The 144,179-nt window shown below is 41.2% G+C and overlaps 7 protein-coding genes across 7 annotated transcripts; 6 read left to right on the plus strand and 1 right to left on the minus strand.

Moving 5' to 3' along the window:
* Positions 1-29,658: 29,658 nt before the first annotated feature.
* On the plus strand, positions 29,659-32,359 carry nmur1a (neuromedin U receptor 1a). The gene is made up of 2 exons (XM_056260547.1): positions 29,659-30,559; positions 31,889-32,359. The coding sequence occupies exons 1-2, from the start codon at positions 29,662-29,664 to the stop codon at positions 32,278-32,280; spliced, it is 1,290 nt and encodes a 429-aa protein (XP_056116522.1). The 5' UTR covers positions 29,659-29,661; the 3' UTR covers positions 32,281-32,359.
* Positions 32,360-52,578: 20,219 nt separating this feature from the next.
* On the minus strand, positions 52,579-56,649 carry dynlt2b (dynein light chain Tctex-type 2B). The gene is made up of 5 exons (XM_056260554.1): positions 56,477-56,649; positions 56,163-56,296; positions 53,470-53,539; positions 52,954-53,017; positions 52,579-52,874 (listed from the first exon to the last, which is right to left on the minus strand). The coding sequence occupies exons 1-5, from the start codon at positions 56,620-56,622 to the stop codon at positions 52,827-52,829; spliced, it is 462 nt and encodes a 153-aa protein (XP_056116529.1). The 5' UTR covers positions 56,623-56,649; the 3' UTR covers positions 52,579-52,826.
* Positions 56,650-57,690: 1,041 nt separating this feature from the next.
* Positions 57,691-63,037, plus strand: LOC130093252 (uncharacterized). Its single transcript, XM_056260550.1, has 5 exons — positions 57,691-57,769; positions 59,875-60,195; positions 60,373-60,540; positions 61,834-61,877; positions 61,992-63,037. Exons 1-5 carry the CDS (start codon positions 57,706-57,708, stop codon positions 62,208-62,210), a joined length of 816 nt encoding a protein of 271 aa, XP_056116525.1. The 5' UTR covers positions 57,691-57,705; the 3' UTR covers positions 62,211-63,037.
* Positions 63,038-73,072: 10,035 nt separating this feature from the next.
* On the plus strand, positions 73,073-75,766 carry LOC130093301 (receptor-transporting protein 2-like). Its single transcript, XM_056260553.1, has 2 exons — positions 73,073-73,279; positions 75,291-75,766. Exons 1-2 carry the CDS (start codon positions 73,134-73,136, stop codon positions 75,631-75,633), a joined length of 489 nt encoding a protein of 162 aa, XP_056116528.1. The 5' UTR covers positions 73,073-73,133; the 3' UTR covers positions 75,634-75,766.
* Positions 75,767-78,940: 3,174 nt separating this feature from the next.
* Positions 78,941-89,945, plus strand: LOC130094500 (5-hydroxytryptamine receptor 3C-like). Its single transcript, XM_056260824.1, has 5 exons — positions 78,941-79,018; positions 81,807-81,979; positions 84,681-84,725; positions 89,399-89,505; positions 89,762-89,945. The coding sequence occupies exons 1-5, from the start codon at positions 79,012-79,014 to the stop codon at positions 89,943-89,945; spliced, it is 516 nt and encodes a 171-aa protein (XP_056116799.1). The 5' UTR covers positions 78,941-79,011.
* Positions 89,946-90,556: 611 nt separating this feature from the next.
* LOC130093284 (5-hydroxytryptamine receptor 3A) lies at positions 90,557-103,883 on the plus strand. The gene is made up of 3 exons (XM_056260552.1): positions 90,557-90,854; positions 91,117-91,308; positions 102,952-103,883. The coding sequence occupies exons 1-3, from the start codon at positions 90,770-90,772 to the stop codon at positions 103,248-103,250; spliced, it is 576 nt and encodes a 191-aa protein (XP_056116527.1). The 5' UTR covers positions 90,557-90,769; the 3' UTR covers positions 103,251-103,883.
* An 18,438-nt stretch (positions 103,884-122,321) lies between these two features.
* Positions 122,322-127,465, plus strand: LOC130094509 (5-hydroxytryptamine receptor 3E-like). Its single transcript, XM_056260835.1, has 8 exons — positions 122,322-122,488; positions 122,909-122,953; positions 123,049-123,155; positions 123,408-123,577; positions 123,668-123,834; positions 123,953-124,163; positions 124,958-125,149; positions 127,030-127,465. Exons 1-8 carry the CDS (start codon positions 122,324-122,326, stop codon positions 127,326-127,328), a joined length of 1,356 nt encoding a protein of 451 aa, XP_056116810.1. The 5' UTR covers positions 122,322-122,323; the 3' UTR covers positions 127,329-127,465.
* The last annotated feature ends 16,714 nt before the right edge of the window (positions 127,466-144,179 follow it).

The following is a 144,179-nucleotide window of genomic DNA, read 5'->3' on the forward strand; positions in this document are numbered from 1 at the left end:
AAGCGGGTTCGCTCAGCCTTGCGCATATCAACCAGGTAAAGCCAGAGAAGTCTGACCACGCATGTGGACATCACCTGACCCAGGGAGCGTCCGGTCACCTTCGTCGTTCGTAGAGCAAGGTCGGTGGCGGCAGACAGCTCTTGAATGAGCCCTGAATCAGCCCTACCCTCGTGCATGTCATTGAGCACCCTGAAGGATGGCAATAACATACAGTGAGGCGGAAGCCTGCCCCGCAGCTCTATAGGTCTTTGCCACCGGAGTAGACAAAAAACCTACAGGCATTGGAGGGGTGCTTAGGGTCGCCACGCCAGGTGGAGGCGCTGTGGGGACACAGATGTGTTGCCACAGAACTCTCCACGGGGGGAACCCCAGTGTACCCTTCGCGCAACCTCTGCGAGGGCAGAGAAGGTGGAAGAGGCCGCTGAGCAGTCGCGAAAAGTCCAAGGAGACTCCCACAAACTCATGACCTCTTCATACACGTCAGGATATCAGCATAGTTTTCACTGTATAAGTTAAATATATTTGATTAAGTTATTCAAATTCTGTACCATTTTTGCTGTAGTATCAAAATTGTAATTGAGAAGTGTTATATTTTACTGGTATCTAAACACTTAAACCACTGACCCAACCAGTCCAGTAGAAAAAAAATCCTTAGCACTGAGCCCTGCTGAAGCAGCTCTTAAAGGGATAGTTCGGCCAAAAATGATATTTAACACATGCATTACTCACCCTCAAGCCGTTCGAGATGCATATGTCAATCTTGTTTCAGACGAACACATTTTCAGTTATTTTAGAAAATGTCTTAGACCCTTCAGTGGATATAATGTGAAGCAATGGGGTCCACCTCCTTCAAGTCCCAAAATGTGCATACATCCTTCACAAAAGTAATCCATCCGGCTCCAGGGGGATAAACGAAGGCCTTCTGAGGGTAATCCGTGCGGTTTTGTCGTAAAAATATACATATTTAAAACTTTATAAACGAAAATATCTGACTTCCGGCAACGATCGACGCGCGTTCACGGGTGAACTGAGTGTAGTTTTGTTTTGCTCTGCACTCTGGCTGCGCAGGCGCATTCGTTCTACGTCACGCCGGTTCCTACGCTACGTCATACCTCGTACGCCGACTTCCATCACCCGTGAACGCGCGTCGATCGTTGCCGGAAGTCAGATATTTTCATTTATAAAGTTTTAAATATGTATATTTTTACGACAAAACCGCACGGATTACCCTCAGAAGGCCTTCGTTTATCCCCCTGGAGCCGGATGGATTACTTCTGTGAAGGATGTATGCACATTTTGGGACTTGAAGGAGGTGGACCCCATTGCTTCACATTATATCCACTGAAGGGTCTAAGACATTTTCTAAAATAACTGAAAATGTGTTCGTCTGAAACAAGATTGACATATGCATCTCGAACGGCTTGAGGGTGAGTAATGCATGTGTTAAATATCATTTTTGGCCGAACTATCCCTTTAATATGTGCTGTGCAATTATATGAAAGATAAAATATGATGCAGCAATATAATATATTCAATGGATTGCACTGTTGTTTAACAAAATACCGATTGTTCAGTTGACGAAACGTCTTTCTGGAAAAAAATCTTCAGTAGACAAAAACTACACAAAACAGTTTTGAATGTTGTGAGTTGTGAAAATGATGTGATCTAAGGACTTTTATACAGTGCTTGCCATTGAAAAGACTGTAAGGCTATGTTCACACTACAAGCCTTAGTGTTCAATTCAGATTAATTGCTCAGATCTGATTTACTTTTTTTTCTTTGGCTGTTCAGTGTTCACATTATTTTTTTAAATGTGGCCAGTATCAGATTCAAGTGTGAACTCCTCACGGTCCCAAATTGACTCGCATGCGCAAAAAAAAATAATAAGAAGAAGGCACGCAGCATGCTGTCATATAGGAAGTAGCCTAAACACTGAGGTTACTGAAGTAAGCATTTACCCGTTCATTTGTAAGCTGATGCGACTTGTTGGTTTGATTGCTTCTAGTGTTCTCCTCATTTGTAAGTTGCTTTGGATAAAAGCATCTGCTAAATTATTAAACTTAGTGTAAATGTGTATTGTGGTTGTCCATATGCAAGGTCTAGATGTCCAGGCACTGCTTGTACAACACAGCTAGAGGACCAACCACTGTGTCTCTGCACTTGCTGTCCTGTTTAACCTTCCCTCGACATCATCCTGATGGACTTTGACAAGCCTATCTGAGGAATGTCACTGCAAATCCCAAAGTGTTTGTCTTCATTCCACCTGTAGTCTCAGTAGTACACCCATTTATGTAAGTGATGTATGGTAAGAACTGGCTAATTTCGCCTGTTTTTATATGGCTTTAGGCAGTGTTCACGGACGCACAGATTTCTTTACTGTGAAGACTACTGTCAGAAGTGGGAATTTTCACATTATTTTTTTTTCATCACAAATCTATAATTATATTATCTATTAAATATGTTTTTTACAAACAGCAAGTACAGTAAAAAACAAAACAAACTGTAGATGGTCCTTTCAAATCAGGACTCTTTTTGTCTAAGTGGCCCTGTGGCCCTCCAGGAACTGAGTTTTGCACCCCTGACTAATGCCTGGTACACGATTTTGGGCGGTCCCAGGCGAAAGATGTCCAATCGTGGCGATTTTTGTGGTCACTGATCCTAAACGGTGGTCCTACGTCGTACAGTGAGAGAGGCTCAAATACCCCCGTTGTCACGGTCTTGCGACCAAAGGTAGCCTGCGATCATTTTCTGACAGTCTCTGAGATTTAGCATGATCATCTCACAGTGTGTTTGCTGCTACGACCTACGTCTACTAGTTAATAAAAATGCAACATGAAATGGCGTATTGATCAACACGACATGGCGCTAAAACTTAAAACTTTTTTGGGGAAAAAAATTGCCATGCCAAGTTGGCCATGACCGCGTCCATATTCTCCTCTTTCGCTTCCTCCGCTTTTTTCAGTGCACATTTAAAACCACAATTGCCAAAGTGTGATTCATCTTGCTCTATCTGTTCACCACTAGTGCATGCTGATGACGTTTTGTTTTTCTATACTAACTTGCGTCGTAGCCTCTGATTCAGCAGGTGTCATCATCATACAGTCTACATACATGTCGTACCCAAGTTTATTATATCCACGTCGTACAGTGTGATTTGTAATGATCTTAGGATTGCTGAAATCACACAGTCTGTAGCAGGCATTATCAATTATCTTTAAATGGGAACTGGTATTGTGACATTTACTTCAGCCTGTTTCATATGCATGCAAATACACCTTCATCCTCAAAAGTATCGAACTGCATCAACATCAACCAAAGGACAAACGTGTTGTCACATCATTTCCACATAGGCTTCTTTAAATTAAAATGTATAAAAAACAAGCTGCTACATTATTAACTCTTTTACCGCCAGCATTTCTTTGATCAGAGTCTCTGATCATGCGTATCATATCAAATGAAAGAACAAAGCCTCTGCTTAAAAAAAAGAAAAAGAAAAACTTTTATTCTTCATATATTCTTTTTTATCAACACTTGATTGTGGATAAGTTTAAATAAAAAATAGGATTTTGAACAAAAAGCTGAGAAAATCGTTTTTTTTTTTTCAGACTACAAAATGTATAAGCAATGCTTTTATTACTTGTTTCTGCTTCTTTTATTTCTTTTTTCTTTTTTGCCTGTTTTGATCCAGCGATTCTGGACTCTCTCAGAAGTTGGTATAGCGTCCCCTACCATATAACAGTAAAAACATGTAAAGATGGAAAATTCTGTCAATGGTAGGGAAAAGAGTTCAAAGAAATGCAAGTATTTTATTTCCATTACTTCCTGCAAAGCAATTACCAGCACTTTTTTTGCAATTCTTATTTTGTCTATATTGCTCTAGTTTTTTGGCTTATTCTGAGTCTGAAAATATCTTATTTTGAGGCTCAATCCGACCGAATCATTGAATCAGTGCGTTGTTGTTCCTGTCCCAAATGGAACCGTAAACCCTTGTGGTCTTCCTCCGATTCCACACTTTCATGACGCAATGCCGCTTTCACTTTTGGTAATAAGTCTGTTGCGGAGCACTCTTCATGACAAATGGGACACCCAATGGTCTTGTGGACATAACGGACAGGTGCACATGAAGTGTGGCATTGGGGACAGGGCCGTTCAAATTCACAAATGACTCATTCAAAGTGAATTGTGAACCGGTTCAACCAGTTCACTGAAAAGAATCGTCTCAAAAGGATGTTTTGTTCACGAATCGGACATTGCTATTGTGTCTCCTCTGTGTACATCTTCATGAAATTTAGTGTAGTAAAAAGTCAGATATTATGGATTGGAATATAGTGAAGTAGAAGTTTCCAAAGTGATACAAATCCATAACTCACCCATAAACTGTCCAACCAACAATCAGTTCAGAGTGCTAAAATGTGAATAGCAAAGATAGATAACCTACAAATAGTATTTATATCCTAATTTTAGTAATTTAACATTGAGTACAAATTCTAAGCCGCTGTCATTAAGATATCACAATATGTCCCAAACGTCTCCTTCAAAACATTCATTTTAGAATTACATTGGATGTACAGTAGTGTAAACTGTTCAAATAAGTCAGTGATGTCAATGTGACAAAAGAACTGTGTAAGGCCCGCCCAATCGGTCCAACGACAGTTTCCGATAAGCTAGTAGATTAATTCCAATTAAACTTTTATCTGACTCCATTTTATCACGACCTTGAATTTAGGTTGGAATGCCAATTGATTATTGGACATTTGTATAATAGTTTAGCTACACAATTGATTATTCTATTTAACTCTTTATTGAAATTACACCCGTTTATCCGGATTCCTATAACACTTCCAGTCTCGCACCGGCCGGGTATACGATCTCACAATCACAAACTCGTCAGTCTTGGTCATAAGACAGAGGCAATTGACCAATGGCTGCGTTTACACTTGGCATAACTTGTGATCACCGTGATCCAATCAAGCAGATCGGATCATAAGCCAATCAGGTCACGGTGCGTTTACACCTGTCCACATCAAGTGGCTTCTGTATCTGGATAACAGATAAAAAAATAAAAAAAAAGGATGGCTCCGGGTGGGTTTTCTTTTAAAAACAGTTTTCAGTCGGTGGACATTTTACAAATCTCGCAAAATTAGGAGGATGAAGAGGCTGAAAGTACTAATAATGTGGATAGATGCCGTAATGGAAACGGTACAGATAAACGAATGGGTCCGAGGACGTTGCCAGCTGTGGTGGGAAAAAGGCGCGTTCTTTACAGAAAATGAATGGTTCTGCATCTTTAGGGTGCGAACTGCGAAGGCAAACATTTCAGTATATTTGCAATGTAGCCTACATGTACTTCGCACTCGACTGTATATCGCAAAACCACACAGCTCTCAGTTCCAGAGAGAGGAGGGGGAATAATGACAGTGGACGAGGTTTGTGTGACGTTCACCTGTGAATGCAGACACAATGGCTGGATTGCGTTTACATTACAGAGATCCGATCACAATGCGTCCTCGACTACCTCCGAACCTGGACACGCTGATCGGATAACATTCACATCAGAAGCGTGTTTACACTTGTCTTTTCAATGTGTTTGTGGACAACATCCGGATACAGGTCGCATGTTAATGCCAAGTGTAAACGCAGCCTATAGTCTAGACGGCCGTACTCCACTTGCTCATTCTAGAATATATTATTTAATCCACTCCCCATAGATCTGAACACACTTAATTAAGGTAATACTATATCTAACCAAAGGTCATATCCATTACCATAGAACCAAGCTGACCATCCATTAGCATAGAACCAAGCTGACCAACTTAACTTACACATACACTTAGTTAGAATAATATTACAATAATCAGAGGTTGAGGCTCATCCTATTTAGATTAGTCTAACAACACTCTGTTGCTCTAAACAAACAAAAAAATGATTATCCTCTACAGTCTAAGTATACATTGATAAATGCCAATGTGTTAGTCTGAGCTCTTAAACATCAGTCTGCGTGCCCCAATGTTCCACCTAAGATGAGTTTTAGTCCATTACTAACCTGAGCATAGAGATTTGTGTTGTTATGGATTTAAAGTAATCCACTAGAGTTCATAATTTCAGAGTAAATCAGAATAAAGTCAAATGTAACAATTTATTATTAGTCAGGTAAATGTATCATTCCATTTACATAACCAATCCAAAGATAATCAATACATAACATTAAATGCTCTGAAGTAAAGAGTAAAAGATGCGTACCTGACCTCAGGAAAAAAAGTATACATAATGCCGAGTTTCTGAGGACATTCAGCATTACGGGCTGATCTGATTACAAATGGCGTTGAGCCTCCTGCAACATCTCTCTAGTCTAAATACTCAGACCAAGACAGAAACCTCTTTCAAATTGTAACATGAGCTAACAATGGGTATTTGCATTACTCAAGTCTCCAGACCTGGGTAGTTTATACCTTACTTGAGGACAGAAGACAATTTGCATGAAAGACCAATTGGCCTCCACAAAAAGCAAAATATATCTAAACTCTTAAATCCTTTAATACCTTTTGGTTTACTTCTTGTTACATGTATGTCCTGTGTTTCCCCCTGTTTAGTATTTTCGGTTCAGTCCAGTGTCCCAGTTTTCCCGCTCCTCGTTCGTGTTCAGTTCATTCACCGGTTTCTAGTTAATTTGCCCCAGCTGTGTCTTGTTCCCATGATCCATTCTCTGTGTATGTAAACCCTGTGTTCTCCCTCACTCCTGGTCGGTTCTCGTTGATGTGTAACGTGTGTTTGTGGTCCCAAAGACTTGTATCTGTTTTTAGTTTGGTTTCCTTAGTAAAGATTATTGAATTTGATCTGCTGACTGCTGCCTCTCCTTCAACCTGCACCACAACCGTAACAGAAGAACCGACCAAAAGACAAGCGTGATGGCTGAAGACAGACTCTTCAACTTGCAGCAGAATGGCCGTTCGTTGGAGAGGTATGTAGAGGAGTTCCTGGAGGTTTCCCATCTAGTGAACTGGGGTGATTCCACTATTAACGGCTGCTTCCGGTTGGGACTGGACGATGATAATTTATTCCATTTCATCTCCGTGGAGAATTGTTATAAATCCGTCCCGGACTTTATTAATTATGTCCTAGAATTACATGGTTCTGATTTCCTCGTTGACTATGCAGAAGATAGTCAAAATCATCGTTCAGTTCCTATCCGGAAGTATGTAGGCGCCCTAGTTCACCTCGATCCGGAACCCTCTGCATACCTCTCCAAGAACTCCGTGTCCCTTACTTCACCCAAGATGGCCGAGTCTTCACTGCTGGTCCCGTCTAGCACAGATCCCGAACCAGAGCTTCCGCCGCTGGTCCCGTCCAGCCCAGCCGACCCTTCATCACTGGTTCCGTCCAGCCCAGCCAAGCCTGCACCACTGGTTCTGTCCAGCCCAGCCAAGCCTTCACCGCTGGTTCCGTCCGGCCCAGCCAAGCCTGCACCACTGGTTCTGTCCAGCCCAGCCAAGCCTGCACCACTGGTTCTGTCCAGCCAAGCCCTCACCGCTGGTTCCGTCCAGCCCAGCCAAGCCTGCACAGCAGCTTCACGTCGCCTGCCCGCCAGCGCCCCACTGCAGCCCTGCCGAGCCTGAGCTTCCCTGCAGCCCTGCCGAGCCTGAGCTTCCCTGCAGCCCTGCCGAGCCTGAGCTTCCCTGCACGCCTGCCAAGCCTGAGCTTCCCTGCACGCCTGCCGAGCCTGAGCTTCCCTGCACGCCTGCCGAGCCTGAGCTTCCCTGCACGCCTGCCGAGCCTGAGCTTCCCTGCACGCCTGCCGAGCCTGAGCTTCCCTGCACGCCTGCCGAGCCTGAGCTTCCCTGCACGCCTGCCGAGCCTGAGCTTCCCTGCACGCCTGCCGAGCCTGAGCTTCCCTGCACGCCTGCCGAGCCAGAGTTTCGCGTCACGCCTGCCGGGCCGGAGCTTCGCGTCACGCCGGCCGAGCCAGAGCCTTCTCCGCTGGTCCCGTCCAGCCCTTCAGAGCCTTCTCCGCTGGTCCCGTCCAGCCCTTCAGAGCCTTCTCCGCTGGTCCCGTCCAGCCCTTCAGAGCCTTCTCCGCTGGTCCCGTCCAGCCCTTCAGAGCCTTCTCCGCTGGTCCCGTCCAGCCCTTCTGAGCCTTCACCGCTGGTTCCATCCAGCATAGCCGGGCCTTCACCGCTAGCCCAGCCAGAGACTTTCCATGTCCCTTCTGCCCACCCAGAGACTGTCCCAGAGCCTGTGATTCCCCCCAAGAAAGTTTTGGGGGGGGGATATAGGCCACCCGAAGGTGCGTCTCCGCCATGGCCGCCCGAAGGTGCGTCTCCGCCATGGCCGCCCGAAGGTGCGTCTCCGCCATGGCCGCCCGTAGGTGCGTCTCCGCCATGGCCGCCCGAAGGTGCGTCTCCGCCAAGGCCGCCCGAAGGTGTGTCTCCGCCATGGCCGCCCGAAGGGGATTCTCCGCCATGGCCGCCCGAAGGGGATTCTCCGCCCTGGCCTCCTGCACGTCCTGCTCCGCCCTGGAGGCTTTCTGCTCCGGGTAGGCCACTCCCTCGTCAGCCTCCAGGGCGCCCACCCCCCCACCCTTATTGATGTTACTCGGCGCGAGGACGCGCCTTGCAGGAGGGGGAGCTAATGTTACATGTATGTCCTGTGTTTCCCCCTGTTTAGTATTTTTGGTTCAGTCCAGTGTCCCAGTTTTCCCGCTCCTCGTTTGTGTTCAGTTCATTCACCTGTTTCTAGTTAATTTGCCCCAGCTGTGTCTTGTTCCCATGATCCATACTCTGTGTATGTAAACCATGTGTTCTCCCTCACTCCTGGTCGGTTCTCGTTGATGTGTAACGTGTGTTTGTGGTCCCAAAGACTTGTATCTGTTTAAGTTTGGTTTCCTTAGTAAAGATTATTGAATTTGATCTGCTGACTGCTGCCTCTCCTTCAACCTGCACCACAACCGTAACACTTCTGTGGGAAAGAAACCTTTGTACCAGTCGCACTGAGACATTTCAAATGAGACCAAACATGTATAGTGTTGTATAGTGTATAGTGTTTGGGTGAATTTCAGGTTATCTCAGCATGTGGATAGAAGAGATGGGGGAAGAGGGGGCGAATGGAAAGAAATGTAAATTAAGACAATACTGAGGGGATTGACTCAGTGTGATTGCGTCTCGAGTGGGGATGGTCATTTTGCAATGGAGAGTTCAAATGTTAATTTCCTGAAATGTCCTTTGTTTTCTTGGGGAATAGTTTCACAGTCCAGATGGCTCGGCATCTTCCAGGTTTTCCAGTTTTACAACTGTTTGTGTTTCATGTGGCAAAAACTAACCCCCAAATAAAAATAACTGGTAACGCTTTAGATTACAGCCCGGAAAGTACTGTGTAATTAAGAGGAATTTACAGAGTAACTTTCCGTAATTATAGTGTACATATAAAGTACTTACATGTAAGTATAAGGGAACAATATGTAAAGTTTGGGGAATAATGGGGTAACAACCAGGAGAATTAAAAAAATATTTATACTGTAAGTATTATAGAACTAAGGGGAACTTATTCTACTATTATGATACAACAATCTTACATTTGGGAGCAATTTAGCAAGAACATACACTGCGTACCTTTTTGTAATAATTGTGTACCAATACATACTGTATAGGCTTTTTTAAATTACAGGGTACATATCTATGCATTTATACCTTTTTTATGATAGGAAAAGTGCAGATGTTTAAGTTTGGGCTAACATGTTTCAAGGCAAGAAAAGCTAAGACAATTGCAATTTTTTTTAAAAACTGGGAAATATATCTTGTTTCATGGGGTTACAGGGTAAGTGGTGCTTGTATAATAAATAAAGGTTTCCGAGTCAGTGATATGAGATTGTGTGTATGCATTTTTATTGTACTTACCCTGTAAGTATACATGGAACAAGAGGGTAACAAGCACCCCTTTAATTTACGGCCCGCAATGTCACACTTACCCTGTAACTACATGGAACAAGAGGGTGACAAGCACCACTACATGAAACAAGAGTATCTTTCCTCAATATTTTAGCAAAAGTTGAAACTGTTTTAGTTTTCAGTGCACTTTTGTTAAAAATATTACTTTATAAATGCATAGATATGTACCCTGTGATTTTTAAAAAGCCTATACAGTATGTACTGGTTTACCATTATTATTTTAAAAAGGTATGCAGCAGAGATGAGGACTCGAGTTTGAGACTCGGACTCGAGTGCGATCTAAGTCGCACACACAGTGACTTCAGACTCGACTTGAGACTCGTCCTCGAAAGACTTCAGACTCGACTCGGACTCGAGCTGCGGGACTCGTGAACAATGTTTATTTTTAGGAAACGTCTGATGAGCTCGCTGTTATCCCCCTCCCTCCGTTACCTATAACCTGCCTACGTAACCACGTACTACGTGGCCTATTGCTGACAGCGCGCACGCGACCACACATGAGAGGATAACAAACAAAAATGTCGACTGCACCGGCCGCTGCTGTGCCATTCATCGTTAGCTTTGGGTTCAAAAACTTCAAACAAGACGCGCTCAAAAGAAGCGCTCAATGCAAAATATGCAGTATCACGATAAAATATTCTGGCTCAACCACATCTAATTTTATCAGGCATCTGAAAACGCACCCTGATAGGTGAGTAAACATGTTTAGCTCAGCATTGACCATCTACCGTTAGCTTGCTTATTGCTTTAGCTACCTAACGTTACGGGAGGTTAACTCCGACTGTCTTCCTTATGAAATATAAATGAGCGTTTGTTTAATTGCCAAACTTGTGGTGGTCGATTAACGTAACATTAATCATTTACGTGCCGCTGGCTGCCCGTTGTCTACAAACAGGTTACAGAATTATTGTTGATCATGTAACGTTACAGTTTCATTTGGAATGTGTTGACTTACAGTAGGTTATAAGCTATGATTAGTTGCATAGGCAGTGCACATTACATGCAAGTGATGGCGGCGGGGAAATCATGAGCCTGAGAGAGATTGCGCACATTTTTTCGCTTGAGTATAGGGGTGTGCCGGTTTCAGATTTGGTGATGACGGTTATGACGTGAGTCAAATGTGACGGGGGGACAACTTATTGAATAAACGAGCAGACACTGATTAGCTTGCTCTACGTTTATTTAAAATGAACACTTATAACCACAAAAGACTTCAGACTTGACTTGGACTCTAGCTCAAAGACTTGAGACTTGACTTGGACTCTAGCTCAGAGACATGAGACCTGACTTGGACTCTAGCTCAGAGACTTGAGACTTGACTTGGACTCTAGCTCAGAGACTTGAGACTTGACTTGGACTCTAGCTCAGAGACTTGAGACTTGACTTGGACTCTAGCTCAGAGACTTGAGACTTGACTTGGACTCTAGCTCAGAGACTTGAGACTTGACTTGGACTCTAGCTCAGAGACTTGAGACTTGACTTGGACTCTAGCTCAGAGACTTGAGACTTGACTTGGACTCTAGCTCAGAGACTTGAGACTTGACTTGGACTCTAGCTCAAAGACTTGAGACTTGACTTGGACTCTAGCTCAGAGACTTGAGACTTGACTTGGACTCTAGCTCAGAGACTTGAGACTTGACTTGGACTCTAGCTCAAAGACTTGAGACTTGACTTGGACTCTAGCTCAGAGACTTGAGACTTGACTTGGACTCTAGCTCAGAGACTTGAGACTTGACTTGGACTCTAGCTCAGAGACTTGAGACTTGACTTGGTGACTTGGACTCTAGCTCAGAGACTTGAGACTTGACTTGGACTCTAGCTCAGAGACTTGAGACTTGACTTGGACTCTAGCTCAGAGACTTGAGACTTGACTTGGACTCTAGCTCAAAGACTTGAGACTTGACTTGGACTCTAGCTCAGAGACTTGAGACTTGACTTGGACTCTAGCTCAGAGACTTGAGACTTGACTTGGACTCTAGCTCAGAGACTTGAGACTTGACTTGGACTCTAGCTCAGAGACTTGAGACTTGACTTGGACTCTAGCTCAGAGACTTGAGACTTGACTTGGACTCTAGCTCAAAGACTTGAGACTTGACTTGGACTCTAGCTCAGAGACTTGAGACTTGACTTGGACTCTAGCTCAGAGACTTGAGACTTGACTTGGACTCTAGCTCAGAGACTTGAGACTTGACTTGGACTCTAGCTCAGAGACTTGAGACTTGACTTGGACTCTAGCTCAGAGACTTGAGACTTGACTTGGACTCTAGCTCAGAGACTTGAGACTTGACTTGGACTCTAGCTCAGAGACTTAAGACTTGACTTGGACTCTAGCTCAGAGACTTGAGACTTGACTTGGACTCTAGCTCAGAGACTTGAGACTTGACTTGGACTCTAGCTCAAAGACTTGAGACTTGACTTGGACTCTAGCTCAGAGACTTGAGACTTGACTTGGACTCTAGCTCAGAGACTTGAGACTTGACTTGGACTCTAGCTCAATTGAGACTTGACTTGGACTCTAGCTCAGAGACTTGAGACTTGACTTGGACTCTAGCTCAGAGACTTGAGACTTGACTTGGACTCTAGCTCAGAGACTTGTGAGCATCTCTGGTATGCAGTGTATGTTCTCGCTAAATTGATCCCAAATGTAAGATTGTTATATCATAATAGTAGAATAAATACCCCTTAGTTCTATAATTCTTACAGTATAAATATTTTTTTAATTCTCCTGGTTGTTACCCCTTTATTCCCCAAACTTTACATATTGTTCCCATATACTTATATTGTAAGTACATTATGGGTACACTATAATCACCGAAGGTTACGCTGTAAAATTGCTTTAATTACGCAGTTTCCGGGCTGTAATCTAAAGTGTTACCAGACAACTTTTATTATTTATATTAAAACTTTACTTTAGCTTTCACTGTAATAATTACTGCAAAGTCATCATATCCTATTATACTTTTGAATTATCGAAGCGAGAACATACATTATTAACGCATTTACGGTCGCTATTAGGTCTGTAAGTCCTGCATCGATTCAGCCTTCCACATATTTTTTTAGCTAATAGAAACAAATGAATTTAAAGCATATAAGCACTGAAACAGCAAGGCAAACTGCACCTTATCTCGGTGTTGTACAGCGCATTTTGTGAATCAGAGGCTGTTCTTTGAAGTCCTTCAAACCTAATGTCCTCCATTAACTCCATTAACTAGCATACGCATCGATTCAGTCTTCCACATATTTTTAAGCTAATAGAAACAAATGAATTTAATGCATATAAGCACTGAAACAGCAAGGCAAACTGCACCTTATCTCAGTGTTGTACAGTACATTTTGTGAATCAGAGGCTGTTCTTTGAAGTCCTTCAAACCTAATGTCCTCCATTACCTAGCGTACACTGAGTTCCGTCTTTCAGTAGAACAGAAAAACACATAGATAAGTAGATTTTTTCCCCCTTATTTTTATGATATTGGTTTGCAGAACTTTCTATTCATATTGAATCAGTATAAGCAGCTTGAGTATCTAAAAATAGAAGCTTAGTTTGCCTGAGGGCTTTAAACATGCTGAAAGTGATGTAAATGTTACAAAGAATTGGTATGTGCACGATGCCCTTTCTTCAAGGAAAAGAATATGCATATTAGATATTTTCATGCTGTATCCACAAAAGCAACCCTCGAGACCTTTAACAAGGAAAAAATAATGCGCAAACAAATGCTATATGCCCACTGGCGACATATTTTTCTGAGGATTTTGCTCACCTAAAAACAGTGTGCTGGTGTCAGAGTTATGTTAGGTTTATCTGTTTACACAACACTGTTTTCAAATAAAAACGGAAAACTTTTTATGCATTTTGGCTGTTCATTTACATGACAACAGCGTTTCATGGGCCTGAAAATGCAAAATACCTAGTTCTAGCATGAAACTCTGGATGGCGCAGGCTGATAGGTCTTTGACTCATTTGGTAGTGATCACATCATTATCTACATGGCACAGCTGATTGGATGGTGATGCAACATTCATTTCAAACAAATACCGGTTTGTTGTAGCCTGGCCAACGTCAGACCCAAGTCTCATTGAGACTTGGGTCTGGGAACCACATGTTCATTTTCTCGTATTTGAGGCGTGGTTTACGAATGCCCAGAGCCATTTATTGGGTGCTAAGAATGTCTATCAAATGCGCCTGTACGTAGCTCATAGCCAATCGTTTCAATTATACCAGATGACGTATGTAGAGCGACAGAAATTAGACGAGGAAGAAGACGATGGGTCCAAGATTTGTGTGTACACGATGGCGTGTATCTAACGGCCATTTCACACCGCATGTGTGAGCGGCGCCGGCGCGTATTTTTTTCGGCGTGCATGTTAATCAATGAGTGCATTCACACTGGGAGCAGGAGCAGCGCGTGAGCGTCGAGCAGGAGTGGCGCGTGAGCAGTGGTGAAGCGTTTCGGCGTCCAATCTGTTTTTGCTGCTCTGCTCACGCTCTATTAAAGTGAAAGCACACTTTTGATGGACAAAAATAAATATGATTTCACACAAAAAGTGCCCAAAATGCACAGAATAAGCATGTCTAGTGAGTTTTAACAAGAACTTGAGTATAGGCAAATAAAAGAAAATCAAGACTCAAAAATATTTATATAGAAGATACCCGGTAAAAACTTGTTTTTAATTATTCAGTTTGGGTGAAAGTTGTGTATTATATTAAAAAAAACTAAAGTAAACTATCCAGAAAATAGTATATATGAACGTTCTTTTAGTTTATGTAACACACAGACAGCTACATAGGCTAGCACAACCCAAATCAAACCCGAGTGTGTGGTTTATTTGTGTGTTTTTTATCCGTGGAGTTGCAGTCTTGTAAACATATCGAAAGTATGACTGAAACTAATAGATTGGAGCCATTTTCTGGGTTGTTTTGTTGTTTAACATTTATATGCGAATGTTGTACACCTCCCCATAACAACTTTCAAGACTATCAATGTTATAAATTACCAACTTCTAAAAACAAATGTATAGTTGTCTTTGTAAAGAATTGCTCGCTTATATGTAGCTTTGGAGCCGCTGCTGTGAAACTGTACAAACGCTTCCAGTGTGAATACTCTCGCACGTCTGTAGTGGCGATGTAGTTACGATACAGTTATCATCTCCATGTAAACTAAAATAATGTGAATTTGTGAAAACGGTGATGTGCATGTGTGTTATGTGTTCAGTCTATAGGCTTGTAGTGTTTCTTTACAAAGTGACATCGCCACCTACTGGCCTGGCATGATAATACAGTGTTTTTAGTCATTTTCACAAATCTGTGTGAACTGGGATTATTTTGACAATGTTATCTGTACAAAGAAAAAACATTTCCGTTTTTTGTTCATCTTTGTTGTGTAAACGTACCCTTAGTTTTTCTTTGATTGATTAAGTTGAACACCTGTTGCTCGTTTCTTTGATTGGTTTGGTTAGGTATATTTTAAGCTTGTTTTCAGCAAGTTTTTGTTCCGTCTTCATCGCGTTATGTTTTTTTTTTTTTAAATGTATGGAGCTTATTCTGAGTATTTTGTTAGTATTGAGTTTGAAAATAAACAAAGACACTTCTGCAATTAGATCCATCATTATTTTCTTCTCCTCGTCAACCAACTGTGACAGTTAAGGCCATTAGAATAACAGGTGAGCTGGTATTTGACAAAGTGCTTTTCAAATTAATTTAAATTTTTAGGTGAAATATTCCTTTTATCCCTCTAACTTAGAGCAGGAGTGTCCAATCCTGTTCCCGGAGTGCCGCTGTCCTGCAGAGTTCAGCTCCAACCTTAATTAAAAACACCTGAACCAGCTAATTAAGGTCTTATTACGCCTACTAGAAGCTTCCAAGCAGGTGTGTGGAGGCAAGTTAGAGCTAAACTCTGCAGGACAGCGGCCCACCAAAAGTGGTTTTGATAACCGCAACAGATGTCTTCATTTTCTTTCCCACTATAATTTTAGAATGTCTCAGAGAATATGGATGGTCATCGTGATTTTGCCAAGTAAGACATGTTCCTGGATCAACTTATTTTGTTGACCCTGGAATAACATTCCTGTCCAAAAATTTTGTCCTAACCACATACCTACTCCTAAACCTAACCCTACCCATAAATTATCTGAAAAATCAGAGGGAAATTATAGGTGAATAACATTGATAGAAGCACCTAACCCTGGTTGTAAGCCTAAACTTGACATAAACTGTAAACGTGTCCCTCGAATCTGGTCAGTTGATTGGAATGCTGTTCCAGGATCAACAAAGATATTTATCCAGGAACATGTTGTACTTGGTGAAATCACGTTCTCCGGTTTTTTCCCTGCTAGAACTACTAGTTCTGTTCTGAAACACTGTGCTAAATAGAAAATAACAGTATGATTACTAATATGTATGCTTCTGGCTCATCTTTTGGTTGCAGTTTAGGTTGATGGATTCATTTTGACATGTTATTTCTTTTCTTTATTCATAATTCATTGGATTGTAAAAATCTCTGTAGGTGTCATGACACGAAAACCGACACAGATTCATTTATGCATTAAGCCAATGCCTATTAATTATGCATTTCCATCTGTTATGACCTAGGTGATTCGTCAGTGAACAATAAAATCGTTACAGTCTTATCATATGGAGGCCAACCTTTTCCAAACATCAGACATAAGAATTGCTGTCTGAGAGACATTTACAGACACCAAGCCCTTTGTATATAAAACATACAACTGTAAATGACTGGGGATAGATTGTTTAAAAGTCCATTATCATTGTGTCGCAAATATTGTGCTTTTTAAAAATGTGTCCAATAATTTGCTTCAGATCTGTTCCTATCAGAAGGGAAAAGCAATGATAAATGCAAATAATAAAAAAAGCAACTGAGCTATTAAATGGACATTTTATTTGTGATTTCTAAGGATAAAATGGTGATTACAGAGATTGATGATTATATACAAAGCCATCATTTTAAAAATGTAATATGTGGAAACAACAAAGGATTAGACTTCTAGTTTCAGGCTTTTGGGCGTTCTGCTCCTTTACAGATCATTTGCTAATGCTAATGATATTTGATAATGAAAATTAAATATCATGCTAAATAAAATGACCTGCATGGGATCAAAATTGTGGATCAGTATGTCCTATGACTAGTAATTAACTAAGTAATTCAAATAAGCTGTATACTTAGTTCACTGCCCATAAATGAACCGTAACCTTAAACAATGCTAAATTTCTACATGCTGTTTGAAGGATTTGCTTTGCAAACATTATACAATCCTTCAAACCATAGGAGCTGTTTACATATTGAATTATGCTAATTAACAGCAAATAGCTTTTCAGAGTATAGCGTGCATAACATTTATGGCTCTCATTAATTCCTTAACCTCCATTAGTATACAACCTTTTGTTGATCAGTGACCTTTTACTTTGCTTCATTATCAGTATCATTGCACAACTTATTGGCCTGTATATTCATGACAGAAAGGAAAGAGAAATTATAGCTTCTTGTTTTTATTTAAAAAAAAAAAACAAGTGCATTCAATTAATAAAGTTGGACACTACAAGGTGTGTGGACAACCTCTTTTAAATAACAAGTTTGTCTTGGCCTCCAGCAGAGATTAAACATAATCGTAGGGCATTCAAACACTTCTAGAGAATTGCAATTTTGGATAGTCACATACTTTTCAGTATATACTCAATTGTTAGTTTGTAGAATCAGTTGTTCCCATCATCAATGCCTCATTAGGGCTATATTGTATAGTCTTATTATTCATTTGTTAACTTTGCTTACCTCTTGCATGTTAGATAGCTAAGCTACAGAACCTAACTTGCATGTTAGCTACAAGTAAGCAAAAACGATGAAAATGTGCCACTAGCTAACAACTTCAATCTCTGATAAAAACATTTAATTAAGATATTATTCCATTTTAGAAAGGGACGTTAACCTATTGAATGTACGAAGATAAATAAAACTAATCATATAATTTGTGTTCCTGTCTTTAGACATGACATGCATATTTATATGAAAATAATGTCAACTGGAAATCCTTAAACATATGGTTTTGTATTTTTAAATATTTGTTCAATTTATATCTATTTATTTATTTTGTCTTATGACAGGACACTTCTCAAGCCTGTAAAAAAGTAGTTCCTGTGATTTGAGTACTTACAGGTAGATCCTTCAGGGTATCTTGGTCATATGAACCAGCCAATGATCCATGTCAAGTATCGGTATTTGCCCCCCTCATCTTCTTAATATACAGTACACAACATCTTGGAAAAGACCCTTCTCTCACATTAACCAAACAATGATGCACCTCAAGGATCGGTATTTGGCCCCCTCATCTTCTTAATATACAGTACACAACATCTTGGAAAAGACCCTTCTCTCACATTAACCAAACAATGATGCACCTCAAGGATCGGTATTTGGCCCCCTCATCTTCTTAATATACAGTACACAACATCTTGGAAAAGACCCTTCTCTCACATTAACCAAACAATGATGCACCTCAAGGATCGGTATTTGGCCCCCTCATCTTCTTAATATACAGTACACAACATCTTGGAAAAGACCCTTCTCTCACATTAACCAAACAATGATGCACCTCAAGGATCGGTATTTGGCCCCCTCATCTTCTTAATGTACACAGCATCTTGGTGAAGACCCTTCTGTCACATGAACTAACCAATTGTGTGCCTCAAGGTTTGATATTTGGTCCCTTTGTCTTCTTCATTTACACATCTCATTCAGGGAAATGGATTTTCATACCACTACCATACTGACAGCTCAAAGTTCTACTTCTTGCTGTCACATTTTAAGCTTTTTTTTTTAACTCCCTGATCTTTTCAGAGAATAAAATATTTATTTGTTTCTGATACATTGCGTTAATGCATGTAATTAGTTACTGCTGCTGCTTATGTACGATGCACCCTTCAAGACAGAATGAATTACAATTAGGGCTGCAGCTATCGATCTTTTTAGTGATCGAGTATTCTACCGACTATTCCACCGATTAATCGAGTAATCGGATAAAAAATTGTCGCAATAAAAATAGATCCAAGTGAGCAACAGCCTTTAAAATGACTTAAAATACAAATATATAATAACAAGCAATAATAATTGGTTCAAAGTAAGTAATCATATGGGTTTTATTGAACAACACTGTTAAAATACACCATGTAAAAGAAATGATATAAACTAATATAAACATAACTTATGTACATTACGTATTATAACAAATGCCTGCAGAGGGTGCCAACGGCCTGGTGATAGTTGTTGTTACACTACGGCATGATCAAATCTTTGTTTAATTTTGCCCAAACAACATTTAATTCAAATGTCCACTTAATATTTAATATTTGGTCACTTCTGTATGATAGAAATGCAAAAGTCGCTGTAATTTCTTGAACAAATTACAGCGAACACATCAACACATCAAAACATGCAAACTCAGTGCGAGGGTTTAAACTTTTATTTTGAAATCCCGATGAACAACAATTTGAATATTTAGAGACATATTTATGTATTCTCCTGAATTGGCGTAGATTTACAAATGAGTTACATTACAAATCTTGTGAAATGGCGCACAGCTGCGTTCCCAGATGAACGTTACAAGCATCCCCAACTCACAGCATGCAGAGCTGCAGTTTAAGAAACCCGAGACGCACACCACGTATATATAAATGATAAGTGCAACTATGAAACACAAACCACTTCCGACTTTTTGCATTCCCTAATGCATGTTATTTAAAACCTAAACAAACAGCACACGCAGAGACTGAGTTTGTGTGGAGCAGCGTTTACTGTGAACGGAGCTGAGGTACTTTTAACATGTAACGTACTTTTAACACAGCTTCTCTGTGGGGAAAAAAACAGGGCATATATTTATTTAACTGAATCGCACTATGCTATATTATGATTTTAAATGGTTTTAAATATATCGCATAGCCTTAGAAAACGGTTTAATAATGCGACTCATGGATTCTAGTCCGAGGATTTCCGGTATTTTGCCGGTTACTTCACTTTTCTTTTTTTTTTTTTTTTTGATTACTTGACTTTAATCGAGGAATCGTGACAGCCCTACACAGCACAAACTCCCGTGTTAAATGAACTCTCCTGGGAGTTTATTTCGCTCCAGACAACAGAGTGTTAAAGTGTTAAAATATGAGTGTTAAATTAACACTCAAGAGTGTTAAAGTTAATGAGCTAATTAAGTGATTCATTGAGTGATGATTGACCATTATGGAAGACACCTGATGTTAACAAGCAGAATCACCAAAGGAGAAAATCTCATGTTTAAGCCACCATTATGGTGATCGGTGTTTGCTTTAGTTGGGCTCTTGACCCTTAAACTATTAACATTCGATTTTGTTTGTTTGAAACTCCTAGGAGAGTTCATTTAACACTGGAGTTGTTGCTGTGTAATTACAATGGTAAAAAATCTTATTAGTGAATACCTTTAGAAATGAAGGTTCAACTAAGATGACAATGAATAAGACAAGTCAGTGGTGGTACAATAAAAAAAAACTACAATTAATTTCTAATTTTAGGAGAGAAAAAAAAATCTAACAAATTATTTTGCTTTCATTTTTTGGTCTTTGAAACACTAACTGAAACCCTGAAAACAGCAGGATGGAGACCGACAGGTGATCATTTCTCCTGGATCTAATCAGTTTTTACATAACCATGTGTTCGCAGCAATATATATGCATGTCTGCATATCTAGCTGTTATATCACCCCAAAAAAATAAATAAAAGTGGTTATTCAATTTAAACCTTTAAAGAATTGCTATATACAGTGAACACTCGGGTCAGTATGAGGCGTTTCCGCTCAGTCTGCTCAGAAAGAACAAAAATTACAGGGATAATAATTAACACGGGTCACAGTCAATTAGACATGCAATTACGGATCTATAGGGAAGCTGCTTTGAATGTTATTCATGCATATGAATATGTCATTCTTCATTGTGTGTGTCATTACACACCCTGCATTTTTCACGTACAGCTCCTAAGTCATTGGTTTCCATAACAACGTGCATATCTGTTTCTAATTATCTAAATACTTGGATGACAAATACTTTTCAACACTTTGGGTTTGATCACACAAGGCTTTGAGCATGAGAAATGACCTCAAAGACCACAACATTATAGGCAACATGATATGAAAGTGGATCTTGGGCTTAAGTTCTTCTGCAGTCACAAAAACTAAATCAATTTCACACTTTTAAGGGTCGATTTGGGTTTTATTCCCAGGGAATGTATGAACTAATAAAAATGTATACTGCTTAAAAGCAATATTAGTGCACCTAAATTTGGTGTTTCCAGCTTACCCGCAATCATATGCAAATGAATGGAATACAATGCAAGTCAATGCATTAAACTTCTGCTCATCTAGGTGGACTTCTCGTGTTTTATTTCTGGATTCTCTAAGAAATATCTATTATTACTATTTATTCCTTCAGCCATCAATCCTTGATGCTTTGTGAAATATTAAATGGTTTCTGGCAGTTCAAATTTTTACACAGTTGTCCTTCACAGCTATTTCAGTTTGATTTTTGAGTTTAAACAAATGTATTTTCTTCTGTCAGAATCTATGAATTGCATGTCTTTGGCACAAGAGGAGGATGGCAGCACTCAACATCCTGTCATTTCAATGGACATGTTTCAGAGACATGGGCGGAGGGCAAGGTCAACTCTGCCTCAAATCTGGTTGAAACCACCAAGGCAAAGCAGTGAACTCTTTTATGAATGTGCAGTGCTGATCATGAAACAACTACAGTTCAGGAGATTCCAATATCCTTTATTTATAGCAAATGCTTGAGTACTCTAAATGATTAACAGAGGCTATTAGGGGCACTTTTAGATTCTCACTCCTTTGCATTATCTCCAAGTGAGAGGGCAGAGAACACTGTAATTGTGTCAGTAAGGGACTGTTCACACAGAACGTTTTTGTATTCCACTGTGCTGCTTTTTTATGTGCTAGACGAGACAGTGTTTGACCGCTGTGCTCGGGTCTCGAATCTTTTGGAGAGTCTCACGTTAAAAACATAAGTAAAAACTATTTCAACATTTAAAAAAAACTACCTACAAATGTCACAAGGCACCTCAGTTTGGACTTAGTTTTCATTTTACGCCATTTCTCCCTGCCTTTTTTTGTTTTCATAGTTACACAGTTCTGGTGCGTGTTAAATCATCATTATTTTCAGTTGTATATAAGTTCTTGTGTCTTCCCCTTGTCTTTGTCAGGTCTCGGCTATGGTATGTTGTGTTGCTTCTCTCTCTTTGGATTTGGATTTACCTGTGGATGTTATTAAACACAGTTTTTAACTTGAACCTTCTTCTTCGTGTGCTTACTACTACACAACCGTGACAGAAGACCCGACCCATAAATGATTAACTCTACAATATCTGTTTAGATATACCTTTCCCCCGTTTTTTTCCCTCACCATGGATTCTCCCTCATTTCAGTTATTGTGCCTTGAGCAGGGAGATTGCTCCCTCGAGATATGGAAGACTTCCTCGACCTCACCCATCAGTCAAACTTCCTGGACAACTGCCTTTGTTTGTTCCTCTTCGTGGGACTCAACATCACGACAAAGGCTCAGTTGTCCGGGAAGGGTCCTTGAGGGAGCTTCATCGACGATGTGGAGTGGGTGCTTGTATCCTGTGGTTCATCGCTGACCAGCTCACGACGACGCCAGCCCCACTCCCAAACCAGTGCCCAGCCAGATACTATCCCACCGTGAGGAGCTGCAGTACAAGCCCACCGCAGACATCGCGTCTGCCTTCACCGCGGTGTGTGAGCCAGTGCCAACGGGAGAGACCGAGCTGCCTCGGCCTCAGAGCGCTCCAGTCCACCTCGACCCATCGCCCTGGCTCCTGCACCTGCGCTCCCTTCCCTCATTTCCAGCAGTGACCATCGGGCATTCATCCTCGCTGGGCCGTCGGCTCCACCTGGGTCGCATCGCACCACCTTCACCAGCGAGTTTCTGTATTTGGTTGTGTTGTGAACTTTTGCAGAGTGTTTCTGTATTTGGTCATGATGTGAGTATTTGGAGCTAGCCTGGCTCCGCCCTCCTATGTACGTCCGCTCAATTTTCATTTTCCTTCAGTACTAGCGCTGGGTTTGCTGTATATTCTTGGGTTTCATCCAGTCCATTTTTTACCGGTCCAATCAGCAAACAGAGGGAGTGGCTGAGAACGATGACGTTGAGGTGCGCTAGTTTGAGTCATCATACGTCACGACCAAACGTTAGCGATTGGTTATGGCAGATCCAGAGTGACTCAAGGCAGATCCAATAGTTTTAGACTTCAACAGAAGACCCGCCTTCAAGAAAGTTAACGCTTGTCAATGGAGAGAGGCTAGACTCTCTGTCCAAATGAAATGTGTACGAGAGTCTGGTAGGACCAGGCTAATTTGGAGCACCCGTGTGTTGGAAAACTGATGAAGATGATTTCTTAAAGGGGTGATATAATGCCCTTTTCACAAGATGTAAAATAAATCTCTGATGTCCCCAGAGTGTGTATGTGAAGCTTTAGCTCAAAATACCGCACAGATATTTTTATATAGCATGTTAAAGTTGTCACTTTTTGAGGGTGAGCAAACACGCACAGTTTTGTGTCTGGCCCTTTAAATGCAAATGAGCTGCTGCTCCCGGCACAGTGGGCGGAGCTTCAACTTCAAGTGTGTGTTAGCAGCTCCGATTACCTCACGCAGACACACGCTAAAATGTCAGAAACTGTTCTGTCTTTTATGTTTAAACCAGAGTCAGACAAAGATGGAGAGACTCAAAAAGAAGTGACAACACGTATTATGCAACAGGACATCTCTGAATGGTTAGTTGATGAATTTATGTTGCTGATGTGGAGTTAACTATCTTCAATTAGCATATTCTGTCAGGATCATCTATAAATCGCTGGTATAGGAACTGTTGTGAGATGCACACAAAGTGACTTTCTATTGCATGTGAAAAGACGGATGCTACAGTTTGAGTTGACTCACAAATGTGCTCGACTACAACAGCTCTTCCTCTTCTCAACATGGACTGCGTGTTCCCGGGGGCGGGGTTTATGTAAAATTTAGGGTTGTGATGTCACTAACCCGGGAGGAAGCTCGTTTATTTCCTACCAGCCATTTGTTGTAGTCCTTAAAAAACGATTTCTTTAAAAGCAAATATCTCCCTTTGCTTTGAACTTTGAGCGTTGTAACTTTGCAGATGTTGTTTATGCTCATACAGCAACAATACACACTAGCTAAAGTTAGAAAAGTGAAATCATAATCAACCACCCCTTTAATTTGCGGGTGTTTTTCTATTTGCACGTGTTTTCTTCAGTTGCAGCGCGTTGAGCTCTCTCGCCCACCGTATGAATCAGATGATTGGAATAATTAGGAAGGATCAAATTTCCACCACATTTGTTTTTTCCACCTCATGAGTTTTCAAAATGCCATTGAAATTGATAATATCACAGACAGACAAGAATGAAGGAGACAATGGCATCAGCTCATTATCTTTTGAGAATCATTATCATCAGGGAAACCAGAGGTATATGCTTCATTGTGAAGAGGGACCTCAATCTAATTAGCTAGCTAAATCCAGTTTAGTTATTAATTAAACAGATCTGCTGATGGCACAATAGCATAAATTAAATTAGATTCTTAGTCCCTCCTGCAAAATCACTATGTTTGAGCATGAATGGATGTATGTGGACAGCATGAAGTGGGCAGACTGAAAGATGAAAAGAGACCAAACAAAATGCCCAATGCTTGTATAGGGTTAAACAAGACTTGTGATGACACACAGAACAGGGGCAGAGAGAGAGAGAGAGAGAGAGAGAGAGAGAGAGAGAGAGAGAGAGAGAGAGAGAGAGAGAGAGAGAGAGAGAGAGAGAGAGAGAGAGAGAGAGAGAGAGAGAGAGAGAGCATAACTGTGTTTCTCTGTATAACCAAGGAAACACTCCCATAATCTTAAAACTAGAATAGCGGTTGACTAGCAGCTATGGGCTTCTGACGAGAACCCTCCGAACCATCAGTTTTAATTCAACCATCAACTGGTGTTTTAACATACTGGATTGCGCATTGCAAAAGGTAAGCTTTTTGTTAATGTTTTTAATTATTCAGAGTTTCTTTTTAAATACTTTTTTATTACTATTGCTTTATATGCATCTTGTCAGATACTGGAGGCACATTGGAATTGACAATTGATTTGAGTGGTTTCCTCTTAATTAAATGTCCTGGGGAATGTGTAAATTAGGTTTTAGACTCAATTAAATCAGTTCTATTTACACAAAGTAAAATAAGAGTTTATTTTATTTATATTGTCTTTTAAAATGTCTGGCACACTTGTTGATGCCTCAATAATTATGCTGAAAAATACAAAGTTTATAGTATTTTTTATTTTATTTTTTTATTCAATGCAAGCATTTGGCTAAGTGCGGTTTTGGTGTTACTAGTTATTGGGATAAACAAACGACAGAACATTAATAAATATTATTTTATTGTATTTACTTGCATATACATCAGCCTGTTGCCAGGATTAAATTTATGATTTTGTGAATCTGCTGTGTAATCCATACATGTCGTACAAAATAATTGTATTGACTGTGCATTTGTGGCGTACTTCAAATTTTATAGTTTTATACGTAGTACACGTATTTTGATGTGTTGACTGAAGCAAATGTTAAGTACTTGATTATAATTTTAACTGTAGTGTGTTGGTTAATGTATATTTTAAGTGTACTTAATCACAACTTTATCATTATAAATGTGTAATTACATGTATATTTAAATACATGAAATTTCATTAAAGTATATATTTTAGTTTACTATAAATGTTTGTCAGTACATTTGGCAGTACACGTTAACCATATTTTAAAGACAATGGAAGTAACTATTAAATTACATCTAAAGATGTGCTTATGTCCTACTTAAGTTGTTCAAAAAAGCACTATTTAGCTCAACTAATTGCATTTAATCTAAGTTTAAAATATAATTAATTTGTGGTTAAGTGTGTGGAAACATTACATCATCAACTTTCTGTGAAATGTTATGCTTTCATCTTTGTATAACCATCACATTGGCTTGAAAAGGAGAACACTATAATCCTGCAAGCTGAAACAAAAGGTGTCTCATTCCTCCAACTCGCCAAAGACCATCCCTGCCTCTTCTACTAATAGCATCTTCTCAACCATCAGGCCAGATCCTGCTGGGGAATCAGCAGTCCTTCTCAAATTTAAACGATTTCCGTGCACCTGCAGCGGTTCGCTCTTTCCCATCCACTTCCACCTATCCATTGGGGGCTTCACTGCCGAATAAATGGTCACATTGGGATATAGCTTCATTTACTTCCTTTTTCCCGTCTTTTTTTTCTCCGCTTGATTTATTTTTGCCCCATTACTTCCAATTCCACTGCTATAAATTTTCAAAACATGGGTTATATATGACTTATCTTTGAAAAATACTAGAAATAGACCTACCATGAGCTTTGACAAACTCTTTTCAGTGTATTACGGATTTGGACGAATCCCGTCAAATTAAAATGTATTGAATTGAAATGCCGCAACATACTAGACCTGTAACTGTCTCGTTCTGTTTTGGTTTAATTTTTATTCTGTTCTTATTCTGTTATTTCTGTTGAGTTGTGTTTGCTAATTAGTTGGTTTTATGATTTGATTATGTGGTAACGCTTTAGATTACAGCCCGGAAAGTAGTGCGTAATTAAAGCAATTTTACAGCGTAACCTTCAGTAATTATTGTGTAGCTATAACGTACTTACATATAAGTATAAGGGAACAATATGTAAAGTTTGGGCAATAAAGGGGTAACAACCAGGAGAATTAAAAAAATATGTATACTGTAAGTATTATAGAACTAAGGGGTTATTATTCTACTATTATGATATAACAATCTTACATTTGGGAGCAATTTAGCAAGAACATACACTGCGTACCATTTTTAAATAATGGTGAACCAATACATGCTGTATAGGCTTTTTAAAAATTACAGGGTACATCTATGCATTTATAAAGTAATATGAAAACAACAAAAGTGCACTGAAAACGAAAAATATTGCAACTTTTACTTTAATATTGTGGAAAGATACTCTTGTTTCATGTAGCTTGTTACCCTCTTGCTCCATGTAGTTACAGGGTAAGTACAATAAAGATGCATACACAATCTTATACCACTGACTCGGAAACCTTTATTTATTATACAAGCACCACTTACCCTGTAACCCCATGAAACAAGATATGTTTCCCAGTATTTAAAAAAATTGCAATAGTCTTAGCTTTTCTTGCCTTGAAACATGTTAGCCCAAACTTAAACATCTGCACTTTTGCTATAAAAAAAAACACAAGTATAAATGCATAGATATGTACCCTGTTATTTAAAAAAAGCCTATACAGTATGTATAATTGGTACACAATTATTACAAAAATGTACGCAGTGTATGTTCTCGCTAAATTGCTCCCAAATGTAAGATTGTTGTGTCATAATAGTAGAATAAGTTCCCCTTAGTTCTATAATACTTACAGTATAAATATTTTTTTAATTCTCCTGGTTGTTACCCCTTTATTCCCCAAACTTTACATATTGTTCCCTTATACTTACATGTAAGTACTTTATAGGTACACTATAATTACGGAAAGTTACTCTGTAAATTCCTCCTAATTACACAGTACTTTCCGGGCTGTAATCTAAAGCGTTACCGATTATGTTTACCTGTTGTTCATTTAGTCTCCTTGTTACCTTTTTGCTAAGGGCAGGTTTACACAACAACGATGTACTAGAAACGGAAAAGTTTTTCATTCGCGTTTTTCGCGTAATGTTGTTAAAACGATCCCTGTTCAGACGGATCCATGAAAACGACAAAACTAAAAGCCAGTAGATGGCGAAGTCACTTTTTAAAGAAACACTACCCGTCTATAGACTGAACACGTAATACACATGCACATGATGCTACCATTTTCACAAATTTGCATTTTTGTAGTTTACACGGAGACCATAATAATGGTATCGTTTTAAAAATGTTGCACTTTGAAACCCGTTTTCAGACCGCCTTTGTCTTGTAAATGAACAGTCAAAACGCATAAAAAATGTTGTCATGTAAACGGCCCCTTAGTTTCCTCCGTTCATTGTTCCATGTCGTTTCAGTTTATATGGTTGTTTTATATTTAATATAAAATATATTTATATAAGATACTCCTAAGTGTTCCTTTGGATTTATTCATTAAAGACTGCAGTGTTTGTTACTGTCACGATTTGGTCTTGTCTCTGTCACGTTTTGGTTTGTGCATGTCATGTTCCATGTCTGTCATGTGATCCTGCCATGTGTCTTGTCATTGGTTAATCGTCTGTTCATTGTTCACAAGTGTCCCTTGTCTTGTCATTAGTCTGTGTATTTAAGCCCTCATGTTTGCCATGTGTCTTTGTCAAGTATTGTTTCCTGTAATCACTATTGAGTAAGTCTCCAGGTTCGGAGGTAGTCGAGGACGCATTGTGATCGGATCTCAGTGTAATGTAAACGTAATCCAGCCATCGTGTCTGCATTCACAGGTGAACGTCATTTAAATCCCCGCCCAGTCTCCCCGCATGACTGTCAGAAAGTAATGGCCAGACGCAGTTTAGACACGAAATTAAACTTACTTGAAAAATAAACGTCAATCTTTAAAACAGTTTATTTATGTGTGTCATTTTTCATTTTAATTGTGCAACATTATCTGAACGAGGCGATCGCCTGTACACTCACAGTCAGCCATGATCTTAATGAAGAGCTGAACGCTGCTATGCCAGAGGAATAATCGGAATCGGAATCTTTTTATGTTTTAAATGTTGAATGTTTTTATTGTTTCAGCATGTTTATCAATCTCCCATTTCTGTCAATATAGTCATTGCACGCAACCTTAACCCCAGATGATGGATGATGTGACTTGTTTAACATGATTAACCCATTTATTTTTGTAAGATCAACTCTGGAAGTATTCCTTCTTTCAAAAAACTATAATTTGATCTAATTAATGGAGATTGCATATGAAAGTAAATTTAGTGAGTGAAAGCAATTGGGATGTTGTTTAATTTGTATAATCTTTATTAATCTGGTGTCGTGCCACAGACCTGATTTAAATATTATGCGGGAAACAGAAATCCGATCGGTTATCCAGATACAGAGGCTGCTTAATGTGAACAAATATAAACGCACCGTGTCCTGATTGGCTAATGATCCGGATCACGGTGATCGCATGTTAATGCCAAGTGTAAACGCAGCCATTGTCCACGGTTTTTGTTTCATGCCACGTCATGCTTTGTTTTATGTTTTGATCTTGTTATGTGTTATTTTGAATAAACTGCACTTGGGTTCTCTCGCTACAACTTGCCTCCAGTGGATCCTTACAGTTAAGACACACTTCGTTACAAGACCGTATTCTATACCATATTCTGTTACATATATCTCCTCTTTTCTTTCCAAATTAATTAATTAATAATATTGACCATTGCCGCATAAAGCTTTCTTCATGTGCTTAGTGTATGAATCAACTTCCCATTATTTATATGAGATTAAAAAAACTTAAGTTTTAATATCAAATCTCCAACAGTCCCATATTATCTTTCCCTGTTTCCTTCTGCCTCGCTCTCAACTGCCTAAAAAACTCTCAATCTGTCCTCAATCCGTCCACTTGCCAAGAAATGTGTTCCTTATCTGATGTGTCCAACCCTTTCATTCACTAGGTTCAGAATGATTGCCCAACCCAACTGTTCTTCGGCGGATTCCTCTGCTTTAAGATGCGCCCAAGATCTGCTGTGCAACACCAGTGTTGTGTCGAACTTCAGTGACGTGGAGATGGAAGAGTATTGCCTCAACCAAGACGAGTATCTGGAGAAATATCTGGGACCTAGACGTTCTCCGGTGTTCCTGCCTGTTTGCATCACCTACCTGCTCATCTTCTTGGTGGGAGCGGTGGGAAACATACTTACGTGCATTGTTATCGCTCGCAACAAGGTCATGAGGACACCCACCAACTTCTACCTGTTCAGTCTGGCGGTGTCGGACTTGCTGGTGCTTCTCCTGGGAATGCCTTTGGAGCTCTATGAAATGTGGAGTAACTATCCGTTCCTTTTGGGCAAGGGTGGCTGCTACTTCAAGACCTTCCTCTTTGAGACTGTGTGCTTCGCCTCCATCCTCAATGTGACGGCGCTGAGCGTGGAGCGCTACATAGCCGTGGTCCATCCGCTCAGGGCTAAATACGTAGTGACGCGCACTCATGCCAAGCGCGTGATCTTGACCGTGTGGAGCGTGTCTGTGTTGTGCGCCATTCCCAACACCAGCCTCCATGGCATCTTTACCCTTCCTCTTCCCAAAGGGAAAGGAGCAGGAGCCATGCTCACATCCGCCACCTGCATGCTGGTCAAGCCACGCTGGATGTACAACCTGATCATCCAAATCACCACTGTGCTGTTTTTCCTCCTGCCCATGTTGACCATCAGTGTGCTGTATTTGCTCATTGGCATGCGGCTGAAGCAAGAGAAGATGCTGCAGGTCCTGGAGGCAAAAGCCAGTCTGGGACAAGACAGCTCCTCTAATGTGCGCAGTCAGCAGCAGAAAAAACGTCGCCAGCAGGTCACTAAAATGCTGTGTGAGTAGGCCAGCCGGCCAATAATTACATTCTTGTGTATGTAGCCATGGCTGTTTTGAATCACATTACAGTACACTTCAAACATATTCTTAACATATGTGATCTGCTCCAGTACTTTGAGTCGTTTTGAAACACATCTTGAGTTTTATGCACTGAATAGACTGCAGTCTCTGCATTCTAATGATATATGATATAGTATGATATAATACCCCCAAATCATTGCTGACATATAACCATTTAAATAGTCAGCCTGGTCTCATTGTTAATACGTAGGTATTAATACATAACATTTAAGGGTACGACATTTACTTTTTTGTACATTTGGGTAGATGCTGAAACGTACAAAATGGACGTTTTGGTGACATTTAAACGTAAACATTATTATTAATATGTTGTATAATTGCCCTTTTACCAATTTATGGATGAATTTTAGATCCCTAAACCCTACCCCAAACCTAAACATAACCATTTTATAGAGAATATAAAAAGGATACATACAACTTAATGGACAGAAATGTGTAGGAAAATGACAATGTTAGTAACGATATAGAATTTAAATTATATTTTGAGAAGCTAATCCCACTCCTACCTCTAAACCTACCCATTTCTGAAAAATATGTAGTTATTAAGAAAAACATAACAGGCAGACAAGTGGAATCACAATTTATTCATTGCAAAAAAATGACAGCATATTAAAGAATGTCAAAACTAAATCTATTGTATGAATTTCATTGAATTTTAATTTTTTTTTTTTTTTTACTTACAATCACATTTCTCCACAAACGGTTCTAACGACTTAAGTGATTTTTTTTTTTAAATGGTTCAAAAAAAAAAAAAAAATCCGAATTCTGATACTTTTATTATTCTGTGGCAGCAACTTCGATCCCATAATACTGGTTGTTAAATTTAAAGGAAAAAATAAAACATAATGTTCAGAACTCCAAACGTCTTGTACAAAATATTAAAATATATTAAATAAATTAAAAGTCTTCCGCAGCCATAAGGTTACATATTTAAGTCACATAGAGCAGGAAAATTTAAAACTACTGGAAATGTGATGCTGGAAATGTAGGCAAGCAGTAGAGTAACATTGCATTTGAGATGTTTGTGTATGCTTCCTTCAAGCACTCTTAGTCACATCTATTTTTGTCTTTTATTAACTTTAAATTGGATGTCATCACTCTTCAAAGTGAGTGACAATTCATAGTTGTTTTCCCCTTATTTATCCATGTAATCAGTAATGCATAAGTTCAAGTCAAAGCATACAGGCTGAAACGCTCAATAATATTTAACTTGTTTATCTGTAACACATGTATTTTTTCTCCTCAGTTGTACTAGTGGTCATGTTTGGCATCTGTTGGGCTCCATTCCACACCGATCGTCTCATGTGGAGTTTCATGGACCAGAAGAACAGTGAACACATGAAGATTTTCCAGGTCTATGAGTATGTCCATGTCATTTCCGGGGTCTTCTTCTATCTGAGCTCAGCCATTAATCCAATTCTCTACAACCTAATGTCCACCCGCTTCAGGGAGATGTTTAAAGAGGTGATGTGCCACCACAAATGGCATCCTGCCCCAAGGAAATACTCTCTGAGCATGACGAGGGTTACTGTGCGCAGCACTGGGAGTGAAGTCCCACCCTGCAATGGCACCATTACTACTGAAGGAGAAGATTATGATATGGATGAATGCCAGGAGAATAAGACCAACTTTTCCTGAGAAACAAACTTCAACTTGTACATTTTGTACTATTGTCAGTGCTTGAAGTTGAAATTAACACTGCAGCTTTACAAAAGTATCAGTAGTCATCCAGTTAAACATAAATTATATGTACAATCACCTAAAGGATTATTAGGAACACCATATCAATACTGTGTTTGACCCCCTTTTGCCTTCAAAACTGCCTTAATTCTACGTGGCATTGATTCAACAAGGTGCTGAAAGCATTCTTTAGAAATGTTGGCCCATATTGATAGGATAGCATCTTGCAGTTGATGGAGATTTGTGGGATGCACATCCAGGGCACGAAGCTCCCGTTCCACCACATCCCAAAGATGCTCTATTGGGTTGAGATCTGGTGACTGTGGGGGCCATTTTAATACAGTGAACTCATTGTCATGTTCAAGAAACCAATTTGAAATGATTCGAGCTTTGTGACATGGTGCATTATCCTGCTGGAAGTAGCCATCAGAGGATGGGTACATGGTGGCCATAAAGGGATGGACATGGTCAGAAACAATGCTCAGGTAGGCCGTGGCATTTAAACGATGCCCAATTGGCACTAAGGGGCCTAAAGTGTGCCAAGAAAACATCCCCCACACCATTACACCACCACCACCAGCCTGCACAGTGGTAACAAGGCATGATGGATCCATGTTCTCATTCTGTTTATGCCAAATTCCTCCTATTTGTAGTGGAGATGAGTGGTACCCGGTGGGGTCTTCTGCTGTTGTAGCCCATCCGCCTCAAGGTTGTGCGTGTTGTGGCTTCACAAATGCTTTGCTGCATACCTCGGTTGTAACGAGTGGTTATTTCAGTCAAAGTTGCTCTTCTATCAGCTTGAATCAGTCGGCCCATTCTCCTCTGACCTCTAGCATCAACAAGGCATTTTCGCCCACAGGACTGCCGCATACTGGATGTTTTTCCCTTTTCACACCATTCTTAGTAAACCCTAGAAATGGTTGTGCGTGAAAATCCCAGTAACTGAGCAGATTGTGAAATACTCAGACCGGCCCGTCTGGCACCAATAACCATGCCACGCTCAAAATAGCTTAAATCACCTTTCTTTCCCATTCTGACATTCAGTTTGGAGTTCAGGAGATTGTCTTGACCAGGACCACACCCCTAAATGCATTGAAGCAACTGCCATGCGATTGGTTGATTAGATAATTGCATTAATGAGAAATTGAACAGGTGTTCCTAATAATCCTTTAGGTGAGTGTAGGTATACAAATGTTAAGGCAACACTGGGCAAAAATACATGGTTTGGTGATTTTCTAACAAAACAAAGAATCTGTGATTCCCTCCCATATATTCACAGCCAGACCGGAACTCTTTTCTTTGCTAGATTACCAGCACATTTTCCATTAAGTACATACCAAATTATGCCGATTGACTTGTTTTTACCCTCTGGAAATTGTCTCTTTATACTGCCGTTCAGGTCTCTTCACTGTCCGCCAATATCTAGCTAACTAAAATTCAACTGTCTCACACGAGTGCATTCCCAAACACCAGAATATTGAGTTTCTTCTGCTTACTCTAAGGTGCAAGTCATTTATGATGTACAAAGAAAGAGCCACAATGGCTTCCCCGATTGGAGCAACTTCCTTTTCTACAGATATTTTGCACCAATATCCCAGGAAGTGACCATTTTATTCTCTTGAATACATGGGATGGAAACCATGTTGCTGGATGGAAACGGCTATACAGTCGCTGTGTTTGTTACATAATGAATAAGTGTTTTTGGTTGAGTGAATGGTTCAATGAATCCCACCTAAATTCTTGCAGTGTTGGGGACAGTTACTTTTAAAAGTAATGCATTACAATGTTGCACGACTCCCTAAAAAAGCAACAAAATGTGTTACTTAGTTACTTTTTATGGCAAGTAATGGGTTATGTTACTTTTGCATTACTTTATCTCACCTGGGCTGGACTTGCTTGTTTGAAATATAATAACAAAAAAAAGTTCTGTGTCTGGCAAACGTAAAAGCCCTTTTCGCACCAAAAGTTAAATGAAACTGTAGTCATGAGTGTGATGCTGGTATTGCGCACAAAAAGTATTCTCGTCGCTTGATAAAATTAAGGTTGAGCCACTTAAGTCACTTGGACTATTTTAACTATGTTTTTACTAACTTTCTGGGCCGGCAGTTTTCAATTACAATAGAAGCATATGGAGGAGTGAGACAGCTCTCAGATTTCATCAAAAATATCTTAATTTGTGTTCCGAAGATGATCAAAAGTGTTACGGGGTTGGAACAACATGAGGGAGAGTCATTACTGACAGAATTTTCATTTTTGGGTGAACTATCCCTTTAAGTATGTTTATCATATTTAACATATTTAGTTATTGGAGGTTTGTTGTGTTTCAGTGTTTTTATTCATTCTGAGGAATACTGAACCTGCGCAAGAGAGATGAGTAAATGCATCCTTACATTGTCTAGAACAACAGTACCCAACTCATTACTTGAGAAAAGTAATCTTATTACATAACTCACGTTACTTGAAATGCATTACCCTCAACACTGGTCAATTGTTTTGTTCCAGTGTTTTGAGCAAATTGGTTGAATGAACGAATAACTCACTCAAAAGACAGTCACTTGCCGCCACCTACTGGTGTACGATGTAACCTGCAGAAACGAACTAACTAGCTGTTGGTGAAATTCAGATATACAACATATCTGACCAAAAATAAAATAAAAGTTAATTGAGCTTGTTGGTAGTGTTAGTGAAAAAGTCTAAAGTGGCGCAATGTTCGTGATTTCGCAGATGAATATTAGGCTAGCTTTTTATATTTTTTGCCTTTATTGTGCGAGCCGCATACATAATTTATTCGGCATGTTTGCTGTGCAGTTGCATGACCTAAAATATGACATTTGACAGATACTGAGAACAATTAACATTCTTTTACATGCTAAAGTAAGAGAAATAAGACAGAAAGTTAATTCATAAGGTAAAGTGCATATACTGCAGCCCTGAAACATAATATATGGAAAATACCAATTCAAACCATAGATCATTTAGTTTGTACTATGTATGCAAATTGTGAAATTCACATTTATACATTTACATTTAATAAATGTATCTACTAAACAAAGAGATTCAACACTATGAACCTTGACGAAATGTAACATTCAGCTTTTGTCATGCACTGTGGAATTAATAATTGAAGCATTTGCCATTGTTTTATCATAATTTGTATTAGTTAAAGCTATTAAAAGTGGCCCTATTTAAATTCTTAAATCACATTCCTGGTCTTATTGTTGATGATTCATCAGTGCACATTATTGTGCACATGAATGTTTATGAGAAAAAAATGTATGATGAAATGTTTTGTATTTTATGTCTAATGTCCAATGTTGTGTGGTATCTCTAACTAAATGAATCGAAAATGAGTTGTATACAGCTAATTTCTTCTTGTGACAAGCTTTGAAAATAAAAAGTATTGGTCTGCAAACCACAGCAGAATGTCTTCATACAGTTTGCTGATCTACAGAAAGACAAACACATCTACAGTATAATTAATTGTTCCAGCTTCCTTCTATAGGAAAATCCTTGGTAAAATCCGGATAAAGGGGAGATGGATAATGGCACAGGGAAAGTAAATGAAGTCTGTGAAGCCAATTACATTAGTCATTTCATCCCGGAGAATTTTATTGAGGAGATGCTAAAAGCCACAAAGCAATAGCCTGTCCTCCCACCTGAATAATAACTGTGCTTTAGAAGGTTTATTCATAATTCAGAGTCTCTTCAATCATAATGAGGCACATGGGGTCTGACCGGTAGTAATATCAAAGCATCTGAGGAAATTTATTATTAAAAGTATATTGTTTCCAATCATAGACGCAGTCGGTGACTCATTATTTATGGGGGCATGATTTATTGTGGGGCAAACAAATCAGTTACTATGATACATACAATACAATATCTCAGCATGTTTTTTTTTAATAAAATAAGCCAAATCTATAGGAAAGGTATTTTTGTTTTCCACACACTAATGAATAGGTAACTATGGAAACGTACTCTGTTACCAACATAACCTCGGTTCCCTGAGAGTAAGGGAGCGAGTATTTCGTAGCAAATACACAGTGGGGAAACTCCCTTTCCTTGAAATATTGAAGCAATAAAAGCGTCAGCTAAATGAATAAATGTAAAATGTAAATGTATATCGCTAATTTCGGCCAAAATGCCAGGTTTAAATCGACTGAAGCGACACATCCTGGCAGATTGCAATATTGCGGCAGACTACGCAATACTCGTTCCCTTACTCTCAGGGAACCAAGGTTATGTTAGTAACCGAGAACAGTCACTTTGTATTGCGTAGCTAATACGCAGTGGGGACGCAATGTAAAACGCCTCACATTAGCAACTGGCTGAATTAACCGGAGCCTAGGGAAAACACCCCGAGGCTCAACAGAACAAGCCATAATCAGTCTCCCAGTATAATGACACTAACCAGACAGAGTCGGGTTCATGAATAAAACTGGGGCTCATAACCGTCCTAGGACTACTTGTGCTTATGGACAGTAACATGCTAGACAGATAAAAAAACAGACATCGTCGGGTTAATATCATACTGAGAGGGCCTGCAGGCAAGGTACCTCTAGATTATAAAATCTGAAAAATGTGGATGGTGAGGACCAACCGGCCACTGCACAAATATCTTGAATTGGTACACCACTGGACCACGCCCACGACGAGGCCATGCGTCTTGTGGAATGGGCTTTAGCGCCTATGGGACAAACCTGGCCCACAGAGGCGTATGCCAGCGAAATGGCGTCCACTATCCATCTGGACAGTCTCTGCTTCGTGACCGGAACCCCCTCGGTGCGGCCACCAAAGCGGACAAAGAGCTGTTCTGACTGCCTAAACGGCGCAGAGCGCTCTAAGCATATTTTTAGAGCCCTAACGGGACACAGCAGATTAGCGCCTCCTAGGGATGTAACGATTCACTCGCAACCGGTTGAAAATCAATAAAAATGTGTGACGATTCAAGTCGGTTGAAATGTTAAACGAATCGCGATACACGTTTTAAACAGCAGGGTGCGTTTACTGTATAGCCTACTGTGAAGTTGTGAACCTCGCTTTACAGACACAATAGCAGCGAGCACACACTGGCGTGAAGCTAGCGAGTGTTTTCACTTCATTCATGGAACTTGATCTTGTGTGAGCCAAGCTCAACTTCCATAGGAATGAACTGAAAACGCTCGGTTTGCTCCGCTCGCGCCGCGCCAGTGTGTGCCATAGACTGGTGTGAGCGCACCGTCAAACAGTAGACATGGCGACGGCAAGCGTAGATGTTGACGTTGACTCATTCAAATCGGAGGTGTGGCGGCATTTTGACTTTCCGTTGACTAATAATAATCACCACTGTGAGAAGCACCAATCACCTCCGTTTTCATGTAAAAGTCATTAATATGACAATTGCGAGAGCCACGGAGATCACAAGGTGCATCAGTTTTTCCGTGACAACCAAGTGTTGTATTTATTTTACTATCTCTTTCTCTAAATGTGTTTTTTTTTTCTTTTACTTGTGTAATGATACAAATTATAACAAAATTAGAATCTTGCCTTTTATTACAATGTAAAACCCCCGTCAATCTGGTACTAATTTTACACAGTCTTTTACATAGTGTGCGAAGGTACCAGTGTCCAGCCACTTGATCAAACAGACAGAAAGACTGAGTTGAAAGAACCTTGAAGGGAATTTTTTTATGTAGTTTTATTATTTGACAAATATATTTAAAATTAAAAAGAAATGTGCAGCATTTTGTCTGAGAAATAATAAAAGGGACACTTTTGTCTTAAATCTCATTTGTTAAAAAAAATCGTGAGAAAATCGTATCGTGAAATAAGTATCGTGAATCGCATCGTGAGATGAGTGAATCGTTACATCCCTAGCGCCTCCATCATTCTCCGAGGGTGGAGGTGCTAACAGAGTAATGACCGGAGCTCTGAACGGGGTTGAGAGCACCTTAGGTACATAACCGTGCCTCGGCTTGAGAATGACTCTGTAGTCATTTATCCCAAATTCCAGGCAGGATGGGCTCACAGAGAGAGAAATCTCCCACTCGCTTGACTGATGCCAAGCCAGCAGCAGAGCAGTCTTCAGTGAAAGGGGTTTGAGGTCGACCGTCTTTCAGGGCCCCATGCTGGTATAGTGGGAGGCCTGGAGGGATTCAACCTCCTTGCTCCTTTGAGAAAACGAACGATAAGGTCGTTTCTCCCAAGCGACTGGCCAGCCACAGGAGCATGGTGTGCTGCCACCACATACACTTTGAGCGTGGATGGGGAGAGACCCGCATCCAAAAGCTCTTGTAAGGGCCTGTTCACATATGGCGTCTTTTGCACGCTCAAGTTCGTTATTTCAAATGTAGGCGTGGAAGCGGTGCGACGCGCTCGTTTTTTTTCCAAGCGCGTCCGCGCCGCATCGAGATAAAAACATCTCAACTTTTCAGAATGCCGCAAGCGCACCGTAGGTCACGTAGCTGATGGTTGCTTAGCAACGACAGACGCCTGTGGAGCACAACCGCCCTTGCGCTTTGGAAAAAGGATAACGCGGCACGCCTAGCGTTTTCTACGCGTTTTTAGGTGCTATATGTGAATGGCGCCTAAGAAAGAGAGCACCACTGACACTTCACATGAGTGGAGCTCAAAGTCTCTGGCTGAGCACCAGCCAGTGAATACTGACCACTTCAAAGCATAGAGGCGTCTAGTAGACAGTGCTCTAGCTTCAGTGATGGATGAGGTCCTCAGATACCCGTTCAGGGGCCATACATGGAGGGCCCATAAGTCGGGACGAGGGTGCCAGATCATCCCATTCGCCTTTGATTTTTAACATTATTCTCTTAACAGACATTTACATCGATAGTCTGGCATTATAATGTATTAGCTTTTGGTGTACTGTGGAGTGGGTAAAACTGTTTTCAATGGCAGGCTAGCAGTTACCGTTGACTCGCGCTAGCCTAGCACCGGCGAACTATGCAACTGGAACGACTGGATGAAATTTTTTGAAAACGGTCTCCACTGATAAATAACACTAAGGCTAACTTGGAAATGAGGCCCGATGTCCAAAATCCTGAACCACCCCTTTAATGGAAGCTTACAATTACATTAGTGGATTGAAAGAGCCAGGCATTAACGGATGACCCCTTGTTGAAACAGGCAAGAAAACTGCCTTCCTTGGCTTCCTGGTGGGAATAAAAAGTTTTAAACAATTATATGACACGTATGTGAGACCACCGACATCGCAGTTACAATATCTGCTGACCTACAAATTTAGCAAGGACCACCTTGATCTTTTTTTGCTACCATTCGCTCAGCTAATGGATGGAACAACAATCCCACAGCGAGGCAGTTCAAGTCAGCATTCAAAAGAATGGTAGTGAGACATGCCATCAAAGCCAGTGGCAACTACTCTCCACTGGACACAGTGGTACTGGAGGCAACACTTTCTGATATGTTGTCATTTTGGCGAAGCGACATGCAACCTGAAGCAGTACCTCCAGAAAAACGCGATTATGCGATCGCTGAATTCAATGCAAAATCAGCCAAAGTCCGCATATTTTTGCGGGGGTCGCATTTTTTCAAATACTCCGCAATTTCGCCGCATAAATTGCTGATTTCCGCGCAAAATATGCGGGGCTTGCATGATTTCATAATCCCCGCATTTTCGTCGCAAAAAAGTCACATATATCTTAGCAGAAAGTTGGAAAATGTTGCGTTTGCTTCACACAAGAGCAGCCACTTCCCCCTGTTGCCATGGGAACGTTATGAAGTGACGTAATTACGTGACGTGAACATCATTGAAAAGCTGTAAAACAGGAGCACACTTTATTTTTAAATATTTCATTTATTCATTTTTACTGAAGCTGTAGCATATTCCTCTAGTAAAGCTACAGAACTGGTTTGACTCAATGTTTTGTAAGTTTAATGTGTTTATTAAGGTCTTGTAACGCGTTGTGTCGGGAAGAAAAATAGGGATAGCTCACAGCTGAAGTTATTGCAGAGGCCAGACAGACTCACGGAGGCGATTGGCATCTCACAACTCGCACTTTATTCCCAAATCGAACTCGTAACTGTCTGTCACACGTTCTACCGTCCACATCGTTACTTAATAAACAAAATAAGATAAAAGTAGCATCAAACAGAAATTACCCGCACACATGGGGTGTTCGAGGCGCATGGCACATACAAATATAATACTGCAGACAGTTGGGAGCGCACAGCTCTTAAAGGGGCCACACCTTATTTCCACTCGTTACAGTCTGAAATAAAACAAGATGAGAAATTAAATATTTCCAGCACTTTCTGTGATGTAGTATGCTTGCTTATCATAGGAAGTAATAAGAAAGGACTCTTTACATTAAGGTAGTAGCCTAGTGAGAACAGGGTGTTGGGGGAATCACTTTTTTTTCTCTTTTTCATCAAACCTCAGTTTTTGCAAGTTCCCGCAATTTTTGCAAGTTCCCGCAATTTCATCGCAAAAAATTGCATAAATATCCTGCATATTCCATCGCATTTTTAAAGAAAACGGGCCGCGTAATCAAGGATTTTTGCCCGCAACAATCACAAAAAAACTCCGCGTTTTTCTGGAAGGACTGCTGAAGCAGAAGAGAACACAGAAACCTACATCACCGCAAGCCTTTCCAGTCTGTCCAGGTTTAAAGAGGCTGTGGTCGGCTGCATAGCTGGCTTCGTAGTCAGAACAACTATGAAGAAGATTCACTGCCCTACCTGTTTATCAGGACTCAGTGTACATAGCTCTTTCCAAGATGAGTTTGGACACACCCTCATCAACATGAAGTCCCGAGCTGGACTTATCAGACCATCAGACAGTGTCCTAAAAATCTGCAAAACAGTTGAGAGGTGTATTCAACAGCACTTACTCACAAGGCACATCTCAGAATTGGACAGCAAACCAAGCTATCCACCAGGCTATCCACACAGGTTTCCACATTTAAAACCAGGCTATCCACACATGTTCTGAAACTCCATGGTTGCTCTGCATTTAAGGAACTTGAGGCACACATGTTCAGCCTAAAACCATACACCAATCATATTTTCTTTCTCATTAAGTACATTGCAGACAGCTACACCAACATCAGGCTCCACTTCCTTGCAAAGGAAACATCTGCTGCATCACACGGCAAACGCCCATGCGCAAAACTCTGGGCAAGCTTGTTCTGCACAAAAATCAATAAAATAAGATTAGAACAGCTTCAATTCCAGCAATCTTGCCGGCATGTATTCACAAAACAATTAAACCTCTAATTTTAAACATTGACCATGTATCTCTCTCTCTCTCATTTTTAAATGTAGTTATATCCATTTAAAAATAACCTATTTATAAAAGGTCAAAAACAAACGAGTATAAGTACATTTCTGTATCAAATGTCACTACTATATAAAGCACTGCAGTTTTACGTCCAGTCTACTGTAATGTAAGGAAAAGTATCTGCATTGCCATACATTGTACCATCCCTTTAACTGACAAAAACTTTTTTTACAAGCAACGTAATTTAGGTATTCTAATGATCACATTTTTTTTTGTACGATATAATAATTCGTTGTTACGATGACTTATTTTTTCCCTCGTTTTAATAAATCTTAACTTATTCCCTCCCTCATTTTGATTTAACGAATTACAAAGTGGCCACAATATAGTAAAACGACGGAACAAATTAGTAAAACGTGCTGAGGTATTATTAATAACAAGAAACAATATTCACCTTAATATTCACCAATTCACAAAAATATAGGACTTTAGCATTCACCATTTAATTAATAGTATCATCATCTTTATGCACCAATTTTTCTTACCTGTTAAGATAGCTCTTCAGTGAAGGCAGGGGCTGCATTCGAAACCGCATACTCAATGAGTAGGTACTTAATTTAACAAGCGATAAAAGAGTAGGTGCTTTATAGCCAAATCTCGTTGTGTATGAATGCGATCCGGACATCATCCGCCATGTTGACGTTATCATGTTTTTTACAGCAAAATCACAACTATACTATACTGTCTAACTCCTTTACACCTTCAACAGTTAAAACATTTACTCTATAGTAGTTTAACACATACGATTTAAACACAAGGAACCGTGTTTCCTCACATTTGAAAACCCCCGCGTCGCTGATCTCCGCGATGTTCGATTATGACGTATGCTCTCCAGTGGCCTCCTGGGATAGAAGAGTATCCATCGGATGAGCACTCGAGAATCTGTGCTGAAGCAGTAAGCCATCCGGGAAGCCTACTCTTTTATGAATACTGACGTTTCGAACGTACTTCTTCTTTCACTTACTGTTTTCTCCTACTATATAGTAAGAAAGTAGGCATATTCGAACGCACTATTAGTATACGTACGTCCAAATCTCGCGAGAATTAGTACGTCACACAGGTAATTCTCGCCTACTCTTTTATGATTCGTACATACTTTTCGCTCGCTTACTCTTTTTCCCCTACTATATAGTAGGGAAGTATGCAGTTTCGAACGCAGCCCGAGTCCCGACTAGTTTCTTCTTCTTCATTCAAAGGGCAAATCACAAAATAAAACACGTCATTACTGCCACCTGCTGTTAGCCTAGAGTCTAGACAGACACTGTCCACTCTCCTCTCTCCAGTGTCAAAGCAATTTTCGATTCACAACAAAGCAGGAAATATTTTCGACTTTAAACAATGGAATATTTTCCATTTAAATGCTTAGGGTGTTTGCGTTGTAAGAATGTACAGGGAGACTTTAGATTTTAAAACGGTGTCTACTGTTATGGATTTTCTTCTCAAACCTAACTATCTTAGATTTGGCTCCCTAAGACCAACTTATACTAGTATAACTTATACGCTAGCACGTCTAAATATAATTGACGTTAGCTACGTTCACACATCAGCGAGTCTCCAGTCGACTACAGCATCCGCTCCCTAACTATACATCAGCGAGTCTCCAGTCGACTACAGCATCCGCTCCCTAACTATACATCAGCGAGTCTCCAGTCGACTACAGCATCCGCTCCCTAACTATACATCAGCGAGTCTCCAGTCGACTACAGCATCCGCTCCCTAACTATACATCAGCGAGTCTCAAGTCGACTACAGCATCCGCTCCCTAACTATACATCAGCGAGTCTCCAGTCGACTACAGCATCCGCTCCCTAACTATACATCAGCGAGTCTCAAGTCGACTACAGCATCCGCTCCCTAACTATACATCAGCGAGTCTCCAGTCGACTACAGCATCCGCTCCCTAACTATACATCAGCGAGTCTCCAGTCGACTACAGCATCCGCTCCCTAACTATACATCAGCGAGTCTCCAGTCGACTACAGCATCCGCTCCCTAACTATACATCAGCGAGTCTCCAGTCGACTACAGCATCCGCTCCCTAACTATACATCAGCGAGTCTCCAGTCGACTACAGCATCCGCTCCCTAACTATACATCAGCGAGTCTCCAGTCGACTACAGCATCCACTCCCTAACTATACATCAGCGAGTCTCCAGTCGACTACAGCATCCGCTCCCTAACTATACATCAGCGAGTCTCCAGTCGACTACAGCATCCGCTCCCTAACTATACATCAGCGAGTCTCCAGTCGACTACAGCATCCACTCCCTAACTATACATCAGCGAGTCTCCAGTCGACTACAGCATCCGCTCCCTAACTATACATCAGCGAGTCTCCAGTCGACTACAGCATCCGCTCCCTAACTATACATCAGCGAGTCTCCAGTCGACTACAGCATCCACTCCCTAACTATACATCAGCGAGTCTCCAGTCGACTACAGCATCCGCTCCCTAACTATACATCAGCGAGTCTCCAGTCGACTACAGCATCCGCTCCCTAACTATACATCAGCGAGTCTCCAGTCGACTACAGCATCCGCTCCCTAACTATACATCAGCGAGTCTCCAGTCGACTACAGCATCCGCTCCCTAACTATACATCAGCGAGTCTCCAGTCGACTACAGCATCCACTCCCTAACTATACATCAGCGAGTCTCCAGTCGACTACAGCATCCGCTCCCTAACTGAGTCTCCAGTCGACTACAGCATCCGCTCCCTAACTATACATCAGCGAGTCTCCAGTCGACTACAGCATCCGTCTAAATTCTACACTCCAGCGAGTCTACAGTCGACTACAGCATCCAGAGCTAATAATTCTAATTTACTTGTTCTCTTGCTGCGCAGCTTAAATGACAGACAGACTTGAGTAATCGGCCGGGAGTCTCGAGCAGTTCTCAGAGAGTCTCAACAGAAAAAAAGAAATACAACAGGCTTTATAGATTAAAGCTTAAAGCAGGATTATTTGAATAATCCAATAAAATTTAGGGAAAACCATCAAATCACTGTCTCCCTCCACATTATCTAATGATTTTCCAGACCAAATTTTAGTAAACGATATTCTCATTAATAATAATACGGTTATGGTAAATATTTTTAATAAGCACTTTATTTCTTCAAGTTCTATTTTTAAAGAAATTCCTGTGAGTGTTATACCAAATCCATCTCTTCTGAGAAAAGACAGTCCGATTTTTTTAATTTTTCTCCAATTTCAAGAAGTGAGGTCTTAAAATGTTTAAAAAATCTAGACATCAAGAAGTCTGCAGGGCCTGATGAAATTGAGCCATATTTTTTTTAATTAGCTGCCGAGATCATTGCTGGCCCATTAGCCTATATTTTTAATTTATCATTAGAACAGAATGTTGTTCCTGATGTTTGGAAATCTGCTTTGGTTGTACCCCTGCTGAAAGGCGGTGATCCAACCATTTTAAATAATTATAGACCGATTTCGAAGCTATCAGCTGTGGCTAAAATTTTAGAATCTATTGTCACCGAACAGCTAAAGGAATTTTTAATTAACAATAGTATTCTATCTAGGTTTCAGTCCGGTTTCAGAAAAAAATCATAGTACAGTAACTGCTACTATGAAAGTCTTAAATGACATTACCTGCGCCCTAGATACTGGAAGATCGTGTGCTGCAATGTTTATTGATTTGACTAAAGCTTTCGATACGGTCAATCATGGTATTCTTTTGTCGCATTTACATTGTATCGGTCTTTCTGAAACCGCATTAGGTTGGATCAGGAACTATTTAAAGAATAGGTGTCAAAGAGTGCAAATTAAGGGGTCTCTCTCTGATAAGCTCACCATTGAATCTGGTGTGCCACAGGGGTCCATTTTGGGTCGACTTCGACTTGGCGCTGTAATATCTTCACTCGTGAAAAGTCCTCTCCCCCCTCTCCCTCTCCCCCCTCTCCCTCTCCGTCAATAGAACCAACGTGACCTGCACGCCTGCAGTAGTAGTAGTTTTTTGTGCAGAGTTGACGAAGTATGAGGGAGAGGGAGAGGACTTTTCACGAGTGAAGATATTACAGCGCCGAGTCGAAGTGCTCCCAATAAGTGCTATTCCGCCATACATTATAGTTATCCATTTTACCCCCTTATAAAAAGCGCCACATTTTATTTAGTGTCACCATACTTGGTCATGTAACTACTCGTGTAACTATATTTAAATAGAGAAAACGTGGATGTGTTTGGTCGCTTCTAACTTCATCTCTGTTTAGCCCATATACAGTGAATGGGTCTAAGCTAACTGCTCTCAAAGTTCTCCGCCCGACAGAGCGATTCAGTGCACGCACTGAGACGAGAGAGGTATGTATCAACTCGTCTTAGATAAGAGAATAGCATAGTTTAATATGAAAAAACGGTGGAGTATCCCTTTAATGAAGACAGAGTTTGGAAAAACTGCTTTTATTTATAGCGCATCAGCTGCTTGAAATGAGATCCAAAGTTCATTGAAACTTGAAGTACTTATTTCAATAAATAAGTTCAAGTTACATTTAAACAAATTATTCAAATCTGTCTGCACTTGCTCTTAACGTTTAATTTTGTTTTACTGTCGTTTTATTGTTGTATATGTGTGCGTTGTGTAATCTGTTTTATGTAGTTATGTATATCGTGTGCTGCTACCTTGGCCAGGGCTCACTTGTAAATGAGATATTTATCTCAATGTGATTATTTCCCTGGTTAAATAAAGGTTAAATAAAATATATATATATATATATATATATATATAGAATAAAGCCAGACACATCAAAATAGAATCCTCATGACTTGATCATCTTTTTGACTAATGTCACACTTTACCAATATGATTGGTTACATTGTTTAAAGCATTGTTTCATGATTAGTAAAAGACAGTTTACTATCTATTTTATTAAAGATTCCACCACACTACTTAAGCAATGTTTTCTCAGTCAATTCATACAATTTCCTATTGATTCAAAGAACGCGTGAGCTCACTAGGGAATATCAATATGGCGGCGTGGTGGCTTCACTGTTTATGACGTCATGAGCTATCCAGTAACTCTATATAGATCAGTGGGCGGGTGCCACCGTAAAACCCTGACCAGCTCAGCGCGGGGGGACCGGTTCAATCGCCCCTTTTTCTAGTAGGTTTTGCACTTCGGTGCGAAGCACGTGAGCCACGCTGCTTCTCACCGAGGTCTTGACGACCTCCTGAAAACTCTGTGCCTTAGTAAACCTCTCGGAGAATCCTTTCACCGACAGGCCAAAGAGACCGCTGCTGGAGATAGGAGATAGTCGAGGAACGCATATTATGTCCCCCTGCTTGATGTCAGTGAGGTTTAACCAGAGGTGGCGCTCGAGCACAACGAGGTTAGCCTGGCCTCTACCGATGGCCTGGACGGTAGCCTTTGTAGCGCGTAACGCTAAATCTGTGGCGCTGCGCTGGTCACGGAATGTCTCAGGGTTCGGGCCAGACTCGTCCATTGACTGGAGAAGTTTTGCCTGATACACTTGTAACACCGCCATGGTGTGCAAAGCCGAAGCAGCCTGACCGGAAGCGGAGAAAGCGCGTCCAGCGAGGGCTGAAGTGTTCCGGCAGGGCTTCGAGGGATGCTCTCGATCTCCAGCCAACAGCAGTGGGTGGACACAGGTGGGCGGCGACTGCTTCCTGGAGCGGCGGCAATTTCTCATAACCTTTCTCCGCTGCGCCGTCGACAGAGGAGAGCGTAGCGGAAGCGCTCGTGCGAGCTGAGTACAGCGCGTGCCATGACTTCGCGAGTTCATTGTGAACTTCCGGGAAGAAGGGCGCTGGTTTGTGGTGGGGGGCCTGCTGGCGCCCTGGCAGAAACCATCCATCCAGCCGACTCCTGGGCGGCTCCGCGGGCGAGGCCCAATCGAGACAGAGGTCTGCAACGGCCGCAGTGAGGATACGCAGCATTTCAGCGTCCGAATTCAGGGTTTATGCAGGACTCATAGAGATGAATTTACTACCTTTTACTACCTTTTTTACTACCTCCACAATATTTTTTACTACCAACACGACATATATTCTATGTAACGTTACAATGTTCTCAATATAATTCATAATCCCACATTTATAATGAACAACGCGTTATGGTTATTGTGTTATTAAAAACTGTGTACGCAGAGGGGCGGGGTGACCAAAGCTCATTATCATTTAAAGGCATGTGATTGTGCACTGAAACGGCGTGCTGAAAACAGAGCTATTTTTGAGCTAGTAAAATGAGTGTTTTCTTAAAATACTAATGAGAATTTTTGATAAAAGTATATTACAAAGTTTTCATTTAGACCCTAAAGATTCATATTAACTTGTACAAAAATGGCATTATATGACCCCTTTAACCCTAGCCCTTGAGTTATCCTAACCATTACGTTAGCCCTTAGCCCTAATAAGGTGAATAATAACCTTGGCACTTAAAAACAAATGACACTTAACAGCCATAAACTTTAATAATAAAGTGTGTCACATCACACACACATACCCACAAACACACACAGACTTAAGCAGTGAAATTACTATCCCAAAACAGCAATTTATTTAATCACATCTCTAAATGTGCTTCAAATATGGCACTGCTTTGGTCCTCCCTCACGCGAACCCGTTAAATATTTTCAATTAGGGATGCACGATACCACTTTTTGCAGAACGAGACGGATACCAATACTTTCATTTTTGGTACTCGCTGATATCGATACCGTAACCGATCCCTGAATTTTCACTGCATTTGTAATTTTTAAATGTATTAGTAGATAAACCAAAAGAATATAAATCATATTAGTTGGCTTAATTTGTTCATCAAATATATATTTCCTTCAGATATTTTCATGCTTAATTAATCCTGCTAAAAAGCATGCTTCTGTTTCTGTCACTGTTCATTCTATTGCTCTATCATATTTTATCTTTCATTTAATACAGGGTATACACAGAAATTCTTAAAATGAATTTAATACCTTTTAATACCTTCACTATATTTTTTAATACCATCACGACTTCAAGATGCAACTGTAGTGGCGTATATACTAGAGACAAGTAAAGTAATGAAATATCTTCGAAAACTTGCATTTCCCCATAATGTCCAGGGTTTTTTCCTTGGTCAAAATTGGTCTTCGGTGGTGGCCGACAGACACTTATCCTTTCTTGCCCTTTTTAAAAAAAAAATTGATAATTGTTTTGGTATAATCGTATCAATATCAAAAAGTAGAATAAAAACGGAGCATTAAAAAGTTTATTTTAAAAGTTTATTGAAGTCTAATTTTCTACCATATACTGTAAAATTTAATAGAATTAGCTGCCAGATACTTTTTTTTTTTTAAATTAAATAACAAAAATTGCTGCTAGATAACAACTTGCTTTGCACTTCTTTTCTGGTTTCACCTCACTCCAGTCTAAACTAATTTTTTTTTTTTTTTGCAATGTTTCTACACATTATAATATAAATAACCTGAAAATACTACGAAGTTTACAACATACATGAATTGTTTGTTCATATTACTTCACAGTGCATTGACTAATGTTAACAAATACAACTTTTGATTTCAATAATGTAGGCTATATGGTGAAATTGACATTAAGAAAGATTAATTAATGATGTAGACGTGCAGTTTATTAATAGTTCATGTTAACTAATGTAGTTAACTAGATTTTAATAAATGGAACCATATTGTGTTACCGATTCAGAAGTCCCGTGAGGACAGATCCGTTGTGTTAAGCTGTTAACCATTCATTAAAGTGACGCGTCATTAGCGGACGTGTACGCATTGTGTGGTTATCCCATCAGTTAGGACATCGCACAAAATTTGTGTCAACAAATAGGTTTTTTTAGGATAGATTTTTCCGTTTATTGAAAGTGTGGTTATGTCAGCTGAATGTGGGGAACGCTTTTCAGAGAAGATAAGGCAATGTTTTTTTATCACAATTCACACACAGCGGGAAATAAATTTCCAATTGCGCCACGTGAAACTTTGGTCTTCCGACCTTTTACCATCGTGTCAATTGATTTTGATTAATATGAGCGAGGGAGAGAGAGCAAGAGTGAATTGAGTGCGCGCGCGCAGCCGGGGCTCTCTCTCTGTTCCTTCTTTCAGTTAACATGCACCCTGTCACAAGCGCAGCAGTCAGTCGTATACATTAGGCTACTCACCGATCAAATATGGCTTTGGCGGCCGACTGATGACTGAAATAGAAGCGAACTCGCGAACAGGTTGGGCAGCAAGCCAGGCCAGCCGGGTACCCAGTTTGTTTCAGCGCGCGCGAACGAACAAACACCACGTCACATGATATCGCACAGGTCCTACTCGCTACATATAAATAAATCCACGCGAATTTTAGAACAAAGTCCTGCACTTAACACAAATTGAAACTCATAGGCCTAGTTGGATGGGGGTTCGAAAATTTACTACTTCGTCAGATGACGTTTACTACTTTTTACTGGCCTTAATTTGGCATAATTTAATTTACTACCTTTTACCACCTTTTACAACCCCGCGGAAACCCTGGAATTAGTCCTGGTCACGTTAGCTGTTGTGCTAGCACAGGACTGTGAGATGGCAGGGTCAACCGAGCCTGACCATTCCTCCTCAGACGCAGCAATGGAGAGGCTATCGTGTTCTTCATCCGATCCGTCGCATGAGGGGAGGGGCGCTGGTCTGCCTCGGCAAACAGGACCGGAGAAGACTGTGAAAGAGAAAGCGAAGCACGCGGGGACGCGGCCGGCGTGGGCTCGCTAAACTCCATGTGTTCGAGCTGCCGTTGGTGGCGAAAAGCTTCGGTGAGGACTCAGAGACGAGAAGTGTCGCTAAAGGTGAGTAAATCTGGTATTTTGGCCGAAATTAGCAATATTTATAGGCTTAGGCCACGCCCATTAGGGTGCTCTGACGTACTCGGCGCCAAGTCAGTTGATTGGGTCGCGCGTTCAGAGGTGCTCGGCCATTGGATGTGCAGTTGCCGCAGCACAGCCAATGAGCGAGCTAGACACTCTGCTGCGTTTCACTGTGCAGCTGGACTGCGTTTTAAATGAAAGCTTCATTAGGCTTGTTTGAGATGCGCCTTGCCTCGCCTGAAATGTAGTCGAGAGTAGGCGGCTGCAGTGAGAGGAGGAGTGAAAAAAGCGCAGGCAAGCCGGACAGATCGCTCTGGATCTGACACCTGTGAGATCAAAGGCGGATATCGCGGGATTCACGGGATTCACACTCGTGCACGGTGTTGCTAATAAACTGGATGTATTTTAAGTTTTGTTGCTTGAATATGAAAATAAATATAATGAACAAGACACTCAAAGTACTTATTTAATTCCATTTTAAATAGGCCTATATGTTTATGAATCATTTTTTTTCTTTACAGATATGTGTTTTTATTTTTAATAAAAAATAAAAAAAATTACATCAAATAGATCGCACTGTCTGAGAGTTTGGGGATATCCACACATAATCTATACACATAAAACATGATATCAGAGTTTTAAAATCAAACATTTTAAAAGAGAACAATACATCACGGTTGTTTAAACCAATGAGCATTAAGCTGTGCCGTCAGCAAGTCGTTTCCCATCATGCTTTTGATCAGCGCAGTCGGTGGAGAGCAACTGCGCGCGACTGCAGAATCCGACACGTGCGCCTTGCGGTCGCGAGACTTTTTTGACTCACGTCAGCATGACATCAGAGCAAGGCGGACCGCACTCGGACACATTTCTAACCGGCATGCATCTCGCGCTGATCACCGGTGATCGGTTCTGCGCAGATTTTGCTCATCTCAAACAAGCCTAATATTTCGAGGAAAAGGAGTTTCCCCACTGCGTAATAGCTACGCAATACAAAGTGACCGTTCTCGAAAGGGAACCAGGATTTGTTGTCAGTCAGTTTCCTCTCTTACCAATTGTATCATACTCAAGTCATGCACTGCATCCGAATATGCCTAATTTTATACTGATTAATAGGCGAAGTATACAGTACACTATACAGTATGTAAGCCGAGAAGTATGTTCTGAATTCACAGTATTCATAATACAGAAGGCTAAAAGTTCCTGGGTGACCTAATACTTCTGCAAGATTCTGAAGTGTGCATCCGATGGACACTTTACAGCAATATACTATGCAACATCATTTTTAAGTCGCGAAGTAAGTTTCAAACCAAATGTAGTGCCTACCCTACAGTATGCAATTGTAGATGCAGTGTGTCTTCAGTCAATTATATGTATATTTGTATACAATAAATAAATAAATAAATGTCATCACATACAATTTCAATATTCGTAACTGATCATTGTCAATAATAACTATGAATTTATTAACTATTAAAAATTTGCCAATATGAAAAAAAGAGTTAAGAATCCTTCAATAAGAAACCATCTTGTCTAAAAAACATCCACTGGCAGGAATGCTGGCCTTTTTTAGTATGTTTCCGATATCTGACCTCTTAAATATATCTGCAATCTGAGTGTCCCCTCTCAGTGTTTGTAGTTTATTTCTCAGATCTGTTTGTATCTGTGTTTATTTTCACACCCGTGGGCTTTCTCTGCTAGTCCATCACTGTCAGTCCAACAATCACACTGACTGATTTTCAACCACACACACAACGGAAAAACAAAAAACCAATGAGCAATAGGCAAGGAAAAGCACACCAGTCTCTCATCACACAATTATATCTCATCAGCATGAGGCTGAAATAAAGAACTGACATCCCAATATTTAGAGAATGCTAAAGGATGCCTCTTTCCAATTTTCCAAATGGGTTGCCTGAAAAACTTACAGTAGCTTTCTTGACACGCATAATCACAAAATAAAACAGTAATCCTAGCAGGGTCAGAGGTCATTTAGGAATCCTTTCCACAAAGCGATCTCTTTTTTTTTATGTAATTCACCATTTCCAGCATTAAACTGGGTCATCTGACTCTTGTGACTTCCATAAACAATCAGTAGGGGGATCCTTTCACATTTAACCAATTTATGTAGTTATTTTTCATTAAGACGGCATTCAGGAATGGAATTATGTGTCTTTAATGCATAAGAAACAGACAGCATTGCATGTCAAAATCGATTGCTGTAATGTTTTCTAAGACAATAATAATATAATATGAATATTAACATTTTCGGCATATCATACAGAGAGGTATTCAGACAAACAAACATGAATGCGATTGATATTAAAAACTGAATGTGATGATTTAAATAAATATCACAAAATAATCCCTCTAGAAAATATTTGGTCCTCAGCACATCTTCCATGTCTTCAGTAATAATACACACCAAATGCAGCGGCCACACAGAACAAGCTGTCCTATTAGAAAAAGAAAGATAAACTAAGAGATTAAAAAAAAATCACATTTCAAAGTCAGTGAAAGTAATTCCTCACTTACGTTCATATATATATCTTGAGCACAGCTGTCAGTGTCTGCATCCCAGAAGCAGCGTGCACCCATCCTATCAAAACATATAGTGAAAAACATTGACCTTATGCTACAAACACTCGAATTAGTAAAAAAAATACTAGAATTCTATATACTATAATAATTATTATTTTTGAATGTGTAACTGACAACACTGCACTTTTTCCGTCGATGGTAATGGATGATCTATAAAGTAGTTTCAGATGCCCTGCGATATTGGTTTCATAACATGAGACCAAAGTGAGTCAGATTATACCTTGCTCGATGTGGGTGTCCTAGAAAGATCAGTGCACTCAGTAGAAACCTCATCTAAGTGGCAAACACCCCAAAGGTCACAGCTAAACATCTGAGGACATGTCTTGCACGTGATAATGTCTGTGGTTGTGGGTCTATGCCATAAGAAGAACGCAGAGCGAGTGCTCGGGTTTGCTAAAGACCATCCTGTTTTCACAATTCATTCATTTTCCTAGGAAGTATTACACTTACTTGACTCCCTCTCCACGCTGCTCTCCAACAACCACCTGCACAATGAGCTTGTATCTGTCAAAGCCCACATCTGAAAAGAGCACAAATATCATCACTCTATGCTTATAATATACTCAAAGTATCAAACTAATTCAACCAAAAACATACTTTAGCGAAATTTTAAAAAATTAGAAACAATATTTCCTCGTTCAATGTATTTAAATGTAATAGGCGTTGTAAATTGACTGATGGAATCCTATGGCAGTGGATATTTAGTTACTAAATGCACAAACTGTATGAACCTTTGAATGATTTATAATAGTCCTTTACGACTGTTGCTTGTCAGACTGTGCGATCATGATCCCGCTGTAAGCCACGTCACACTGTAGGATCTCAGTTTTTTCAATAATGTCAGACTACGACAGTCAAGATGCGTTAAAAATGGACGCACGGACGAAAACTCAATCCGTGACACTTTCAGTAAATGTGAGGATTGCAAATGTGGCTAGCAAAGAAAAACAATCTCTAATGTTAATATTGATCATGACTTTTCTTGAAAATAAAAATGCACAAAAAAAAAAGAAAACGTGTGTAGATGTCACACTAATTGCATCATCAGGTTCTGCGCTTCTATTGGTTTCTGATTTGATGGTTGTCGAAGGAGAAGCAACACTGCATGACTGTACCTCAAATCTTCTGAAACTGCCAGAATTTCATCAGAGGTCAAATCTGAAGGCAATGGCCATTAATCGGCTGTCGGCGAACATGTCAAACTAGCAATCAGACTACAGATTCTAGACCATAGGATCAGAGGAACCTTTTAGGCTAAAATCGTACAGTGTGAACCCGGCTTTAATCAGAGTAGACGCCATATTTCATTTTTCACAAATGAAAACAAGGCTATTTTTCAGGATAGAAGCACTGTTCGTACGCTGTAATGTTTTTAATGTTGCTGTCAACTGTGCAAACTCGGTAACGCTTTAGATTACAGCCCGGAAAGTACTGTGTAATTAAGAGGAATTTACAGTGTAACTTTCTGTAATTATAGTGTACCTATAAAGTACTTACATGTAAGTATAAGGGAACAATATGTAAAGTTTGGGGAATAAAGGGGTAACAACCAGGAGAATTAAAAAAATATTTATACTGTAAGTATTATAGAACTAAGGGGAACTTATTCTACTATTATGACACAACAATCTTACATTTGGGAGCAATTTAGCGAGAACATACACTGCGTACATTTTTGTAATAATTGTGTACCAATACATACTGTATAGGCTTTTTAAAAATGACAGGGTACATATCTATGCATTTATAATAAAAAAAAACATTTTATTTTTATTTATTTTTTTGACAGCAAAAGTGCAGATGTTTAAGTTTGGGCTAACATGTTTCAAGGCAAGAAAAGCTATGACTACTACAATTTTTTTTTAAATATACTGGGAAATATATCTGGTTTCATGTGGTTACAGGGTAAGTGGTGCTTGTATAATAAATAAAGGTTTCCGAGTCAGTGATATAAGATTGTGTGTATGCATTTTTATTTTACTTACCCTGTAACTACATGGAACATGAAACAAGAGTATCTTTCCCCAATATTTAAGCAAAAGTTGCAATAGTTTTCATTTTCTGTGCAGTTTTGTTAAAAAGATTACTTAAAAAATGCATATGTACCCTGTAATTTTTAAAAAGCCTATACAGTATGCATTGGTTCACCATTATTTCAAAAAGGTACGCAGAGTTCTCACTAAATTGCTACCAAATGTAAGATTGTTATATCTTAATAGTAGAATAATAACCCCTTAGTTCTATAATACTTACAGTATAAATATTTTTTTAATTCTCCTGGTTGTTACCCCTTTATTCCCCAAACTTTACATATTGTTCCCTTATACTTATATTATAAGTACGTTATAGGTACACTTTAATTACCGAAGGTTACGCTGTAAAATTGCTTTAATTACACAGTACTTTCCGGGCTGTAATCTAAAGCGTTACCGCAAACTCAATATTGGCATAGTTTGTTTTGTTTTTACAAAAAAAAAAAAAAAAATCCTGGTGCCAATTAAAACTCTGGAAAACAGGTATTGTGAAAATTGAAATAGTACAATAAATCTTTTAAACAAAACCTAGCTAACAGGGAACAGTCTCAAGAAGTGTGGCTAACATTTTGGCAAAGTTCTCTCAAAGTTATGAACAAACATTATTCCATTAACGTCAGTAGAATGTTTGTTCAGAGCGATCTGGTATTTAATAATGTTCACAAAACTTTAGCACAGAAACGTTAAGGTTGAACGTTTTTTTTTTTTTTTTTTTTAATGTTGCTATTTGTTTCAGAATGATCAGAGAACATTCAAAAGTAACGTTCCCAAAATGTTTGAAAAATGATAAAAAAAATATTTTATTTAATTTTTGGTGACGTTTTGAACGTTCAGTATGCAGAAATCTAACTTAATTGCAACGTTAGCGAAACGTTCATAGAATATATATTTTTGTTAACTGGGAACTGGGTATTGATTCATTTAATTCGTGAAAAAGATATGACGTCAACACGTTTTTAAACACAATAAACGCCTTTTTATAAAAAACGATTTCGTACCTGAGTAAAGTACATTTTCGCCCTAAATATTCCTCAATCACTGCAATGAAGTAAAGTTAATCTAGTATGTATCCCTGGCAGCAAGAACCCGACTAGTATCGGCGCTTCTTACCTTTCAGCTTGTTTTTAATAGAGTCTGCTAAAGATCTGGATAATGTGGGAACCTCGTCTGGATTATACTGCACTCCATACAGCTGTTCCCTGAGGATTTCTCTGATGCACTCCTTTGCCACCCCTGCCTTGAACCTACGACAGGAAAAACGAACGAAATAAGGTATTTGGATCAAGTTTAGCAAGTTAATACTCCATAAATGCGTTTTAGAGCTGTGCGTGTCCTGTTATAATTCATGTTAAGCTTAGCTAGATGCCATTTTAACCGGCTACGTTTAGTTTTAAGCGTTGAAAAGGAACAGCAGTTCATCTTACTTGTCTTTATAATTCGGTCTAATGAGATACGTGTTGGCTCCGGCATCCATGAGTGAAAAACCTCGAGCTACACCGTGTACGTTTGGTGTGCAACCGTACTTTCGCTTTACTGCTTTACCGTCGTTGTCATAACAACTCGGTTTCATCCGGGGAACGGTCTAACGTCATGACGTCACGAACATGAACGGGCGCGTTCGGTCTAAACCTAAACCATACGTCATGGCTGGAAACGTGCTCGGCGTGTTCGACAGAGGCATACATTCGCGTTGTCTTAAGTACGATTTCTGGAAAAACAAAACTAAATTCATTCATATTGAGTGTGGAAGACACAATAGCCTACATTAGTTAAACTCAATAAAAAACATACATTAGCTCTTAGGAAGGGTCAGATTTTTGGATGCCATGGACCATCAAATAATGTGAGGGACCCTCATCCTGAAATTTAAAAGGCTGCTATATGTTTTAATGTATAAACACATTACTGTGAAAAATACTGTGAAATATATTAAAAATATGTATAAAATAATATTTGGAAAATAATATTCAGTTTGTATTATGGTATTTTTATTTTAATCAAATGTATATTTCTTTAGCACGTGTTGTAGGCTATTACTTATTTATTTAAAACAAATTGTCGCTGTCGAGCGGAAACCTTGCTTCTCCAAAAATGCAACTTTTTAGAAAATTTACATAAAAACCCCAGTATTTTTTTTTAATAACTAAACTGTGCCGTCAAAGTTTTCCACCAACTTTAGGTTTGGGTTGTTTCAGGAAGTTTATGCATGAATACACTAGATATAGACACACACACACACACACACACACTTCCTCTGTGGGATAGTGAAACTCAAGGTGGTCTCTCGGTGGTCTTGTGGTGACATTGTGTGAGCAATGAGATGAAATGATTTGACAAAACTGTAGGACCCAAAATCACATCACAAATAGGTAACAGACCACATTTAAAAATCCTCTGCTTATTGGTACAATAACAATTTCTTTAGATTGGTTTAATTGCCTCATGCTATTGGTTTATAGAGAACTGAAAGTGAACAAAAGGCAGAGGGAAAAAAAAGCCTGAATGCGATGACAGTTCCTGTCTGTACCTCCCACTGAAACACGGAGGTTTTCTTATAAACAGAGTGTTAGTGCTAGCATATATCAGCAGAAACGGGAAGGCGTTTGCATCTCCGGTGGCTGCCTGTGTTCACTTGCTCTCTTCCATCTGCAGCATGAAGTGTGACCTCAAGAAGAAACTCTTACTTTTAGCATTCACGTTGTACTTGAGTCTTAACGGTGAGTAAAAGAGGTCACGATCATTTTTTGGGGGGGTTTGTTTTTCCTGTCTGTTGAGTTTCGCTGATTTGTACGGCATTTTCACTTCAGCTTTGCAAACGTGTTTCTTAGGCCTACATTAAGGCACTATATAAAACCAATGAAATTTGAACATTTTTGTACACTCAAGTTGGTGAAACACTGTAAATCTATTCATTTAATTGCATAAATATCATATATATATATATACAGTGATATACAGTACAAGCGTGCTTGTGCATGTTTTCTTTAAAATAAATGCCACTTGATTTGATATTTCACATTATACATCCGTTTAAGTGTTCAAATAATGTACTTTTTTGTCCACTGTAATTACACATAAATATGTTTTTATTGAAAGGTTTTGTAGTATTGTACAAAAAAAGAGAGAGAGAGACAACTGAAGTACCGAAAAATTTCCTTTGACTCATGGAAAATGTGAGAAACCAAACCAGAGATCTTCAAAACAACCTTTTGAAGAGCTTCAGACCTTTATCGTACCGTCATGTTGATAATGAGATAACTCTGCTTTATTTAACATGAAAAGAAACATCATGACACAGACTGTTTTTACTATGATGTAGGGGTAAAGGTATCATTTGACAACATTAAGTAGGCATTACATGAACTAACAATATGTTTTACAGCCTTTATTAACCTTTGCAAATGCAAATCTTCCCATTCATGTTAGTTCACAGCGTATTAACTAATGTTAACAGATAACTTTTGATCTTAAAAAATGTATTAGGAAATGTTGAGATCAACTTAGATTAATGAATGCTGTTGAAGTAGAGATGCTTGATTATGGCAAAAATCATAATCACGATTGTTTTGGTCAATATTGAAAAGGCGATTATTTTCACACGATTATTGGTGCACGATATGAGAAAAAACGTCTTATTTCACTATATGAGAATTTTTTAGTTATAAGTGAAATTTCAGTTAATGGTACTTCACTTAAAAAACGATTACAGGCTAACTGAGTGTAAAAGGTCGTCAAAACCGAAGACAGGTCAACAGTCAGCAATACAATAAGAACAAAGAAACTAATTACAAACAAAACAGCAAATACATAATACATTAATTTTTGTTCAGGAAGATGTACCAACAGTGGCATTCAGATAAGTAAATATCCTACAACAAAAATGTAATAAATCAAATGTAAAATAGCACTGCATTTGCTTACTGTGTAGTTAAATATTGATTAGGCCTTATTAAAGCTACTTAATTTATTTAGTCAAGATTAGTGAATGATTTTCCTTTGTCTTTTGTTGTGTGATTATCAGCAGGTTTATTAGGATGCTGTCACTTTAAGACCGAATGCACAAATGCGATATACTGTTACACTTAAGACACAACCGACTGTGTTTACGAGAACACTTGCCAAAACGGCACTTTGACTTTTTGTGTGTAGGCTATTTGACCGCTTAGGCGTGTATCCGAAGGCCACGTATACTTTGCATATAAGCGTTCGGCTCTCGTCTCGGTGCGCACACAGAATGAACAGTGTCTCTTTTGTGGCTTAATGTGCTTTTAATAACACGGTTTAATATCAGCAACAGTAGACTGCATTTTACAACACTCACTTATTTGGCTGATTTGGATGTTTCTGCGCTTCTTTTCATTTGGATGTAAAAGTCCAGGATTTTAGGGAGGAACGAAAGAGCACCCCGACAGCATCATAGTGTCGGCCCAGATTGAACTCATGTGTACCAGATGTGGGCCGGATCTGAGCCGACACTGTGTTGCTTTCTGGGCCGCTGTAAAGGAAAGGAATGTGCGCCGCGGAATACAAATAATTGTTTTACCTTGATTTTTTTCATAATCGTTGGAAGCCATAAAAAATTTGTAATGAAAAATCGATTACGAATAATTGCACAGCCCTATGTTGAAGTATTTGTCATTGTCAGATCATGATAACTAATGTAGTTAACTAATGAATGAAACCTTATTGTAAAGTTGTAAAAAATGTACATTTTGGCTCCAAAAAAAAAAGATTTATTGGTGATTGGGGTAAATCGTCCCAATGAGACCCTTCCATTAAGCAGTTAAACCTTTTAAAGTGACAGTGTGCTTTTTTATTTCAGTGGAATCAGCGCATAAAGTCAATGGGACATCGGAAGCAAACATCACGGTTGAATTCACTTTTCAAGATTCTGTTGTCAACAGTTTTCTCAATCTGTACAAAAATGAGAACAAGAAAGGAAGTTGTAGACAAACGTCCTCTTTTTGCTCAGAAAGATTTGTACTCAGTGATGTGGAAAACAGTACTGTCACACTACACATCACAAATCTCTCACTGGAAGATGAAGGACTGTATCATCTTGTGGTACTTGCTGATGGTCAAAACCCTCTTATAGAGAGCAACAAAATCTATATTGCAGTCAAATTATGGAATAAAACAACAGGTGGGTTTCCTCTTAAAACCTCAATTTTGTATTGTTTTTGTTCAGTGGAAAACTATAACTATAAAATATATATAACATTATGTGCTGTTGCCATTGGGTCTGCATTTTTAGATAATTGTAATGAAAGTTTTTATTAATAATAATTAGCCGTTTATAAAGAGGTGCTTTTTCTTTCAGAAAATGTACTCACACCTCCGCATGAAGGCGTAGTGACGAATCCTCCTAAACAGGAGACATCGGAACAAAAATCATTCATAATTTTCTTCTCTGCATCACTCTTAGTATTTATATGTATCTTTGTGGGCATATTGTGCTGGTTTTACAGGACCAATCCAAGAAAACCAGGTAATGTATGCTAGTATTATTATTTGATACAAATAGATTTATTTTATTATTCTATAAAACGGCTGCTTTAAGAGTTGGATGGGGTGATTTTAACAATTAAATGTTTGTAAGATTTCAAAGTTGGAACATCAGGCAATTAATGTTTTAATTGTGCCATCTAATGCTAAATTCATAACTTCTGGTGTGCATTTTAAAAGATTGGGGTCTGTTTTAGAAAGAAACTAATTCTTTTATTCCACATGGACACATTAAATTGATCAAAAGCGACAGTAAAGTTTTAATATTACACAAGATTTCTATTTCAAATAAATGCTGTTCTTTTGAACTTTCTATTTATCAAAGAATCCAGAAAACATAATCAGAAATGTTTCTTAAGCATCAAATCATCATATTAGCATGATTTCTGAAGGATCATGTGACACTGAAGACTGGAGCAATGATACTGAAAATTCAGCTTTGATCACAGGAATAAAATACATTTTACAATATATTAACATAGAAAACAGTTATTTTAAATTAAAATAATTATTTCACAATATTGCTATTTTCTTACTGTATTTTTACTGTTTTTGATCAAAAAAATACAGCCTTGGTGAAACTTATTTCTAAAACATTTTATAAAATCTTATCAGACTTTTGAATGGTATGTTGGGACATAATTAGCAATTGCGCTAATAAAAGCATTGATGATAACAGGGTTGAGGTTTTACAGATCGATATTTACAAGTCTTGTGCTCAAGGTCGTTAAATTAAATGATTGAATTGTTTTAAATGTTTTATTTGCTTTCAAAACCACAGTAACAGGGTTGACATTTTACAATCATCCATTACTGCCAAATATACAGTAACTTATCCAGAAAGAGTTCACCTCTGTTTTTATTTATTTATGGAATAGTTCATTACTTTAAGAGGGAAAATAAATATAGTAACAGATCAATTTAACACAACTTGGGGACACAGCTTCAAGTATTTTAAAACATTTTGAAAAAAATATTAAATTAAAATAAGTCAATTTGCAGATTTACTATATTAGCGAGAGATTTATAACACTGGGCCGGGGAAATGCTTAAACACCCTCATCCATAAAAGTCATTCAGCTTTTTTATGTTTAGGAAATGGTCTGTCTGTATTGACATTTGCTAAAGTTCACATCAGCTATTAATTACATAATTTTATTTAAGTGGCCATTTTGTAGCCCATTATAAGATCATGCAGTTAGATAGTTTGCTTGTGGAAATCTTATTAGCATATCAGTGCTAACTGTATGCTAATTGTAAATGCACGGCTTCTCAGACGCAGAAAACCCAGCAGTTCAGAACAACAGAACAACACAACAGGTATGATCATGACCTCTTTATCTCTCTAAGCTACTCAATAACATTTGGACACTAATTCCATTTCAGCTCTGTTTTCGTCACTTTTTGTGTTTAATGGCTTGGGCTTGTTTGCAGGGGCAGTGTGGGAGATCCGGTGCTGTGGTCGTCAGCTGTGTGGAGTATGGAGAGTTAGACTTTCAAAATAGACCTGAAAGAGATGACAGAGTAAAACCTGCCGAGGCGACATCAAAGGCCCAGGACGGAGTGGAATATGCTGCCATCATTTTCCCTCAGCAAAAACAGACACCGAGTGGGCGAATGAGAAATAAACAGCAAGTACCTGCCATTAAGTGATAGAGTAAAATCATAATCATATCACGCATTGTCCACTAAAGTTAAGTCTATTTTAACATTTGCTCATGTAAACCTAATATATACTATTTGGGAGAAAATCATGAACAGTTGAGGACTGTTATGATTTTTGATAATAATTATGATCACAAACTGCCACATCCTCTCATGTTAACTAGTTCAAACTGTTACTGTAAATGTGCCACAGAGTTTAACACTGAGTCATAGTGAGGTGCTAACCACAGAAGCCCCCATGAAGAAACCTGAGGTACTTGAATATTGTTGTTTAGTATAATGCTACACGGGCTCTGGAAAACGTGCCTGTGGTGACATTTCTGCAAAATGATATTACGCAGCTTCTTGCACGCTTCGTCACACTTTCAAGGTGAAATGTCTATTTAGTGGCACTGAAACCGTTCAGTTTTATCTGAAACAGAACGTGAATCTGGCAGTGTTTTATTACGTTGGTTGTTGAACATATCGCGGCAGTTCTGAAATAAAATATCCAGTAAGTGGCGCTAAATGTTAATGTGCTATCCCGTTTGAAAATAATGTACCTCCTACACTAAATCCTATACCTTAAACCTAACCGATAGTGTTAACATGAGATAAAAATGCATTTGCTGAAGCAACCAAGCGTCACACTTGCGACTGATGTTACAGACTGTGGTCTTTAGCGTTCTTGTTAGTGCGCCCACCTCCAATGCCAGAAACGTCGTTTCAAATCCCGATGGGAGCTGTGCGAGTAGAAACGGAGGGGTTACAATGGGGCCGTGACCTGGATGAGAGTGAGGTTTAGGGGGGTGAGTGTAACTGGAGCCAGCTAGTAAGAGCTGTGGGAGTAAACCAGGGGTTACATTGGTGCCCTGACCCAGATAGGACTGAGGTTTAGGGGGGTGAGTCTAACGGAGTCCAGCTAGTAAGAGCTGTGCGAGTAAACCAGGAGTTACATTGGTGCCGTGACCCGGATGGGAGTGAGATTTAGGGGGGTGAGTGTAACGGAGTCCAGCTAGTAAGAGCTGTGCGAGTAAACCAGGGGTTACATTGGTGCCCTGACCCAGATAGGACTAAGGTTTAGGGGGGTGAGTGTAACGGAGTCCAGCTAGTAAGAGCTGTGCGAGTAAACCAGGAGTTACATTGGTGCCGTGACCCGGATGGGAGTGAGGTTTAGGGGGGTGAGTGTAACGGAGTCCAGCTAGTAAGAGCTGTGTGAGTAAACCAGGGGTTACATTGGTGCCGTGACCCAGATAGGACTAAGGTTTAGGGGGGTGAGTGTAACGGAGTCCAGCTAGTAAGAGCTGTGCGAGTAAACCAGGGGTTACATTGGTGCCCTGACCCAGATAGGACTAAGGTTTAGGGGGGTGAGTGTAACGGAGTCCAGCTAGTAAGAGCTGTGCGAGTAAACCAGGGGTTACATTGGTGCCCTGACCCAGATAGGACTAAGGTTTAGGGGGGTGAGTGTAACGGAGTCCAGCTAGTAAGAGCTGTGTGAGTAAACCAGAAGTTACATTGGTGCCGTGACCCAGATGGGAGTGAGGTTTAGGGGGGTGAGTGTAACTGACGCCAGCTAGTAAATGCTGTGTGAGTAAACCAGGGGTTACATTGGTGCCGTGACCCAGATGGGACTGAGGTTTAGGGGGGTGAGTGTAACTGAGGCCAGCTAGTAAGAGCTGTGTGAGTAAACCAGGAGTTACATTGGTGCCGTGACCCAGATGGGAGTGCGGTTTAGGGGGGTGAGTGTAACTGAGGCCAGCTAGCAAGAGCTTTGCGAGTAAACCAGGGGTTACATTGGTGCCGTGACCCAGATGGGACTGAGGTATAGGGGGGTGAGTGTAACTGAGGCCAGCTAGTAAGAGCTGTGTGAGTAAACCAGAAGTTACATTGGTGCCGTGACCCAGATGGGAGTGAGGTTTAGGGGGTAAGTGTAACTGAGGCCAGCTAGCAAGAGCTGTGCGAGTAAACCAGGGGTTACATTGGTGCCGTGACCCAGATGGGACTGAGGTTTAGGGGGGTGAGTGTAACGGAGTCCAGCTAGTAAGAGCTGTGTGAGTAAACCAGGAGTTACATTGGTGCCGTGACCCAGATGGGAGTGAGGTTTAGGGGGGTGAGTGTAACTGAGGCCAGCTAGCAAGAGCTGTGGGAGTAAACCAGGGGTTACATTGGTGCCGTGACCCAGATGGGACTGAGGTTTAGGAGGGTGAGTGTAACTGAGGCCAGCTAGTAAGAGCTATGCGAGTAAACCAGGGGTTACATTGGTGCCGTGACCCAGATAGGACTGAGGTTTAGGGGGGTGAGTGTAACGGAGTCCAGCTAGTAAGAGCTGTGCGAGTAAACCAGGGGTTACATTGGTGCCATGACCCGGATGGGAGGAAGGTTTGGTTGGGTGAGTGTAACGGAGTTCAGCTAGTAAAGAGCTGTGCTAGTAAACCTCACTCCCCTGGCCTCAAGAGGTGCACTGGCGACAGACACTAGAGATTGCGGTCTTTAGTGTGCTTGTTAACCTCCAATGCCAGAAACACCGGTTCAAATCCCATTCAGAGCGGTGCGTTTAGAACAGGAAGGGTTATACTCGCTTCTACAAGTCTTTGAGCTTTTTTGTCGTGAGTTTCACGGGACTTGTACCCGGGCGCTTAGCATCAGTACCTTACCTGTACTAGTACCTGTCCCCGGTGAGCTACTGAGCAAGTTTACTGCCAGTTAACAGGGAACATTCTTAGGTTTCTGGCAAATGTTATTCCAGTAACTTAAATAGAACGTTTGCTCAAAGTTATCTGGTCTTTAATAATGTTCTCCAAATGTCAGCACAAAAACCTTATTTATGCATAGTTTGTTCTGAAGTCATGACATACTAAGTATTATTAGTAGAACTATGAAAATATGAATCAATAATCTGCCCCATAATCATTATTTGTGTCAACTGGAATAAAAGTTGTCTGTTTGACTTTGTGGTGTTTTACTGCCACTAGTGTTCATTTCAGCTGGAAACTGCAGTGAATTGTCTGTATTGGTACAGTTTTAAAGTGTAAAGTTGCTGCAAAAAATGTAGGTAGAGGCACGTTTTTACAAGGAGGCTATGTTGCAACCACAAGCATATTATTCCTCATACTTGCACCGTCTGTGGTAAACACAGGACTGATACCTCAAACTGTGGGGCTTATGAAGAGAGGTTTATGAGTTATTAAATTTATTGGAATAAGACTTACGATTTGATCAAAATGGCCAAAAAATCCCCAGGACTAGTTCATGAACTGAGTCATATCGAGACCTGGAAAGCATAGTGACTTGAGAGTGTGGTGCCAAGTTTTGCATTGACAAACATCACTCACATTTTCATCAGAAAACATGAAAATTAGTTATGATTTTGTTATACACCTGCTGTTATTTTCCTATGCGCTACTAAAATGCTTCTGTATATCCTAACACTATTCATGTTAATGTTATGTTTTATAGTTATGTAGTTATGTTAAAAATATAAGTGACTGTATTTAGTGTACTGTTATGTAAATTTAACATGCTGATTATTGCACTGTTTGTACTGTAAATATTGTACTTGAATGATTTCTGTAGTACATATGAATGTATTGCCACAAAGTATTTTCATAAGATTTGTAAAAATGCTAAAGGAGTTCAAAATATAGAAATTTTTACAAAGTCTGTCATTTCTGAATCCTGATTTAAGAACAAAAGAAAAACTGCAATTGCTCTTTACACAGTCCTGAACGCCTCAGAGCGTTTGCTTTTGTTTACTTCTGTCGGAAGGTTCACATAAGCATGGCCACGAAGATAACATCAGATGTGGCTGTGTGTGTTGGCAGTTGTGAGTAGGAGTGTTGGAGGAGTCATAAACTGCGTTTTAAACCGAGAGCTGGAGAAAAAGTAGACTTCTTTCTCTCTGAAATTTCTGCGAACAGCCAAACCTAACATTTCAAACCGCAAAACATGCAAACACCTTGAGAAGTATGACTCTAACCTGCATGTCGAACAGTTTCCAGCACCCACACGGGGCTTGTCCTGAATATCTAATGAGAAGAGGCCTATTAAAAAACTGTGGGCCGGTGCAAGTTTCACTTACTTTAAGTTTACAGCGAAATGTTTTCCTTTTAATCATTAAGATAACCACAGTAGTGCTGGTTAAGCAGTTATCGTAGCCTACTCATGAGGAACCCCTGTATCTCATTTTCCATTGATTGTGCTCACTGAGACAGTTACATCCTGTGACTGTCATTCAGGCAGGTCTATTTTACACAGTGATCATGGCCAAAATACACAGCAGTTTTACCGAAAAAACGCATTGATGATATCTATTGTGTTTTAAACAGTCAATCAAATGACCTTAAGCAATTTAAAAAGACAAAAAAATGTCCAAAACAAACTTTTAGCTCGAACTACAAAAACAAGTTTAAACAATTTATACTGCCAGTTTAGTTAAGTTACAGATTAATTGAATTATATATATACAGTATATACATATATTGGCATAAGTACAGACAATCTGCTGACAATCATAAACGAAAGCACGTGGTGTCACAGGCGGGGGTCTTCAGAGTGCACCTGAAAAGACGACAATAATGGACGACACTCGTCTAATCGTGGAGGTTGAGAAGCATAACATTATTTATGATCCACATAATGTGTTTTATAAAGACTTGCAGGCAAAGGAAAAAGCATGGGATGAAGTTGCAGTGGCTCTTGGTGCCAATGGTAAGTCATTTAAAAGTGTTTCTGACAACCTTTCCCTGGCCCACCAGCGAACAACTCAACTCAATATGGAAAGGTAAATAGAATAGTCAGATTAATATAGCACACATACGGTATAGACATCAATGATGTGCATGATTTTGTTGAATTTTTTACTTTTTTTCAAGAATTTGCTCATTCTATTATGTTTACAGACATTTATGAATTATGTTTATGATGGGTAATGTTTGTAAATTAGATGTGTATCAGATATTTCAACAATCTAAATGATTTCGTAAGGTTTTTTCTCTTTTGCAGAATGCTTTTTCATGGAGATGAGTGCTAATATGTAATAAATATGCAGATAATATATAATAATAAATATAATTCATCTATATTTATTTATGCAAAAAAATATACAAAATCTGTCAAAGTATACTTGACCACAACCTCAAAAGCCTTTACCCCGGTTCAGCTGCCAGTGTGAAAGCAAAACGGGCGTGTGCTGCTCCCGCTCACCATACACACTGCTAGCGCGTGCCGTGTGAAACCAGCGTTAGGATGCAAGGGGAAAATAAACGTGTGTATCCAATTCTAAAATTGACCGTTATTCCTTCTGTGGTGTAAGTTTTTGTAAATTCTTTCTTTCTCTGGAATGTAATGGTTGCTCTTCTGAAACGAGGCAGCCTCAATGACGAATGTGGCCTCAATGAGACCAAAGTCCCTTTAAAGCAGTGGTTCTCAACCTTTTTTCCTCCAAGGCCCCCTCCAATGCTCAAAGCAACCCGTCTGTCGCGTATGACGTCTGTCGGGAGCTAGTTATTTTAGTTTATAAAGTTTTGAATATGGATATTATTCTTTCACAAACGCATGGCTTCACTTCAGAAGGCCTTTATATTAACCCCCCGGAGTTGTATGGAAAATTTTAAAATCTCATCCTCTATTCACTGCCATTATAAAGCTGGGAATAGCCAGGACATTTTTTCTTATAACTCTGATAGTATTCGTCTGAAAGAAGAAAGTCATATATACACCTAGGAAAGGCTTGAGGGTGAGCAAATCATAGGGTCATTTTCATTTTTGGGTGAATTGTCATGTCTAGTTTTGAGTTTTGTTTCATGTTTTGGTTTTTGGTTCATGTTTCCTGTCTTGTCATGTGATTCCCTGGCCCTCATGTGATCCTGCCATGTGCTCCCCTTGTCAGGTGTCCTATGTTCTCATTAGGCTTGTAGGACTTCATGCGGCTCTGCGCAGACCAACCGGCGGCTGACTTGAAGCAGTGCATGTCGGTTAGAAATTTTGTCCGACTTAATACAGTGCCGGCGCCAGGTGCCTGTGACGTATGCCATCGAAGTATGCAAGAGCGATTCGAGAGTAGCCGGAGAACTCAAGAGCGGCTGCACGAGCTCTGATGACGACACAGCTGTTCCACGATTGGCTGGATTCACCACATGACAACGATCACGTGCGTTTCGTGTTTATTCTCACACCTTTAGTTCCACTAAAGCTCACAAATCAGTTTTTTATAACAGTAAACACTCTTCATGTAGACGCGATGTTATATTGTGTCATGTTTATCAAAATAAAATGTTGAACTTTATTCTTGTTCAAACAGACGCTGTGTGAAGCAGTACATAAAGTATTGAATGAAAATGTCTCTGAAACATCTGTGTATTTGGCAAAAATTGCATTTATTTCACTTCAGCTGTGGTAAAGTATGCAAACACCACGTGAGCGGTCACTACGGGAAGCAGAAAGTGTCCATCTTCACGTCTCACGTCTCCTGCCCGCAGCAACTCTCGCCGATCGGTTACATCCAGCCGCAGCCGATGTCCAACACACCTATCGGTTCTTTATGTTCACTGTGTTTCAGGTGTGAGTCATTAGTCCTTGTGTGTATTACGCCCTCATGTTTGCCATGTGTCAAGTATGTAACCTGTAACCTCTGTGGGTCCTGAGTGCCATGCCATGCCTTTGTTTGGGATTATTTGAACTGCATTTGGCTTCTCCAAGCTTGCCTCCAGTGGACCTCATTACAACTATCCCTGTAAAAGTACTAAATCTGCTCAATTATAAAGTAACATAAAAGAAAATATAACATTTGAAAATGTCTGAGAAAAGTACGATTTGCCATTTTATTGGCAAGGAAAGGCATTTACAGAGACTTTGGTGAGAAGCCTGCTGTTGTTGCTTGTGAATGATGGACTGGACTGCATTTTATATAGCGCTTTCACAGACCCAATGGCCACCAAAGCGCTTTACATTTTGCCTCACATTCACCCACTCATTCATAAACCGACGGCGGTGTCAGCCATGCAAGGCGCCATCCAGCTCGTCGGGCATTTTGCTCAAGGACACCTCGACACTTGGTCAGGTGGAACCGGGGATTGAACCACCAACCTTCTGGTTTGGAGACAACCTACATGAACCACTGAGCCACTGCCGCCCGCATGATGTGGTCAATGCGAGGAGGGATGTTTCACAGTGCAACGTGCATGTTATGCCCAAGGGTCAGTCTGGATCTGGGTTGAAATCATGGCGGAAAACCCACAAAGGTAGGTTGTGCTGAATTGCTACATCATGGGTACTCTTCAGCAATCTCACACCAGAATGTTTCCAATGGTATTTCACTGAAACGGGCTCTCAGAGTGCTGTCGGATGGTAAGTCTATGAGTTCTTCCAAAAGTTTAGATGGGGAGGTGACTGGAAGATTTTCCTCGATGTTTTCAGTAAAGAAGCTGCTTGATCCTCAGGAAAATAACTAACATTTCTTTGACATCTTTGAGAGGTGACACTGTAGTATGGGGTTTAATGGTTTAATCCAGCTTTCTCTCTGGTAGAAAGGCACTTGTGCGTCCAAACATGTCACAGTTTCCTGAAAGTGCACGGGATTTACATTGTTTTAGCTTTCTTTTGAAAGCCTCGAATCATTCATGCTGGATAACGCAGTTTGTGTTTGCACCCTGCATCACACGGTTCAGCTTGTTTTTTTCATTGAATATGTCTGCAAGGTAGCCAAGTAGTGCAAGACATTTTTTATCTTTAAAGAAATCAGCCAGCTCAGACCTCTTGTCTGCAAGGAAATCACAAAACTCCCCCCTTAGTTTAAAGACGCGTGTCAGCATTCGTCCTCGGGATAACCATCTCATCTCTGTGTGCATGAGCAGCGAGTGGTTTTCAGCAGCCATCTTTTCGCAGAAGGCTGTGAACAACCTGGAGTTTGTTGCTCTGGCTTTCACATAGTTAACAATCATTGTAGCCTGTTGTAGAACGTGAAGAGTAGGTTCCATATCTTTTGTAGCAAGAGCATCTCTGTGCAAATAACCATGTGTTGAGGCAACTCGCAACTTGCGATTGTAGTTGTGCGTTGCTCTTCATAAATCAAAAAGTCCTCATGAACTTCCTTTGTTTGCATTCATAGCAAACAAGCAGGTGTGACATTTTTGAGACGTCTGTTGACTCTTCTATCTGTATAGTGAAGACATTGCTGTGAAGATTCGCATTACACTGTTCTTTCATATCTTCGGACTAGGGTTGTAAAGGTATGGCGGTTTATCACGATATTGACATGTACGATTATCATATACTGAACATTTGCTTATCCATGGTTTGGGGAAAAAATTCAACCAGATCTCACCCGCGCATATGCAACTTCTTTCCACTTGACTGCTTAGACTCCACCCATACATGTGCAGTGGAGAAAATGTCTGAGACAGTATGGAGCATAGATATCCATAATAAAGGCTAGATGTCTTACGGCGTCTCTATCTCCATCACCGGCGGCCATCTTGTCACAGGCAAGCTTTCTGGCGGGCTCTGTGGTACCTGATGTAAGATGAGTGATCAGCACGAACACAAATACTCTTATCTCGTTGAAATCTTGACGGATTTACAAACGGTTTGGTTTCTTACAAACGTTATTAATGTGGCTATAATTCTGGATGATTATTTATTGATCCACTTATTATTCATAAGTGTGCAGTGTCATAACTACATCTTGTACGTTTATAACAAACCAAAGCGTTTGAAAATCGGTAGAAAATTTAGCAAGTTATGGTTATTTAAAAAGTACATGCACCATTAAAACACAATGTTACGAGTGAGCGAGCTGCCTGTGACAAGATGGCCGCCAGGTGCAGACGTCGACCTCCATTGGCCAGCAGCGCGGACGAGACATCTAGCCTTTATTATGGATATCTATGGTATGGAGGACCAAACCTGTATTATCATTTTTTTTAATCCATTTATCACATTTATTTATCCATTTATTACATTTATTCATTTTTAAATCATGGAGGTTTGGTCCTCCATAGACTTTACAATATAACGCATATGTCACGCAAAATGCGCAATTTGATAGATGGATGAATGAATATAAAATATAGTTGTGCAATAAATCAAATCGCTATATGAGTGTGTCTATTAATATACGGCGCAAAAAAACTGCTATAGGCTTCTGTAAATCTATGTTCTGCGTGTCTGTGTGAATGAGCAGCGCCGTTTCGCCTAGTACATGTGTTGCCGTCTCACTGCTCTGAGAGGACTAAATGAGCATTTCATAATTTTATTTAAAAGAATCATCGTCAAATACACTCTGACTGAAACTCATAGGAGTTTAGTACAAGCTGTCAAAATAAAAGTTTGGTTTAGCTCAAATAAATATATTACTATTGTACAATAGAACTTAAAGTTATACAACAACAATGTTCATAAAGTTTATTTAAACATTATTTAAGAAATAATATCGTTTTTTTTTTGTCTGTGTTTTAATTTAGTAAACCTCTGTTGTGCAGATCTGCAGACAAACAAAAGTTGTTACATTTCATCTGGTTGCATTTTCAATACTGTATTTGTATTAAATCATAGAATCCAGACAAATTTTATCAGACAACCCAGAATTTCTGAGGAAATAAAATACATTTCATAAGACTCTATTATCTTATATTCATCTTAAATAATAATTAATAAATTAAGAATAAAAATAAGTTAAGGTTTTATCAATTGATTAGACATGTTTGTTCAAATGGGAGATGTACTTGCTTTATTTTTTCTTTCTTATTTTTTCAAAAGGTAGATTTCAAACAATTATCTCACAATTGCAGTGACACATGGTCAAATTAAAGTCTCCCTGATAGTGTGTGGTGTTTTCTGTTTGGCAATATTCTCGGCTATTCGCTCAAAAATGACTACATGTGAGCTTAAATGTTCAATTCTCTCTATACCTTTATCAACTATAAACTAACTTCAAAATGTATACTTGCACTGATATAGCAAGACTTTTTCTTTTAGTTGTCCTCTTTCATAGACAGCTATTTTCTTCTTCCTCTGTAAATTTGTTAAAAAATCGATTTTTTTTTAATCTCGTATATTCTGCAGAAGAGAATCTCAGTTTCACTCTTTTTCAGCATGTGATTGGCTGTTCGCTGCTGATGTCACACCTAAACTCCTGAACTCAGGATCAAAAGCCTGAGTTGAGAGAGAAAGTTGATGATCAGTATCATGGTACCAACAACGCCTGGTTGGATTGGTTTGGTTTTGTCAACTCGAAACTAATCCTGTAACCCTGAGTTTGTTCAACTACCATCAGGCCCCAGATCACCATAGTTGTTGTTATTGTTGTTTTGTTTTTTGCAATGACTAGCTGACTGTGCATTATTCCTTACATATTGAGATTTGAGACTTCTAGAATCTAATATTTGATATCAGATTTCGCCAATTTAAATGAGAGAATGCATAAATCAACAGAGAAGAGCAAACACACACCATGTGTAGGCAACCATGTTGTCCAGTAGGTGGAGGCAAAACAATATCAACCATTTCTTTCTGTAACGTTCTTCAAACAGTTGCTTAGCTGTTCACATTAATCCGACAATTCGTTTTCAACTATTTTTATGCTATTTCACAAAGAACTCATAAAAAAAAAATCAAGTATCAAAGTGGTAAAAGCTTTGACTACTGTCTGGTATCTGAAGTTATTTGATATGATGTTATTACTATAGTTACATTTATCCATTATTTTAGGTTAAGTGCATTATAATACAGTTATGTAATGTTATGGCAAGCTTGTAAAGCACCTTGTTTGAATTTTAAAGCCTAAGCAATGTTCACTTTTGTGTTGCAGAAAACAGATACTTGCTTGATAGTTTCAGTTTCGTTTCTTATGAATTGAGAGATTAGCCGTACAGTATATATTCAGTGGTTAATAACAAGGTAAGATCATTTCTGCAACAGCACTGTAAGGACACAGACATGGCATTAAAGTTGTGGGAAAGTTCTTTACAGGCGAAGGCGAGCGAGCTTCACGGGGACACATGGCACATCACAATTACTGACTCTATTGAGCCACACAAACAAGCTCGTGATTGGTTCCAATACATCTCGGGCTCCTTTGCACGGTAAGAGCTCATCTTTATCACAATCAAATATTCCAAAGATATGTGTTTTATATAGGCTTTATGGTGTATATGGAGATATTTTGATGAGTCATTTTAATAAAACCCTTCATGATATTGAAAGAATCTAGCCTGGATGGATATGTCATGTTTATTTTGTATTAATATACAGTATAAAAATGCACACTCAGACCTTGTTATCAGTTCTATTGCACATACACACATCATGTTCTATCTTACAAACACACACATTACAAGGTTCACCCAGAATGGTAATGATGAGATAAACGAGTTTTAATAATAATGCCTTATAAAGGTGTTTATAATGTGTTACGATGCATTATATCTTTTCATAAATAACTGTAACCAAATTTAAAACGCATTATAAATAATAATATTTGCATATTCCTTGTTTCATCTAAAACTGGCTGTTTGTTGTGTGTTTTAATGCATTATACTTTCTAAAGTCTAGTAATTGTCTAGTATTGTGTATTATAACTGTGGTTACAATTATTCATGAGATTAAACATTCAAAATACTTTTAGAATGCATTATACACAAAGGCTTTAAGTAAAGTGATACCAATGTTGGTTTCCATTCCATAATGTTATGTAGTTTGTCGTTCTCTGTTCAAAATTCACTGGTCTATTTTTACATAAACAGTGGTTTGAATCATTGAATCAGAATCAAAAGCATGAATCAAACAGCATGTATATATTATAATAATATATGTATGTACACTCACCTAAAGGATTATTAGGAACACCATACTAATACTGTGTTTGACCCCCTTTCGCCTTCAGAACTGCCTTAATTCTACGTGGCATTGATTCAACAAGGCGCTAAAAGCATTCTTTAGAAATGTTGGCCCATATTGATAGGATAGTATCTTGCAGTTGATGGAGATTTGTGGGATGCACATCCAGGGCACGAAGCTCCCATTCCACCACATCCCAAAGATGCTCTATTGGGTTGAGATCTGGTGACTGTGGGGGCCATTTTAGTACAGTGAACTCATTGTCATGTTCAAGAAACCAATTTGAAATGATTCGAGCTTTGTGACATGGTGCATTATCCTGCTGGAAGTAGCCATCAGAGGATGGGTACATGGTGGCCATAAAGGGATGGACATGGTCAGAAACAATGCTCAGGTAGGCCGTGGCATTTAAACGATGCCCAAATGGCACTAAGGGGCCTAAAGTGTGCCAAGAAAACATCCCCCACACCATTACACCACCAGCCTGCACAGTGGTAACAAGGCATGATGGATCCATGTTCTCATTCTGTTTACGCCAAATTCTGACTCTACCATCTGAATGTCTCAACAGAAATCGAGAGTCATCAGACCAGGCAACATTTTTCCAGTCTTCAACTGTCCAATTTTGGTGAGCTCTTGCAAATTGTAGCCTCTTTTTCCTATTTGTAGTGGAGATGAGTGGTAGCCGGTGGGGTCTTCTGCTGTTGTAGCCCATCCGCCTCAAGGTTGTGCGTGTTGTGGCTTCACAAATGCTTTGCTGCATACCTCGGTTGTAACGAGTGGTTATTTCAGTCAAAGTTGCTCTTCTATCAGCTTGAATCAGTCGGCCCATTCTCCTCCGACCTCTAGCATCAACAAGGCATTTTCGCCCACAGGACTGCCAGATACTGGATGTTTTTCCCTTTTCACACCATTCTTTGTAAACCCTAGAAATGGTTGTGCGTGAAAATCCCAGTAACTGAGCAGATTTTGAAATACTCAGACCAGCCCGTCTGGCACCAACAACCATGCCACGTTCAAAATTGCTTAAATCACCTTTCTTTCCCATTCTGACATTCAGTTTGGAGTTCAGGAGATTGTCTTGACCAGGACCACACCCCTAAATGCATTGAAGCAACTGCCATGTGATTGGTTGATTTGGTAATTGCATTAATGAGAAACTGAACAGGTGTTCCTAATAATCATTTAGGTGAGTGTATATATATATTAGTAACGAATGTAGAAAATAACTGATCTATTCTCCATTTCAATACGTAGGTTCGCGTGTTCTCTTTGTAAAAGAACCTGGATGTCTAAAAGAGTGCAGGTGGTGTTTCATTTCCACATGGACACAGCAAAGGAACAGGGAACCATTAAACTGCGACGCTTCAAACAGAAGTGCAGGAGGTGCAATGAAGCTCAGATGGAGGATCCGAACTTTCCAGTGGAAAACATTGATGTGCTGATTGAGAGACTAGTAGAAAAGATCCGCATGAGATGCTACAAGGAAGACCTGGGTGAAAAGAACAGACCCTCAGTGTTCAATGGCAGAGTGAACGGGCCGCATGAAAGCGCTCACTGTGAAGCCTGTCGGCTTGGCGTCTGTAGTCAGGCCAACTGAGAATGAGTTCATCGATCTGCTCAGAACTAATAGATGGTTCATTTTTATTTATTTTCATAATTTGTTTCAGCAAATAATGATGATGTATCCAGTGTGGACTAGGCTTTTGCATAGAGTAGGGTAGTCAACTACTTCAACCACAAGTCAGCGCTGTTGGAAGCCATTGAGTACTTGAGCGCGCAATAACCATAACAACACATCAACGTGAAACAGCGAGCAAACCATCAGAAAGCCATGAACACGACCAAAGAGAGTATGTGGCAGGAGGCCGATGACAGCGAACAGACTAGCATGTCCTAATTTTGCAGAGTTAAGCGACCTGGGTCAATATATTTTGTTGATCTTGGAACAACATTCCTGTCCAAAACATGTATGCTAACCATATCCCGACCCCTAAACCTAACTCTACCCATAAGTTATATCTAAAATCGGAGGGAAATGAGTATAACACTGATGTAGAAGCACTTAAGCCTGGTTGTAAGCCTACACAAATCTGATTGGTTGATTGGAATGTTGAATAATACATTTTTATTAAAATACCGTATGTATTATTGTTCACCGTCAAAGACATGGATGTTAAGGTCATAATGTTGCGTGTCAATGTACAACGTGCTACTTTGCCTATGTTAAATACAAAATTAAACTTAATATTTGAATGTTTTGACAATACGTAAGATACGTATACAGTAATTGTTGCAAACATTGGGCTGTCAATTAATAAACACTTGTTGACGCTAACTATTGTTTTTTGTCTTTTTTTTGAATGGTAACATAAACCCACAAGTACTCATGTTTTATTTTAAATCCTTGAGAAAATAGCAGTCCATGTGATATTTTATTTTATATTATTCTATATTATTGAAATATATATTTGTAATATTGTATGTAATAAACACTGAGCCATTGATATCATAGTATTTGTGTATCAGTCTGCGCATTAGAGTTATGGATTTTTCAATGATTCGTTCTGCAGGTTCACTCCAGAGTCACTGAATCGTTCACTCAGCCGATTTGTTTAAAAAGACGGTTCATTCAGGCCGGAAAAATCATCTATGTGTTGCTGTTGTGGCTTTGTTTGAAACTAAGTAAGCTAGTAAATAGTGTGTTTTAACATGTAAGTTACTCAATATTAATTGATTGGTCAAGACTTCTGAACATCAGTGTCATGCCATGCATCCCATAGGCCACAAATCATTTAGTACAAATTAGAGAAATATCAGAATCAGAATGTGCTATCGTTTACATAGGCCTACATACACTCACCTAAAGGATTATTAGGAACACCTGTTCAATTTCTCATAAATGCAATTATCTAATCAACCAATCACAAAACCAATCCAAACTGAATGTCAGAATGGGAAAGAAAGGTGATTTAAGCAATTTTGAGCGTGGCATGGTTGTTGGTGCCAGACGGGCCGGTCTGAGTATTTCACAATCTGCTCAGTTACTGGGATTTTCACGCACGACCATTTCTAGGGTTTACAAAGAATGGTGTGAAAAGGGAAAAACATCCAGTATGTGGCAGTCCTGTGGGCGGAAATGCCTTGTTGATGCTAGAGGTCAGAGGAGAATGGGCCGACTGATTCAAGCTGAAAGAAGAGCAACTTTGACTGAAATAACCACTCGTTACAACCGAGGTATGCAGCAAAGCATTTGTGAAGCCACAACACGCACAACCTTGAGGCGGATGAGCTACAACAGCAGAAGACCCCACCGGGTACCACTCATCTCCACTACAAATAGGAAAAAGAGGCTACAATTTGCAAGAGCTCACCAAAATTGGACAGTTGAAGACTGGAAAAATGTTGCCTGGTCTGATGAGTCTCGATTTCTGTTGAGACATTCAGATGGTAGAGTCATAATTTGGCGTAAATAGAATGAGAACATGGATCCATCATGCCTTGTTACTACTGTGCAGGCTGGTGGTGGTGGTGTAATGGTGTGGGGGATGTTTTCTTGGCACACTTTAGGCCCCTTAGTGCCAATTGGGCATCGTTTAAATGCCACGGCCTACCTGAGCATTGTTTCTGACCATGTCCATCCCTTTATGGCCACCATGTACCCATCCTCTGATGGCTACTTCCAGCAGGATAATGCACCATGTCACAAAGCTCGAATCATTTCAAATTGGTTTCTTGAACATGACAATGAGTACACTGTACTAAAATGGCCCCCACAGTCACCAGATCTCAACCCAATAGAGCATCTTTGGGATGTGGTGGAACGGGAGCTTCGTGCCCTGGATGTGCATCCCACAAATCTCCATCAACTGCAAGATGCTATCCTATCAATATGGGCCAACATTTCTAAATGCTTTCAGCACCTTGTTGAATCAATGCCACGTATAATTAAGGCAGTTCTGAAGGCGAAAGGGGGTCAAACACAGTATTAGTATGGTGTTCCTAATAATCCTTTAGGTGAGTGTATATAACACAATAGAATAGAGAGAAAGACTTAAATATGTGGAATAAAAAATAAAAAAGTAATATACACTTAGATGTTAAGCAGAAGGCATCCGTACAGACTTTGCAGTACTGTATATACAACTGTATAAATATGTATTTACATAAGACTTATTATTGCCTGCTGCCTGCATGGGTGGGCAATAATAACTGTCATGTAAATGTACATATTTATATTTATACAGTATAAATAGATATTATCCATTATAAAGGGTTGGTATGTTGATTATGTTGTTTGCCATTTAGTAGAGCAATTTTTTAAAATAAAGTACACACCTGTTACTGCAGCAAAATTAAGATGATTTATTCATTACTGATAAATTTTGCTCTTTATTAATGGACTAATATTCTTTACAAAGTCTTAATCTTTACAATTTACTGACTATACAAATTCATTGCCGCCCTTGTAGGCCAAATGTAAAAAAGCGTGCAACCACAGAAACCAAACCACAATATTTTTTTACTGTGGGTTTTACATCACACATATTGTGCTTTGCATGTTGTTACTTTTGTATCCTTGGATTAAAAAATAAATGAAAATATTGTGGGAAAGGGTTTATGTTGGTTTAAGTTTACCTAACCAAATCTTTTTTGCAGTATATAGTTTTGTCTGATGGTCCATTTCGATCCTCGCAGTGATCATGAACTGTGAGGTAAACGCTTAAATATATTTTATAACATTCTTTCTGTATTCTGCCTTCTCCTTCTTCTGCTGATGGCAAGATCACAGGTAAGGCAGTCATGAAACAGTAATGCAATAGATGTAAGGTAAAGTTTACAGCATTGTTTAGGGTTGTTGTAGTGATTTACAGGTTTATTAAAGTGTTCATTGCAGTGTCTGTGATTACTATCATTACAGGCTGCTGGATTCACAGCCAGTCCTCTACAGTTACAGCTCATTATCTGCTGTCTCATCATGCTGTGTAAGAAGAAAATTGATTTTCAGCACAAATTTCAATACAAAGTTCATAGACTCTATGTAAAACCAACAATCAGCAACTAACAATATTTTGTGTATATATATTCAGTATTACAGTAGTATATTGTAATTTGACTCATGACTCTTTTGGGCAACACTTTATTTTACAGTGTCCTTGTTACACATGTTACATGTAGTTACTGTAGTAATAACTATAAATGATGCATAATTACATGCAACTAACCCTAAACCAACCCCTAACCCTGCTCCTATAGTAAGTAGATGTAGTTCATTATTATTATTCAGTACTTAAATATATAATTACACTGTAACAGTGACACCTTAAAATAAAGTGTAACCCTCTTTTGTTTTATTTGTAATAATAATGTTATGAATATCTTAAATTGTTTAATAATACAAAGCCCTGCGCATGACATGCAGACAAAATAATTAATTCTCTCGATTTAGTATCGTGGACACAAATTAAGAATTAGTTCCCACAATTTATTAATTTGTTTCCTCGTTTTAGTAAATCATAGCCACGTTTAACTTATTCGTTCCCTAAATTTGATTGAACTAAAAACAAGGGAACAAACTATTACAACGTGGCCATGATTTAGTCAATTGAGGGAATGAATTATTATATCGTGCGCACAATTTACTTAAAACAAAGGAACGAGTTAGTAAAGCGTGCTGACATAGTGTAACACTAGGTTCCATAGAAGATGAAGACGAGGATTAGATAAAATAATATTTAATAATATTTAGAACAAACAGCCAACATGCGAGTAGGAGTGCTATGCACAAACAATAACCAACAACAACTGAATTAAAAGGAGGAACGTAAATACATGGTGGTGATGAGACAGTGACAAACAGCTGTGATAAATATGTGTCCATGGTGAATGATATCGTGGTGGGAAAACAAAGACAAAGAAACACACATGATGAATGACAACAAACTGAAAGTCCATGAAAACAAAACTAAACTGAACAGAATGGTGACAGAACGCCCCCTCCGGCAAGGCGCGACCTCACGGCGTAACGGAACGAAGACAGAGTAGGAGGAGGTTCTGGAGGAGGGCGAGGACGTGGCAAAGGGCTGGTGATGACAGGACGACCAGGTGATGGGATGGTGATGGTGGGACGACGAGATCCCTGTGGCGAAGATGGGAGTCGAGTCGAGTCAAGTCACCTTTATTTATATAGCACTTTTTACAATACAGATTGTTTCAAAGCAGCTTTACAAAGATAACATAATGCAACAGAGTTTGTTTCCAGAAGAAAATAGCGTCACAGTCCAGCTTAAGCTCAGTGATGTTTCATTTTTTTTGTAAAAAAGTTATGAATTTAGTACATTTATATATATAGCCACTCTGGAGAAAACCGTGACGCCATTGTCCAGCTCACTTCAGTTCTCATATAATGGCGTCAATGCAGGCAGATCAATAATATTGTTGAATATTAAATGAAATGCCCCCAACTAACCAAGCCAAAAGCCAATGGCGACAAAGGCGAAAAAAATACGAAAAGGAGCAGCCTGATGGTACAGACCCAGAGCTCCCCAGTGCCGACAGCCCACGGCAGAGTCGAGGGAGGGAGGAGCCAAAGTGGTGTAGTGGCTGACGACAGTTGGGGGAGCTAGGGGAGACGAGGCCGATGGATCCACAGGCGTAGACGGAGGACCGCAGGAGCCGAGAGACATCGCAGGTGAAGGAGACCCAGGCGGCGTCTCGGCGACGAGCATCACAGGTGGAGCCAGAGAATCCGAGGACAGGGGCGATGCTTGTGAGACCGTGGACAGAGGCGATGCTGAAGATGCTGCAAGAAGATCCGCAAGTAGGCAGAGCGACGACTAACCAAGGGGGAGCCGGTGGGATGAGGGAACCCAGTGTCACATGGACGAGGGTTCCTGGAGCAGCCAAAGGTCGGAGGAGCCAGGGCGGAGCCGACAGGTCGATGTGCTGAGATGAAACGAGGGCGTCCGAGGCCGTAGGCGGAGCCGCAGAATCCTTAGACTACCGGCGCTGCTGATGGTTGCTCGACCTGCTGCTCGACGTCCTGGCAGGCCATCTTCAGGGACATAGCAGGACAGCAAACTGCCAGAAGCGACGGGGCTGGAGGACTCGCTGAGCTCTGGGGTGATGGAAGTGACAGGAGACTGGACATAACGATGGTGAGTAGGGTAACTTCCACACACGTCAAAGAAATGAGCATATTACAGTCCATTTCGGTGATTTTGCTGTCCTTAAACAGCGATGAATGTTCAAATACCGGGTGGGTAAGGGTGGGAGTCGACAGTTCCTCACTGAAGTTTATCAGCCAGTCCTTGGTTCACGTTCCCTCGTCCGTTGATGTCACGGGCTCACACCCCTGGCCAGACTCGCTCGGGGGCTCTACTTCCGGCGGGATGGTGAACTCTGTCCCTTGGTCCTCGGGCTCTGGCTCACTTGCACGGCAGGTGGTCCCTCAGCGTCTGCGGGGTCTCTTGCACATTCTGCACGGTCGAAGGTGGTAACTTCGGCTCTGGGTCTGGCTGGGTCCTGGATCGGGGATGGACGTTCTCCAGAAGTCAACGGGATGGTGAAAGTTCGCCACGATCCAGAACAACGACTTCAGGGTCTCGTCGTCGAATTATGGTGACAATTAGTAAGTCGTGGGAACAGATTCGGTAATTCGTGGCCACAATGTTTTTTTCCCCTGTATGTCATGTGCGGGGTTCCCTTTAAACAGAATCTGACCATACAACAGACAAGCCTTGTAATATTTAATTTGCAATTTTATTCTTCCAGCTCTACTAATAAAATCCGCAGAGACTATTAACTGCTCCGAACCCACCTCAGATGCTCTCCTAACAGCCCTGAAGAAGAGCATCTTTGACAAAACTGAAATTAGGCCAGTTATTAACTTGAAAACTCCCACAAACATCAGTGTGAGCTTCACGCTGTATGGAATTTTAGATGTGGTAAGTTCTGATAATTCCAGCCATTCTCAATTCGCTACGTGCACAAGCGTAGTTTCGAACTTCCGCTATTGTCAGAAGGCGGCATGTCAGTTTCCGGTTTACGGCTGTTCATCCGCATCCGCTATAAACAAACAAGATGAGTGCTGCTGTTGTACGAAAAAAAGAGTTCTTAAACACATCTAAGTTTCTAAGAACTGTAGGTGGATCTATCATCTAACGCCCGTTTCACACACACCCCGTTTGCAGTGCGTGTTGCGGTGCAGGAGCTTTCACATATGATGCGTTTGCAGTGAATAACTGATCCGCGGCTGTACCACAAACACACACTTACTATTTTTATTTAAAATCCAGAAGTTATGCTGCAACTTTTATTTAAAAAAATGTGGTCAGCATTGCGATTCTCTTTGTACACATACACTCTTTAATGGACGTATGCACGTTTAAACACGATTTAAACAGCGTAAGTTAGGGCTATTATTCCATGCATTACTTATATTAAGTTGCTAGTGGTCAAATTTACTATATTAAAATCGCAACTATTTTAAATTAAAACTTAAAATTGGCAAAAACAGCCGACTCACATGCCTTTTCTTTTGCATTTAAATTGTAATAGCCTACAATAGATCTTGCATGTCACAAAGAACTTGTTTTTCCACCTCCACGAATGAGACGAGTGTTGTTCATTATGTCGCCTTAATTGTAGTTTTCCTTGATTTACCCCGGATGACTGTGACTGTGATCACTATCTTCAGTTGACTGTGAAAAATAGTAGTACCGGTATATTAAATGCATCTATGGTGAGATTACTACATTATATTTAATGAAACGCATTTATGGTGAAATTACTACATTTTCTGCCATTCTTTGTGCATTTTGACCACGAATCATGCGGTGTCACTTTAATGCAGCACAGCAGAAATAGATTCGGTGCAGAAACGATCGCTGCACTGCTGTTATACGTGCCGCATCTGGAACGGTGTGAAAAGTGAAAGCCCTAACCTGTTAACATGGTGCTTTAGGAGCACTGCTGTGTGCCACTTTGCTCTGCTTCAAGTCGCTAACAGCCATTTGAGCTTCCACCGCTTCCCGAAAAACACCAACCTTCGTGCGCAGTGGCTGCACAAAATAGACATTTTGGGCAACGCGCAAAAAAATAGTAAAAATAGTAAGTATGTGTTTGTGGTACAGCCGCGGATCAGTTATTCACTGCAAACGCATCATATGTGAAAGCACTATAGCACGCGTTGCTCCTGCACCGCAATACGCACTGCAAACGGGGTATGTGTGAAACGGGCGTTAGATGATAGATCCACCTACAGTTCTTAGAAACTTAGATGTGTTTAACAACTATTTTTTTCGTACAACAGGAGCACTCATCTTGTTTGTTTATAGCGGATGCGGATGAACAGTCGTAAACCGGAAACTGACATGCCGACTTCTGACAATAGCTGAAGTTCGAAACTACGCTTGTGCACGTAGCGAATTGACCGTTCACAAAAGCCACGCCCCCTAGTTATTGTTACTATGCCCGTCAAACAAATGGTCAAACACGACCAGCGCAACAGATTCCCATGACGGGAAGAGGCATAAGTTAACGTTACCCGTGCGGCAAAATAGTGGGCGTGGCTTTTTTCCAACTAGCATCTGATTGGATCTAGAAAAGTAGGTGTTTTCATTCAGCCTGTCTACTGTCAGTTGGACGGGCGTGGTTACGGATGTTAAGCAGACGCCCAAACCGTCAAACCTACGTCATCAGGGAAGGTCCTCCAACGCAGAGGGGAGGGGAAATTTCAGATTTTGATTAAAGATTACAAAGCCAAAAAATTTTTTTGTGTGGATTGACTTGCATGGATGAACTGTTCACCACAAAACGATCAATTTAGGCAAACAAAGTAAGTATGGTCAATTTTGAATTCATGGGGACTTTAAAAAGTAACTATACATAAGAGACGGAAAGATGCAGATAACCATACGTTATTTAAGGTTATTTCTATTCGTTACGATATTGATATATGAACTGATGTTGTCAAGTAACGTTAAGCTTCATGCTTTCCCCGTTGCGAGCGTGCACACCTCTAAACTGTAGTCTACGGGTGCTGCACTGTTGACTGCTGCTCATTTTCCCCTGAGAATATCATGTTAACAACAACCCTTTAGATAACGTAATTCCTTTGTGGATCCTCTTAATCTGCTTTCTCCATGTTTCTTTGACTAATCTCAGTGTCTCGGTCTCACGCACGCTGCACGCGAGTTAACCATGTTCGACACATTTAACTGGGAGTGGGGCCGTCCACACTGTTTTATCCATTGTAGGCACCGCTCACCTTGTTTTTTCGGCTTTGGAAACGGAAAGAACACAACTCCTCCAGACAATCTCTCGGGGTACCTAGTGTCCGATTTACAAACCCCGTGGGCGTACCGCTTCACCATCTTGCTTGGAGTCAATGTTTGACGGACCTGCTCACATAGTAACGGTTGCTATGATGTGTGATTGGACAACCACACAACTTTGCGATGCTGCTTGTGAATGTTCGTTGAAACTATGTTTTCGGTAAACACCGATTTGTTGAAATATGCTGATAACGACGGAACTTGCGATCATAGTTGGCTAACGATGCTTTCGAGAAACACATCCCTGTTTATGAATAGCAATTGCTTATTGGTAATCATGAAAAAAAAATCTTACTTTTTTCTCTTTCAGGATGAAAAAGCACAGAAACTTAACACATTCCTCTGGTTGAATTTGGTAAGTTTTATTGGCCTCTTTTAACAAGTCTGATTTACTTTATTGACTTTAAAATGTAATTTATGTATTTAAAGCAACACTTAGGGCCCTATTTTAACGATCTAAAATGCAAGTGTCAAGCGCAAAGCGCAAGTAACTATGGGCGGATCTCGGCGCTGTTGCTATTTAACCGGCGGGATAAATGACTCTTGCGCACGACGCAAATCTAAAAGGGGTTGGCCTGAAGTAGCTTCATTATTCATAGGTGTGGTTTGGGCGTAACGGGAAACAAACCAATAAGAGCGTCATATCACATTCCCTTTAAGAGCATGATGAACGAGGTGCGCTTGTTCCGCAATACTATTATAACGGCGCATGTCATTCATTTCATTTCATTTATTTATAAAGCACAAATAAACACAACAGAAGTTGACCACTGTGCTGTAGGCCTACAAATGAAGTTTAAACAAAGCACACACAATACAGTAATAACAGACAATAAAACACTAGTTTAGGGTTTAAAGAAACCAAAGTTATGAATAAAATGCAAGAGTAAAAAGATAAGACTGTAGCTTAGATTTAAATTCATGTACAGACGTTGCAGACCTCATAGACATTTACCAGGTGCGCTTCAGAATCGGTTCACAGCCGAGGAGATCGATGTTCTTGTCAGGGCCCTAAAAGAAAGAGAAGTGACATTGGGGATGGGACAAACCCACCCAAATTAGCTTCGGTTAAACATGCATGTAATAATTTGGGTAAATGTGTAACCTTTATGCCTATTTTTCCCATCGTCATGGACACAACAATGATTTCCCTCGTGTTTTAATATTTTTCCTTATAATAATGTATCATTTGCAAAAAGTAAAATGCATCTGTGTAGATGAGAGAATCATCTACAGTGTATGCGCGTTGTTCACACTCTGTATTATGGCCAAGCATGCGCGCTTAAAATAGCATCTGAATGCAACGCGCCACTGACTTTAGACTAGGTTTTTTCTGGTCAGTGGCGCAATTGTTTTCTGGAACTGAAAAATAGCACCAGGGATTGTTTGCGCCGGAACACGCCTCCTTTTTTGGGCTGAACCCAAGTTCAGGGAGCGCAAGTTCATTCCCTAGTTTGCTGGCGTGCGTCTGTGAAGGGGAAAAGTCCGCTTTGCACGGTTGCAAATCTGTTTGAAATCGAATTAATGCCAGATTATTTTTCTATAAACTACGGACATGACATCTGATGACTAATTCTCATTGTATTTATCGTGCAATTTATGAGTAGTGTGGATTGGATTAGTAGTGTGGGGTACGTGCGTATTATACGCTTGGGTAGGATTAGTAGTGTGGGGTACGTGCGTATTATACACTTGGGTAGGATTAGTAGTGTAGGCTATGTGCGTATTATACGCTTGGGTAGGATTAGTAGTGTGGGGTACGTGCGTATTATACGCTTGGGTAGGATTAGTAGTGTGGGGTACGTGTGTATTATACGCTTGGGTAGGATTAGTAGTGTGGGGTACGTGCGTATTATACACTTGGGTAGGATTAGTAGTGTGGGGTACGTGTGTTTTATACGCTTGGGTAGGATTAGTAGTGTGGGGTACGTGCGTATTATACACTTGGGTAGGATTAGTAGTGTGGGGTACGTGTGTATTATACACTTGGGTAGGATTAGTAGTGTGGGGTACGTGCGTATTATACGCTTGGGTAGGATTAGTAGTGTGGGGTACGTGCGTATTATACACTTGGGTAGGATTAGTAGTGTGGGGTACGTGTGTATTATAACGCTTGGGTAGGATAAGTAGTGTGGGGTACGTGTGTATTATACACTTGGGTACGATTAGTAGTGTGGGGTACGTGCGTATTATACACTTGGGTAGGATTAGTAGTGTGGGGTATGTGCGTATTATACACTTGGGTAGGATTAGTAGTGTGGGGTACGTGCGTATTAAACGCTTGGGTAGGATTAGTAGTGTGGGGTATGTGCGTATTATACACTTGGGTAGGATTAGTAGTGTGGGGTACGTGTGTATTAAGCGCTTGGGTAGGATTAGTAGTGTAGGCTACGTGCGTATTATACGCTTGGGTAGGATTAGTAGTGTGGGGTATACGCGTATTATACGCTTGGGTAGGATTAGTAGTGTGGGGTATGTGCGTATTATACACTTGGGTAGGATTAGTAGTGTGGGGTATGTGCGTATTATACACTTGGGTAGGATTAGTAGTGTGGGGTACGTGCGTATTAAACGCTTGGGTAGGATTAGTAGTGTGGGGTATGTGCGTATTATACACTTGGGTAGGATTAGTAGTGTGGGGTACGTGCGTATTATACACTTGGGTAGGATTAGTAGTGTAGGCTATGTGCGTATTATACACTTGGGTAGGATTAGTAGTGTGGGGTATGTGCGTATTATACACTTGGGTAGGATTAGTAGTGTGGGGTACGTGCGTATTATACGCTTGGGTAGGATTAGTAGTGTGGGGTACGTGCGTATTAAACGCTTGGGTAGGATTAGTAGTGTGGGGTACGTGCGTATTATACGCTTGGGTAGGATTAGTAGTGTGGGGTACGTGCGTATTAAACGCTTGGGTAGGATTAGTAGTGTAGGCTACGTGCGTATTATACGCTTGGGTAGGATTAGTAGTGTAGGCTACGTGCGTATTATACGCTTGGGTAGGATTAGTAGTGTGGGGTATACGCGTATTATACGCTTGGGTAGGATTAGTAGTGTGGGGTACGTGCGTATTAAACGCTTGGGTAGGATTAGTAGTGTGGGGTACGTGCGTATTAAGCGCTTGGGTAGGATTAGTAGTGTAGGCTACGTGCGTATTATACGCTTGGGTAGGATTAGTAGTGTGGGGTACGTGCGTATTAAGCGCTTGGGTAGGATTAGTAGTGTAGGCTACGTGCGTATTATACGCTTGGGTTACGATTAGTAGTGTGGGGTACGTGCGTATTATACGCTTGGGTAGGATTAGTAGTGTGGGGTACGTGCGTATTATACACTTGGGTAGGATTAGTAGTGTGGGGTACGTGCGTATTAAACGCTTGGGTAGGATTAGTAGTGTGGGGTACGTGTGTATTAAGCGCTTGGGTAGGATTAGTAGTGTAGGCTACGTGCGTATTATACGCTTGGGTAGGATTAGTAGTGTGGGGTATACGCGTATTATACGCTTGGGTAGGATTAGTAGTGTGGGGTACGTGCGTATTAAACGCTTGGGTAGGATTAGTAGTGTGGGGTACGTGCGTATTATACACTTGGGTAGGATTAGTAGTGTGGGGTACGTGCGTATTATACGCTTGGGTAGGATTAGTAGTGTAGGCTATGTGCGTATTATACGCTTGGGTAGGATTAGTAGTGTGGGGTACGTGCGTATTATACACTTGGGTAGGATTAGTAGTGTGGGGTACGTGCGTATTATACGCTTGGGTAGGATTAGTAGTGTGGGGTATGTGCGTATTATACGCTTGGGTAGGATTAGTAGGCTATAAAATGTGCGGACTTCACACTTCTTTATTTATTATGAACTTCTAGCATGAAAAGTTTCAATTATTAAAAGTGTGTGCGTCCACTTTTTGTGACAAAGGTCAGAACTCCTGTTATGATGTAGATTTTTTGAGGTGCACCCTTGTTATTAATTCATCTATTACTGTTCCTACATAATTTGTAACAAAAATACAGTGCTAAAATATCTATTTAGGAATCTTAGACCTTTCCAACGATATATAGTTTGTCATAATTAGATTAGGATTTAATTGTAATAGTGAAGTAAACTTAGGCGTCGTGGTAGCGGGACGGTGACAGTTAAAGGGATACTCCACTTTTTTTGGAAATAGGCTCATTTTACAACTCCCCCAGAGTTAAACTGTTGAGTTTTTACCGTTTTTGAATCCATTCAGCCGATCTCCGGTTCTGGCGGTACCACTTTTAGCATAGCTTAGCATACATCATTGGAGTTGACAAGACCATTAGCATTTCTCAAAAAAAAATGACCAAAGAGTTTTGATATTTTTCCTATTTAAAACTTGACTCTTCTGTAGTTACATCGTGCACTAAGACCGACGGAAAATGAAAAGTTGCGATTTTCTAGGCTGGTATGGCTAGGAACTATACTCTCATTCCTGCGTAATAATCAAGAAACTTCAATGCCGTACCATGAGAGCAGCAGGCGTAATGATATGACGCAGCGCCTGAAAATAGGCCACCTTCCGTCAACACAACGGAACTATTTTCAGGCGCTGCGTCATATCATTACGCCTGCTGCTCTCATGGTACGGCATTGAAGTTTCTTGATTATTACGCAGGAATGAGAGTATAGTTCCTAGCCATACCAGCCTAGAAAATTGCAACTTTACATTTTCCGTCGGTCTTAGTGCACGATGTAACTACAGAAGAGTCAAGTTTTAAATAGGAAAAATATCAAAACTCTTTGGTCATTTTTCTTTAGAAATGCTAATGGTCTTGTCCACTTCAATGATGTATGCTAAGCTATGCTAAAAGTGGTACCGCCAGAACTGGAGATCGGCTGAATGGATTCAAAAACGGTAAAACTCAACAGTTTAACTCTGGGGGAGTTGTAAAATGAGCCTATTTCCAAAAATAAGTGGAGTATCCCTTTAAGGGGTTTTAATACTTGCATTTGACATATTTTTTTAATTCTTTTATACAAACTGCATAATACTGATAGTTTGTGTTTTGAAGCAGTGGAATATTGAAGGTTTGAGCTGGGATCCTGTTGAATGTGGAACAGACAGAATCTCACTTCCAAGAAAACAACTGTGGAGGCCTGATATTGTCATCAAAGAATTGTGAGTTCAGAAGTATCTGTATTTCTGAATTATGTGATCAGCTGACCATTATCCACATTTAATGAATATATTGCATATAATGCTGCTGTCATTATCACACATCTCATAAAATGTTGTCAGCCCTCTAGGTGCTAGATTTTTTTGTGGCTTGAGATGGATTTTAATTTTATTTATTTTTTATTTTATTAAAGCTTTGAATGGATAATAAAAAGAATGTAACATCCATCCCTAACATAAACCTCTTTTTACTTTGAAGCATTGATGAAAATAAAGTCCCAGACACATATTACCTCTACATCAAAAATACTGGTACGGTAATGGATGATCTTCCAGTTCATGTCATCAGTTCCTGTAACCTGGACATCTACACCTTTCCATTCGATATTCAGAACTGTTCATTCACCTTTAATTCATACCAACACACCAGTAAATTGGCTTGACTGTAGAGTAAATTATCACTTTTACAGTAACTACTACCTTTGTGTGACTACATTAACTCTCATTTGTTTGGTCGTCTCTGCAGTTGTGGACGTTCAGTTGTCCATTGGTAGACCGGTGGATAAATCATTAGAATATTCTCTTGGAATGATGACAACTAAAGGAGAGTGGGAGCTGGTTGAAATGACGGCTCAAAAACATGACATACCTCCCCAGGAAATGAATATCTCACGGGACACACTTACTTACTATGTATTACTATCTATCACAATTAAAATCAAATAAAAAAAACTTAGCTATAAACAAGAAAATAAAGTTAATCAAAACCAACATACTCTCATGGCATTTGCTCTCTGAAGTTGAATAATGATAATAATAAGCTTAAATAGGGGTAACACTTTATTTTAAGGTGACGTAGTTACACTTTTCTATATGTACTTACTATAGTAATAACAGTAAATTATGCATAATTACAACTAACCCTAACCGTAACTCTATAGTAAGTACATGTAGTTAATTAATATTACTCAGCACTTATTTGAGTTAGTGCAATGTAACTACGTCACCTTAAAGTAAAATGTAACCAAAATATGATATCAGTGTGTTGGCTTAAGCTGTCAGATTAGCCTTTGTTAGTATTTTAATTGAATGAATCTGCATTTTAAATTAAATTGTTTAAATTACTTTTGTCCTTCATTAGATTGTCCTCAGGCGTCGGGCAACGCTATACGTGGTGAACCTCCTGATTCCCAGCTGTTTCCTCATTACTGTAGATCTATTCAGCTTTCTTCTACCAACTCAGAATGTGGATCGATCTTCCTTCAAAATGACCCTCATCTTGGGTTACACTGTGTTCCTGCTGCTAATGAACGACCTGCTGCCCGTCACAGGAAACAGCTTACCTCTCATAAGTTTGTATAGGAGCTTTTTATTGTAGCGTTACACTTTTTCATAACTAGGCATGTAAAAGTAAAAGAGTCAAGTACTTATTCTGGCTGCACTGTAAGAACAATACTCAAGTTAAGTGACAAAATGTCTTGTCACTCTTCAGAGTCACTGCTGGTTATGAGAGTTTTAAAGCACTTTTTTCCTCTCTTGCCAACCGGCATTATTTTGTCAAATTTTAGCTGATTTTTAAGACATTGCATTATCTTATAATTAATCTCTTTCCAGATGCATTTTTCTCTCTCTGCTTGGCACTGATGGTGGCCAGTCTTCTGGAGACAATTCTTGTCATAAATATTCAGTGTGGCTCCAGTAACTATGGACCGTTACCTCGATGGGTCAAGGTGCTTTTCCTCAACTACCTTGCTAAACTTGTTTTTTTAAGCAAGAAACCCAGTGACCAAAACTGTGATCCTGAAGGTAAGTCTTACAATGGAAGACTATGCAATATTTTCACTCCTATTGAGGTCCTGATTCGCCTATTATACTTTGCGATAATGAATCGCTGAATATATATTATCCTGGATGTGAAAAATGTAATACTGTAACAAAGACTCAAGATTTCACTAGTTGCGTTTCTATAAAAAAATTAGCAGCCTGATCAGCATTGCCATAAATGATTGAATGCCACGATTGGCCAATCAGAATCAAGTATTCAGTGAGCTATGTAACAATTATGTTCAACAGGCGTAAATAGTTTCTGGAGTGTCTATTTACACCAAGTGCAAATAGCCCACAGTTGGTACAGTAGATGCTATTTAGACTAACTCTGTCCACCATTGTCTGATTGAGCCTCACAAAATTACACAAGAGACCCATCTGAAAACAGGATCAGGGGTCCGGAGAGTAAGGCAACCGATGCGAGTTCGAATTCGCCTTTTACCGAACTCATTCTTCTCGCTTTTCCCATTGCATGTCAAATCAGAGAGATGTCTACTTTAAGTAAAAATTGTGAAAATGAAGTAGAATGTCTATTCACTCGGCGGCCATATTTGCAACGCCTCCGGGCAGCTATTTCGGGAATACAAGACCAAGTCCAATCTATCTGAATGGGGAAATCCTGAAATCTTAAAAACTGCTTGCCGAACTCACATGTAAATAACATATTTCAAATCAGCAACAAACTCTTACATGAACTGTCTCATAAATGTTGTTTCTTATGCTTAAAATAGCGTTAAAAAAGCAGTCCTAAATTCGAGTCCCAGAACACTGTAGCAACCGGAGCTGCAGTGGCATGCAGTGGCATGATCACTTAACCAATCAGCTATTGGCTCTTTTATTTAAAATTCGGGACGTATTCCGCCATATTGCCTTTGCATTTTCTCCCATTCATAAATAATACACAGTACACAAGTAAGTGCAGCGTCTTTGTAAATCTAAATTCTTTGGTATAGAATAGTGTAAATAAAGTGTTTAAATGGGGCCAATTATGCCCCTTTTTACTAGATGTAATATAAGTCTCAAGTGTCTGTGACGTTTCAACTCAAAATACCCCACAGATCATTTACTATACCATGCCTCTTTTTGGGCGGAAGCAAAAACACGCTGTTCCCTTTCGTAGTCACTACGAGTTACATCGTGATGACGAATGGGGTTCGCTTAGAAGCCTCTAATCTTCGAAAGAAATAAAACGAGCCAATGGCAAGGAAATGAGATGGGTCTGCGGAATTTGCAGGACGTAACTCCGCCCCACCGCGTGGGTATAAAACGAAGGACGCCGCAACATGCAGATATGTTTTCGCTTCAGAGCCAAGAAGTTCTCTTCACTCCTGCAGCCTATTCTCTGACTATCTTCGAGAATCTTCTAGACGAGCAGCTTCCAGTCGGTGTTGGTGTGATGGCGTGTTCCAGGGAGTTTCACATTCCTGCCTGTTGAACTGGACAGCGTGTGTGTTTCTCCATAGGCGCTTCAGCACTGTTGCAAGCTTTTCTCTCACAAAAAGAGAGTGCACGCGGCACATCTTTTTAAAGAGTGCTGTATTCTGATAGATTCAGCTGATGGGCACGAGCGCTGTTTTGACGTGTTTGGGCTTCGATCACGTTCAGACAGTGTCACGTTCTCCCAGCTGGAACATGACCATAGCAATGGAACGGTCAAGACTCGATGAGCTCAATAGAGCGAGAGTCCCCTCATTAACACCCCGATCTATTGTATGTATATCGCCGCATCAAAAGGTGAGCTGGAGTCCTCTGGAGATGAGGGCTCGTCTGTGCTGCCACCCTCGGGTGTGCTAGCATAACGAGTCTGATCCAGAATTGACAGCTATGCTTTCCCGGGCCGCCTTGAGTATCGGGCTTGTGTGGAACCATCCGCCATGTCCCGAGCACTTAAGGCTTATGATGTTTTTTGGGGGAGGCGAACCCACATCCTTTCTACCCGGATGTGCATGAAGAGGTCATGAGATCGTGGGAGTCTCCTTTGACTTTTCGCGACTGCTCAGCGGCCTCTTCCGCCTTCTCTGCCCTCGCAGAGGCTACGGCCAAGGGTACACTGGGGTTCCCCCCGTGGAGTGTTCTGTGGCAACACATCTGTGTCCCCACAGCGCCTCTACCTGGCGTGGCGACCCTAAGCACCCCTCCAATGCCTGTAGGTTTTTTGTCTACTCCGGTGGCAAAGACCTATAGAGCTGCAGGGCAGGCTGCCGCCTTACTGCATGTTATTGCCATCCTTCAGGGTGCTCAATGACTTGCACAAGGGTAGGGCTGATTCAGGGCTCATCCAAGAGCTGCCTGCCGCCACGACCTCGCTCTACGAGCGACAAAGGTGACCGCACGCTCCCTGGGTCAGGTGATGTCCACAAGCGTGGTCAGACATCTCTGGCTTAACCTGGTTGATATGCGCGAGGCTGAGCGAACCCGCTTCCTCAACTCCCCCATATCCCAGGCTGACCTCTTCGGCGGCACGGTCGAGGACTCTGCCCAACAGTTCTTGGCTGCCCAAAAGCAGACTGAAGCTACCAAACATGTTCTGACCCCGCGGCCAGCTGCTGCCACCCAGCCGCCGGCACAGACGTCTCAGTCCGCTTGCCGCCGAACACGCCCTCCTGCGACTTCCGCCCCCTCCCGCCCGGCCCCAGCAGCACCATACCAGTCCCGCAGCCTGCTGAACATCAGGCGATGCGGCGCTCACGTTACGGGCAGCTCAGACATGGGTTGCAGTTCTTTCAGGAAGTGGTTGCAGGGCCACTCCTTCCCCCTGTGGAGGGCCGGGGGAGAACCTCTTCTCCAAAGAACTGACATCCCATCTCTGAGCCCCCAGAGAGCGTAGAAGACAGTGCGCGCCGCTTACGAGCCTCGCCACTCTCGTCCCCCTCTGTCGCTAGACCCCTGACAGAGCAGGCCCCTGTGGAACGCTGGTCCTTCCCTGGCCTTCCTCTGTCAGGATGCGGCATATGACTGTGCCCCCACATCAGGACGCTCCGCCTCCCATGTCTGGGCCGGTCATTCTGCCTCGCTGCCCCATCGTGGGTACGTCTGTGGTTCACATGACCCCACTGGTTCAGTTTTGGAGCTTCCAATCTGTCCCACTGAATCATCAGGCTCGGCTTTGTGATTCAGTTCGCACGTTCTCTTCCCTGCTCCGGGGAATCCGCTATACCGTGGTGGGTGGCAATGCCCCTGTCATGCGTACGGAGGTCGTCACCCTACTGGCGAAGGGTACGATCGAGACCACCCCTCCAGCCGAAATGAAGTCTGGCATCTTCAGCCCCGACCTCACTGTACCCAAGAAAACCGGTGGGTTTGACCAATCCTGGACCTGTGCATCTTGAACCGTTCCCTTCTAAAAAGGCTTCCATTTTAGATGCTCACGGCCAAACGCATTTTCGAATGTGTGTGGCCACTGGATTGGTTTGCAGCGATCGACCTGAAGGACGCCTACTTCCATGTCTCCTTTCTTCCTCGACACAGACCCTCGGTTTGTTTTCGAGATCCAGACATACAAGTACGCGGTTCTGCCATTTGCGCTATCCCTGTCTCCCTCGCGCCTTCATGAAGGTTGTCGAGGCAGCCCTTGTGCTGCTCGGCAAGACGGGGTTCGCTTCCTGGACTATCTCGACGACTGGCTAATCCTAGCTCACTCTCGAGACCAGGTTTGCGAACACAGAGACCTAGTGCTCAGGCACCTAGTTCGTCTGGGCCTTAGGGTCAACTGGGAAAAGAGCAAACTTTGCCCCGTACAGAGGATCTCTTTTCTCGGTATGGAAATCGACTTGGTCGCCATGTGCGTGCAGCTCGCACAGTCACTGCTGACTTGCCTTAGACAGTTCGAGGGCAAGAGTGCGGATTCACTTAAAGTTATTTTAGAGGCTCCTGGGGCATATGGCATCCGCAGCCGCAGCAATGCCGCTCGGATTGCTTCATATGAAACCACTTCAGCTCTGGCTTCGCGATCCAGTCCCTAGGTGGGTATGGCAACAAGGCATGCTCCGAGTACCAGTAACTCCGACCTGCCGTCAGACCTTCACCCTGTGGACGAGACCTCAGCTTTCTACGGGCCAGAGTGCCCTTAGAACGAGTTTCCATGCATGTTGTTGTCTCAACAGATGCCTCCTACACGGGCTGTGATGGTACCATCACTTCCGCTAGAGCGTTGTCCACTAGACATGCCTACGCGTCGAAGTGGAACCTCTTCGTCTCCTGGTGCTGTTCTCGCCGAGAAGACCCCAGAAAATGCCCGATCAGTGTCGTGCTTTCCTTCCTGCAAGATGGGTTGGAGCGAAGGCTGTCTCCCTCCACGCTGAAAGTGCATGTTGCCGCTATCGCCACACATCACGACGCAGTCGAAGGTAAGTCTGTGGGAAAGCACGACCTGGTCATCAGGTTCCTGAGAGGATCCTCCTCGCCCTCCTCTCGTTCCCACTTGGGACCTTTCAGTGGTTCTAACTGCCCTGCAGAGTGCTCCCTTTGAGCCTCTGCAATCAGTGGAGCTTAAGTCCCTGTCGATTAAGACAGCGCTCCTGGTTGCATTGGCCTCCATTAAGATGGTAGGAGACCTGCATGCATTTTCTATAGACGAAGCGTGCCTGGAATTCGGGCCGGCCTATTCTCACGTGATCCTGAGACCCCGGCCTGGATATGTGCCCAAGGTTCCCACCACTCCCTTTCTAGATCAGGTGGTGAACCTGCAAGCGCTGCCCCTGGAGGAGGCAGACCTAGCCTTGGCACTGCTCTGTCCAGTACGCACCCTCCGTGCTTACGTAGACAGAACGCAGTGTTTCAGGACCTCAGACCAGCTCTTTGTCTGTTATGGTGGGAAGCTAAAGGGAAAGGCTCTCTCCAAGCAAAGGTTGTCTCACTGGATAGTGGACGCCATTGCTTTGGCTTACCAGCAGCAAGGTCGTCCGTGCCCCCTTGGTGTGAAGCCCGACAACACCCAGAGTGTGGCCTCCTCTTTGGCTCTAGCGCATGGCGCCTCGCTAACAGACATCTGCAGAGCTGCAGGCTGGGTGACACCCAACACATTCGCCAGATTCTACAATCTCCGAGTGGAGCCAGTGTCCTCCCGTGTACTCGCTTCAACCAGCCGGTACTAGGACCCGCTCAGGTGTCTTCTCTTGCTCGCCATTCCACTCCACGGACTGAATATGTGCGATATTCTCCTCAGGTGAGCCTCACAAGCCCTGAGTTCCTCCAGCGCTGTTGATGTCAACGCCAGAGTTATGCCTCCGGCCTAAGCCTCTCTGAGCATGTGTCTTTCCCTTGGCAAGCCACTCTGCCACCCCTGAGGTTGAAATATTCCACCCTGCGGGCTGGACACCCCAGTGTTCTCCGTATGCACTCCCCTCAAGGGTCATATGTGTATTCTGTAAGTGGAAGGTGTGAGATGTGTTTTTTAAAAGTTAAACTTCTATGAGTGCTGTGTTTTCAGAGTGCCAATTCTTGCGTGATCCGCTGTAAAAGATGAGAGACGCAAACGCAATGGTCAAACACATCCGTCTAGCGCATTTACATTGAAAAGCAATTGGAAAAGTAGTGCAGTGGAATGTAAATCACGTTCTGTGTTTATTGATAAAGCCAACAACATAACTAATAGATTGTCTCAGCTACATGATTTACATTCTTGTGTTTCCACTAGCTGCTCTAGCGAGGAGATAAACATGGCAGACTGTGTCCCGTCGTGGCGGGCCTATTACATTGTGACGTCACATTGGGCAAAAATGTGAATGACTAATTTTGAGACACTATTTATGATTTATTGGAAAATTAAAAAGTAAAAAAAATTACAATTTTTTACAATTATAATGTGGTTGTGTACACATTATTGCTGACACATTTATGTTCAAACACCATGTAAAAGTGAATTTTGCATAATAAGTAACCTTTAAGGGTATGTATAGGTGTAGATGAACGGAGGGCTTTAGGGGCAAGGACAAGTACTGTCCCAATAAGACGGCATCCATTTAGGATTTTAATAAATATAATCTTATACACCAGCGTTTCTCAAAGTGTGGGGCGTGCCCCACTGGTGGGGAATGGAAACATGACAAGTGGGGCGCGACAAACGGGAGAAAATGTGGTAATTTTTGTGCCCATCTCTATTAATTCCTTTATTTATTGAGCATAAACTCAAAACAAAACAACGACACATTTCAATGTAAGCCTTACTTAACCTTTTTACACGTAAGTTTAAAAGTTTTTAGAGGCGCCCGTTATTTAGATCGTATCCCTTTATGGTTTCCATGGTGACGCGTCATTGCTTGTCACACCGCAGCCACAATAGACGAATCCGGCGAAACTACCGGAAGTAAGCGGGCGCCATTACTGAGCTGTTGCTGGGTAGCGTTGCCTCCTATTGTTTTATTTGCAACTTGCGTCCACTGGAATAAACAGCCCGCGATTTACGACTGTCACTAACGTTACAACTTTTATAATGTCGAGTGGGAAAACATGTTGGCATTTTGAAAAATCATCGGATGCCAGGCGAAGGAGAAAATACTCTTGAATACCTTTAAAACAACAGAAGGGGCGCATTGGGGTAGTAACGTTAGTAACAGTACTGTTATGTCTGTTGTTAATGTTTGATTTGCTTTACTGTGACAGATTTTTAAAAAAAAATTTAAATTAAATATGCATTTTTTGCTATAATAACAATTATTTAATGACATAAGTAAAAAAATATAATAAATATGTAATATAGTCCTCAGCAAAATCTCCTCTCTAGCTATTTTTTCTATTCAATTAACATGCTATGGTCATTCAATGGCTTTCCTGAGCTAAATGTAACGTTATGTGACATAATTGTTCTCCTGCTGTTATATTGACCTCTTTCCATGGTTTAAAAACACTAATTGGTCGATATTATATATACTTTCTAGCTGTACCTTACCCTTGCCTTTTGCAATGTGAAAATGAGATAAATAATGGACACAAATGAAAAACATGAATTCGTTTATTTGATGTCATTCATTTATTTATTGTTGCCAAATGGACAGATCTTTTTATAATTTCCTCGTTAGCTAACGTTAGCCTAGCTAGCTTGCCAAGCTATTTTCATAAATAATCTGTAAGATCGTTTGTACCTTCATCTGTGACTGGAGGCCACTGTCTAACATCATCAACCCGACAAGTCATTCTGCCTGGCTGTAGCTGTCACATAGAGCTGTCATCGAGGGTGCGTTATCACCACAGTCTATGGTTATCACGGAGGTTTGTTTACATACCGGTAACAGCTCAGTAATGGCGTCGCCACAAGATGGCAGCCTACACAGAACGCTCGTCAGATTCGTCTATAGCAGGGGTCGGGAACCTTTTTACCAAGAAGAGCCAAACAAACAAAAAATTTTTTAGAAATTTTTCAAAAGAGCCACAGCAAAGTTTACACTTGTGTATTAGAAATATTTGCCAATTTTTATTTAATAACAACACCAGTAGGTGGCAATAACGCTGTTTTTTTTTCACTCATTGACACCCAAGCTAAGGCTACTTCATACCATCATACTTTCTAGCACTCCTAAGACACCACAAAAATTGAGAAACGAGCATCATAGACAAGTGATTAACAAGAAGTGCATTGCACCCTACTTACATTAATGAGATTTCTGTTGCTGCATCATTTTGCTGAGTGCTTTGTAGTTGGGGTCGTAACTAGTGAGATTCAGCTTCATGCAGGCATTAAGGCTTTCATCTGTTAACCTTGAACGCAGGTTGGTTTTGATATTGTTCAGATGTGAGAAGGACTGCTCACATGTGTATGTTGAGCCAAACATTGTCAGGACAGCAACACTGACGCGACGCATTGTGCTGAAAGTGGCTGGAAGTTCGTTCCAGGTTTTCAGGATGAGATTGTCTTCACGTTGGAGTTTTCTCATATCTGCCCACTTATGTTGCTTTGCCAGTTCTGCCCGCTGACGAGCGAGGCTTTCCAGTTCGGAATTCAAAGTGAAAAATTTTGACACCCACATATCCGTCACCTTCAGTTCAGCAGCTTCCAGCTCAAAATCTCCGATGGAGATTCCAGGGAAGACACTCAGGTTTTGTGTATCCACGGTGCACACATGTGGATGAGTTATCACTTTGAACAAATCGGCATGTCTGCGGAAGTCCACAAAGCGTGATTTGAATGACATCAGTAAATCAGACGTAAAGGCTGCGAGCTTACGGAGGTCAAAATGATGAGTGGCGTCCCTCGCTAAGCATTCCTCTCTGTATGCCCGCAATGTTTCGAAATGCAGGAGACGGCCACTTTCTATGTCCCTGATAAACAGCTCCAGCTTTGTTTCAAATGCAAACACTGCCTGTTGCAGGGACAAGATTGTGTTCCCAATGCCTTGCATTTTCACATTGAGGTGGTTCATATGACATGTAATATCCACCAGGTAGTGAAACTTCAGGAGCCACTCAATGTCATTGAGCTCGGGATGAACATTTCCTTTCATTTCCAGAAATGCCCTCACTTCATTTAAACAGGCAGCAAAACGGGCGAGTGCTTTTCCCCTGGATAACCACCGCACATTGCTGTGCAGTAGCAGCCCTGGATAATTACTCCCCACTTCATCCAACAGGGCCTTAAACTGGCGATCATTTAAAGCTCGGGCCACAATGAAGTTCACAATGCGAACGACCAATGACATCACTTCGCGAAGTTCCTCTCCACACGACTGAGCACACAGTGCCTCTTGATGCACAATGCAATGAAAGTTTAAGATGGGCCGCTTCTCTTGCTCACACAGAAGGGCAACGAATCCTTTATGTTTCCCTAACATACTGGGTGCTCCATCAGTACACACAGATATAAGCTTATTCAGTGGGAGCTTTTTCTCTGCAGCAAAGTCCATCAGAGATTTTAACACATCCTCACCTCTTGTTGTATCTTTCATCGGCAAAACAACGAGACTCTCTTCACGCACTGTATCACCCGTCACATACCGCCCGATTATGCTTAGCTGCGCTATATTGCTCACATCGGTAGACTCATCCAAGGAAAGAGAAAAGTAACTACCTGAACTGATGTCGTTGATTTGCATCTCCTCTATCTGGCGTGCCATCACCAGTGCACGATCATGAACAGTTCTTGCAGAGAAAGGCATTTCTTCGATTTTTTGAATAATTTTATCCTTGTTTGGGAGGTCGTTAAACAGTTCTTTTGCAACACTGAGCATGCAACCCTTAATGTAGTCTCCATCTGTAAATGGTTTCCCACTCCGCACAATCTCCAGAGCACCAGCAAAGCTTGCAGAATTCAGATTCCCGCCTTTATTAGTCCATGATAGCAGCTGCTGCTGTCCGGTTTCCATTCTCCGCTGAAGCTCAGCGCAAGCTTTTCTCCTGCATTCTCCATCGGGATGTTTTGCGGCGAATGCTGCATGGTGCGTCTCAAAATGTCTCTTAATATTTGACTTTTTGAGCGACGCAATACGTTCATTACAAATGAGACACACTGCGGACCCCAACTTCTCCACAAATGCAAATTGATCCGTCCATTCAGGCCGAAATGAACGGTAATCGTCGTCTTTTTTTCTTTTCGCCATTTTCCTCTCGTTGATGATGATTTTTAATTCAGCCAGCTAGGTAGTTGTTTAACTTGATCTTGACTTGACGCAGGCCTAACCGTCGGCCAATTAAAATTCAGCACTCTGAAAGGTAGGCTAGCTACAGGCCAAACGCCGCTGTCATTCATATTAAGCTGCGAGTCTCTTACCTAAATATTTTGAACATATTTAATTTAATTTTACACATTCAGAATTATACATTAATCAGAAATGCTAATAGTTTCAAAATAATTTTATCATCATGTTCGAGGGTGTATTTTCAGTCAACATTTGAAAATTGGAGAGCCATATAAAATCCGGAAAAGAGCCATATATGGCTCGCGAGCCATAGGTTCCCGACCCCTGGTCTATAGGCTTTATGCCGAGCGTCACGTGACCAAACCGGAAAACGGGTCTCATTGCATCCGCTTGTCAGAGAAAGTGTTAACGGCCGTAAGAACTAACTACGATATCTATAGATTTTTAAGGTAATCAGCTAACCTACGAAGTTCACTTTGTTATTGGTGTTTTATGCTATTTAAATATCTAAACGTTAGTGTGAAGAAGAAAAATTCAAAAACTTTTAAATATCAATCTGCACATGCGAGGGACATTGGTTATGCTCATTTTTGCTTGCTCCTTTTAAGTTATCTTGAGTAAAACCGCAAAAAATTTCATGAAGCACATACAAAAGACCTGAATCGGAAGCGATGTGATCTGTTTTCCGGCTTGGTCACGTGACGCTCGGCATAAAGCCTATAGCGCTGAATGACTGATTATCTGCTTTTATTTCACAAATTTGTTGGCTATAGCAGGAAATATCTGATATTCCGATTGTCAAATATGAGCAAGTGGATGCGTTTTGTTGTTTAAACACCTTAGTTGAGCTAACGTTATACGCGATGGGCGTTAGTTTATGCCGGATTTTAGAGAATCGGATCTGTTGGATTTAACAAACGTCAATTTATCCATTTCTCCCGAAATACATGAAAGTAAGTGGCTGGTGAACTGGGAGAAGCATAGAGTAAACTTGAAAGTTACTTACACGATGTGTATTTGATATGAATAATACGTGTAGTCTAATTATAATGGAAATAATTATTATTGCCGCTTCCATAGACATAAGTGTATATTTGACAAACTAATGTATTGCTTTTTTAGTACTTATGTGAATTTAAATGTCTGAAACCTAAAATAAACATTATGTGGTTGAAAACACTGAATAGTTGTGATGTCAAGCGGTGAGCGCTCTCCGTCTCTGGCTCAGAAAATATGTGTAGCCTACTACAAAACAGGCTCATTGCAGACACTAAATTAGTTAATCACTTAATGTTGAACTTTCAAAGTGCACCAGATTTATGAATTTATCTTTAAAACGTACAAACTTTTCTTCCGGGGGAGCATGCCCCCCGACCCCCCTAGGGGTGCAGAGGTCCACACCACACACAAAATACTGTGGGAAACACAGTAGCTTATATAATAGTCTTCGAAAAATACAAAATACAATTATTATTATTATAAAAATACCTAAAATACGTACATTAGGATTTTACCACCTCCGCCTCGTTTTGAGCCAGGAAAAACCCTGAGATTATTATTATTCTTTAAAAATTTTGTTTGTTCTTTTTGCATGCAGTTTGCGAAGTGACAAAATAGTAAAGCAAAGCACAACTAGTCCACACTTTTATTTTCTCCGTTTCTGAATTTGATGTTATCAGAGGCAAAATACAAACACAATTGCATTATTTTTATCTACTGTCATGTTCATGTTTTTAAAATGTCATGTTAACAAAATACATTTTAACTTAAAGCCTAGATTTTGTTGGGGCAATTGCATGAGGACAGGTGGGGCACCAACCCTTCCCTACCTTCAAAGTGGGGAATGGCAGAAAAAGTTTGAGAAACACTGGTATACACTGAATATGTTGTTATAATTGCATACTGTTTTATAATGTACAATAATGCACTTAGGGTGCAAATAGTAAGCTATCTGCCACTATTTGCTCTAAGTATAAATATCATCTAACAACTGTATAGACTTAGTGCAAAGAAAATACTGCTATATTCACTTAGTGTTATTCTCTTGTAGCTGTAGAGCACAGAACTGAGACCAAGCACTGGGATCCTGTAGTTGACACCCCTCTGAGGGAAGCGGTCCATAACACAAATCCTACTCTTCAGGAACTGAGGAAGATAAGCCACGAGTTACTGTCCATCCGTCAGCAGGTCGATAAACATTTTAAAACTGATGAGAGCGCAGATGAGTGGGTACATTTGGGTGCAGTAATTGACCGCTTGCTTTTTGGGATGTATATTATCTTTCTCTCAGTGAGTTTCATCACTATGTTTGTCGTTTGGCAGTACTGGTACAACAAAAATGCATCTTTGATATAAATAAACCCACTGAAACTATATAGGAATAAGTGTTGAGTGTGCATGATTACTGAACCTGTAACATATTGCCATTTATTAAATCAGTAGCACTTTGTTGTACAGTCCTGTTTCCCATACATACTATGTACTTATTTGAGTTATTACAATAACTGGGAAATAACTAGGTATTAACCCTGAACCTACCCCTAAACCTAACCATAACCCATGTAGTTACCTTATACCAGTACTTTCTTAGGTAACTACACTGTAAGTACACGTACTGTAAAATAAAGTGCAACAATTAAATCTAATGGAATGTAATAATGCTGTATAGCTAATAGTGAATATTTTCTGCTGAAGTTCTGTACTTTTATATTTGTTTTTGTTTCTAGTTTTGTTGTTTTTTTACATTACAAATTATCATAAATTTGTAGTCCTATTAGGTCTAAGGGTTTATGCATATATATATACTGAGCTGTTGGAAATAAATGCACATCACAAATGTATTTCTGTAATACCTTGTAGGTTACTGATATCTTATGATATATTATGAGTTAAATAGAAAAAAAATGGTTTTGGAATTTGAAAAATACTGTATAATTTAACTGTCGCTGTCTACCCACTAACCTATATGACAAGGATAGATGGATGTTACCATGTTGTTTCTTCTAGAACGCTCTGTTGTTTTCTTCTAAAATGCTGTTTCTTTTTCTCCTCTTGAAAAATAAAAATCGTCTGATATCATATATGAGGAAGTTATCTTTATCTTTTATCTGTTAATATGATGTTAATAGGGAGGATTTTTTTTTTTACACTTTAGGAAACTTGCTTCAGAGGAGCAAAATATATGGCCACAATTTATAATTTGTTAATTATTTATCAATTTATACTTTATATAATCATAAACATTAAGACTAGAAACAATAAATTACAAATTACAAATGTACTTATAAAAATGTACAGTATTACATTTCATGTTGACATTATCTGTACTTATAAAAATGTACAGTATTACATTTCATGTTGACATTATCTGTACTTCTGTAACGTGTTGTCCAGTAGGTGAGGGTGAAAAAATAACTTTCAGTTGCATTTCTGTGATTTGTGCTGTCACAAACTGGATCAGTTGTGACAGCTGCAATGATATATATATATATATATATATACACTCACCGGCCACTTTATTAGGTACCCCATGCTAGTAACGGGTTGGACCCCCTTTTGCCTTTAGAACTGCCTCAATTCTTCGTGGCATAGATTCAACAAGGTGCTGGAAGCATTCCTCAGGGAGTTTGGTCCATATTGACATGATGGCATCACACAGTTGCCGCAGATTTGTCGGCTGCACATCCATGATGCGAATCTCCCGTTCCACCACATCCCAAAGATGCTCTATTGGGTTGAGATCTGGTGACTGTGGAGGCCATTTTAGTACAGTGAACTCATTGTCATGTTCAAGAAACCAATTTGAAATGATTAGAGCTTTGTGACATGGTGGAAGTAGCCATCAGAGGATGGGTACATGGTGGCCATAAAGGGATGGACATGGTCAGAAACAATGCTCAGGTAGGCCGTGGCATTTAAACGATGCCCAATTGGCACTAAGGGGCCTAAAGTGTGCCAGGAAAACATCCCCCACACCATTACACCACCACCACCAGCCTGCACAGTGGTAACAAGGCATGATGGTTCTATGTTCTCATTCTGTTTACGCCAAATTCTGACTCTAACATCTGAATGTCTCAACAGAAATCGAGACTCATCAGACCAGGCAACATTTTTCCAGTCTTCAACTGTTCAATTTTGGTGAGCTCTTGCAAATTGTAGCCTCTTTTTCCTATTTGTAGTGGAGATGAGTGGTACCCGCTGGAGTCTTCTGCTGTTGTAGCCCATCCGCCTCAAGGTTGTGCGTGTTGTGGCTTCACAAATGCTTTGCTGCATACCTCGGTTGTAACGAGTGGTTATTTCAGTCACTGTTGCCCTTCTATCAGCTCGAACCAGTCTGGCCATTCTCCTCTGACCTCTGGCATCAACAAGGGATTTCCGCCCACAGAACTGCCGCTCACTGGATGTTTTTTCTTTTTCGGACCATTCTCTGTAAACCCTAGAGATGGTTGTGCGTGAAAATCCCAGTAGATTAGCAGTTTCTGAAATACTCAGACCAGCCCTTCTGGCACCAACAATCATGCCACGTTCAAAGTCACTCAAATCAACTTTCTTCCCCATACTGATGCTCGGTTTGAACTGCAGGAGATTGTCTTGACCATGTCTACATGCCTAAATGCACTGAGTTGCCGCCATGTGATTGGCTGCTTAGAAATTAAGTGTTAACGAGCAGTTGGACAGGTGTACCTAATAAAGTGGCCGGTGAGTGTATATATATATATATATATATATATATATATATATATATATATATATATATATATATATTCATGTCTTTGGACAGTTTTCATTCGATTTCAATCAGCCAAGACTGAATGAGACATTAGCAAGCTCATACCTCATATTAATACTGCTTACATGTAAAAATTACATTGATAATACAAATTTCATCACCATTCGTAAGTTTTTATTCTGCTATAGTCCACTATCTCTGATACTTTGACATGCAGTGTTGACCTTTGCAAAGAAACAGATACTGTACAGTTTCAGTTCCCTTTCGTATGGGAACTCCTACGTCTCGTCGGAGGAGTTTCCAACGAATTGGGATCACGCTAGGGAGACCAATTGCCTTTGAGTGAATTAAAACGAGCCAATAAATATTGGCATGCGGGATATGCATTCCGCCTCCCGCCTAGCAATGCGGGTATAAAGGCGGAAGCGAACGCACATACCATTGCTTTTAGCTTCGGAGCCGACCGGTGTGTCCTCTGAGTGGATGAGCTTCAAGATTAGTAATTTATCTTCACGCTCAACGAGTCTGCAGTTTTCTCCGAGACCTCTCTGTGTTGGTGTGACGGCGCTTCAGCGGTCTTCGCGATCTCCCGGGGACCAGCTGCTGCTTCACGCGATCTGCTGTTGTTTCAAAGAGCTGTTGTCACAGCTGGTATTCGGTTGAGTGCGCACAGCGGGCTTGCAGTTTCCCCGCTGTGTTGCCGCGTTTATCCCTGTGTGCTTCAGCACAATAAGAGAGCGTTTTCTGTGAAAAGAGCAACACGGGTGAAGATCGCGTCCTTTTCAGGTTGACGTTTCACCCGTGTGTTTCTGGATGCGGTCGTTTCCTGTCTTCATTTGACGGCCACGATCACTGTTTCGCGTGCCTGGGCTTAAGAAAGTTGAGACTGCGTTCGTGGGTGGTTTATGTTCTCTCAGGAGAGCATGATCACGTCGGCACGTTGTTCGTCTCCCCTTTCTCGTAAAGGCTTGAGCTGCTCAGCGTGCCGTGTGCCGTCGAGCTGCCGGCTGACAGCGCGGGTTGTCACGGCAACCCAGCACGCGTCAGTCGGCGCTCTAGTTGCGCGCCTTTGACTGTTCCCCGATCTAGTTCCTCTTCTGGTGGCCAACGGTGGAGGGCTATTTTGGTTAATAGCATTGGTGATTAGAGGATTACAGTGAGTGTTCTCTGACCAGACCACCTCCTCGGAACCCTCACTCCTCTAGCGCATCGCAAACATGCTGAGACTGTGTTCGTGGGTGGTTTATGCTCTCTTACAAGGGCATGACCACGTCGGCGCGTTGTTCGCTTGCCTTTCTTGAGGGGTTGAGCGCTCAGCGTGCCGTGTGCCATCAAGGTATAGCCACGTTCACTGTTTTGCATGCCTGGCAGCTTTTGGGTGGAATCTCTGGTCCTTCTCATGAGGGACCAGCTATTTTATTCAGGGCACCAGGGGAGGATCAGATGTCGATCGCTGCATCGGAGAGAGGGCTGTTACACTCTGGAAATGAGGACGCTGAGTTCCCACTGTAATGGTGTGTGTGCTCGTGCTGAATCAGATTCAGACTTGACAGCCACACTTCCCGGGCTACTCTGAGGGCGCAGTGCAACGCGTAATTGCCTTGCCCCGCCCCCGTGCCTGCCCGGATGCGTGTGAAAGAGCTTTTAGCAGTATGGAGGCATGTTGGTGCTGTGGAAAGCCAAACGTGCCAAAATCTGCAGAAAGTTTTTTCCTCTCTCACTACCCTTAGTGGTTTGATTACACAGGGGTAGTTCTGAGTCGGGGTTGAGCTGTGCAAGTTATAGCACTGGCCCTCGGTCAGACGATGTCCACACTGCTGGTCCAGAAGCATCCCACGGCTAAACCTTGTGGAGTACGAGACATCGCCAAAGTTCGCTTTCTCGGTGCTCCTATCCCACAGGGTTTGCCGTTTTCGGCGACACTGTTGGAGACTGTGCCCAGCGGATCTCCACAGTTCAGAAGCAGGTTGAGGAGGCCAGAAGCTGACCCGATATGCTGTCGACTCATTCCTGGTTTCTCCTCAGTCTGTTTGTCGCCAAGGGTGTCAGTCCCCTGTGAAAAAGATGTCAGCCAGCTTTATGGTGACATCTAGCTTTCGCAGGAGGACGGCGCCACCTGTCTCAGCAGCCCTGAGACGGGTGACACAGGGTTGGAGGAAGTTGCTCTCAGGGAGATGGTGTCCTCACCTCTCCCGCCCCCGGAGGAGGGCCGGGTGGAGAATTTGTTCAGTTTCTGTTCCGCTGCTGGCTCCCTGAGTCCAGTGGTACCCACTTTTTCAATAGAGCAATTTCTTCCATCTCTGGGTTACAAGAGGTGCGGACTGCAGTGAGCGACGCTCCCTTGCCTCGCCATTCCTTCCCCACTCTTCCAGCCAGGGCCGTAGCTATTGGATTCGGGGCCCCCTGAAAAAATATTGATGTGGGCCCCCACCACCCTCCACCAATATCATATACTGTACAATAGATGAACATGGAGACCTACATATAACAGAAGATGGTGATGTTGTTGTAAAACCTTTATTTTAAAAGTTAAATGTTTATAAAAAATTACAACTAATAAAAACTAACAAAAATCAAGAAATTGTTAAATAATAATAAAACCAATTTTTAAAAAGTAATATTTTTTTCCCCCCATCAGTCTGTTATAATTCATAAATCAAAAAGTCTTTAGAAATTGACAAGAATGCAGTCTAATTAAAAAAAATAAAACCATTTATTGCCTTATTTTTTAATAAAGATAATATGGAACTGGTAATATTATTAAATAAAGCGAATACATTTATTCATCCAAGTGCAGTGTGTTGTATTCGTGTTTTCTCGATGTTTTAAATATCATCAGCCGGCAGGTCAGATGCATAATGCAATGCGTCGTGACTCGTGTAATGTTTTTAAAACTCTATTTACAATAGTGTAAAAAGACAGGAATTTAGACCACGTAATCATTCGGTCGATTGCGGCGCGCACCGATAATAAAAAATGACTGTACACGGCAGACTGTAGACGGAAGTTTTCTAATTCCCAGCGAAATAACAATATATAACTGGTCTTTAAGAACGTCTTGATCGACTGGGATACAACCACTCTCCTTGCCTCCCTCTCCGTCTTTTCCTGGCATTTCTGGTACCTGATTCACGTTTTCTTTTCCCCGACATTTTTCAGTCAGTCAGTCTCCTGCTCTTCCACCAAGTTCATCGTTAACTTCAGGCTGCCGCCTCAACTCTGATTGGTTCTGTTCACGAGCTGGGGTGGGACTTACAATTTTATTGGGTCCATCTGATGTTTGTCACTGACTCTGACTGAATAATTAATACATACTTTAGGTCGGACTAAACCATTTTTATGGAGGTAAGAGAAGCAGATATTTGGAAAAATATTTACCCAAATTGCACGTTTTTGTGGTTTTCATTTAAATCTCAGGCATACAACTAATATAAATATTAGAATTATTCATTCAACAGGGGCCTAAATAGTATAACTGCTGGATTTTGTGGGGCCCCCTGGCCAGCCGGGGCCCCTATAATTGTCACCACCTTTCACCCCACTTGCGACGGCCCTGCTTCCAGCACTCAGATGGCAGTGACGCCGCTACGGCCTCGTCACTCTCGTCTGTTGCTGGCCAAGGAGGCGCGAAAGCCAGGACTCGACACCCCCGGGCCTCGCTCCTGGTTTCCCCTCCTAGAGGGTGAGAATGACAGTGCGCGCAGCCACGTTGCCTCGCTGCTCTCATTCCCCTCGCCCCAGCGCTCAGATGGCAGTGACGCCGCTACGGCCTCGTCGCTCTCGTCTGTCGCTGGCCAAGGCGCTCAGATGCCAGTGTCGCCGCTACGGCCTCGTCACTCTCATTTGTCGCCGGGCAAGGGGGCGCGTAAGCCAGGACTCGACGCCCCCCAGGCTCGCTCCTCGTTTCCCCTCCTGCCTCGGGACAGTCAGCAGTCGAACGCCCCAGAGAAAGATGGGCCTTCCCTGCTGTTTGCCCCCCGGTGGAGGCAGGAAAGTGTTGCACCACACACACAGACCCCACCTTCGGCCGCAGCAATGCCTCCGAGGGCGGGTCCCTGCCTTCCACCTCGCTGCCCCTCCGCGGGTACGCCGGTGGTCCGAGTGAGCTCGTTGGTTCAATCTCTCGAAGCCTGGCTAGCGCTTCCGAGACCGTCCAGGTGGCTCATTCGCACCATCCGGTTCGGCTATGCAATTCAGTTTGCCCGTCGGCCTCCCAGGTACAGGGGTGTCCTCTTCACCCAAGTGCAGAGTGCAACCCCCCTGTCCTGAGGAAAGAGATCGTTGCGAAGGACGCGATCGAGCCGGTCCCTCTAGCCGAGATGAGGTCTGGGTTCTACAGCCCTTACTTCATTGTACCCAAGAAAAGCGGTGGGTTACGACCAATCCTGGATCTGCGTGTTTTGAATCGGGCCCTTCGCAAGCTCCCGATTAAGATGCTTACGCAGAAACGCATCTTCGAGTGCATCCGTCCCCAGGATTGGTTTGCAGCGATCAACCTGAAGGACGCCTACTTTCATGTCTCGATTCTGCCTCGACACAGACCGTTTCTTCGGTTTGCGTTCGAGGGTCGGGCATATCAGTACAAGGTCCTACCCTTCGGCTTGGCCCTGTCGCCCCGCGTCTTCACGAAAGTCGTGGAGGCGGCCATTGTTCCCTTGAGAGAACATGACATTCGCATTCTCAACTATCATCTCGACGACTGGCTGATATTAGCTCACTCGTGAGATCTGTTGTGCGATCACAGGGACCTGGTGCTCCGGCACCTCAGCCAGTTGGGACTTCAGGTCAACCGGGACAAGAGCAAACTCTGCCCCACGCAGAGGATCTCTTATCTCGGTATGGAGCTGGACTCGGTCAGTCAGACTGCGCGCCTCACCGAGGTCAACATTACCCCGCACTGTCGCCAAACCTTCAGTCCTTGGTCGCACCCTGCCTTTCTACGGGCCGGAGTGCCCTTAGTCCAGGTGTCCAGGCATGCTGTGGTTTTCACGGATGCCTCTGTCAACGGATGGGGGGCTACGTCCAACGGTCATGTAGTCTCAGGTATGTGGACGGGGCCTCAGCTGCATTGGCACATCAATTGCCTAGAGTTGCAAGCAGTACGCTTAGCCTTGTGCCGCCTCAAGGGGCTGCTTCTGCACAGGCGTGTACTGGTCCGTACGGACAGCACTGCGACCGTGGCGTACATTAACCATCAAGGTGGTCTACGCTCCGGTCGTATGTCGCGACTCGCCCGCCATCTCCTCCTATGGAGTCAGAAGCATCTGAGGTCGCTTCGGGCCATTCATATCCCTGGTGTGCTCAACCGTGCAGCCGACGAGCTCTCACGGCAGCCGCCCCTTCCGGGAGATTGGCGACTCCATCCCCAGGTGGTTCAGCTGATATGGGGAATCTTCGGAGCCGCTCAGATAGATCTGTTTGCCTCTCCGGACACGACCCATTGCCAGTTGCTCTATTCCCTGACCGGAGGGTCCCTCGGCACGGATGCACTGGCACACAGCTGGCCCCGGGGCCCACGCAAGTATGCGTTTCCCCAGTGAGTCTTCTGGGAGGACGAGGAGCCGGTCTTGCTACTTGTGCCGTACTGGCCCAACCGGACCTGGTTCCCGGAACTCATGCTCCTTGCGACAGCACCTCCTTGGCCCATTCCTCTGAGGAAGGACCTGCTTTCTCAGAGACGGGGCACTCTTTGGCACCCGCGTCCAGACCTGTGGAAACTTCATGTCTGGTCCCTGGACAGGACGCGGAGGTTCTAGATGGCCTACCACTGGCTGTGGTAGATACCATCGCTTCCGCTAGAGCCCCCTCTACGAGGCGCCTCTATGCGTTGAAGTGGAACCTGTTCGTCGTTTGGTGTTCTTCCCGCCGGGAAGACCCCCGAACTTGCCCGATCAGTGTCGTGCTTTCCTTTTTACAAGACGGGTTGGAGCGAAGGCTGTCTCCCTCCACCCTCAAAGTATATGTGGCCGCAATAGCTGCCCATCATGTGATCGAAGGGAAGTCGTTAGGGAAGCACGACCTGATCATCAGATTCCTTAGGGGGCTAGGAGATTAAATCCCCCTCGTAATTTGCATCCTGTACCCTCTTGGGACTTAGCCCTGGTGCTGAGAGCGCTTCAAAGGCCCCCATTTGAGCCCTTAAATGATACAGAGCTAAAAGTTTTGTCTGAAAAAACTGCTCTTCTATTGGCTCTAGCTTCCTTCAAGAGGGTCGGGGATCTGCAGGCTTTTTCAGTCGACGAATCGTGCCTAGAGTTCGGACCAGACCTTTCTCACGTGGTTCTGATACCCCTGTTCGGATATGTGCCCAAGGTTCCTACCACTCCATTTGTAGGTCAGGTAGTGAACCTGCAAGCGCTACCCGTGGAGGAGGCAGACCCAGCCCTGGCTTTTCTCTGTCCCGTACGTGCACTACGTTGTTATGTGGACAGAACGCAAAGCTTCAGGACCTCAGAGCAGCTCTTCGTCTGTTACGGAGGCCAGCAGAAGGGGAAGGCTGTCTCCAAGCAGAGGTTAGCCCACTGGCTAGTGGATGCTATCGTCCGGCTAATGAATCCCAGGACGTACCTTGCCCACCCAGGTTGACGGCTCACTCCACTAGGAGTGTCGCTTCCTCTTGGGCTTTGGCGCAAGGTGCCTCACTGACAGATATCTGCAGAGCTGCGGGCTGGGCGACACCTAACACGTTTGCCAGGTTTTATAGCTTACGTGTTGAACCGGTTTCCTCCTGTTTACTCGCTACGGTCAGTGGCGCGAGGGAAGAGGTTCTGTCGGCTTACTGTGCCATTCCGCCTTATGAGCTGGATCCGTGCGCCTTTTTGCTCCTTGGTTCCCCAACAAACGGCTAACCTTCTGAGCTCCTCCATCACCCCTCGGCATCAGGCGTGGCGGACCGCCTGACGCTAGGTCTATTACCTCTCTTAAGAAGTTGCTAGTAGACTGAGTGACTTTCACGATGACTTCCTCGTGATCAATTTTCCACGTTCCTGCTACCCTACGGGCTAGCTCCGTGTCTTCCCCTCGACAGACTCACTCTGTCGTCCTTGCTGAGTATGCTCCCCACCCTACGGGCTGGGACTACCTCGAGGACTCCCATATGTTTTACTACCCTACGGGCTAGTTCATATGTGTATTCAGTGCCTCCCTTCGGGCTGGCCGGGGGCTCCGCAATGTTCCCACATGGGCACGTTTCCCCAGTGTTATCCAAATCCACTGAGCGGGTCTTGCGGAACAGCAGTGTGATTTCCTCTTAGCTAGCTCCCGCCCGGAAGAAACTGAGAAACTGCTTGGCGGGCAGCTTAGCTGGGCGCTGGAAGGGGCCAGCATCATGGCGTTTTATTTGGGATCCCAATTCGTTGGAAATTCCTCCGACGAGACGTAGGAGTTCCCATACGAAAGGGAACGTCTCGGTTATGTATGGTAACCCTCGTTCCCTGAGTAGGGAACGGAGACGTCTCGTCCCATCGCCATGTTTGCTGTACCTTCGCGGGGGACTGGACACCGTCCGGCTCCTCAGCGTAAAGCAATGGTATGTGCATTCGCTTCCGCCTTTATACCCGCATTGCTAGGCGGGACGCGGAATGCAAATCCCGCATGCCAATATTTATTGGCTCGTTTTAATTCACTCGAAGGCAATTGGTCTCCCTAGCGTGATCCCAATTCGTTGGAAACTCCTCTGACGAGACGTCTCCGTTCCCTACTCAGGGAACGAGGGTTACCATACGTAACCGAGACGTTTTGTTTCTTATGACTTGCAAAATAAAAATTTACGTTTTCAGTCACTCAACAATACTTAAAATGGATGACTTTACATTCCAGTTATTTTTGAAAATACAACCAAAACAGGATAAATCAAACCTATTTTAAATGTATTTTTTAAATGTCTAGATTGTCAACTTTGTTGTTTTTTTGTATTTTACAGTCAATGATAAGGATTGAAAAAAAACTGCAGAAAAATTTCCACACTTCATTTCAAATTACTTGAACGAAGACATTTTATTAGATAAGTATTTAATGGATAAAATTTGAACTGAAATTTCATATTTGATAGGTAACTTTAATACACTAATACTTTATAGTTTAATATATATATATATATATATATATATATATATATATATATATATATCAGGATTCTGTAAACACTTCTGAAGATGAACATTTCATGTGCTTTGGCAACTACCTCAAAATAATCAGTGTTAATACGTTTATGAATGTAATGGGAAATATGTAATGATCCAGCATGAATGTTGTACACAACGTGTAATTTTATGTTGCCTTGCACTTTTAGCCTTGTCTTGGCCAGGTCGCGGTTGCAAATGAGAACTTGTTCTCAATCGATTAACCTGGTTAAATAAAGGTAAAATAAAAAATAAAAAATAAAAAAAATAAAAAATGATCTCATTGTTAATACATAGGTATTAATACGTAACTTTCAAAGACACAAAACTTACTTTTTTGTATGTTTGGATAGATTCTGAAACATATAATATGGACGTATCGGCAACATTTAAACGTAGCATTATTACATTAACATCATATCTTGAATATATCTGTTAATTTCCCTTTTACCATTTTTTAAATCAATGTAAGATCCCTTAACCCTACTCCCAAACCTAAACATACCCATATTGAACGGGATATAAAAATAATAAAATGTATGTGTAGGAAAATAAAAAAATTAGTAACAATATGTCATTAAAAAGATTTTTTGAGCCGCTAATCCTACTCCTACCCATAACCATTTCTTTAAACTACATACAGTTATGAAAAAAGCATAACAGACAGTCAAGTGTCAGGATTCACTCAAATGAAGGACCCAAATGCAGTTAGAAGCACAATCAAAAAGTTTTATCCAGTGACAAATAAATGGTGAGCTGCTAAATTCTAGATCAGCAATCCAAGGGCACAATGGAAAGAAAGGTGAAAGTCCAGGCAGTGGTCAGATACCAGGCGAGCTGCTGCAATAGTCAGAGACAGGCGAGGGTCATTAAAGATGATAGCTCAGCCAATCAAATTTAGAAGGATCCAGGGATATAAATAACAATCCAGAGCAAGATTCCAAAATCCTGATGAACAAGCCACTGGTCAGGGAACACAGACTGTCCTCAAAGACATCAAAGGCAATAACTGGGCGGGAAAAAAACGTCCTGCTTGAAGACGAAGGCAGGGGCGCAGCCGACCCCCTGAGAGGTACAGGAAGGGACCATCCTGGTGGTGGTGGGGAGGATGGAGGTGAGTGGAAGTCTCAGCATCTGTGAACTCAGACATGTGTAAGTACCTATCTTTTATACCACAAGTATTAGAAGTATTATGTTAAAGCTTTCATTTTTGTATGAGGTACAGAGCAGAATTGAAGTTATTAATCCATGAAGATGTTAATCCTGCTTCCGACCGTGAATGCGCACATTTCCCAATTTCAAATGTACATCGACTGAAACATGGCATGTCGCAATCTGTGACGAAGCAGGCGAGAGCCAATGGGCGTCTGATATCACTGCCGCAAAACATGTCATAACCCTTCTTAAGGGGGCAATTTTTGAATTTGAATTCCTCATATCGGGCGTGGGATTTTATGTTTCAGTCACTGCTGAGAATGGAGACAAAGATCGCTGGATAAAGGGCTGAATTTGGATCTGTTCCTTGCAATCCTGTGAATTGTAAAGATTTTGATTACAGCGAGCGAATAAAATGTGTCTTTTGTGAATTTATGTTGTGTTTTGGTGTATTTTATGGATCTATTGTCAGTTGCTGTATAGGAGAAAACGTATCAGTTACCTAACGTGACCTCAGTTCTCTCTAGAAGAGGGAACGAGAATTGCGTAAGTTGCTTACACTACGGGTAAAGTCATCTTTTCTCGAGATATGAAGCCAAAAAATTATCCTTCATTTTGTATTTATTGTCAACGCAGTGCAGCAGCTGCAGACCTAGAGCATGCTGTCTAGCGTGCTCATAGGCTGCCCTGCGGCAACTGCAGCAGCCTACCACTGAGCCCGGCGTGGCGTCACGCCCAATGAAGGGCGCTCGCGCCCTCAGCGTGTCTTAGCCCGCCAGAATGGGCGTGGCTTAGCGTATATAAGCGGGGCTCGGAGGCTGTCTCCCTGGTTTTCATCGACTTAAGCGAAAGTCGCTCGTGGCGCGAGCACGGCAGGTTACGCAATACTCGTTCCCTCTTCTTTGAGAGAAGCGAGGTTACATTAGGTAACCGATACGTTCTCTTATGAGAGGTTCTCTCATATTGTGTAAGTTAGCTTACGCTACGGGAACTCTTTGTCAACGCTGTGCGTGCCAAGCATCCACTTCATGAGTCTTAGGGAATCCCGGGGATCCCAGATAAGCGGGAATCAGGCGGCCAGCAACGCGGATAAGCATAAGCACTCATAGGGAATACAGAGCGGCGTTGCCGGTCCATATAAAGCACATAAGCATATTAACCCAATATAGTGCAGCTCAACCAGGAGAGACACGTGAGAGTAGCCTGCGCACGATCAGATCTGGAGAGAACATACATCTCACTTATACTGACAGAAGTTTAGCCTGCAGGGCAGGAACTTCCAGGTTATAAAACCTAACAAAGGTGGACAGGGAGGCCCAGCCCGCCGCCACACATATGTCATGAATTGAAATTCCACTTGACCATGCCCACGACGAGGCCATGTCTCTAGTGGAATGAGCCCTGATGCCCAAAGGGCATTGCAGACCTTTTGACGCATAAGCAGCTGCGATAGCGTCCACTATCCATCTGGATAACCTTCGTTTCGAGGCGGCGAGACCCTTGGTGCGCCCACCAAACCAAACAAAACGAAAAGCTGCTCCGAGCGCCTGAAGGGGGCAGAGCGCGTAATGTAAACCCTCAGAGCCCTGACAGGGCAGAGGAGATTAACATCGCTCTCGCTATCGGATGCTGGCAGAACGGATAGGGAAATGACCTGTGCTCTGAAGGGAGTGCCAATCACTTTAGGGACATAGCCATGTCTAGGTTTGAGGATGACTTTAGAGTCATTCGGTCCAAACTCAAGACACGCAGCGCTAACAAACAGCGCGCATAAGTGCCCCACACGTTTGACTGATGATAGAGCAGTCAGAAAAACGGTTTTGAGCGAGAGGTACTTTAGATCCACAGAATCTAACGGTTCAAAGGGATATGCTTTCAGGGCCTCGAGGACCAAAGAAAGATCCCACATAGGAACCAACGAGGGGCGTGGGGGATTCATCCTCCTGGCTCCTCTAAGGAAGCGGATGACAAGCTCGTTCCTTCCTAATGACCGGCCGCCTGTCGACTCTGCGAACGCTGCAACGGCCGCCACATAGACTTTAAGCGCGGAGGGGGACCTGCCCTTATCCAACAGCTCTTGAAGGAAGCTAAGCAACAGCGAAGACCCACACGTTCGTGGGTCCAGATTTTTGTCGGTGCACCATTTGGAGAACACAGACCATTTAGACGCGTAAAGCTTTCTTGTAGAGGGAGCTCTAGACAGCGTAATCGTGTTCATCACTCCTTCTGGCAGGACAACGGGTATCCGTTGATCAACCATGCGTGCAGAAACTAGCCCTCTGGATGGGGATGCCAGATTGAGCCGCGGGCTTGAGAGAGGAGGTCTATCCTCACCGAAATCGGCCAAGGGGCTTTATGTGACAGCCACGTCAGCTCCGGGAACCAAGTTTGGTTCTCCCATCGCGGGGCTATAAGGAGCACCGAGTGGCGCGTTTCCCTGATTCTCTTGATTATCTGTGGCAACAGTGAGACCGGAGGGAAAGCATACAGCCGGCGACTGGGCCAGATTTGGGCCAGCGCGTCCTCGTTCTTTGAAAAGAACATTGGGTAGTGAGCGTTGTCCTTTGACGCAAAAAGGTCGACTTCCGCTTTGCCTGAAAAGGCGCCATAGCAACTGGACTGTTTGGGGATGCAGGGACCATTCCCCTGGGGGGACATTGTCCCTGGACAGTTTGTCTGGGCCGTCGTTCAGGTAGCATGGCACATGCGCAGCTCTCAGTGAGTGCAGATGGTGCTGAGACCAAACAAGGAGGCGTTCTGTTAGATCGCAGAGGTTCCTGGATCTGACACCGCCCTGACGGTTCACGTAGGACACCACAGACATGTTGTCCGAACGGACTAGAACATGGTGGTCCCATATGAATGGGAGGAAGCGCTTCAGCGCGTTCTCGACTGCTATCATTTCCAGACAGTTTATGTGAAGGAGCTTTTCTTTTGGTCTGACCACAGGCCAAAGACCAGTCTGCCCTCGAGGAGAGCGCCCCAACCTAAGTTGGACGCATCCGTCGAGATGACCTTTCGATACGAGACTGCTCCTATCATCACTCCCCGCTGATACCAGTCGGCCGCCAATCAGGGCTGCAGAGCTGTAATGCAGCTCTGAGTCACTCTGATTCGTTCGCAGCCGGAGGCCCAAGCTCGGCGAGACGCTCGAGCGTTCAGCCAGCGTTGTAGCAGGCGCATGAGCAGTAAGCCCAGCTTGAGCACTGCAGCAGCTGAGGCCATACAGCCCAGCATCCTCTGAAATGTCTTCAGAGAAGCGATGCTGCCTTCCTGGAAAGATGTCGAACACGGCGCGCGCGCTGTGTCGATAAACGAGCCATCATAGCCACAGAGTCCAGTTCTATTCCTAGAAAGGAAACTAACTGGCTGGGCAGTAATGAGCTCTTGGTCCAGTTGACCGTGAGACCCAGGCTTTCCAGATGACTGAGGAGCACTGTTCTGTGAGATAAAAGTTATATCTCTGACTGTGCCAGAATCAGCCAATCGTCCAGATAGTTCATAATTCGCAAGCCCTGATTTTTCAAGGGGGCGAGAGCCGCGTTCATGCACTTCGTGAATGTACGGGGTGCTAAAGACAGGCCGAACGGCAGGACAGTGTATTGATATACCTGACCGTCGAAGGCGAATCTCATGAATGGCCTGTGACGGGGTATTATCTGAATCTGAAAATAGGCATCTTTCAGATCGAGAGAGATAAACCATTCCCTCGGGCGAATTTGCGTGAGAAGTTTTCTGGTCGTGAGCATTTTGAACGGTCTTTTCATAAGAACTTTGTTCAAATGTCTCAGATCTAAAATAGGTCTGAGGGCTCCGTCCTTCTTAGGTACGAGAAAATAACGGCTGTAAAAGCCTGACTCGCTCAGAGAAGGCGGTACCGGTTCTATGGCCCCTTTGCACAGCAGTTTCGCTATTTCTGCGCGGAGTAGATGTGCTACTTCCACATTCACTGTCGTCGCGGTCCGTGCTCGAAAGCGCAGGGGACGGCGATCGAACTGTAGCGAATAGCCCTGTCTTATTGTGCTTTTATATGTACAGCTAGGGGGCAGAATACCCTCTGGGTTCCGATCGCCGCACTTCGTGGGCTCGAAAAACTGAACCGGAGGTAACGTGCGCGCCCTCGGTGCTGGAATACGGCGGCTCGCTGACAGCGATGGTTGGCTGTTTCACATGTGTCGTCCCGATTGCTGTGAACGGGGAACGTTTTGTGATAACTTTGTGATGCGCGAGCAGCGCCAGGGGCGAATTGCTTATTAGTAAGCGTGAGCGCTCATGAGTGGGCACGTAACTTACACTCATAGCCAGGGGCAGAATAGCCGTTTTGTGATGCGCGAGCAGCGTCGGGGCGAAGTGTTTAGTAGTAAGCGTGAGCGGGCACGTAACTTACATTCATAACCTGACCGATATGAGGCTGTTTTGGCCGTGTGACAGAGCGGGCAGAGAGTAGGCGTGAGCACAGAGTTGTGGGCATATTTCCTACATCTAACACTCGAGCGGCATTTGCCAGCTTTATGAGAGTGGGCTCTGTGAGTGTGAGAGACACGGGGGTATATCGTGCTTGTGTGTAGGGGTGAACTCTGAGATGTGGGCACATTCTCTACACTTACGACACCAACGGCATGAGCCAGATAACCAGACATTATACCCTTGAGGTTTCTCTGGGTCGCCGTAGAAACGGCGGTTGTGTGCAGGCATGCGGGTTGCATTACCGGATCGTCAGCTGCTGAATACACCGCTGAATACAGCTGCTGAAATCACAGGGCGAGATATTTCGACGGAGGTCCGGCCGTGGCGGGACTCAACCGTCTTTTCCTCCTTGCTGCTGCTGGGAGGACTTCACGTGCTCGCGCTGCGAGGACGGAGGCTGAATTGGACGCTGGGTAGCGCTTCGCGCAGGAGGCTGATCACGTGAGCGGCCTGCAGCTGAGCTGGAGCGTCGCTCCTTAAATCCGTGATGGCAGCTGGATCTTGGATGGCAGCCTTTCTTGTCTCCTTCTCGGCGGCGCCGTCCACTGGGGAGAGTGTCGAGGAGACATGTGAGTGGAGTCTCGCGGAGAATGGTGCATTCCACGATTTAGGAAACTCCGTGTGAAGCTCCAACAGAACAGGCCAGGATAGAGCAGCTGTCACCTGCAGCATCTCCTTCCGCCTCGCATCAGGCTCAGGCGGTCTCAGTGAACGGCACTTCTTCTTGCGCGGTCCAGCAGAGGGTGGAGTGACAGCTTCGGCGTTACACACCTTGAGTCGAGCCCGCAGGGTCGACATCGGGAGTTCTTCGCAGTGGACGCAGCCTCCAGACGAAGAGCGAGGGCTGCGTGGTCTGGGCCCAGGCAGAGAGTGCAGATCACGTGGCGGTCTCCGGCGCTGGGCGGGGCTCGGAACGAGCCACAGGAAGTGCTAGACATTTTTAGAAAAACGTCTCGTGCTCTTGTAGAAAGGGGTGTCGCGGCAGCGAACGTCGCCGGATAGCGTAACTTGCACGGATGGCTGAAGGCGGCGAAGACGACCGGCTTCTTCAGACGCTTTCCTCTGCTGGCTCTGTCGCTTTTTCGACAGCAGCGGCGGCTTCTCTCAGGATCCAGCGATACGTAGAGCTTCGCTGAAGAGATGAAAAAATCATCCGATTATATACGCTAAACCACGCCCATTCTGACGGGCTAAGACGCGATGAGGGCGCGACGCTCTTCATTGGGCGTGACGTCATGCAGGGCTCACGCCTGCCCTGCGGAAGTCACGCCGGCACGTCCGCAGGGCAGCCAATGAGCACGCTAGACAGCCTGCACTAGGTCTGCTAGCTGCTGCACTTGACAATAAATACAAAATTAAGGATAATTTTTTGGCTTCATATCTCGAGAAAAGATGACTTTACCCGTAGTAAGCTAACTTACGCAATACGAGAGAACCTCTCGTAAGATAACTTATTACTGATTTGTTCTTTATTGTTTTAATAAAATTAAATCCTTAATATCAGTTATTCCCTTTGCCTTCATGGAAGCACTACAGAAACCACCATATTTGTAAAGTGGGATTTACACGACATATGCTTTGCTTTGCATATTGTTGGCTTCTCAGACTTATGGGATGCACAAAAATATCTAGGCAAATCAGTGTTGGTATATAGTTTGACACTGTATTAAAATCACAGACTCACAGACATAAATCTGTAAGTTTAATAATACATTTAATTTTATAGCATTCGCATTGCCAACTGTTTTCTTACATTCTTGAGAAGGTGATGGCTGTAGCTTTGCTCTTACGATCATGGGTAAGACAGTCTTAAAAATCTTAATGCATTAACAAAAATGTCTGATCTTTTTCTGAATATTTTTTAAACATAAATCAAGCACATTTCATGTGTCTACTGCATATAAACTGTGTAAATGTCAGGTTTATGAGATTTATTTAATTTATTCAATAGTAATTCATCTTCTGTATTGTGGTGTCATTACATATGTAATGAAGATGTTTAATGTATTTAATATGTAATCATTTCCAGAAACAGTTTACACATTTAGATGTGTGTTATGATATATGAACATGTTGTAACATCACATGTAATATGTACACTGTAGTGTAAAATGCTACTCATTGAGTTCAAATGTCTATTACTAGACATCAAATATTCACAAATCTTCAAAAATTTTGTATGAAAATTCTCATCACATTTTATAAAAGCAACATAATAATGGCACATGTACAGTGACATTTCAGGTAAAAAAAATAAAATAAAATAATTATTAGATGTGGTAAAAAGAACTTGCTAATCCAACAAAAACTTTACCATCATTACAGGCTGCTGAATATACAACTCTTCCACAATTCCGGCTCATCATTATCTACAGTCTCCTAATGCAGTGTAAGAAGAAATGAGATTTTCATTAAAAATAATACAGCTGCACACACATCAAATCATTTTCACATCACTTTAGTTAAAAAAGCTTTAATTAATGAGGTAATTAACAAAGTTATGTAATGCTTAATGGTTACACACTGTTGTTGCTTTTGTAGATTTGAATACTGTATGTATGAAAATACATGAATCATATGTGAAGTTAAAGGAATTGTTCACACAAAACTGAAAATTCTGTCATCATTTGCTAACCCTCGGCTCGTTTTGACAGAATTTTTATTTTATTTTGGGTGAATAAATGATAAATGTTAAGTGAGAAATTTAAGTGACCAGTTGATGATCTGCTAAGCATTATATGAAACATTAAATAAAAGGATGTTTGTGTAATGCTATTCTAAAAATGTATTATAAACTGTTGTCCGCTTTTCGGTCTCAAATTCAGACAAAAGGATGTTCAATTGATATTTTACTTATTTCACTGAACTGAAAACACTTATTTGCATAAAATGTTTTTCATGTCTACCTCTTGTTATTTTGTTTAATATATTAATTTATTCTTACAGCACTATTAATGAAACCTGCAGGGACTATTAACTGCTCCGAACCGACTACAGATGCTCTTTTAACAGCCCTGAAGAAGAACATCTTTGGCAAAACTGAAGTGAGGCCAGTTATTTACCCGAAAACTCCCACAAACATCAGCCTGAGCTTCGTTCTGTATGGAATTTTAGATGTGGTAAGTTTATTTAATATCACTGGCAATCAAATGTGTGGGAGATAAGACAAAAGAGTGAGCCGCTTATGAAAAAAAAAAAAACATAGCAGAGGCAAGAATCTGAAAGCGGGCAGAAATACAAGCAGATTTTATAGGTGAAACAAAATAGAGCTCCATATCTGTATTAATAGGAAAAATAAAGCCAGTGTGCCTTTGTGACGACAGGGCTGAGTGAAGTTGTGTATTTCAAAAAGTGGGCCAAGCATTGAACCCTAAGGAATCCCTAAAATGTAGGAATTATAATTTTTATAATTTAAAAAAAAACTTTCAATCAATTAAGAATGAAAGAATTCAATCAATTAAGAATTAAATGTTAAGGAGCATGTCTTTAGACAATTGTGGGGGTGGAAATGATGTACATTCTTATTTTTTTTCTTTCAGGATGAAAAAGCTCAATTATTTGACTCGTACATTTGGGTGTTTTTGGTAAGACATTCTGCAGCCTTTTTTTAGGCATTTAAAGAAGTGAGATCCCTCACTATTTCGTGCAGCCTTCATTATAATGATATTTTGTTTTGTAGATTTGGAATATTGAAGGTTTGAGCTGGGATCCTGATGAATGTGGAACAGACAGAATCTCACTGCCAAGAAAACAACTGTGGAGGCCTGATATTGTCATCAATGAATTGTGAGTTCAAAAGTATCAAGCTATTATATTTGATTTACTGTATGTCAATGCTGATTATTGCAAATAAATCTAAAATCTTTCTCCTGCATTTCATGAAATGTTACAAGACTTGTTGCAATTTGGTACATTTGACTAAAAAGCATACTCAAAAGCTTTAATAAATGTGATGGATAATAGAAGGAATGCCCTTTAACATTTGCATACTCCCCTTTTCTAATGCTGCTGGTTTTTTTTGGTTTTTTTACTCTAAAGCATGGATGAAAACAAAGTCCCAGACACATATTACCTCTATGTCCAAAATACTGGTATGGTAATGGATGATCTTCCAATTCATGTCATCAGTTCCTGCAACATGGACATCTACACCTTTCCATTCGATATTCAGAACTGCACATTTACTTTTAATTCATACAAGCTCTTTGGTAAGTTGGCTTGACTGGAGGGTAGATTTTCAGTTATAACTACGACATTTGTGACCCCGTCATCTCTCATTTGTTTGGTCTTCTCTACAGCGGTGGATGTTCAATTGTCTTTTGTTGAACCAGTGGAGGAAACACTTAAAAGTTCCCTAGATGCAATGCAAACTAAAGGAGAGTGGGAGCTAGTCACCATATTAGCTGAAAAACCTGCATTACTTCCTGAAGAGCTAAACAATTCTTATGATACACTCATTTACTATGTATGAACACACAGAAGTTACATTTCTTTAACTTGGATAAGGATAAATTAGGAAAAAACCCTTTTTAATCAAATTTTTATTGGAACATATATAACAGTTTTTATATTTTATGATTCAGATCGTTCTCAGGCGTCGACCCACCATGTACGTGGTGAACCTCCTGATTCCCAGCTGTTTCCTCATTGCTGTAGATCTATTCAGCTTTCTTCTACCAACTCAGAATGTGGATCGATCTTCCTTCAAAATGACCCTCATCTTGGGTTACACTGTGTTCCTGCTGCTAATGAACGACCTGCTGCCCGTCACAGGAAACAGCTTACCTCTCATAAGTTTGTATAGGAGCTTTTTATTGTAGCGTTACACTTTTTCATAACTAGGCATGTGACAAGTTTCCAGAGTCAAGTACTTATTCTGGCTGCACTGTAAGAAAATGCTCAAGTTAAGTAACAGCTTGCACCAGTGCAAACCCCTTTTGGCATTAAAAAAACTACTGTCAGGATTTACTACAGACATGCAGTGAGAAATTATGGTTACACTTTATTTTAATGTGTCCCCGTTACAGTGTAATTATACATTTAAGTACTGAGAAATAGTAATTGACTACGTGTACTTACTATAGGGTTAGGGTAGGATTAGGGTTTGGGGTTAGTTTGTAATTGAATGTCATTTTCATGTTTATAGTTTGTTGGATCAAATCCAGTGTGTAGTCAGATTTAACAATTTGAATTGTGGAATGTTCATAAAATGTCCTATTACAATCCTATGTCCAAATATGTCAAATATAGCCATATAAAGGGCGTGGCCTAGTTTGCTCTGCTCTTGGTAGATTGTGATGGTCATTATGGAAACGAGCTGGCTGCATCTTTAATTTGCACATTGTCAGTAGATCGCCCGCAAAACTTTCCACACCCATCTGTGCTTTTATGGGATTGCAGTCTCACACAAATTTGCCCTGTTTTATAAATCTGGCCCGAAAATGTCTTGTCACTTGTCACAGTCATTGCTAGTTATGACTGTTTTAAAGCATATTTTCCTCTCTTGCCAACCGGCATTAATATTGTAAAGTTTTAGCTTATTTTTGAAACATTACATTTCCTCTCTATTATATTCAATCTCTTTCCAGATGTGTTTTTCTCTCTCTGCTTGGCACTGATGGTGGCCAGTCTTCTGGAGACAATTCTTATCATAAATATTCAGTGTGGCTCCAGTAACTATGGACCGTTACCTCGATGGGCCAAGGTGCTTTTCCTCAACTACCTTGCTAAACTTGTTTTTTTAAGCAAGAAACCCAGTGACCAAAACTGTGGGCCTGAAGGTGAGTCTTACATGCAAAATTAAATATGTCTGTCTAGTGTTGTTTATAAAAATGAAAACCTGCCAGATAAATGTACGGATGATCCGCTGTGACACCACAGGCTAAAGTTTTATTCAATTGTTTTGAACTAATCATTTCCAAATGTCATTAATGGCTTGTTTCCACCGAGCGGTACGGTACGCAATTATTTCCGTTTCTACTGTCAAAAGTTGTGAATGGTACCAAAATGCCGAACCGTACTGTACTACTTTTTCGGTACCCTTCCGTTGGGGACGGGGTATCTAGCACAGTGGTACAGTACCTAAAGGGTGGAGCTAGACTCACTGCAGAACCTTTACTGGTTGACAGAGAATCTTGCGCGTGCTACAAGGGGAATGACAACATAAGAAGCGCCATTTTTTAATATACAGTTGAAATATAATACTATTGTGTTATTGTGTCACGTAATGTAGTTTTAAAAGTTTTTCAGGCGAGAATGTAGTTGTTTAAAGCTCAAATCTGTGGTTTATGAAAATTTGATCCAGGTTGTGAGATCCATTCCAGGCGATCACCAGGCGCTCGGCACTCGTGTACCCCGCCTGGAACAGCCTTTCCTCGGCTAGTCGTTCTTACGTTTGCCGCTGACTCTGACGTCTCTGTAGTGGTTAAACATGAGATATAATTTGTCTTTCTTGTGTAGAACTAACGGGCGATCTTTGGTCTCGTGAATCTATAATTTGTTCCCTGGCCAACCGTTTTGGCTGAGGGCTAAGTGAAGATTCATAACTTTATATATTGAGGCCCCGTTTACACGAGAACGATTCCGGGTGAAAACGTAAAAATATTTTATCGGATGTGCCTTTCGTTTACACGGCAACGGCGTTTTGGGGGCTTAAAAACGCAAAAAAGTGAAACCACCCTCCAGAGTGGAAATCTTAAAAACGCTCCACCATCGCGTTCCCGTCTAAACGGTAAAAACGCAAATCTGCTCACGGTGGCTCTCGTCGCGTACGCGTTTACGTCACAGGCATGCGCCAGTACAGGAAAATAACAACCAACATGTCAGATTATTTCCATACGTCGGACCTTCAAGTTGCCCTAGCAGCTCTGAAAAACACACAAGAGTCTTTTCGGTCTTTTCAGCAGTTGTACAAAATATTCTAAGATATTGGTGTTGTTGTGTGGCAGTGCTTCACATTGCCACCTAGCCACCTGGAGTGCATACTACATCGAATTTCACACACTTTTGCATCACCATATGCACGCGGATTTCCCAACCATAACGCTTGTCTAAACGCAGAATAAAAAGTAATAACGCAACGCCACTTTTGCGTTTTCTCTTCAGATCGTTTCCGTGTAAACATAGCCTTAGGCTATTTAACTTTACCGTTGTAACGTTAGACTAGAGCGCTGACTTTGTATGTTTGACTGAATTGTTTGCTTTATTTCTTATTGTATAGCTTCTTGTACCTTATACTTATACTTTTATAATGGCTATTATTGAGAAAACTGAAATTTAACAAATAGAGATAGGGACTAACCCTAACTTGGCAAGTCCGAATTTTGCGTACTTAGTATTGAGAAACGCCTAATGTCGGCGCTTGTCTTATTGTGACATACAGCCACATGCCGAGAAGAACAATGTCATCCATTGTTGTTTACTATGTCGCTTTCTTCTTCGCGCAAAATTGACGTAGATTGTTTCTTTTTCAGTATAGGCTACACCACGTCTATCAAGTAAGGGTACTGTTGGCGGTGGAAACGCAAGCCAGATCAGGGTTTACCATCCCGAATCGTACTGTACTGTACCGTACCTTACCGCTCGGTGGAAACGAGCCATAAGAGTATTCCATTTATGTATAAAAATGTATTTATTTCAACATCTTCTCTTGTACCTGTAGAGCACAGAACTGAGACCAAACACTGTGATCCTGTAGTTGACACCCCTCTGAGCGAAGCGATCCATAACACAACTCCTACTCTTCAGGAACTGAGGAAGATAAGCCACGAGTTACTATCCATCCGTCAGCAAGTCGATAAACATTTTAAAACTGATGAGAACGTAGATGAGTGGGTACATTTGGGTGAAGTCATTGACCGCTTTCTTTTTGGGATGTATATTATCTTTCTCTCAGTGAGTTTCATCACCATTTTTGCAATTTGGCTGTCCTGGTATGGCGAAAATACATCAGTGGTATAACTGAACTGCATGAAAATTAGTGCTGTTAAGTGTATATGATTACTGAACCTGTAAAATTGTTGCCATTTATTAAATTAAATGGTCTGTAATGAAGTTTTTCTGCCAATGTCAGGTTTTGTTTTTATTGATTTTTGTAATCCAACTGATTGATCAGTATAAATGCATGTTGTAGGATGTTTATTTTCAAATGTACTCAGGTAATAAGTTTAGTAAGTTAAGATAGAATGACTGCTTCAAGAAACTCTGATGAGTTTCTGACAAAGGGTCAGTACAGCAGTGGAAAATTAATTGAAAACTTAAGCACTGTAAAAACATTCTTATGTGTTAATATTACAAATGGCTATGCAGTTTTAGATAACTGTATTTTAATGGGAGTTTATATATAGATACAGTTGCTGATTTCAGTTTTTAGTTTTGAGAAATCACTGGTTGGTTGGTAAATGGTCGAAATATAACAAAAATCCTTCTTACTGTTGTTTGAAATAAGTGGAAAAAAATTAATCAAAAAATATGTATGATTTCTGTCTGAAATAAGTGAAAAAAATAATATCTGTTACAGATCTATGAGGGAGGACTCAAGCTCAGAATGAGTGTTAACGGGGTTTTTTTTAACAGTTGACAAGATGAGAAATGGTGGGTGAGGTGATAACAGTCCAAACAGTAGGCAGGGAACAAAGCACAATGACAGGTAGGGATGTCCCGATCAGGTTTTTTTGCCCTCGAGTCTGAGTCCGAGTCATTTGATTTTGAGTATCTACCGATACCGAGTCCCGATCCGATACTTATATAATACATAAAAAAATAATAAAGAAGAGAGAAAAAACAGATCCAGGATGTTCCTTATTTTTTATTTAATTCACCTTATTTTAACATTCAACAACTCTGCTAACAAACAGAGCACTTCTGTGAGGTTGCTTGAACAATCAAGTAATAAATAACATAAAATCTTCACTTTTGGACTTTAGTGCAACAGTAAATATAGAAAAAGTCTAATATAAAAACAAAGAGAACCTCAACTTAAAATACCCAGCAGGCATGTAAACAAAAAATAAAAATGTTTTAAAAGTGTATAAAAAAATAATGAGAATATATACACTCACCTAAAGGATTATTAGGAACACCAGTTCAATTTCTCATTAATGCAATTATGTAATCAACCAATCACATGGCAGTTGCTTCAATGCATTTAGGGGTGTGGTCCTGGTCAAGACAATCTCCTGAACTCCAAACTGAATGTCAGAATGGGACAGAAAGGTGATTTAAGCAATTTTGAGCGTGGCATGGTTGTTGGTGCCAGAAGGGCCGGTCTGAGTATTTCACAATCTGCTCAGTTACTGGGATTTTCACGCACAACCATTTCTAGGGTTTACAAAGAATGGTGTGAAAAGGGAAAAACATCCAGTATGCGGCAGTCCTGTGGGCGAAAATGCCTTGTTGATGCTAGAGGTCAGAGGAGAATGGGCCGACTGAGTCAAGCTGATAGAAGAGCAACTTTGACTGAAATAACCACTCGTTACAACCGAGGTATGCAGCAAAGCATTTGTGAAGCCACAACACGCACAATCTTGAGGCGGATGGGCTACAACAGCAGAAGACCCCACCGGGTACCACTCATCTCCACTACAAATAGGAAAAAGAGGCTACAATTTGCAAGAGCTCTCCAAAATTGGACAGTTGAAGACTGGAAAAATGTTGCCTGGTCTGATGAGTCTCAATTTCTGTTGAGACATTCAGATGGTAGAGTCAGAATTTGGCGTAAACAGAATGAGAACATGGATCCATCATGCCTTGTTACCACTGTGCAGGCTGGTGGTGGTGGTGTAATGGTGTGGGGGATGTTTTCTTGGCACACTTTAGGCCCCTTAGTGCCAATTGGGCATCGTTTAAATGCCACGGCCTACCTGAGCATTGTTTCTGACCATGTCCATCCCTTTATGGCCACCATGTACCCATCCTCTGATGGCTACTTCCAGCAGGATAATGCACCATGTCACAAAGCTCGAATTATTTCAAATTGGTTTCTTGAACATCACAATGAGTTCACTGTACTAAAATGGCCCCCACAGTCACCAGATCTCAACCCAATAGAGCATCTTTGGGATGTGTTGGAACGGGAGCTTCGTGCCCTGGATGTGCATCCCACAAATCTCCATCAACTGCAAGATGCTATCCTATCAATATGGGCCAACATTTCTAAAGAATGCTTTCAGCACCTTGTTGAATCAATGCCACGTAGAATTAAGGCAGTTCTGAAGGCCAAACACAGTATTAGTATGGTGTTCCTAATAATCCTTTAGGTGAGTGTATATACATTAGGGGTGTAACAGTTCACAAAATTTGCGGTTCGGTTCGATACGATACAGCAAAAAGAAAGAAATGCCAGAGAAATGTCCTATTTATTAAAAGAAAAACTATTTTTAAATAAATTTGAGTTTTCCTACATCTTGAAACTTTCAGGTTTATAAATGGGGGTTATCTTTGAAGGATTAACAAATAATGTTTTGGTAATCACATTAAAAATAACATTTAAATATATATTTATATAATATTTGAGTTTTGAAGTGCAACATTAAGTCCATGTTCATTCACGGCACAATCTTTCTCCTGGTTCCCATGTCAGCGCTGTTTGATCTAATAGAGATCTACGGTTAATAACGGAGAAATGTGAATGCTTCTCACTAGATCTCGCAGTGATGTTATTACTTCAGTGGCGAATTCAAATGTTTTCTTCACTGGATCTCTTAGCGCTGTGTCGCTTGATCTCGCGCTGCACTGATATTGATGGTCCGAACTGATAATGGTCCGTTAAGTACAATATAATGAGAAGCGCAGTTTCGTTCCGCTTTCATTACGTTTGCCATTTGATGTTGCGCAACGTTGTGGTGATCGCGCCAGCGCGGATTTTGTCTGCAGGAAAAATGGTCCTAGGAATCGTTCGGTTTGTATGCGTACCGAACCGGAAGCCTCGTACCGAAACGGTTCAATAATAACGAATACATGTACCGTTACACCCCTAATTTACATATATCCGAGTCCTGATCGGAAGGTAACCTCCGATTCCGATCGAGTCTGAAACCACGTGATCGGGCCCGATTTCCGATCGCGTGATCGGATCGGGACATCCCTAATGACAGGCAGGTCTCGCTGCTTGGTAGAGAGGAAGCAGCCAACTTGCAGGGCTGGAACAAACAGGGAACACAACAAACACAAGACAAGATATCCAGGCACTATACACAACTGTAACCATGAGCAATAAGTAACAGGTGAGTTAGTACAACACACTAAATGACAACAAACTGGCAAAACATGAGGGAAAGAGAACACATATAAAGGGAGCTGAGAACAAGAGGAACAGGTGAGCACATTCAGACAAGAAACAGGTGAACACTCTCAGGCAAACGAGGACTCAACAAGGGAGCAGAGAACATGAGGAACAGGTGACAACAAAAGAGGACTCAATTAGACAAGAGGGTGTGGTAAAGGGAAACAAGGAGGCAGGAACAAGGAACAAGGATGCGTTCGGCACTATAGATCATAAAATACTCTTGGATCGACTACAAAACTACACTGGTGTTCAGGGACAGGCATTAAGCTGGTTTAGATCATACTTATCAGACTGTTACCATTTTGTCTGTTTAAATGGGGAAGATAACGTCAGTAGACTATGGAGTGCCGCAAGGATCGGTGTTAGGCCCTCTGCTATTCTCAATATATATGCTGCCACTTGGTAATATTATAAGAAAACATGGAATTAATTTCCACTGTTATGCTAATGACACTCAATTATATATTTCATCATGACCAGATGAAAACACTAACTCATCTAAATTGACAGAGTGTCTTAAAGATATAAAATGCTGGATGACGTGTAATTTCCTGCTATTAAATTCAGATAAAACGGAGGTATTACATATTGGTCCAAAAAACTACCCACAAAACCTCTTACAATACAACTTTAATTTAGAAGGATGTCCTGTTACTTTATCCACTACAGTAAAAGACCTGGGTGTTATACTAGACCGCAACTTGTCTTTCGAAAATCATACTTCATATGTTAAAAGAACAGCCTTTTTCCACCTTAGAAACATTGCTAAGCTACGTAACATGCTATCTGATTACTGTAATGCTTTATTAGCTGGTTGTCCTGCATCCGCAATAAACAAACTACAGTTAGTGCAAACTACAGCTGCTAGAGTTCTTACTAGGTCAAGAAAATATGATCATATAACAACAATTTTATCATCTCTACACTGGTTACCTATTAAGTTCCGTATCAATTACAAAGTATTACTACTGACCTATAAAGCCCTAAATGGTCTAGCTCCTGTGTATTTAATGGACCTTCTATCGCCCTACAATCCAACGCGATCTTTAAGATCATTAAATTCGAGGCTTCTGGTCATTCCTAGGATATCTAAGTCCACTAAAGGAGGGAGGGCGTTCTCACATTTAGCTCCTAAACTCTGGAATAGCCTTCCTGATATTGTTCGAGGCTCAGACTTGCTGTCCCAGTTTAAAACTAGATTAAAGACGCATCTCTTTAGCCAAGCATTCACATAATGCTTACCTTTTATACTACTGTTCAATCAGACCGAATGCATTAATATTATGAACAGCAGCTATGCTAATTATTTCCCATCTGCTTTTCTGCTGTTATCTCGGGACGCTAGTCCCGAGGTAAATGGCGTTCTTCAGCTCCAGTTTGTATCCAGCCTCTCACGGAGACTTCAGATGCCCCAACACCTGCGATGAGATGACTCAACACCTGTGAAGAGACGACTCGATGCCTGTGAAGAGACGACTCAATACCGGCAATATGTTATGCCCTAAATTAATACATGATTAACTAACTGTATTTTTCTATGAACACTTCTGAAATGCACTTTCTGTAAAGCTGCTTTGAAACAATATGTATTGTGAAAAGCGCTATACAAATAAATTTTAATTGAATTGAATTGAACAGAGAAGCACATGGCCAACACAAACAAAGACAGAGCCATATGTTCAAGCACAACACAAACATAGAGACATGAAACAGACAACACAGACAAAGCTGCCAGGGCATAACCCTGACAATAATAAAGGAATCAACAAATATGTATAAATTTTGAAATTTGCAACTTTTTAATATTTGAAAGACCTGCCTTCATCATAAAAAAAAACTATAGATAAAAGGCCAACCAAGACTTGACCATGACCTTTTCAATGATTCAAGGATGCCAAGTAAGTTAACACAAAACATGAATTGTTACACCATGAATGTTAACCTTCTCTTTACAGTTCAGAACAAGTACATCCTTTACATATTTACATTTAAGACTTTGTAAAAACATTAGTATATATATATATATATATATATATATATATATATATATATAAAATTTTAGCTATGTGTGTGTTTATATATATATATATATAATTTTATCTATGTGTGTGTGTGTATACACTCACCTAAAGGATTATTAGGAACACCATACTAATACTGTGTTTGACCCCCTTTCGCCTTCAGAACTGCCTTAATTCTACGTGGCATTGATTCAACAAGGTGCTGAAAGCATTCTTTAGAAATGTTGGCCCATATTGATAGGATAGCATCTTGCAGTTGATGGAGATTTGTGGGATGCACATCCAGGGCACGAAGCTCCTGTTCCACCACATCCCAAAGATGCTCTATTGGGTTGAGATCTGGTGACTGTGGGTGCCATTTTAGTACAGTGAACTCATTGTCATGTTCAAGAAACCAATTTGAAATGATTCGAGCTTTGTGACATGGTGCATTATCCTGCTGGAAGTAGCCATCAGAGGATGGGTACATGGTGGCCATAAAGGGATGGACATGGTCAGAAACAATGCTCAGGTAGGCCGTGGCATTTAAACGATGCCCCATTGGCACTAAGGGGCCTAAAGTGTGCCAAGAAAACATCCCCCACACCATTACACCACCACCACCAGCCTGCACAGTGGTAACAAGGCATGATGGATCCATGTTCTCATTCTGTTTACGCCAAATTCTGACTCTACCATCTGAATGTCTCAACAGAAATCGAGACTCATCAGACCAGGCAACATTTTTCCAGTCTTCAACTGTCCAATTTTGGTGAGCTCTTGCAAATTGTAGCCTCTTTTTCCTATTTGTAGTGAAGATGAGTGGTACCCGGTGGGGTCTTCTGCTGTTGTAGCCCATCCGCCTCAAGGTTGTGCGTGTTGTGGCTTCACAAATGCTTTGCTGCATACCTCGGTTGTAACGAGTGGTTATTTCAGTCAAAGTTGCTCTTCTATCAGCTTAAATCAGTCGGCCCATTCTCCTCTGACCTCTAGCATCAACAAGGCATTTTCGCCCACAGGACTGCCGCATACTGGATGTTTTTCCCTTTTCACACCATTCTTTGTAAACCCTAGAAATGGTTGTGCGTGAAAATCCCAGTAACTGTGGCGGCAGTGGCTCAGTGGTTCATGTAGGTTGTCTACAAACCAGAAGGTTGGTGGTTCAATCCCCGGTTCCACCTGACCAAGTATCCATGAGCAAGACACCTAACCCCAGCTGCTCCCGACGAGCTGGATGGCGCCTTGCATGGCTGACACCGCAGTGAATGGGTGAATGTGAGGCAAAATGTAAAGCGCTTTGGTGGCCATTGGGTCTGTGAAAGCGCTATATAAATGCAGTCCATTTACCATTTTTACCATTTAACTGAGCAGATTGTGAAATACTCAGACCGGCCCGTCTGGCACCAACAACCATGCCACGCTCAAAATTGCTTAAATCACCTTTCTTTCCCATTCTGACATTCAGTTTGGAGTTCAGGAGATTGTCTTGACCAGGACCACTCCCCTTAATGCATTGAAGCAACTGCCATGTGATTGGTTGATTAGATAATTGCATTAATGAGAAATTGAACAGGTGTTCCTAATAATCCTTTAGGTGACTGTATATGTATATATATATATATATATACAAACACAAATACACAGTATATATTCAGGCTAGTCTATAACTTTTCATTATAGTTCTTGTATTGTGTGGTGCGTCGCATGTACAAGGGTGTCACTATACTGTATCTTGATTAGTCCAATTTATTCACAAAAAAATACATACAGTACATACTGTGCATACAGTGAAAATTGGCATTTAATTTGAGCTTTTCAGTTGCCATTATAATTTCCCCCCAATCTAAAAAACAAATTGCTTTGGTATTCAATGCCTTGACGCAGTGGGATTACATAGATAATCCCAGACGTTCCCCTTCAAAGTGGAACTTTAACGCTGTGTCATGACATTGACGCTATGGGAAATTTAATACTAATCCTACCACGCTACGGGAAAAGTCTGCCCCACAGACAATCTGCACAGACAATTGTTGAGTGCAGACTAAACCTGGATCAACCCTGAAAGACCCGCGATCCTAGGGTTGAATTTGCATCCAAACAGTAAAACCTGGGGACCATCCTGCCACAGCACATACATCATGTAAGGATGCACCCCTAGCAAGAGCCTTAGAAGACGAGACACACCTAGTGGATGGGGCCCTGACCCCTTAAAGGTGAAGCCATTCCGGAGAGCCTCATAGGAGAGGGTGATGCGTCTGTGATCCAATGCAAAAAAAGCTGTTTGGTGACCGCATTACCTCTGTTGTGGCCACCAAAACAGACCAAAAGCTGAAAGGATCTACGCTACTGGCCTGAGCGGTGGACATAGATCCTCAAAACAATTGGAGGCTTTCTTGCTCTGGCATCTCATGAGGCGAAAGAATAAAAAACGTTCAGGATAACTGGCTGACCAGCCGCAGAGGGTAGCCTACCTTAGTGATGTAGTTAGGTCTAGGGTACAGTATAGCTTCACCTGGAGCAAAATCCAAGCAGGAAGAGGCTATTGACAGGGCCTGAAGGTCTCCTACTCTTAAGTGAAGTCAATGTTAATAGTAAAGCTACCTTAAGAGTCAGCATTTTCACCAAGACCGACTCCAAGGTCTCAAGTGGGGCTTCTGCTAAGGTTCCTAGGACCACTCATGAGTGGCAGATAGGTCTCATCTGTCTGGCACCACGCAAGAACTGAGACACCAAGGGGTGCCTCCCAACAGAAGCCTCTTTTAATGGTATGTGTCTGGCAGGAATCGTGCCACAGGAACCTTTAAAGTAGCAGGGGCCAACCCTGCTGAAAGACAGTACCGCAGGAAGTAGGGGTGCTGAGGGTGCTGCAGCACCCCCTCGTGTGGAGTTGATTCAATATTATTCTTAATAAATGGAAAATGGAGGTGGTCTTGCGTTTGCGACAGCCCCTGGAGCTTGGAAAGCGACCGGGTAGGAGAGAGAAAGCTGAGGTGGAAAATAAGGTGACTGGGCCTGCGCCGCTAGCGGAGGCATCCTCACGCTAGGGTCTTCTGTAGGCCACGGCTGGGAAAAAGGGTTAGTGGCAGCCGGAGGGGAAGGACAAGGGAGAGTTGTCCGAGCCCGCGATTCTAGCGGAGGCAACCTCACGTCGGGAGCCGCGGGCCACGAACGATGGAGAGAATTTGGAATGGTAACGACAGGTTGCGCCTGTCCCGCTAGCGGAGGCAACCTCGCGCTAGAGGGAAGACGGTCGCTGTTAGTGACCGGCGATGAGTGATGCTGAGCAGAAGGCGGAGAGGGTAGCGATCTAACGGCGGTGGAATCTGGGGCCCGTCCCAGGCTCGCTGAAGGCGCGCTGCCCCTACCTGATGATCGACGGTGGTCCGGTCTAGATGTGGAGGAATTCTGGATTTGGGATGTACGTTGTGTTTTACCTTTGTTGGTTTTGTTTGTCGCTTTATTGGAGACCTTAGCGGGAGATGAGGGTTTAGAGGGTGCGCACGTTGACTGTAGGTTAGAGTATAGGTGGTACAATTCGGCTTTATTCATCCGTCTGGTGTAATGGACGTCCGCGTTGGTCAAAGCTTGCCTTAGACCTAACACCATCCATTTCCCGATTGCAGGAATGGTTGGCTGGGCCAGGGAGTAGGAGGATGATGAGGATGAGGACGAGGAAGAAGGTGTGCGTCTCGTTGGTGGAGGTGAGCGCTGTCTCTGTCGTTCTGGAGTATGGATAGCAGCACGGATTGGCTGGCGACCACGCACTGAAGCTGGAGACTCGGCGACGGCACCTCGTGGTGAAATGGCGCTCTTTGGAGTGGCTGGAATTGAGGCAGAGTCCTGAGAGAAGAGAGTTTCGTCATCGGACGGAAAGAGTTCAATTAAATCTCCGACATGGCGGCTGTTTAGGCGAACCTGTTCTGAAGACTGTAGAACATCCTTAGGTGAGTTTGACTGTGCTTTTTATGGTTTGCCTTCGTGCTGATTGGGTAGATATGTTGATTACTGATTGTAGACAGCTGGTGATACTAGAGTATTTGTTGATTATTGATTGTAGACAGCTGATGATACTAGAGTATTTGTGATTACTGATTGTAGACAGCAGGTGGCACTAGAGCAGCTCATTTTGACATGTTCCTCCCGAACTACATTAATAAAACATAATGTAAATGAAAGGTATTTGGTTACTCAGGGTAACGTTACATTACGGCATGTTTTCTATACGACGTTCTCAATATAATTCATAATAAATTTATTGAGTAGTAATAGTAAATTTTCTATATTTTGCGAAAAGCACAACATTTTGTTTTTTATTGTGAGTGTCGACAAATAAAAGTAGACGCTTAACAGTTTCGAATGGCGCGACAGTTGACCCCTAGGGAAACGCCGAAAGTTAGTGTTTAATCTCATTTACAATATGTATTTTATTACATCATATTGTTGTAAAATACCAATATTTATACCGATATTTATATGCTGTGCATGTCTAAACAAGCCGAAACTTTTTCTCAGACATATTCTTTGAGGAGGTGACTTTTAACAGGGAAAACTCGAAAGTAAGTGTTTTATCACATTTACAATATGTATTTTATAACATCATATTGATGCACGTGCAGTCTTCACACAAAATATGTTTTTCTTTTCCAATGCATTTCTTTTCCCCTGTTTTTCTATGCAAACGCGTTAGGCCAACATGTAGGCCTATGACCGTTGCGATCACGTCTCACATCTTTTTCAGCGTCTCGCGCCGCATTGTTCCTGGTAGACTTTAGTAAAAAGCTGAAAGAAGTTTGGCAATACAAAGCAGTCCAGAGCCACCAGTGTCTCTACAAGTTTGTGTCGAAAGCCAGCTAGTGTAGCATACAGTATGTAAGGCCACTGCCATATGCCTAATTTATTTTTTTCATTTTTAATCACTTTAACATTTTCACTTTGTGCAGGACAATGTAAGGCAGATATTACAGACATTTAAATATTTTTCACATATACTGAATATCACTCTTTCACTGACTAAACATTAGGTCTCATTGTTCATGCAGTTCAGTGTATTTTCTTAAATCTAAAACACCTTGTTGTTCAATGAGTGTGCAGATTTTTCGCATATCTGTCTTTGTCATTATCTGTCACAGCCTACGCATTGTCCGTTTCTGTTGTTTTGCAATCGCAATTAGATTTTTCCCAAATCGTGCAGCCATAGTTGCTCCCGTTGTCAGCATGTTCACAGTTGTTGTTGTTGTTGTTGTTTTTTACAGGGAACAGATGCTACTGATGAGTCCTGCTGACTCAAACTTTCATATGAGTCTCTTCAAACAGTTTATGTTTTAGAGTGCTGTACCAACATCAGCAAGCTGTTCAACTACACTGGACTGATATCAGGGCCGTGCACAGACCTTTTGAGGGGCATGTGCTGAACCTCCCTTTTTTTATATCAAGATTATTTAGTAAGCCTACATAAAAGGAGGAAATGGTCACATCTTCATGACAAATTCAATACAAAAAAAATAATAGTCTCAAAAGCTTTAGATTTATTCACTATTATTAACAACCATAATAATAATAATATAGATAATATAGATATACAGGGCTTCAAGGCTTCTTTAAACCATATTACAACAGCAACCTTCTGTGAGCCATGCTTGAATGTTTATGACTTCACTGTGATGTCCCTCTTTATGGCTATGGGGAGAAGGTCTAGTCTCTCCTCTGAGCAAAGTCTTCGGGGTTGGTTCTTAACCTCATTTTTGAAAAGGATCTCTCCACAGTTGCAGTTGATGGCAAAAACCTGACACTGTGGAGGACCAATGTTGGTCTCTTGAAGGTCTCTTATTCACTACACTTCCCATAAAATAAGCCAGCAATAAAAAAATGATAAAATAGTGTGAAAAGTACAGTTGCAGTGAAAAGCATTTCTGAAGGATCACATGACAGGCAGCTTTGACCACAGAAATAAATTTCATTTTAAAATATATTCAAATAGAAAACAGTTATTTTAAATTGTAAAAATATTTCACAATATTACTGTTTTTGCTTATTTTGGATCAAATAAATTAAGCCTGGGAATGAATGAAATCACAAATTACATTATGGATGATAAAATATGAAGATTTCACAGTGATCTTCTGTAATGTGTGTTTTTTTTTAGTTACTACTACAACATTACTGTAGTAAAGCCATGTTTTACTACATTTATACATGTGAGGACGACCGGAGAGTATATAAAATACTATAGATCCAAGAATTAGACAGCGAATACGTCCATATTAACAGCCTTGAATTAACCATAATGTAATATTATTACCATAACATGATTAAATGTTAATAAATTAAGTGTATCAGCAGCAATCATAAATCAAAGAACACATTTCTTAGAAATATATGTGACGAGGATCACTCGTCGATTTGTGTAGTTCCAGTACGAACAGCGCGGGGGCACACATGTGCTTATGATTCTCCGATGGAAACGGCGCCGGCGGCATCATTACATTTTCATCAACAGCTTACCAACTAGATTGTTATAGCTATATAGGCGCTCAGTTTTTCCTGTTGTAAAATACAATGGTCAAAATAGCATTTTATAAAAAATTAAATGCTGCTGTATGCACAGGCTATTTAAGTGTAGGCTATTTGGCTATGACTATGGCAAATGTTAGCATATAGTCCTCTCTCTCAGGTCCCACATATCTTAGTCAGACATCAAATAAATAAAATATGAGCTTTTATAGACAACATGTTTAGTACTTATTCAAACAACAAGATCTTTGTTTACCCTTGCAAAACTTCGTTCAGCTGCTGTCTGCTGTGCGGCCGCTGCGGAGCTTCAGTTCATTCAGTCACGATAGAGGGGGCGGAGTTATCAGCTTTACTGACCGTTTGAGGATCGAACAAGATTTACAGAAGCTCTTTTTAAGATCTTTCATTTGCTAAATATTTTTAAAACAGACAGATAGACTTAAAGGATGACCAATAGCATTAATTTATATATATATAAAAAAAAATAAAAAAACATCACCAAAAAAAAGGGCACTTCGGCAAAAAGGGCATGTGCTCTGCACAGGTTGAGCCCTACCTGTGCACGTGCCTGACTGATATTATACATGAACATGGTCAAATAAGCTACATCACTGACCACTGATAGCAGGGGTAATTTTTCTTCAGTGCATAGCAAAGAAAAAGAAAACACCTTGGGAATGACAGGTATGTTGAACAGGAACTGTTTCAGGAATGGCACAGAGTGTGACTGTTCAAGTCTCTGTGTTTAGATCAGTATGCTCGATGTGCATGCCTTTGACGTTCATTAAGTATATTTGGATTGTGTTGTGTTGTAAATAAAATACAATCAATCTAAAAGCCATTCTTTTAATTTTCTCACATTCTTTCTTCTAGTTTCTTCACAGTCCCATTCTCCTTGCTAGGCCCATTAGGGGAGGGATCATTGTCTTCCCAGGTGTAAAACACATCATTGATTATTCGATCATCATTCCCTCCTCACATACAGCCTTTCTAACACAAAACATGTCTTAAGAATTTAAAATCAATATATTGTTTTATGTGAATGAGTGGGCAGGATACTTTTCACTTCATTTTGAAGCAAAATATTTGGGTACAAGATCCAGTTCTCAAGTCTTTTGAACAAATATTCTGTATGAGTTTTATGGCCTTATTTCAGTGATTTTTTTTATTTATTTTTTAAATCACTAACCAGGCATAAATGTAATTTTCTCAAAGGTCCAAACTTTTACATACATGCTGCTCACATATTATTGTAGCAGTGTTTGTGCTGCATAAAGTGTAATAGGACTTAAGCCGTGAAAATGTTACAAGTAACTGAAATAAGCACTAATATCAGGGCATGTCTAAACATCTCCAGGGCCCAGAAAACACCTCAGACCCCAGAGGGTTAACCATAAAAAAATGTTTGAAGACTATTTGATATATCTGTTAATATACAATTGTTTGTATATTGCTTATTGATAGTGTACTGTAACTGGTGTTTAATTGTTAAACATCAAATAGAAATGTGACATGAGAAAGCGAGACTTTCACATTGGTGTCACAATATGCTATATTAATGTCATATCCACACTACAGTTTTAGACAATGCCATGTTTCTTACCCTCAGTATGCAAAAGTATGTTCCACCACAGAGACCCCAGTTACCACCACATTTATTTTAGACACACACTAGATATTTGCATGTTGGGCTTATGTCTCCAATGTCTAATATTTCCAGAAGGTTTAGAAGTAAAATGTTGAGTTTTGCAAAAGCATTGTTGCTAGCCATTACAAGCTGGATGACTAATACATATTTACCTATAAGCAAATCAGTTATTTGTATTTAGAGAACATACCCACCAGTCTAACACATTACCTGTCAAACTGATTCTGAAATTAAAATCTATGGGTCACTGATAGTCACAACAATGACCAAGAATTTAATGGATATAAAACTTCTGTCAATATTCAGGTAAGATTCAGCAATTAACAAGAAGGCTGGGTTTCAACTGACAATAATTAGGATAGTTAAGGGTTTTGTTTAAAAAAAAAATCTTTTACACTTAAGCAGAGAAGGAATGGTTGCAATATAATGCAAATTGTCCCTTTTAACCTTTTTGATGCATGAATGTTAAATTTAAAAATGTTTCTATATACTTTGAAAAAAATGTTTTTCCTAAACTTGGTGATTAGTCCTTCAATACTTTCATCAGCCATGTTGATTTTTTGTTGTCAGAAATAAAAATACAATTACATAAACAAGGGTTAAAATATAATGTAACGTAATTAATAAAAAAAGACATGTGCACAATATTGGGGACACTATGTTTCAGAGTTAAACCATACCTTTTTCCACTAGTTACATTATTTACCAGAAACTACAAGCTAATGCACTTTACAGCTGTCTTCTATACATAAAGTGTGTATGTATATATATATATATATATATATATATATATAAAGTGAAAACCAAAAAGTCTCAGAACACTAAAAAATCTGAGATTCAAAATCAAATTTAAACCTGGAAACAAACCTTTTTCTTTGTAGCCTTCCAATAAAGTTAGTCTTAGTATCATTTAACAAAAACGATGTACCACTTTATATTACGTGTCTTTAACTACTATGTACTAACATTTAAATTAATCATTTGATACAATGCATTTGCTGTGTACATACATGATTTTAAATTGTACGCATGTTTAAAAAAACTCCTCTTACCCCACCTTTAAACCTATCCATACCTGTCTCTAACCTTACCCATATCCCACCTCAATAGTAGCAAAAGTTTTTTGCAATTCAACATAAACACCATAAGTAAATTGTATCTGACAATTCATAGTAACGACACTTAATATAAAGTGTGACGAAAAATCATGTGTTTCACACAAAGGGCATTTCATGTCTAAGTTTGTAGTAACCTCTGGCTTAATACTTTAATTGAACCCTTATGTCTTGCAGAAGCCAAGAAGTCCAGCTGTTCTCAAGTAACCTGCTTATTGATTTGTTACATATTTGATTGTTTCATGAATACATAAATAAATGTTTATAATTGCCATTGCAGGCTACACAATGAACTACCCAACTTCTACAACTCATTTCATCTTCACCTGCTTCGTTATTCAATGTAAGATAATCATTTCAATAATCAAGTCCAAAACCTGAGCAATTGGAATTCATAAAAAGAAAAAAGCCATGAAAGTTCATGGCCTCTAGGTGTCATGATTCCTGTCTTGTGTTCCCTTGTCTTGTGTGGACTTTTATTATTTCCTGTTTTGTGCCATGTGTTTGTAGTCCTTTGTAGTTTTTCCTGTTGATTAGTTCACGATTGTTCCCAGGTGTTCCTTGTTCCCTGTGTATTTATAGCCCTTGTGTTTCACTTGTTACTTTGTCAGTTGTTGTACGTGTAATGGTTGCCTCTGTGATCCCCTGGTTTTGTTCCTTTGTTCCTTGAGTTCTATGTTATCTGTTTTATGTGTTACTTTATTAAATCACCCTGCATTTTGATCCTCGTCTTTGCCTGCTTTCCTCAGCTACGTTACAGAATGACTGTAATACATCTTTTTGGTTTAGTGTGCATATAGCTTGTTTCCTTCATGACTATCTTGGTACTGTTTTCTCTCTTTGGGGCCGAACCCTTCTGGCAGCAGCACTCATGAGATCTGCAGAAACCTTAAACTGCTCTCAGCCAACCGCAGAGTCTCTCCTACAATCACTCAGAGAGAGTGTCTTCAACAAAACCCAAATGCGGCCAGTTATTAATCCAAAAACACCTACAAAGATCAATTTGGGTTTCATTTTGTATGCCATTTTGGATGTGGTAAGTAAATATCCAAATATGCCAATCACAGTATGCAGTCACATTACATTAATAATCTGCAAATGGCTAAATATAAATTGTGGACATTTTTCCTTTTAGGATGAAAAAGCTCAAATCTTGGATGCATTTATCTGGCTGTGGTTTGTAAGAGCTCTAAGGATCTATTTTGAGCTGCCAACTTACACTTTATTCTTGGACTTAAATTCCTAAAATATATTAAATATAATATCTTGATACTTTGTAAAAGTGTTTATATTATATAAATGGAAAATTAATAAAGATATTTGCATTTTGAAGGACTGGAAAATTGAAGGTTTGAGCTGGGATCCTGATGAATGTGGAACGGACAGAATCACACTGCCAAGAAAAAAACTCTGGAGGCCTGATATTGTCATCAATGAAGTGTGAGTTCCAAAATACAACATTAAAGAGGGCCTATTATGTTTTTAGACATTACACAACTTTCTTTAGTATGTAATGTTGCTGTTTGAGCATGAAAAGGGTCTGCAAAGTGACAAAGCACATTTAAGGGTGTAGAGGCGCCTCATAGATGGGGCTCTAGCGTCCAAAATAGAGTTAGTTACCCTCATGGAGAGCTGTAAAGACTCCTGTCGAGTGGCCAAACGTGAAGGCTCCACAGGTCGGGCTGGGGATGCCAAACCGTCCCTCTCGCTTGCAAGAGGAGGTCCTTCCTCAACCGGATCATCCAAGGGGCTGCCGACAGCATCTGTATCAACTGGGGAACCATTGCTTGGTTCCGTCAGAGTTGCTGAGCAGGCAAGGTCCCTCCTCTCATGGGATTAAAACAATGAGACCGGAGATGGTAGAGATTCTCACCCGATGGTTCGCAAAAGTGGAGGAGGTGAAATGTGCAGTCCTTGCCTGTCTGGTTTCAAGGTACAAGGCACATGCCTTTTCACCTGACACCATTGTCAAATGCAAAAGATTGGCTTAAGGAGGAGACAGAGAGCTTAGAGCAAGACAACACACAAACCACACAAGGTGAAGGAAAATTTGAAAGCAACACGGACTAGGGTGCGCACTTGTTCAGGAAGTAAAGTATCCTGCGCATGGGTTTTAGCTGATTATGATGTATTTAGTTAAATAAAACACATGTAAGGGATGATAGTGTTGATGATTTACCTAGGATACGAGCGAGAGTGAGCCTGCAGTGTATTTGCGCATAACGCGTGGAATCAGGGCAACAAATTTGGAAA

The sequence above is a fragment of the Rhinichthys klamathensis genome, unplaced genomic scaffold (genome assembly GCF_029890125.1).
Source record: "Rhinichthys klamathensis goyatoka isolate OS25496 unplaced genomic scaffold, OSU_Roscu_1.1 h1tg000009l_1, whole genome shotgun sequence".
Lineage (NCBI taxonomy): Eukaryota > Metazoa > Chordata > Actinopteri > Cypriniformes > Leuciscidae > Rhinichthys > Rhinichthys klamathensis.

Bases quoted from the DNA above. Each gene is read 5' to 3' on its own strand.
- nmur1a (XM_056260547.1), top strand. From the start codon at position 29,662: ATGATTGCCCAACCCAACTGTTCTTCGGCGGATTCCTCTGCTTTAAGA. The intron at 30,560-31,888 runs GTGAGTAGGCCA...TTTTCTCCTCAG, and splicing joins GCAGGTCACTAAAATGCTGT to TTGTACTAGTGGTCATGTTT.
- dynlt2b (XM_056260554.1), bottom strand. From the start codon at position 56,622: ATGAAACCGAGTTGTTATGACAACGACGGTAAAGCAGTAAAGCGAAAG. The intron at 53,540-56,162 runs GTAAGAAGCGCC...TGCTCTTTTCAG, and splicing joins TATTAAAAACAAGCTGAAAG to ATGTGGGCTTTGACAGATAC. The intron at 52,875-52,953 runs GTAAGTGAGGAA...TTTTTCTAATAG, and splicing joins CTCAAGATATATATATGAAC to GACAGCTTGTTCTGTGTGGC.
- LOC130093252 (XM_056260550.1), top strand. From the start codon at position 57,706: ATGAAGTGTGACCTCAAGAAGAAACTCTTACTTTTAGCATTCACGTTG. The intron at 60,541-61,833 runs GTAATGTATGCT...ACGGCTTCTCAG, and splicing joins GACCAATCCAAGAAAACCAG to ACGCAGAAAACCCAGCAGTT. The intron at 61,878-61,991 runs GTATGATCATGA...GCTTGTTTGCAG, and splicing joins ACAACAGAACAACACAACAG to GGGCAGTGTGGGAGATCCGG.
- LOC130093301 (XM_056260553.1), top strand. From the start codon at position 73,134: ATGGCATTAAAGTTGTGGGAAAGTTCTTTACAGGCGAAGGCGAGCGAG. The intron at 73,280-75,290 runs GTAAGAGCTCAT...TTCAATACGTAG, and splicing joins ATCTCGGGCTCCTTTGCACG to GTTCGCGTGTTCTCTTTGTA.
- LOC130094500 (XM_056260824.1), top strand. The intron at 81,980-84,680 runs GTAAGTTCTGAT...TTTCTCTTTCAG, and splicing joins TGTATGGAATTTTAGATGTG to GATGAAAAAGCACAGAAACT. The intron at 84,726-89,398 runs GTAAGTTTTATT...TGTGTTTTGAAG, and splicing joins CATTCCTCTGGTTGAATTTG to CAGTGGAATATTGAAGGTTT.
- LOC130093284 (XM_056260552.1), top strand. From the start codon at position 90,770: ATGACCCTCATCTTGGGTTACACTGTGTTCCTGCTGCTAATGAACGAC. The intron at 90,855-91,116 runs GTTTGTATAGGA...ATCTCTTTCCAG, and splicing joins AAACAGCTTACCTCTCATAA to ATGCATTTTTCTCTCTCTGC. The intron at 91,309-102,951 runs GTAAGTCTTACA...TTGTAGCTGTAG, and splicing joins CCAAAACTGTGATCCTGAAG to AGCACAGAACTGAGACCAAG.
- LOC130094509 (XM_056260835.1), top strand. From the start codon at position 122,324: ATGAAACCTGCAGGGACTATTAACTGCTCCGAACCGACTACAGATGCT. The intron at 123,578-123,667 runs GTAAGTTGGCTT...TCTTCTCTACAG, and splicing joins TAATTCATACAAGCTCTTTG to CGGTGGATGTTCAATTGTCT. The intron at 124,164-124,957 runs GTTTGTATAGGA...ATCTCTTTCCAG, and splicing joins AAACAGCTTACCTCTCATAA to ATGTGTTTTTCTCTCTCTGC.